At 42.6% G+C, this 121,896-nt stretch overlaps 17 protein-coding genes, 1 long non-coding RNA gene and 1 pseudogene across 30 annotated transcripts; 11 read left to right on the forward strand and 8 right to left on the reverse strand.

Annotated features, from left to right (window-relative positions):
* The window catches only part of LOC135641380 (cytochrome P450 CYP72A616-like), a 2,133-nt pseudogene extending 205 nt beyond the window's left edge, over window positions 1-1,928 (forward strand).
* Window positions 1,929-3,676: 1,748 nt separating this feature from the next.
* On the reverse strand, window positions 3,677-4,123 carry LOC135671992 (transcription factor PAR2-like). Its single transcript, XM_065180450.1, has one exon. The coding sequence runs from the start codon at window positions 4,121-4,123 to the stop codon at window positions 3,677-3,679; it is 447 nt and encodes a 148-aa protein (XP_065036522.1).
* Window positions 4,124-18,495: 14,372 nt separating this feature from the next.
* Window positions 18,496-19,610, forward strand: LOC135672288 (uncharacterized). Its single transcript, XM_065180748.1, has one exon. The coding sequence runs from the start codon at window positions 18,562-18,564 to the stop codon at window positions 19,423-19,425; it is 864 nt and encodes a 287-aa protein (XP_065036820.1). The 5' UTR covers window positions 18,496-18,561; the 3' UTR covers window positions 19,426-19,610.
* A 6,545-nt stretch (window positions 19,611-26,155) lies between these two features.
* LOC135581441 (probable receptor-like protein kinase At2g42960) lies at window positions 26,156-31,171 on the forward strand. Of its 3 annotated transcripts, XR_010497727.1 has the most exons (9): window positions 26,156-26,791; window positions 27,292-27,967; window positions 28,089-28,193; window positions 29,143-29,265; window positions 29,416-29,586; window positions 29,726-29,855; window positions 30,093-30,302; window positions 30,407-30,692; window positions 30,850-31,171. XR_010497727.1 is itself a non-coding variant. In XM_065156787.1 (8 exons), exons 2-8 carry the CDS (start codon window positions 27,300-27,302, stop codon window positions 30,536-30,538), a joined length of 1,539 nt encoding a protein of 512 aa, XP_065012859.1. In that variant the 5' UTR covers window positions 26,156-26,791; window positions 27,292-27,299; the 3' UTR covers window positions 30,539-30,809. The 3 variants fall into 3 exon arrangements, 2 of the variants coding, with proteins under 2 accessions (XP_065012859.1, XP_065012868.1); XM_065156787.1 differs by lacking the exon at window positions 30,850-31,171 and having other exon boundaries at window positions 30,407-30,809; XM_065156796.1 differs by lacking the exons at window positions 29,416-29,586; window positions 30,850-31,171 and having other exon boundaries at window positions 30,407-30,809.
* Window positions 31,172-31,321: 150 nt separating this feature from the next.
* Window positions 31,322-32,134, forward strand: LOC135641473 (large ribosomal subunit protein P2A-like). The gene is made up of 3 exons (XM_065156837.1): window positions 31,322-31,482; window positions 31,585-31,814; window positions 31,914-32,134. The coding sequence occupies exons 1-3, from the start codon at window positions 31,395-31,397 to the stop codon at window positions 31,938-31,940; spliced, it is 345 nt and encodes a 114-aa protein (XP_065012909.1). The 5' UTR covers window positions 31,322-31,394; the 3' UTR covers window positions 31,941-32,134.
* A 3,502-nt stretch (window positions 32,135-35,636) lies between these two features.
* LOC103980499 (uncharacterized) lies at window positions 35,637-36,456 on the reverse strand. Its single transcript, XM_009396937.3, has one exon. It carries the CDS (start codon window positions 36,365-36,367, stop codon window positions 35,657-35,659), a length of 711 nt encoding a protein of 236 aa, XP_009395212.2. The 5' UTR covers window positions 36,368-36,456; the 3' UTR covers window positions 35,637-35,656.
* Window positions 36,457-38,227: 1,771 nt separating this feature from the next.
* Window positions 38,228-44,624, forward strand: LOC103980211 (glucose-1-phosphate adenylyltransferase large subunit 1). 3 transcript variants are annotated; one of them, XM_009396529.3, is made up of 16 exons: window positions 38,231-38,617; window positions 38,731-39,003; window positions 39,617-39,739; window positions 40,521-40,694; window positions 40,940-41,032; window positions 41,154-41,237; window positions 41,320-41,375; window positions 41,879-41,972; window positions 42,099-42,211; window positions 42,281-42,353; window positions 42,470-42,550; window positions 42,742-42,828; window positions 42,905-43,009; window positions 43,924-44,030; window positions 44,111-44,171; window positions 44,261-44,624. In XM_009396529.3, the coding sequence occupies exons 2-16, from the start codon at window positions 38,740-38,742 to the stop codon at window positions 44,360-44,362; spliced, it is 1,617 nt and encodes a 538-aa protein (XP_009394804.2). In that variant the 5' UTR covers window positions 38,231-38,617; window positions 38,731-38,739; the 3' UTR covers window positions 44,363-44,624. The 3 variants fall into 3 exon arrangements, with proteins under 3 accessions (XP_018681038.2, XP_009394804.2, XP_065012845.1); XM_018825493.2 differs by lacking the exon at window positions 40,521-40,694 and having other exon boundaries at window positions 38,228-38,617; XM_065156773.1 differs by lacking the exons at window positions 43,924-44,030; window positions 44,111-44,171; window positions 44,261-44,624 and adding an exon at window positions 43,742-43,873.
* Window positions 44,625-44,839: 215 nt separating this feature from the next.
* LOC135641441 (mannan endo-1,4-beta-mannosidase 1-like) lies at window positions 44,840-47,501 on the reverse strand. Its single transcript, XM_065156802.1, has 5 exons — window positions 46,413-47,501; window positions 46,113-46,307; window positions 45,851-45,973; window positions 45,503-45,702; window positions 44,840-45,424 (listed from the first exon to the last, which is right to left on the reverse strand). The coding sequence occupies exons 1-5, from the start codon at window positions 46,728-46,730 to the stop codon at window positions 44,980-44,982; spliced, it is 1,281 nt and encodes a 426-aa protein (XP_065012874.1). The 5' UTR covers window positions 46,731-47,501; the 3' UTR covers window positions 44,840-44,979.
* Window positions 47,502-49,197: 1,696 nt separating this feature from the next.
* LOC135581487 (bifunctional protein FolD 1, mitochondrial-like) lies at window positions 49,198-52,727 on the forward strand. Of its 2 annotated transcripts, none has more exons than XM_065156810.1 (5): window positions 49,198-49,556; window positions 50,753-51,084; window positions 51,396-51,632; window positions 51,699-51,866; window positions 52,390-52,727. In XM_065156810.1, exons 1-5 carry the CDS (start codon window positions 49,331-49,333, stop codon window positions 52,558-52,560), a joined length of 1,134 nt encoding a protein of 377 aa, XP_065012882.1. In that variant the 5' UTR covers window positions 49,198-49,330; the 3' UTR covers window positions 52,561-52,727. The 2 variants fall into 2 exon arrangements, with proteins under 2 accessions (XP_065012882.1, XP_065012888.1); XM_065156816.1 differs by having other exon boundaries at window positions 50,774-51,084.
* Window positions 52,728-54,029: 1,302 nt separating this feature from the next.
* On the forward strand, window positions 54,030-56,445 carry LOC135641421 (polygalacturonase At1g48100-like). The gene is made up of 7 exons (XM_065156780.1): window positions 54,030-54,569; window positions 54,718-54,849; window positions 55,042-55,206; window positions 55,279-55,323; window positions 55,405-55,612; window positions 55,686-55,876; window positions 55,959-56,445. The coding sequence occupies exons 1-7, from the start codon at window positions 54,099-54,101 to the stop codon at window positions 56,349-56,351; spliced, it is 1,605 nt and encodes a 534-aa protein (XP_065012852.1). The 5' UTR covers window positions 54,030-54,098; the 3' UTR covers window positions 56,352-56,445.
* Window positions 56,446-56,622: 177 nt separating this feature from the next.
* On the reverse strand, window positions 56,623-58,578 carry LOC135641459 (CASP-like protein 4A3). Its single transcript, XM_065156824.1, has 3 exons — window positions 57,556-58,578; window positions 57,277-57,412; window positions 56,623-57,017 (listed from the first exon to the last, which is right to left on the reverse strand). Exons 1-3 carry the CDS (start codon window positions 57,987-57,989, stop codon window positions 56,829-56,831), a joined length of 759 nt encoding a protein of 252 aa, XP_065012896.1. The 5' UTR covers window positions 57,990-58,578; the 3' UTR covers window positions 56,623-56,828.
* Window positions 58,579-66,588: 8,010 nt separating this feature from the next.
* Window positions 66,589-68,612, forward strand: LOC135641406 (3-ketoacyl-CoA synthase 11-like). Its single transcript, XM_065156766.1, has 2 exons — window positions 66,589-67,435; window positions 67,625-68,612. The coding sequence occupies exons 1-2, from the start codon at window positions 66,674-66,676 to the stop codon at window positions 68,405-68,407; spliced, it is 1,545 nt and encodes a 514-aa protein (XP_065012838.1). The 5' UTR covers window positions 66,589-66,673; the 3' UTR covers window positions 68,408-68,612.
* Window positions 68,613-71,593: 2,981 nt separating this feature from the next.
* Window positions 71,594-73,615, reverse strand: LOC135671993 (indole-3-pyruvate monooxygenase YUCCA8-like). Its single transcript, XM_065180451.1, has 5 exons — window positions 73,229-73,615; window positions 72,851-73,153; window positions 72,508-72,756; window positions 72,180-72,303; window positions 71,594-71,877 (listed from the first exon to the last, which is right to left on the reverse strand). The coding sequence occupies exons 1-5, from the start codon at window positions 73,613-73,615 to the stop codon at window positions 71,681-71,683; spliced, it is 1,260 nt and encodes a 419-aa protein (XP_065036523.1). The 3' UTR covers window positions 71,594-71,680.
* Window positions 73,616-74,283: 668 nt separating this feature from the next.
* On the reverse strand, window positions 74,284-78,214 carry LOC135641391 (pentatricopeptide repeat-containing protein At1g03100, mitochondrial-like). The gene is made up of 2 exons (XM_065156749.1): window positions 77,830-78,214; window positions 74,284-76,900 (listed from the first exon to the last, which is right to left on the reverse strand). Exon 2 carries the CDS (start codon window positions 76,859-76,861, stop codon window positions 74,510-74,512), a length of 2,352 nt encoding a protein of 783 aa, XP_065012821.1. The 5' UTR covers window positions 76,862-76,900; window positions 77,830-78,214; the 3' UTR covers window positions 74,284-74,509.
* Window positions 78,215-78,300: 86 nt separating this feature from the next.
* Window positions 78,301-81,490, forward strand: LOC135641397 (pentatricopeptide repeat-containing protein At4g14850-like). The gene is made up of 2 exons (XM_065156757.1): window positions 78,301-79,947; window positions 80,970-81,490. The coding sequence occupies exons 1-2, from the start codon at window positions 78,356-78,358 to the stop codon at window positions 81,433-81,435; spliced, it is 2,058 nt and encodes a 685-aa protein (XP_065012829.1). The 5' UTR covers window positions 78,301-78,355; the 3' UTR covers window positions 81,436-81,490.
* Window positions 81,491-84,484: 2,994 nt separating this feature from the next.
* LOC135641481 (helicase SEN1-like) lies at window positions 84,485-95,942 on the forward strand. 3 transcript variants are annotated; one of them, XM_065156845.1, is made up of 8 exons: window positions 84,485-84,922; window positions 85,521-87,017; window positions 87,873-88,061; window positions 91,706-91,801; window positions 91,991-92,156; window positions 92,444-92,576; window positions 92,659-94,425; window positions 94,521-95,942. In XM_065156845.1, the coding sequence occupies exons 2-8, from the start codon at window positions 85,655-85,657 to the stop codon at window positions 94,935-94,937; spliced, it is 4,131 nt and encodes a 1,376-aa protein (XP_065012917.1). In that variant the 5' UTR covers window positions 84,485-84,922; window positions 85,521-85,654; the 3' UTR covers window positions 94,938-95,942. The 3 variants fall into 3 exon arrangements, with proteins under 3 accessions (XP_065012917.1, XP_065012932.1, XP_065012924.1); XM_065156860.1 differs by having other exon boundaries at window positions 91,994-92,156; XM_065156852.1 differs by having other exon boundaries at window positions 85,524-87,017.
* Window positions 95,943-99,673: 3,731 nt separating this feature from the next.
* LOC135641498 (uncharacterized) lies at window positions 99,674-108,475 on the forward strand. 4 transcript variants are annotated; one of them, XR_010497739.1, is made up of 4 exons: window positions 99,674-105,015; window positions 105,868-106,184; window positions 106,939-107,016; window positions 108,099-108,475. It is a non-coding gene; the product is annotated as an uncharacterized LOC135641498 (long non-coding RNA). The 4 variants fall into 4 exon arrangements; XR_010497732.1 differs by having other exon boundaries at window positions 99,676-106,047; window positions 106,139-106,184; XR_010497735.1 differs by having other exon boundaries at window positions 99,677-101,485; window positions 104,842-106,184.
* A 3,361-nt stretch (window positions 108,476-111,836) lies between these two features.
* LOC135672289 (protein YABBY 2-like) lies at window positions 111,837-115,492 on the reverse strand. Of its 3 annotated transcripts, XM_065180751.1 has the most exons (7): window positions 115,385-115,492; window positions 115,099-115,260; window positions 113,548-113,667; window positions 113,051-113,174; window positions 112,911-112,959; window positions 112,701-112,776; window positions 111,837-112,132 (listed from the first exon to the last, which is right to left on the reverse strand). In XM_065180751.1, the coding sequence occupies exons 2-7, from the start codon at window positions 115,153-115,155 to the stop codon at window positions 112,073-112,075; spliced, it is 486 nt and encodes a 161-aa protein (XP_065036823.1). In that variant the 5' UTR covers window positions 115,156-115,260; window positions 115,385-115,492; the 3' UTR covers window positions 111,837-112,072. The 3 variants fall into 3 exon arrangements, with proteins under 3 accessions (XP_065036823.1, XP_065036824.1, XP_065036821.1); XM_065180752.1 differs by lacking the exon at window positions 115,385-115,492 and having other exon boundaries at window positions 112,911-112,956; window positions 115,099-115,378; XM_065180749.1 differs by lacking the exon at window positions 115,385-115,492 and having other exon boundaries at window positions 115,099-115,378.
* Window positions 115,493-120,762: 5,270 nt separating this feature from the next.
* On the reverse strand, window positions 120,763-121,251 carry LOC135671994 (RING-H2 finger protein ATL70-like). The gene has a single exon (XM_065180452.1). The coding sequence runs from the start codon at window positions 121,249-121,251 to the stop codon at window positions 120,763-120,765; it is 489 nt and encodes a 162-aa protein (XP_065036524.1).
* Between the last annotated feature and the right edge of the window lie 645 nt (window positions 121,252-121,896).

The raw sequence follows: 121,896 nt of genomic DNA on the forward strand, positions 1-121,896 counted from the left end.
TTATAAGCTATCATGGGGGAAAGTGGGCCAAACACCGGAGGATTCTGAACCCTGCTTTCCATGTCGAGAAGTTAAAGGTAATCAATCCATGATCCATGGTTCTCCACTTAGGACACATCTCAATTCTAGCTTGCGGCTCATACGATTTTAGATCATTCAAATGCCTCTTGCTTTGTTGTAATTCGCAGCGAATGTTGCCGGCGTTCTCTGCTTCTTGTGGTGATCTCCTCGGCAGATGTGAGAATTTGGTCGGCCAGGAGGGATCCTGTGAATTAGATGTTTGGCCTGATCTCCAAAGCTTCACTGGAGACGTCATTTCACGCGCAGCTTTCGGTAGCAGCTATGAAAAAGGTAGACGAATCTTCCAACTTCAAGTTGAGCTAACTCAACTTGTCTTTCATGCCATCCAGAGGGCGTACATCCCTGGTTACAGGTGATTTCCTTCTCTCCCAAGTTTCAGTTGAAGAACAAAGACTATTCGCTTGCAGACATTCGAATTTTTGCATTTGCCACCATTGCGAGATCTGTTTTGTTGCTGATAGTTGCCTGCAGTGCAGATTTCTGCCTACCCCACAGAATAACAGAATCAAAGCGATTAATAGAGAGGTTCGATCACTTCTACGAGGTATAATAAAGGAGAGACAGGAAGCTATGAGAACTGGCGAAGCAACCAACAATGACCTGTTGGGCTTGTTGATGGAGTCCAATTTACAACACTTCCAGGAACATGGGAACAAGAATGCCGGGATGACTTCTGATGAAGTGGTTGAAGAATGTAAGCTATTTTACTTTGCGGGACAAGAGACGGTTTCCACATTGCTAACATGGACAATGGTGGTGCTGAGCATGCATCCTGAGTGGCAAGTAAGGGCTAGAGAAGAGGTTCTACAGGCCTTTGGAAAAAACAAACCGGACTTTGATGGCTTGAGCCACTTAAAGATTGTAAGTATTGTTCCTGCATCAAATTTGAAGAGTACACTTCCAAATGTTTGTCTCTGAGTTTTGATTGTGTGATCTGAACTAATTATGTTACTTATTAGCATCCTGCTTTCTATAAAATCCAAGCATTAGTCAATGTCCATCTCAAAATGACATTACAGTGCTACATTACAGAAAACAAATTGTTGTATCAATTCTCAGCCTGTTCTTTATAGCATTTGCATGTTTCGAGTAAGATGTACTTGAAATCTTTTGCAACTATAGTATTGCAGATTTTTCTTGTTTCTGTCCCTTTCATCAGAACATATCATGTTAATCTAGCATCCAAACAATTGAGAATGAGAATGAAAGTATTATCTAAGTCCAAACTTTATTTGGCAGGTGACAATGATACTATATGAGGTTCTGAGACTATATCCACCAGCAATTCTGATACAGAGGATAGCATACAAGACGATGAACTTGGAAACATAGTTTACCCACCAGGAGTATTGCTCATGGTGCCCATAGTTTTCATTCACCATGACCCGGATCTCTGGGGCAAAGATGCAAGTGAGTTCAAACCAGAAAGATTTGCTCAAGGGATCGCGAAGGCATCTAAAGACCAAGTTGCATTCTTTCCGTTTAGCGGGGGCCCTCGGGTTTGCATTGGTCAGAATTTTGCGTTGCTTGAAGCAAAAACGGCTTTGTGTATGATTCTTCAGCAGTTTTCGTTTGAGCTCTCACCGGCATATACTCATGCTCCGCGCACGTTTGTAACTCTTCAACCTCAACACGGTGCTCAAATTGAGGCTGCACAAACTTTGAATCATCTTTATACATTGATCATTCTGTTGGTCAAGGACTTGGTTGAAATGATCGTTGCATATGAAATTGACTATAGAACAATCTTGTTGTGTAATATATGGTGATCATGTAAAAGTCATGTACATAAATAAATGCTAAAGATCAGTTATAATGCTAAGTCTGAGACATTCTATTTTGACTCATCAGTATCAAAAAGTTGTGCTAATATTGTAGAGAGGAATGAATGGTCAATCCCAGCAGCTTCAAAGGTGAGTCATTCTGTTCAAGGCTTGTTGGATCTGTCTAACAGAGAGAGATATCAGTGGGATATACTCTCATGCCCATGTATATGGAAATGCTTTCTTGATGCTACACTGCTTTTAAATTTGGAATTGTTCCAGGTCTTGTGGTTGAAATAGTAAGATTCTTGTTACCCATTTGAAAGCTATTTCTTCATTAATTGAAGGTATAATAAGAAATTTCATACAAATCACCTATACAAATTCGGTTGTCTTGCAGATGGGTTTTGCATTTGGCAAAAATGCAAGCAGCATAAGATATTTTTCTTTGTTTAGGCAAAATACAAATGAACAGTTGTCAAGGCCATGAAGAAGGGAATGTTACCATATCAAAGAACCTGTAGGAACGCCAACAAAGACTATGATCACTTCATGTATTTAGATTACCGGAAACTGGGCAACAATTTATCACAAGGCTATCCATTTAAACATAAGTAAAATCCACATTAATTGTCCGATCTGGTAATCATAAAACAGTAACAAAACATGATGTAGTGTGTCATCATCCTGTCTCGGAGAAATCTGTACGAGCGTAAGGGATCCCCGGGAACACTTACATGGCGGCCCGAGGCAAAAGAATAATGCGCCCATCGAGGGGAACACCCTTGCGGCTTGGCCTGGAGCGGAGAGGGAGGGAGTGAGACCCTCTTCGGTGAGATGCCTTACGACGGCGGAAAAGATCAAGACGAGAGAAAGCTGTGGTCCTACTCAGGCTTGAACGTAATGAGATTGTGAGACTATGAATCTTTCCGACCTTTTCATGCACAGCTTTTCCTGCTTCCCTCACCTTCTTGCCTTGTATGTTCGATGAGGTCCACTTCGAAGGACATGACTCAGTTGCCGGATGCAGACAGTGAAAGATGCCATGGTATTGGCTCTTGTGAGCTTCGGCAGTGGTCCTCTCGATGCTTGTTCTATAGGTTAAGGGAAGCCTGTCTTTTACCTACTTGTTAATTGAATGGGATATCTCGGTTTAGAACCCTATCTAATCTTCTCCTCGGGTTCGGCTCTGATATTAATTGGCATCACCCGACCTAATAAGAAAACTAAACTATTAATTGGCATCACTTCGAAGAACAAATTTAGGTGTCAGTTGACAAAAAATACAGAATATTGAATTTTTTTTTTCTTAAAATTATAGATGGAAATTAACAACGAAAGTACGTAGAAACTGTAGCTAAAGTTTAAGGAGTCATCAATTAATGAAAATGTTTACAAAAACGCAACTGAAATTTGCTTCAAAATTTTGATGATTATTGTTATAATATAACTTCTCGATATAATTTATCCAAATACTTAACAAACACTAAAAAAAATAAAAATAACTATTTATTGCCAAATCTCTCATTTTTATGGTTCTTAGAAGGAAGGAAATAAAAAGATGGGAGCAGCTCCAAATTCTGTATGGAATCAATTCGCCACCATTTTGTATGAATTATTCCATTCATCATCGTCATCAACATCTCATTTCGTTCATTTATTTCTCATAGCATTGTGATGTTACATGATACACGAAGCCATTTCACAGGTTGAACGTATTACTCCTGGTGACTTGTGGGTAGAGAGGGATGGATGTCTCCTATTATGAGTGAGTGAGTGAGAGAGAGAGAGAGAGAGAGAGAGAGAGAGAGGAAACATATCAAGAACAACTCTCATTTGCCCATCATCCTCTTCTCCCTCTCCAACCCATCAAGCAAGCATGACATGGCCCTCATCGCGCTCACCTGCCCCTGCAGCGCCTCGATGTAGTCGGCCGTCTCCTCGAACAGCCGCTCCAAGCCTAGCTCCTCTCCTCCAGGGACCAACCTCTGCAGTGCTCTTACCCGCGTCTCTATCTCCGCCGCGTCGTCCTCGATCTCCCTTACGCCCAAATCCTCGAACACATTTGACGAGGTCGACAGTGCCGCGTTCTTGCACCCGCAGCCAGTTATCCCTTCCCTCTGTAGGAGGCGCCGGCCGAGGGCGCGGCTCCAGTGACGGCCGCGGGAGGACCGAACGAGCCCCATCTCTGCCGCCATCTTTATCCGCTGACTTCTCTCGGCGAGGCTGGCATTGACATGCTTAGAAGAGAAGACAACATGGGTGCTGTGGTTGTCCATGGAATGCAAGTTATCTTGTCGTGCAGCAGGCAAAGACAGAGAGAGAGACACACACACACAGGTTGGGGGCATATATATAAACTAAGGAATCGGAGAGTAGTGAGGGATGGAAGATAACGTTGCTGGATTGGGATTTATGCTCAAAATAAATGTCACTTGCTGGCATTGGCTCGCTTAGATTCTAGCAGGAGACACTGTGCAGCAGAATGTGTTTTGTCGGGGCTTTTGCTGGGGCTAATGGCTGGGCTCAGTTGGTGTTCGCCAACTGTGTTTGGCATCTGGAAGTGCTCAACTGCATCATAAAGGGCGGAGAGAGAAGAGACAGAGAGAGAGAGAGAGAAGTACGTCATTGTTTACGTACTAAGCCTTCGCAGCTCGCTCGATGGATGTGATCGGCTTGTTTGCGTGGACAAATCTCATACCCTGTGTAAGTGCTCCCTCTGGCTTTCCGGACTTCACTCCCGTCCGTCCATGTGACTGCTATGACATCTCCCACATGATGGCCGCACAATTCACAGTTCAGTGTCACCCTCAACACCAACCCAATACCAATTCCGGCCTCCACATGCGTCGCTGAGGCCACGACAGCCGCTCGTCTGAATCCCAGCGGTGGAGGCAGACCTCTAACAAAGCCAAAGGAAGCGGTTCGAGACCTGCAGCCCGTATTAGAGACATGGCAGGCACATGCCATCACATGATGCCATGAACCTACCGCCCATGTGCTGCCGGGGGATGCAGGCACCGGCGGTGCTCCCTGAGCCGACGAGGAGGAGAAGGAAGAAGAGTGGGGTTTGAGCCGCGCGCCCGCGGGCGAGAGAACATGCATGGCGGCGGCGGATTCCATTCTATAATGCACACTGTGCATGTGGGCAGGAGGCCAAGCGACTGGCCGTGGTTTCTTGGTGTCTGGTGTTGTCGGCGAGATCTTTTATTGCTGCTGCTACGCTCCTTTTCGCGGTAGCTTCGTGCTTCCGGCCTGCTTCACCCGGTCTCCGTCCTCCATGGCAGGTGCTAGTGGATGTTGCATGTCAGATTAAGTGGTTTCGATCTCAGGGATGGTGAGATTCGGACTACTTCCTGTCATTTCTCGGCAAATGCTTAAACCCAAAGCACAGGAAACACAGATGTCTTTCGTCTTCTTGAAATCCGAAGCATGAAGACGAGACACTGGTTGATTTAACAGGTTCCTGATGATGTCTGTACACAACTGAGAAACGCTTTAACGAGTTGATGGCTCCTTAAAAAAGAAGTGACCATTGAGTGAGAGAGATTTTATATGATAAAAGAAAGATTTTCTCCGCTGTCCGAGATTTCCTCAACCAAGTGTGCTTTTTTGTTTTATCCTTATAATTTCATTCTTCATTCTCTTGTTCTATCGTGATATCAGAGCGATGTTCTCCTCTTTGAGTCTTTCAATCTCACCCACAATCTCACCCATCAGCGTTTTTCAACCTCACCCATCAGCTTCACGTCAGGCCATGGAAACTGCTGCTGCATCATCATCAAACCATTGAAGTCACTGACCCTCTGCTCCTCTGCTCCAGATCTGCTCTGCTTCCGCGCGCTGGTCCATCGACCAGCTCTTGGCCTTCTCCCTCCAATGCCTCCGCCACCGCTGTCCTCAACTCCGACAACATTATCCTCACTGCTTCCGAGAGGACCTTATGGGTGCAGGCCTCCTAGCAGCCAGCATCCTGCTCTGCCTTGGAGGATCAGACATTTTTAAATCAATTGGCTAATTGATTCTCCCTCAAAGACTTAGGACCATTGAGCTACTTTCTGGGAATGGAAGCAACATTTACATCCTCCGGTCTCTTCCTCTCTCAAAGAAAGTATATTCAAGACTTATTATCAAAGACAAATATGCAGGATGCGAAAGTAGTTGCTACTCCTCTCTCTACTGGTGAATCACTCAAATTATGTGATGGTAGCCCTACTACGGACTCAACTCAATACCGGCAAGTACTTGGCTCCTTACAATACTTGGCTCTCACCCGTCCAGATATCTCATTTGCAGTCAATAAATTGTCTCAATACATGCACCAACCTTCTGCCATACATTAGTCTGCGGTTAAACGAATTTTGCGATATCTTAAAGGGACCCTTAATCATGGTCTCTTTCTCCGCAAAACAACTCAACTTCATCTCTCCATGCCTTTGCTGATGCTGATTGGGTGGGAAACTGTTAGTGTAAACACCTTTTTTTCTTAGCCGTGACCCGGGAGGTCGTCTCGGCTCGTTCGGGGGTCCGAATGGCGGGGATCTCCCTGGGGCGATGCTCGTCTCCACCGGGGTGGTCGGGTGCGGCCTCGGACTCGGGGCGATGAAGCGACTTCCTCCGGGTGGGGACTCCTTGCCTGCGTGTCCTGAACGGGAGACCTCAGCTTGATACCTGCACAAAGGTCGGGTCGGTTCGACCCGACCCCTCCGACGATCAAGTTAGAGAGATGAAGTGGCGGTTGTTCTGGGCGTCCAGTCTGCCCTCTTCCCTCTGGCTCGAGGACGTTTATAGGGGAACTCGGCATTATCGGGCGCGCCATCCCGTCGGTCGGGGCCGTATCTCTGATGGCGTCCAACATCGCCGAGGATGTTGCGTATGGGATCGGGGAATCGCAGGGCATGGGCGAGCTTCAACCGCTACCTACTTCTGTCTCGTCCTACTGTGCTGGGTTGACTGAGGGGCTGTGGGCTCAGTGAGGCTGACGTCCGGACGCAGACCGTTGCCCTCGTTGCTCTCCCTTGGGCGCTGCGCCTGTCCACGTGCGGGGGGCGTTGCCGGGAGTGGGGTTTACCATTTTTTGCCATATCATATCCCCCCCCCTCCCAAGGAAGCCATGGCTCGGCACCGGACGGTGGGGATTCGAGGCGTGGCTTTGATCGGTAAGCGGCAGTGTTCTTCGTGGTTCACGATTGAGGCACAGGTCCGGGGCAAGTAGGCCACGCTGCGTAGGTGCTTAGTGCGGCATGAGGTCGGGGAATGTGTCTCGGGCGTGTTGGCCGCGCCGAGGATGTGGTCTCGGGAGCATGCGGCCGAAGGGCACGTCTCAGGAACATATGGCCGAGGAGCACGTCTCGGGCGGGCTGGCCGCACCGAGGATGTGGTCTCGGGAGCATGCGGCCGAGGAGCACGTCTCGGGCGGGCTGGCCGCGCCGAGGAGGTCTCGGGAACATGCGGCCGAGGGGCACGTCTCGGGCGGGCTGGCCGCACCGAGGATGTGGTCTCGGGAGCATGCGGCCGAGGAGCACGTCCCAAGCGGGCTGGCCGCGCCGAGGAGGTGGTCTCGGGAACATGTGGGCGAGGAGCACTTCTCGGGCGGGCTGGCCGCGCCGAGGAGGTGGTCTCGGGGACATGCGGCCGAGGAGCACGTCTCGGGCGGGCTGGCCGCGCCGAGGAGGTGGTCTCGGGGACATGCGGCCGAGGAGCACGTCTCGGGCGGGCTGGCCGCGCCGAGGAGGTGGTCTCGGGGACATGCGGCCGAGGAGCACGTCTCGGGCGGGCTGGCCGCGCCGAGGATGTGGTCTCGGGCGCATGCGGCCGAGGAGCACGTCTCGGGCGGGCTGGCCGCGCCGAGGAGGTGGTCTCGAGGACATGCGGCCGAGAAGCACGTCTCGGGCGGGCTGGCCGCGCCGAGGAGGTGGTCTCGGGGACATGCGGCCGAGGAGCACGTCTCGGGCGGGCTGGCCGCGCCGAGGAGGTGGTCTCGGGGACATGCGGCCGAGGAGCACGTCTCGGGCGGGCTGGCCGCGCCGAGGATGTGGTCTCGGGCGCATGCGGCCGAGGAGCACGTCTCGGGCGGGCTGGCCGCGCCGTGGAAGTGGTCTCGGGGACACGCGGGAAGATCGTCGTTCTTATCAGACGTCGGAGGGGTCGCAGTGGCCATTCTCCGTGCTGTTCCCCGCAGCGACCTTGGGTCCGCATTTATGATGGGGTGTTCGTTGGCCTTCCCTGGTGCGACGAGCGAGTGTGCGGATGAGCTGTTGGCCGCTATGGGGAGACGAAGGGACGTCTCTCCTGGCGGGGCTTTTCCTATATAAACGGCGCACTCGGCCCGTTTCACGATTCTGGTCGCTGAGTCTTGGACCTCGTCGCCCTTTCTGTCATCACATCCTCTCCTTTCCTACGCCGTCACTCCCCAGTTGCTCTTGTTCGTCCCAAAGCCGGTAAGGATGCCCCTCTCGCCTGTCTCTTCATCTCCGTCCCCTGATAGAGTCCGGGAGCGCACGCCTCCGCCCTCCGCGGACGAGGAGGCGGCGCGAGCCCTTGAGGCTCTAATGTGGCCGCACGACCTCGACTCGGCGGTGAGCGGGTCGTTGCTGGAGAAGCTCCGGGGGCGTTATCACATCCCGGAGGAGTTTGTTCTGGTCGCACCTGACCCGGGGCAGCGGTCGTACGACCCGGTGCCTCGAGGTTTCGCGCTGACCCAAGATGCCCTAAAGGTTGGGTTGCGCCTTCCCCTTCACCCCATCATCGTCTCCTGCCTATCTCTATGGCGTATTTCGCCTTCCCAGGTGGCGCCTAACTCATGGCGGTACCTGGTAGCGTTCTTGGGGGAATATTACTATGCTAACATCACCCCTACCCGAAACCTCTTTCTCTCTTGTTTTCGCCTTCTCAAGGGGCCGGGGGGCTATTTCGTGTCAGCCCGGGCTGGCTTTCGCGTCGGGGGAGCCCCTTCGAATAACAAAGGGTGGAAAGGGCGGTTTTTTTACGTTAGCTGGCCGAGGGATTGGGGCTTCGGAGTTCGGTGGGCGGTGAGGGTGATAGATAACACAGTCCCGGACTTGAACGACGAGGAGCGTCGGGACTTGAAGAGGCTTCGGGCAATCCTTCCCGGTTCTCAGGCCATCCGAGCTATGACCGAGGAGTGGCTAGCCGATGCGGGTCTTAGCCCGGCTTTCGGGGGTATGTTTGTAGAGGGTGTTCTCTATGCCTTGTTTGTTTCCACAGTTTGTGATGGTTTGCTTGTCTCCTTTGTAGGAATGAAGCTCCTGTCCCTCCGTGGTGGTCGCTCCTCGTCGGCTTCTTCCCCGCGCCAGTCCGCTGCTTCCTCTCTGCGTTCCTCAGCCGACCCGTTGCTCGGTTCGGCGGGTGCCCCATTAGAGATCCCAGAGGGACGTCCGTCAAAGAAGGCAAAGACGACGGGTCCCGGGAAAGCCAAGGCGGGGACAACTCCTTCAACAATCGTGGGCGCCAAGCGGACCACTCGGGACGAGGGGCCTTCCCGAGTTGAAGGGCCTAGCCAGGGGACGGCCGGGAAGAGGTCGAGCCTGCCCACGGTGGATGATCTGTGCGGGCTACGCACGGGGGCCGACGAGCCCCTATGGTCAGCGGTGATGGGCGAGCTTCCGCCGGGGGAGGCTTCCGACCCGCTGGTTGCCCGATGGAAGGGGCTGTCCCGAGGGGACAAGGTATGGGCCGGGGGAGATCCCTCGGCTGCCTTTCTTCGAGGCGTGCTCCACCCCGACCTGGCTCGGGACCTATACACCCTGCCTTCGGAGACCATGCTTAACAAGGCGGGGAGGTTTCTAACACTGGTAAGCGTTTTGCTAACTCCGGGCATCCCCGCGACTGCGCGCTGACCCTTATTTTCCTGTGGTAGGGCCTCCACTATTCGACGGCGCTAATGGACCGAGTGCGCGACGCTGGCCAGGCAATCTGGGACCTCAACGAGCGCAACTCCGAGTTGTGCCGCCAGCTAGAGGAGATTCGGGCTGGGTCGGGCCCTGAGGCGGTAGCGGCCGCGGAAAAACGAGCGACCGATTCCGAGGAAGAGGTGGCGCGCCTTAGAGCAGAGCTCGAGCAGTCGGGCGATTCAGTCAAGGAGCTCCAGGAGTTACTCCGTTTGGATCGGGCCGAGCTCCGCCTGTTGAAGTTGGAGGCGCTTGGTCTCACCAAGAGGGCGGAGAAGGCCGAGGCCGAAGCCCGCGCTGCCTCCGATGCGCTGGCCGAGGAGGTTCGCCTCCGTCCGTCGAAGGACAAAGAGGCGATTGAAGCCTACAAGAGGTCCGAGAACTTCGAGCTCGGGCTGACCCGAATGGGACGAGTATCCTACGAGTATGGATACAGAATCACCCTGGGTCGCTTCTGCTCATGTCCTCCTGGTTCCGAGGTGGAAAAGGACCCGTTCGCCTCTCACCCCGTGGATCTGGAGGTGGACATGCCGGAGGACGTGCCATTCGACGATCGCCCGAAGACTCCAAGAGAGTAGTGAGGGTCGTTTTTGTATGTCGGGGTCGAGGGTGCGAGGGGTTTCTGCATGGGTTTTGGCTTCTGTATCCCCTCCTTTTTAATAAAATGATCTTCTTTTTCATTTTCTGTGTTTGCGTAGTGCCTACATCTTCAGACGAAGTATTTCCTAAGGTTCTGTATGTTCCAAGTCCGGGGCACGGGGTCGCCATCCATTGTTGCGAGTCGGAACGTCCCTGGTCGGGATACTCCGATGACCCGATAGGGTCCTTCCCACTTCGGGGTCAGCTTCCCCCTTGCTTGGGTTGGGCGGCTGACCTCGATTTTGCGCAGGACCAGGTCCTCTAATTTTATTGATCGGGGTCGTACTCTCCGGTTGTAGACCCTCGCTACGGCTCTTTTGTAAGAAAGAGCTTTCTGGTGTGCGTTGGCCCGTCTTTCCTCGAGTAGGTCCAGGTTGGATCGGAGCCCTTCTCTCGAGGCCTCTTCGCTGTGGTCTGCCGTCCGCGGAGTCGGGATGGATACTTCGGATGGCAATACGGCCTCGGTCCCGAACGTGAGGCTGTAGGGAGACTCCCCGGTCGGGGTCTTCGGGGTAGTGCGCATCGCCCATAGGACGCTCGGGAGCTCGTCGATCCAAGCCGATCGGGCAGTGGATACCCTTCTCTTGAGGCCGTCGACGATGGACCGGTTGGTTACCTCAGCTAGCTCATTCGCCTGGGGGTAAGCCACCGAGCTGAACCTCAGCTGAATTTTGTGCTTGGCGCAAAACTCTTGGAATCTCTTGTCGGCGAATTGAGGTCCATTGTCGGTGACGATAGACTGGGGCAGGCCGAACCGAGTTATAAGGTTTCTCCACACGAACCTTTCCACTTGTGACTCCGTAATGGTCGCTAGAGGCTCGGCTTCGACCCACCTGGTAAAGTAGTCCACTCCCACGATGATGTACTTCCGCTGGCCGGAGGCGGGTGGGAGAGGCCCAAGTATGTCCAGTCCCCATTGCGCGAATGGCCAGGCACAGTCGACAGGGGTGAACAGGACCGCCGGCCGTCGGGCGGTGCGGGCGTGCTCCTGGCACGAGCTGCACCGCCGCACGAAAGCTTTCGCGTCCTGGCGCATGGTCGGCCAGTAGTACCCCTGTCGGAGTATCTTGTGCGCTAGGGCTCGTTCGCCTATGTGTTCCCCGTAGGCCCCTTCATGCATGTCGGACAGAATGGTCCGAGCTTCGTTCGGCTCTAGGCAGCGTAACAAGGGGCGCGAGAATGACCGCTTGTACAGCCGTCCTTCCTCTTCGATGTACCATGCCTGCGTTCAACGCAAGCGTCGAGCCGTGGTTTCATTGTCGGGTAGGGCCCCATCCCGCTTGAAGCGCAGCATCTCCTGTACCCAAGTGGCCGGCGCGCCGCCCGTGACCGTGGCGACAACCTCTATGGCTCGGTGGGGGAGCACTTCGGTCTCGGGTTGAGCCCAGGGGGCCGAGCCGGACGCCCATTTTGCCAGGGTGTCGGCTCGCTGGTTCTCGCTCCTGGGAACATTCGACAATTCAAAATGGGCAAACTTGGTGGCAAGGCTTTTTACCTGTGCCAGATATTTCACCATAGTCGGGTCCCGGGCTTCGTATCCGTCGTCGAGCTGCCTAGCCACCAGCTGTGAGTCGGTGATGACGCGTATGTCGGTCACCCGCATTTCCAGTGCCAACTTGAGCCCCGCCAGGAGAGCCTCGTATTCTGCCTCGTTGTTGGTGGCCCTGAACCCAAAGCGGAAGGAGCGCTCGATCGAGCGGCCGTCAGGTGTCACCAGCACCAGCCCTGCTCCAGCGACTTTTGCGTTGGCCGACCCGTCTACGTGGAGGGTCCACGTCTCACGCGGTGGCTCGAGTTCCTCGCCTGTGCTCGGGGTCAGCTCTGCAATGAAGTCTGCCACGGCCTGGGCTTTGATGGCGGTCCGGGGTATATACTGTATGTCGTGCTCGCCGAGCTCCACTGCCCATTTGAGGAGACGCCCTGCAACGTCGAATTTAGACAGAACAAGCCGGAGCGGCTGGTCAGTTATTACCTCCATCGGGTGGGCCTGGAAATAAGGGCGGAGCTTTCGCGCCGACAGAACGAGCGCCAGCGCCAGCGCCAGCTTTTCGATTGGCGAGTAGCGTTCTTCTGGCCCGCTCAGCATGTGGCTGACATAGTAGACCGGCAGTTGGTCGCCGGAGTTTTCTTTGACCAGAACCGAACTGACCGCGTGCTGGGAGGCGACGAGGTAGAGACTCAATTTCTCCCCAGGGGAGACTGAAGCGAGTCAGGGGAGGTTGGCCAGGTGTTGCTTCATCCGCTCGAAGGCCCTCTCGCATTCCGTCGTCCATCGGAAGTTCTTCGGATCCTTCAGGGCCTGGAAGAAGGGGAGGCAGCGATCTCCCGATCGGGAAAGAAAACGTGATAACGCGACTAGCCTCCCGTTAAGGCGCTGCAGGTCTCTGATCGTCCGAGGAGGCTGCATGTCAATGATGGCCTGTATCTTTTCCGGGTTGGCGTCAATCCCTCTCTCATGTATGATGAATCCGAGGAATTTTCCCGAGGTCACGCCGAAGGCGCACTTGGCAGGGTTGAGGCGCAGGCCGAACCTTCGCAGGGTGTCGAATGTTTCAGCTAGGTCGGAAGGATGGGCCTCCGCCGTTCGGCTCTTTACGATCATGTCGTCGACATATATCTCCATGTTTCGTCCAATCTGGTGGGTGAATATCCTGTTCACCGTCCTCTGGTAGGTCGCCCCGGCATTTTTCAACCCGAACGGCATGACTTTGTAAAAATATACCCCTTGCTCGGTGAGGAAGGCTGTGTGTTCTTGGTCTTCGGGTGCCATCCTGACCTGGTTGTACCCGGAGAATGCGTCCATAAACGAAAGACGGGCGTGGCCGGCCGTGGCGTCAACTAGCTGGTCGATCTTCGGTAGGGGGTAGCAATCTTTTGGGCAAGCATTATTGAGACTGGTGTAGTCAATGCACATCCGCCAGCTTCCATTAGGCTTTTTGACAAGGACTACATTGGAGAGCCACTGTGGGTACCTCGCCTCTTCTATGAAACCGGCCGCCAGAAGTCGGTTTACCTCTTCTCGGATGGCCAATTGCCGATCCGGGGCCTGCCGCCTGGGTCTCTATTTTACCGGGCGGGCGTCGGACGAGATGTTCAAGTGGTGCAGAGCGACTTCCGGGTGGACTCCGACTAGGTCAGTCGGCGTCCAAGCGAAGATGTCGGCGTTGGCTCGCAGAAGGCCGACGAGCTGCTGTTGCTCTTGTTCGGGCAGTCCCGACCCGACTTTGACTGTTTGGTCGGGCCTTCCTTCGATCAGTGGCAAGTCAATGGTGGATTCCTTCGGCTCGGGGAGGGGGGTCGGTTTTTTTCCTTCCCGGGGGTCTTCCAGCGGGGATTGGATCCTCGCTCTCTTGTTTAGTGACACAACGGTCAAGTAGCAGCGCCTGGACTCCCAGGAGTTCCCCGCCACTTCCCCGACCCCATCGTGGTTCGGGAACTTGATGGTTTGGTAGTAAGTTGAGATGACGGCTCGGGTCTTGTTGAGGGTTGGCCGTCCGAGGATGGCGTTGTATTTCGTGGGGAGGTCGACCACCAGAAAGGAGGTCATCACTGTTTTTGCCTTCGGGAAGACTCCCAAAGCTAGGGGCAGGGTGATGACCCCTAGTGACGAGATTGAGGTGCCGGTGAACCCCGTGAGTGTTGAGCATACCGGCTTCATGTTCTCCTTTACCAGACCGAGCTTTTGGAAGGCGTCCCAGTAAAGTATATCGGCCGAGCTTCCAGTGTCGACCATGATCCTTCTCACTTGCGCGTTGGCGATTCTGGCTGATATTACCAACGCGTCGTCATGTTCGGCTGGTTCAGGTCCCCCGGTCGGGAAGGTGACTTCGGGGCCTTTTTCCTGTTTGGTGGCTTCAGCCCAGGGGGCCCTAGCGTATGCCCTTCCGCCCGCCATGGAACTCCCTCCGGACGCTGGTCCGCCGGTTATGACATCTATGTGCCGCTCGATGGGGCCTTCCGGGCGTGGCGAGAGCTCCTTGTCTGGTCGGAGGTATGAGCCGAGGTGCCCTCGGCGGATGAGCTCCTCAATTTGCCTTTTTAATTCTCAACACTCCTCGGTGTCGTGACCGGGCTGTCGGTGGAAACGGCAGTATTTAGAGCGGTCCGCGAGTTCGCGCGGGCTCCTCATCGGGTAGGGGTCTTTGAGAAGGCCTTTCTCCTTAATGTGGAGAAATATTTCGGTCCGAGAGGAGTTCAGGCCCGGGGGAGGGGACCTAGGTGCCGCATCGTTGAGGCCGCCGGCCCTACGCCGGGAGGTAGCGGGCTGCTGTTGTTGGGACTGCTCTGGCTTGACCCTCTTGCGCTCGTCGCGCCTCCCGACCATCCATGCCTCAGCAGCGATGTACTGGTTCGCACGCTGCAACATTTCGGGAACCGAAGTGGGGGGTCGCTCCACCAGAGACCAAAAGAATCGGGTAGGGCGCAGGCCCATCATGAATGCCTGCATCATCAAAGAAGGGTGAGCGTCAGACAGCCCGCGGATTTGTGTGGTGAAGCGATTCACAAAGTGAGAGAGGGGCTCATCCTCTCTCTGGTTGAGCCCGAGGAGCATCGCCACCGACGACTTCGGTTTGGCATGAGCTAGGAAGTTAAGCTCAAAGTCTCTGGCCAATTGGTCGAAAGAGGCGATGGTCGCGGTCTTCAGATTGCTGTACCACGCTCGGGCTGGGCCCCGCAGGGTTGTCGGGAACGCCCTGCACATCAGGGCATCGGATGTCCCGTATAGCGCCATTTGGGCGCGGAAAGCAGCTACGTGGTCCGCCGGATCGGTGGCACCGTCATAGGCATCCAATGACGGGAGCCGAAAATGCGGCGGGATTGCTTGCTCTTGAATCTCGGGGGTGAAGGGGGACCCCTGGTGTTGCTCGGCCCCCGGGTCTCCCCTGGTCCGGCGAACCTCACGCTGCACCTCGTCCAGCCGGCGGCCTACGAGGCGTAGCTGGGCCCACAGGCCCTCCGCCGAGTCTGAAAGTGGGGCCACGGGCGTCGGGTGCGCCGCTGGTTCCTCCGCTCCTCGGCTCCCGGGTTGGGTCGATTGGTCCGGAGGCGAAGCGGGAGACTCGGGGAGCGGTGCGGGGTTTTGAGCGGCGGGCCGTTGCCGTGGTGGAGGTAGGGTTGAGTGTGAAGACGTCGGGGGAGAGACCAGCGGGATGATGGTCTGCATCACTCCCGTAAGAGCCCGGACCTGGTGCGTGAGGTCGTAGAAGGCTTCGGGTGGCACGGGTGATGGGCCACCGGGATTGGCGATGGGTGGCGATAGACCTGGATCGTTGAACAATCGCCAATAGCGCTCCGAGATCGCAGCGGGGCGCTCGTCCCGAACCCCCTCCTGTTGGGGATGTTCTTCCGTTGCGTCGGTCGTGTGCGACCGGACGGCTGGGGGTTCGTCGGAGTGAGCCTGTTGATCGCTTGACATTCGGACCGGCCCTCCTTCTAGCGCCATTATGTTAGTGTAAACACCTTTTTTTCTTAGCCGTGACCCGGGAGGTCGTCTCGGCTCGTTCGGGGGTCCGAATGGCGGGGATCTCCCTGGGGCGATGCTCGTCTCCACCGGGGTGGTCGGGTGCGGCCTCGGACTCGGGGCGATGCAGCGACTTCCTCCGGGTGGGGACTCCTTGCCTGCGTGTCCCGAACGGGAGACCTCGGCTTGATACCTGCACAAAGGTCGGGTCGGTTCGACCCGACCCCTCCGACGATCAAGTTAGAGAGATGAAGTGGCGGTTGTTCTGGGCGTCCAGTCTGCCCTCTTCCCTCTGGCTCGAGGACGTTTATAGGGGAACTCGGCATTATCCGGCGCGCCATCTCGTCGGTCGGGGCCGTATCTCTGATGGCGTCCGACATCGCCGAGGATGTTGCGTATGGGATCGGGGAATCGCAGGGCATGGGCGAGCTTCAACCGCTACCTACTTCTGTCTCGTCCTACTGTGCTGGGTTGACTGAGGGGCTGTGGGCTCAGTGAGGCTGACGTCCGGACGCAGACCGTTGCCCTCGTTGCTCTCCCTGGGGCGCCGCGCCTGTCCACGTGCGGGGGACGTTGCCGGGAGTGGGGTTTACCATTTTTTGCCATATCAGAAACTTTGATGATAGAACCTCCACGTCAGGGTATGTCATCTTTCTTGGGTCTAATCCAATCAGCTGGAGTTCTAAGAAGCAAAAGACAGTGGCACAGTCTACAATTGAAGCTGAATATCGTGCTATTTCTACCACTACTGCTGAACTCAACTGGATCACAAATCTCCTCAAGGAACTCAAAGTTAGCTTTACTCATACTCCCACAATATATTGTGACAATATTGGAGCTACCTACTTATGTGTCAATCCAGTGTTCCACTCACGCATGAAACACATCGCCATCGACTTTCACTTCGTGCGAGATCAAGTTGTCAGACATCAACTTCGTGTCTCTCATGTCCATACGGCTGATCAACTTGCAGACTCACTCACGAAGATCGGTCTTGCGGGGGCATGATAACAAAGAGATTTTCTCTGATAAAAGAAAGATTTTCTCAACTACATAGCAGATGAGATTTCCTCAACTGCATGAGGAAATCTCTATCCTTAGTTAAAAAAATATCCTCTTTCACTATGTATAAATAGAATACTACTTGAAGTGTACCTTTTTGCTTTATCCTTATAATTTCATTCTTCATTCTCTCGTTCTATCATGTCCAACCTCCAACCATCTTAAAATGGAGAAAGCAGCGAGTCTGGTTAGACCGTCTTATTGTTCGGTGGCTCATGAAATGGATCACGACTCACTCGGTCCTTGTGCGGATGCTCGCTCTGTCGGTGACATGAGTCGGAAATGACGAAATAGGAAAAAGGAATACTCTTTTAGATCAAGACATCAAAAAAATAAGCACAACGGGTGACGGTGACAACTATTATTTACTTCATGCAATGCACGAGTCCACCTTACACAACGTATGTCTCACGGAACCACGTGGATATTTTCGTATGTAAATATATCGACGGTGGACCATAAATAACTCTATTATTGCGAAGCTCCCACAGGACAGGTTACATACCCGACCAGTTGCCAGATTTATCCTACCAATTGCCAGGTCACATTAAACACGCAGCCCACTCGACTCCACGCAAGACCCGATCCCAAATTACGTCAAAGCCATCGAGACAAAATGGATATTTTATATTTATTTGCATGTAATGGGAGGACAGTTTGGGTATTAAAATATTACATGCGTCATCGTTGGATCGCACAGTCTCCGATCTCCCCAATTATTTAATATTTCTTATTCTGGATTAAAATATCTATCTTCATAAACCATGTATTTTTATTAGAAATTTTAATCATTTCCTATCTTAATATCCCAAATAAGATATTTATTTTAATCAGTTTTTTGAAATCTTCAGCTATAGGTGGGTGATCCTACTTTTTCTTTAATTTAAATTTCAAAATATTTTAACCGGTATTATAGCTTAATGCTTCATGAAATTTTGGTCGTATGAATGCCAGATGCATGCTCAGATTCAGTTAATTATTTTAACCTTTAATAAACTATATTTAGAGTTTTGTATATAAAATTCATGCTTTTAGTTATCAATTTTGATTGTTTATTAATGTTCATTTGACTGTTCGAATAGAATTTTAAGCCCAATTTATTGAATTTCATGCCTTGTATTTAGATTAGTATTGATATTGTTCTAAATTTTGATATTCCTATTTCTAATCGGTTCAAGATAAATTGATATTAGTTCAAGTCTGATACTATTCATTTTAGTTTGGTTCGAGTCGAATTTAAATAATTTCACTCCAATTCAAGCCAGATTTGAACAATTTCAGTCTAATTTAAATTGAATTTGGTGATTTCATATTGGTTCAGCTTAAGGTTTAGGTCAATAACGAGACTAGTCGGCTCGGTACCCTCTAATTATTCGTTTAATCAATTTAAAATATTTTTATTTCATATTATTTGTAAAATTTATATTTAATAAATCTTTGACCAATATTGATAATGTATTTTTCTTAGCATATATATATATATATATATATATATATATATATATATATATATATATATATATATATATATATATATATATATATATATATATATATATTAGTTTGGTGTCCAAATTGAATCTCGAGCTTTCCTATTAATTAGTTTGGTGTCCAAATTGAGTCTTGAGCTTTCCTAAACGTGTCGATGGACATAGAGGAGCCACACCTCTCCTCTCCCGCCACCACCTCCACCTCCACCTCCACCTCCACCTCCTCCTTGGCTGAAGAAACCGGCATCAACACCGCCGCTTCTACTTTGACCATCCTCACCCGTATGACTGTACTCCTCACGCTTGTGGCCATCTCTCTTTGGGCAAACCATGAAGCCTCCATGAACATCGACATATCCACCGTCAATTCTGCGGTTGGATCTCGCGCAGGCCGCCGCTTCGACCTCAACTTCGTGTCCAACGGCAGAGCCAATCGGATCGTTCACCACGCGAGTCGATTCGTCGAGCAAGCTCTTTACCCTGAGGAAGCCTATCCTCGAAAGCCGATCAGCCACATAACCCTGCACCTCGCCAGCAACGATCTTGACTCGGTCACGTCGGTCAACCCGGGCGCCGGGTCCGGCCACTACACCATCCATCTGAGCCCGAGCCTCATGTCAGAAGCCGACGGGGACGGCGCCTTGGCCTCGGAGGTGCACCGGGCGGTGGCCCGGCTCATGCTGTGGGACGCGCAGCAGGCGGCCCCGTCGCAGCTACTGGAAGCCGAAGCTGACTACCTCGCCGTGGCGGCGGGCTTCCCTCCGAGCTCTAACAAGACGTGCAACGTTTCTTCATACTGGTCTGCCGAATTCCTACAGTACTGCGAGGTCCGGCGGAACGGGTTCATCGCGAGGCTGAACCGAGGAATGAGAGAGCGGTGGTCGGAGTCGACGGTGGACGATGCGTTGGGCTCGCCGGTCCGGCAGGTGTACACCGCGTTCCACGCGCCGGAGACAGGTTACGTCATGGAATCTCTCAACTCCACGTCGAGTTCGGCGGAGGTGAGGCAGGCCACGTGAGCTAAAGAGAGAAGGCTGTGATGAGAGAGTTGGAGTCATTCACGTTTCATGGAAGGCCTTAGCTGGGAGCTTACCGGAGACAGAGCGTGCAATCATTGGCGCAAGTGGACATTGTAAATTGATGTTATTTGTAATTCCTTTCTAAAAATAAAAATAATTGAATGGAGAAGGAAATATGTTTATTATGTGGGCATCGATGGACATATCCATCTTTCAAATATAATTTTCGAGAGTAGATGATTTTTTTCTTGAAAAGTAATAAAAAAAGGGTGCATTATTGAGGTGTCACAACTTAGGAAAGTGATAGCACATTAGATGTCATGAGAATGCCACCGATGGCCTCTACTTGCAAACGAGAGCTTAGGTTTCCTCTACGCAGCTCCAAGGAAGAGTCAACGATACCTTGCTTCTGTAGAACGCGATTTAGTTCCATAGAATGTGTGCATGAGACCAAAGGTCTTCGAGGAAACCTCCAAGTTGGCACGTTGATTGAGGTATCAATCGTCAGTTTCACTGCAATCGAGTCCTTTTCGTATTCAAGGAACGTAGACATGGAGTGTGTTTCTGCATATGTTATGCATGATAGAAAATAGCTGACAGAAGAAGGAAATAAGGATCACTCGATGTATCACGATTCTCAATCAATTCATGATCATCTATCTATCTATCTATCTATCTATCTATCTATCTTGATTCGTTTACTTTGTTTACGGGAATCAATCCGAATATATAGCACTACAGTGAATGTAAACATAGATTATTAATAATATAATTTAAATACAATTCAAAGAGAACTGCTAAGTATAGGTCTCCTGTCATCTTCCCTCACGATCATCCTCTGTTCTTCTCCGCTGTAGATCCAGTGATCAGGATCTCGTCTACTGATCTAGTTGTTCCCAGGGATCAGAATCCCGCCTTCCTCCGCAGCGATCAGCATCCCTGCAGCGATTATGATTGCTCCAGCTCGGTTGACAGCCTCTACACGCGACAGCAATCGACGAACCTTCTCCGCCTCACCGCCGCTCAGCACAGTCACCAGCGACTCTGGTCGATCGATCTCCCTGATTCCTCTTAATCCCCTTGCTGCCCCGTCGCTGCAGCAACGACAGCGTCCTCTCGTCGGCGTCTTTCTTCACCGTTCAACCCCCCCTCCCGAGCGGCCATCTCTCACCACCGCATATCAAGAGAGCAGACAGTCACATCCTCCCACCGCTGGGAGCCTCCCGACTGCCTTCCTTTTCCCACCGTAGGCGGCCTTCCGACTGCCTTCTGTCGGCCACTCCTCCTCCCACCGCATGCGGCCTCTCCTCCAGGAGAAGGGAAGGTGTTTCCTCGCCGGCTTCTTCTGTGGCATCATCACCTTCTGTGACCCACCGTACGAGCGCCGTGGCCCCACGGTCGCTGCTGCCAATCTGCCGACGATCCCACCAAATCTCTTGCGCTGCCCAATCATCCCACTTGTCTCATTCTTCAAAGACCTGAACTGAAAGGCCAACATTCGAAGCCTAGAGCTCAAACGCACCGATCTAGCTCGATCAAGTCCCTCCTCGAACTCCTGAAATGACTGATCTACCCTTCAACCACATCATATCTCTCAATTCAAATATACATCATGTCCTCCTCCAACTCCGAAGATTCAGTTATTGTTTCATCCAAAAATAACTTTTCGTATCAACTTAGAGAATTTATATCCATTAATATCATTACATTAATACCCTTTAAGCACACAAAATATGATAACTATATATCTTAATGAGTATAATTTACTAACCTCTATCTCTTCAGATATGATCTATCGAGTTATATTGATAACTCTTTTTGTTGTTCATCAGAACTAATTCAAATATCATGATAACCAATCTCAATGACAAGTCATAATAATAAACTATGACTACATTAAAATCATCTTATTTAACAAGCTATTCAAGCTTTAATTACTAGTTTTATATCATCACTAATCTCTTCATATAGCATGATTCATGCAACGTTATAATATCATTTTTGTTAATCACTCTGATAATCTAAGAGAAAAGCATTCTTACTGATAATATTCAAATTTTAAAAATTATTATAAATGATTTAACCTTGATATGTTATCTTTGAGCGAGGAAGGAATCATCGTTCACACTCTTAATTATCTTGGTGACTCATTAATGTCATTTTAAAAACTATACAATAAATTACTTCAGCATGAAACATATCTAAAGTGTAAAGAAAGCAAGACAACACTAGTAATTAGAAAGACTCGTTACAACTCAATTCAACCAGAAGTCCACAAAAAAAGTAATCAAAACAATAAAAACTTCCATAAAGGGCCAAGTAATGTGTTTTGTAGACACATGGATAACTCACGGAGTCATTATCCTCCTTTATACCATCAACTCTTTAAGTATGATGATAACTCTAATCCGAATTGCTCATGAAATAACTTCAACCCTAATAATCATTATTATGATTTATGATATTATAATAATAATCAGCAAAAATTCATCTGTCAACTTTATGATAAAGTTAGACATATGACAAAAGTTTATCGATATCAGTTGAGCTTAATATAACACCCAATCATAACCGGTCCAACTACTCATCTAGGTAATTGGATTACTGATTTGTGCTTCACGTTACATTATCTTTGACTAATAAAATATTTCTACGACTTTAATTATAGTAGCAACGAAGATATCATTATCATGGATGATAATGGAATCCCTATCATATACTGATTCTATGATACTTAATTAATAAATGATTAATTTTAAATTTGATCATATTTTGTATGCATCTCATATAAAAAAATAATCTCATTTATATTTTTTTTTTTTAATTTTATAAATAAAATAATAATTTTTTTTCTTGATTCAGGAGGAAACTTTGGTCCAAGATCAAAATAAAGGTAATAACCACTAGTGACGGTAGCTAGTAGATTCACAACTCATCCTACCGGTCGCCCTTGTCTTTATAGCTACTTTAACCGATGACATCATCACTTTCATCATCCATCGTTCTTTATTCAACAATAGTTAATCTCTTCCTACTCTCTTATAATTTCTAAGTTAATAAAAGTTGTTACTCATTATGACTTTTGTTTTAGTAATAAAAATCACTAATTATCTTTTAGAATGTCATCAATTTCTTATTCCAAATCACTTGAAATCATTTAGTCTAGGGTCCTACCCCAATTATTTTCTTTGATAATTTTAGGTTTTATATTATTTTTATATTATTTCACTAAATATGCCTGTATTTATCCTCTCAAATAAAAATATGAAGATACCTCAATCTTTGATCATTTATAAAAATAATTAAAAACTTTTTCTATTCCATCATTAAAATAATATATTATAGAGGTAGTGAATACCAAGTCCTAACGATTTATCTCTCAACCTATAGTATAGATCATCTTAAATCATCACTATGCACACCTCAATTGATTGGTACTACCAAATGAAAACATTATACTAGTTTTCAAATGGTTATTTACCTAATCAATTAGATGCTCAACTTAACCCTTTAACATCAATCGCTATTCAAATAATTTTTTAAAAATTTTTAAACATTCACATATTATCAGTATTTGGTTGTTTATGTTATTCTCGACTTTACCCCTACGCTTCATATAAGTTGACATCAAGATCCAAATTATGTATCTTTATTAGATATTCTCTTAAACATAATATCTTTTAATATTTTGATTATCAAACGAATAATATTTTTATATCATGACATGTTATATTTGTTAAACCTAACTTTTCCTTCCAAAACCTTTTACTTTCAACGAGGAGAGCCACTATCCATCCTTCATTAGGTTTATGTGAGTGCATACCGATTATTTCCTATTATTTCTATTTTCCCCGTATCAACAAGTAATCCTTCTATAGATCTCTACTCCCTTATTACTCTTGTTTAACATCAGCATCATACCTCTTCCACCTACTAATAAGTAACTTAACATCAACTATATTATCTTTCTTAAATCAAATTCTATCAATTGAAACTCTAAAACAATAAAAACATTATTGTAAGATCTACCATAAAAGTTGAGTATCATGTCATTACCATTATTATTATAGAACTCAATTTGATCACCAATTTACTTTATTAATTTATTTGACATCAATTCTCAATCCATTCTAATAATATATTGTGATAATGTTGGTGTAACATATATACTCCAATTTAGTATTTAATTTTTTGACACATATTATTATCAATTTTTACTTTATCATAGATCAAAATGTTATCTATACTTTTGATCAACTAGTAGACTCTATCATAAAACCATTTACTCGAAAAATATTCTAGTTACATTATTCAAAGATTAGAATCACCGATAGAAAAAAAAAAAGGATCATTAATAGAAGTAAATAATGATACAAATGATTGATAAAGAATTATATTATGATCTCACATTAATTCATGATTTGAATCACGTTGATTCATGCAGGGGAATCAATTGCAGTATAAATATACAATTCCACAGTGACTGTAATCATAATCTTTTACAATGCAATTCAATACTATATACTGCATCCAACGTGAGGGTTTTTCCCTCACGTGCTTTCACATTTGACTACGATGAGGGGTTAAAAATTTTAATATTTATTAAAAATATTGATATGTATGAGATAAAAAGAGATAAAATAAGCGAATAATTAAATAGTGCTAATGATCGAAAGAGTTAGGTTATTTGTATATACTGGGCTATGACCTATGAATTAAAAACTTAAATATTTTGATTAAATTGGTATCTGACATGATAATATTAAGTTTGATCAATTGAAACTCATAATTATAAATTACTGATATGAGTCATATGTAAATAATTTGATCTAAATGAGCCCATATTTAAAAATTAAAAAGATTGAGACAAGAGGGACATAATAACCATGGTGAAGCTAAAAAATAAAAAAAAAGAAAGACAGAAAAGGTTGAGTCATAATAATCATAGACAAACTATAATTTGATTGAACAAAGATGAGTCATGTAGTAAAAAAATTAATCACACATATAAATATCAGAACAAATTGAAAATATTTACTTATATGAGATAAAAAATGATAAATTAAAATAACAATGGTTTTATATATATATATATATATATATATATATATATATAAACTATATATATATATATATATATATATATATATATATATATATATATATATATATATATATATATATATATATATATATATATATATATATATATATATATATATATATATATATATATATATATATATATATATATATAAACTATATCGATTCAAATTCATCATCTTATATTTCCTATTGAACTATAGTCATTAGTTTGCATCTATTCCTGAGACAAATTGGTGACCGAAATGATATCTTCGACATGGATTAATTGTGGTGGGACAAATTAAACAAGTCCAATTAATTAGCTATCGAGACGATAATAGCAGGCAAATGTCACAATGTCAAGTGGTGTTTGCTCTTCTATGGGATACAGTTTGGCACTGCTGTCTCTGATATAAATATTAATTACTCTGTCAAAGCTTAACTTACCTACAAATAAACAACGAGAAATGTCGTGCAGCGTACGAGTGATTTGGCTTCATCCAAGTGAAGGGCAAAATCTGTCTGTTCTCATCAGGTCATGCCAACCAGCATGCATGCCTGGATGTGAGACAATTAATCTCACTCGATTGGAAGTTTCTTTTACATGCATGTTTTCCTTTTGTAACACCCACACTTCATTCCTGAATTCTACCCCATCAGTTTTGATACTTTGTGGTTCCATTTGTTTAGCCATTATCTATCTTTTAAGATAGATAGAGTATTAAGAGGAATGTATATTAAATGGGTGAAAAGAGAAAGATAGTGGAGAGTCCAAGTATAGGAAAGGAAGAGAGACAGATCGCTGCTTGGATGGTGCTTGAGAGAGAAATACTAAGTGCAGTAGGTATGTGGTTTTAGTTAATCTACATTTAGGTGTTATGTTATAGAACTTTTAATGGGGTGTGTGTTCACAGAGATCAGACTAAATAATAATGTCAAGGTATTCTGATGAATATTAATTATACTGATATGGAGGTATTGATATATCCATGTATGACAAGATTCGTATATCATTCGATCATCAAATTTTCTTGTATCACTTTTAATTACTTGAGAGATTAAAAGAGGATTGTACTATATTCAGTAAGTTTGTAAATTACTCGTCCAAGATTAATCCTAGCAGACCAACTAAAATAATAATAATAATAATAATATAACTCTAGTCAACCTACGAAGACTGCTTTGGCTGTGGTTCCTCACCCCCTTGTGATCTGATTGTACGAGCAGCAGGTTGTCCCATTAGCTAGACGGAGCTGTTCCGAGACTTCCAGCTCAATTTTGCATGGACGTGGGCAGCATGTGATCACATTGCCTTCCTCCCATTCGCCACAGTTCGTAGATTTATAGACCATGTAAACCCAGTGTTATGGTGGCATGGCATACACCATCTTTGAAGTATAAGATGGAGGAAGACGGTAGTAGTAGTTCTGTGTGATGCCGTAAGGGAGACGAAGAAGAGGAGAAGCTTTACTGATGTAATGATATTTGTAGCTCTTATGTTGCCACCACCTCATGCATTGGATTTAGAGAGAGAGAAGGGGATAAAACAGACATATCTTGACAAGAATCCAACACTGGCACAATTTGGGCAGAGGAGTTGGAGGATAAAATGGTCCGTTAACAGAAAGATTGCAAATCCTGGATTTGCAAGCTGGATTTGGAGTTTTGTCTGCTGAGTTGACCTCATCTCTCTCTCTCTCTCTCTCTCTCTCTCTCTCCATTCTCATTTGTCTCTTTTTCTCTCCCATTAATTAATCTCATGTTTCAAAAATGTTTTCTTTGTCTCAACTTTAAATGCCAACTCTGTACTTCTCGGATGCCTTTTCTTCGTTTCCTGTTCTGTTCATCTCCCCATACCTACCCCTTACCTTTGGCTCTCCTCATCGATCCCTCACAGTCTCCTCCAACTCATTCCTCCACAGAATGTGATCTTAGCCCTCCCCATCCTCCCCAAAGCAGAAGCCATCTCGCACCATTTTACCGAACTGACCCCTTCCCTTCTCCCAGTCTCTGAAAAAGGAGCTTTTCTCCCCTCGTGGTTCGGCACTAGCCATTCCTTGATTCTTTATCATTTCTTTGATGCTTCTTTCCTCATTGCAGTCCAGTGGCTTTTCTCTGCTTGGATGCCACTCTAGCTGCATTTTTTCTCTTTAGTTTTGGTTCGGTGATTTTGGGGGTTATTGGCCTTTGGTGTTGAAGCTTCACGCCTTGGGGTTCCGTTTCTTAAAGAAGCCCTTCGCTTGTTGTGTGGAAGATCAGCAAGATCAGACCACCAAAAGCGGTAATCCTTTTTCTTCTTATCGACTGTTGTCTTCCATATACTGCTACAGATTGCTTCATTAGTGTTCATGGTAATATTCGGTGATGCTGGATGGCTAAATATTTCCTTTTCCTTTACTTTCTTTCCAATGTTCTGTCAGTGAAATCTCTCGCATCTCTGGGTTTCTGATAATAAATCTCATGCATTTCAGATGATTTTCTTGAGTATGCAGCGACTTAGTGTCAATTGATGACTTCTTTTAAGTTCGGATACCAATGTGGACCTTTGTGTTTTGTGCCACTCAAAGATCTGTCTTTTTTTTCCCCTTTCTTTCATATATATGCCTGGAATGCATTGTTCTTAGATTTACATGAAGTTTCACTGTAGAAAATGTTGTTTATGATAGGGGATTTATGTCTTGCCATGTAATCCAACTGCTGCCAGATCAAGGAGTATAAGGATTGTGACTTTACTGTTATGCAAGTTAAACACTCACTAACGAAGCATTCTTTGAATTACAGGAAAGAAAATGTCATCCGGTAGTTCATTAAATGCTGAATTATTACAGAAGACACCAGTTTTTGGTCTGAGACTTTGGGTGGTGATTGGCATCTGCTTTGGTGTATTAATTGTGTTTATTCTCACTATTTTATCGACATGGGTCACATTCAAGAGAAAGACAACCAGGGGTTTCGACAACATGACAATCTCACAAATCCCGACTGTGTCGAAAGAGATTACCGTGGACAGAGTCGGTAACCCGTGTGATGCTCAAACTCTTCAGGAACTTACAGGGCCTTTCTTCCACTCGCATGACAAATTTAGTGACACGGAATCAGTAAGGACACTTGCCCACTTGACCATGAGCAAGTCCAGCGATGCTGATAACCTGAGCCACTGCAGCTCTGCCTATCACAATGACAGGGCTGGGAGTTCATATTCTGGTGATGAAGGTAGTACCGGACCCACTAGGAAAACATATCCTGCATATGCATTTGTGGCTGCATCTCCTTTGATTGGACTGCCAGAATCCTCACAATTGGGTTGGGGTCACTGGTTTACTCTAAGGGACCTTGAGCTCGCTACAAATCGTTTCTCTAAGGAGAATGTCATTGGGGAGGGTGGATATGGAATTGTTTATCGTGGGCGTTTGATAAATGGATCTGAGGTTGCAGTAAAGAAGCTTCTAAACAATCTGTAAGTTCATTACTAGCATGTACCATTTACGGTCACAAGCAATTTGATTCATCATCTTTTGATCCACTTGGTTTACGCTATTTCAATGGTTTCTGACCAAAGTTCCTTCTAAGTCATGTAGGGGACAGGCAGAGAAAGAATTTAGAGTGGAAGTGGAAGCCATTGGTCACGTTCGACACAAAAATCTAGTGAGGCTTTTGGGATATTGTGTAGAAGGAATTCATAGGTGAAAACTTGTTATGAACAGTCTATTTGTTATACATTCTTTGTATTTGCTCTATTACTTGATTGGTGTTTCATTTGACTAGAACTTTATATCATTGCCTAAATTTAGGGGATTATAGCTTACGCCCCTAACTCCGAGAAGTTATGGTAAAGCTTTCTTCATCTCCACAACCTTGTGATCTTATTGAACAAAATGGTATATATGGAAACATATACTACAGGGATCAAGTTTCAGCAATAAAAACTGAACTTCTGTCAAAATTATTAAGCACATGAATATGCTGTAACAAGTCAAAAACATTCGTGATCTTGTAAGTTTATTAGCTGTAACTATTAAGTCAAAACAAACTAGTTCATAATGGAGAGTGTGACAAGACATTTTTTATGCTAAGATCCATTTTTATGGATCTTAGAGTGCCACTTAAGTTCATAATGGAGAGCATGGGAAAAAGGCACCAAGTACCATTAAGTATAGCCAAAATCTGTCATCGTATGTCAGTGTCATACATCTAACTGCATTTAAAAGTAAACTTGTTGGTCTTTCGGAGATATCTTCTTCATCTCTAAAAATCTGCCATGAGGGTTATTTAATGAATGAAATGATTTTTTTTCTTAGTATAGTACATGGATCTGAGAAAAATCATGACTTAATAAAAAGTGTGTTTTTAGCGCAAGAAAGTGGTGTCTATATGATAATAATATTGTAAATTATTTCATAAATCCACTGTTTGATAAAGCAAACACATCCAGCAAGATCACAAGTAGATTTATCATTTACGATACCTGGCCAGATAGTTTTGCTGCAAAATTTATGCCATTGTTTTAGTACTTGGTACTTACTAAATTGTTTGTTGAAAGAGCAACCTTTTTGCGTACACACAACCAAAATGGATTACATGGTTTTAATTACTTTTTTTGAGCCGATTATGTAATCACCCAATACATTGTAGGATGCTTGTATATGAGTATGTCAACAATGGAAATCTAGAGCAGTGGCTACATGGAGCTATGCGTCAACATGGCATCCTTAGTTGGGAGAACCGCATGAAGGTCATCCTTGGCACTGCAAAGGCGTAAGTCTTGTTTTCAGAGTAAATTATAGCCCAAAATATGCTTTTTTTTTTTTTTTTTTTCATTTTAGTTTGTGTAAAAGGTCACATCTTAGTTAATTTGTTAATAGTATATTGATGATTGACCAATTTGGTTACTGGGATGGCTTTCAGACTTGCTTATTTGCATGAAGCAATTGAACCAAAAGTTGTGCACAGAGACATTAAATCAAGTAATATCTTGATCGATGATGGATATAACGGAAAGATATCTGATTTTGGATTAGCTAAGCTTTTGGGTTCAGACAAAAGCCACATTGCAACTAGAGTAATGGGAACATTTGGGTATGTAGGCTATCAGTGTATGCTTCTTTTACTCCCCCTTCTGTCTGGTAGCATCAATTTTGCAGATTGACATTGGTACTTTGCAATAAAATTGAAGAAACAAATAGGATGGATGACATTCACTTCATACAAATCTCAGGTATGTGGCTCCAGAATATGCTAACACTGGACTTCTAAATGAAAAGAGCGATGTTTATAGTTTTGGAGTATTGTTACTAGAGACTGTGACCGGTAGGGATCCTGTGGATTATGGCAGGCCGACAAATGAGGTATAGCCAACAAAGTCTCCGCACTACTTAAATATAACTATAATTCTGACTACTTTCTTCATTATTTATTATCTCTTCTAACATTATGTATGACATGATGAACTTTTTATTTGCATAGAATCTGATGCTTTGCATGGATCATCAACTAAAAGTTCTCACTATGGTTTTGTGTACTTACATTCTTCACCTTGATCTCATAACGAGATTGGTAAAACATCTCTTGCCTTCTACTCCCAGGTGAATCTTGTCGAGTGGCTAAAAATGATGGTTGGAAATAGAAGGGCAGAGGAAGTAGTGGATCCAAATCTTGAGGTCAAGCCGGCTATGCGTGCCCTTAAACGCACACTTTTAGTTGCACTGAGATGTGTCGATCCAGATTCTGATAAGAGGCCCAAGATGGGCCAGGTTGTTCGAATGCTTGAAGCAGATGAACTTCCTTACCGTGAGGTCATAACCTTCCTTCTGGTTTTAATGCAAACTCCATTTGAAATGATTCTATGTAAGCTTTGAATCCAAATTACTGACATGCACACTCTTATTTTCTAAAAAAGGATAGGAGAAACCGAAGGAATCAGGCGGGAAGCATGGAGATCGAAGCCCTGAAGGAGAGTAACAGTTCGACTGATCTGGAAAATAAAGTAGGACTTGGAGATAACCGGGCATCTGACAGGTTCCAAGCATAACAAGTGTCATTACGCCTGCATGAATTCAGCTGTTAGCATTTTCTCTTTGCTAACGATGTTGAATAGCTCTGTGGCAAACAGTTTGAGATTGACTGGGGAATACAATTTCTGGTTCTTTGGGTACAGTGCTGTTTATTCTGCCAGCGTGAGTTAGGTGAGACCAAAAGAATTTTGATGTTCCTGAAAACCTGGTCGTGTTGGATTTCCTGTATAGATCTATCTTCAATTTGGATATCTTCTTCTTCATCAATCTTAATACTGTTTATTTGTCTGTTTTGTTCTAATATTTCTCCTCCCCTCCAACTTCTCAGATGTCTTGCTGTTTACTCCTTTATAAGAAAGGCATGATCACTCCTGCATTCCTGCTTTTGCATCAACACCATCACAAGCATAACACGTCTTCTGCAGTACCGTGTGTTCACCAATCACTGTGCCACAGCTTGCCTAATACCCAAAGATGCTTGTTTGTGCTTTATTTCTGGTTTTGAAGAACATTAAACGAAGCCCGTGAGATCACAAGCTTATTTATATGAAGCTTGATTTGGTATATGCTAATCTAATTTAAATGGGTCGGATAAGGATCTCTACACTGTCCCTCGAGTCCAACTGGGGCTCCAGTTTTGCGATGTGGTCGGGTCTGACTCATCCAAGTCGATTACATGATCCGCTCGGAGATACGCTCGATCGTGGAACCCGACCCGATAACTCTCGAGACACGTTAAGCTAAAGCAATCTTGCGGTCGCAGCGGACACATTCTAGGGTTTACAAAGGCCTCCCCACCCTCTACCGTCTCCGATCTCACATTCTCGCATCCAACTTGAGGCCTTGGCAGCGGCGGCGGACTCGCAAGCAGAGATGAAGGTGATCGCGGCGTATCTCCTCGCAGTTCTCGGCGGCAACTCTCATCCCTCCGCTGGCGACATCACGTCCATCCTTGAATCAGGTGAGGCCTTGTTCGGTCGCTGGTTCCCTTCTCTTCTTTGAAGCGTCTCAATACTTGTTGGGGTTCACTCGATTGGCTCGGATCTCTGTTGTTGTTTCGCAGTGGGAGCGGAGGTAGACGTGAAGAGGATAAATCTTCTCCTGTCGGAAGTTGAGGGGAAGGACATCACGGAGCTCATCGCCGCCGGAAGGGAGAAGTTCGCCTCGGTCCCGTCGGGAGGCGCCGTGGCGGCCGTCTCGGTCGCCGGCGCTGGTGGTGCTGCTGCGGGCTCTGCCCCGGCCGAGGAGCCGAAGAAGGAGGAGAAGGTCGAGGAGAAGGAGGAATCCGACGACGTGAGCCTCTTAATCCCACTAATTGAGATTAAAACAACAAAAAAGACATCTTTAACTTTTACGGCGATTAATTATTATTATTATTTTGTTGTACTGCAGGATATGGGCTTCAGCTTGTTCGATTGAGGGGGTATCGAGTATCTATTTATGCTTAGCTTACTTAAAAATCCTTTGCTTAGATTTAGTCGATGAAAAGTGGTGTCTTGTTTCCGAATTCCGTCTTATTTAAACTTTTGTGTAAGACTTGAAGAAATATGTCTTGAGTTCACGTAGTGCAACTTTTTCTAAGCCTTTCCCCAATATATTTATCTTATTGCTTCTGTCTTTTACATGTGTGGTTTGTGGAGGTGGGCTTTCTTCAGGAGAGAAGAAGTCCACCTTCTCTTTGCATAGGCTTGGATCAGAACATACATTATTGGCTATTATGCATTTTTTCTTTTCCTTTTTTAATGTTTAATTTGCTGAGTTTTGTTTTACATCATTGTTGATTGGCCTGTGAATTTACATTTGGATGCTGCTTCAGCTTTCAATTTTTTGTTGATTGGCCTGTGAGTTTTTGTTTTATATTTTTGTTCAATATTTTTGTGTGCACATAAATATTGCCTCTGATTAGAATTATTATAGTGCACATACCCTAGTATTATGTGCTATATTGTGTCAGCTATATTGTGGTGAAGTCCCTGCTGTCTTTATGCAAAATTCTTGCTAGAGGCAACAAGTGAAGGAAATATAAACCCATAAGGTGGACATGGCCAATTAGATATCCTCCTCTATGACAAGGTGAAAACTTGTTCATTTGAAGTAATTTGCATTTAGCTTCACATCAAGACTGCATAGATCTCACATGTTCTGATGGATACCGAAAGCAAACTCTTTGAGAACTTGCGATACTAATCACCTGATCCGATGGAAGAACTGACCTCTTGGGTGACTTCAAAATTGCTCGAGTCTAATTAAGATAGTGTATCTATCCACATAAGGCCTGATGACCTCATCATATGAACTTGATTAGCCACTGACTTGGAGTGTCATAATCTCTCGCCATCGAAATACATAGTATTGTGTCCTGTTTGATTCGATAAGCCTGAAATCACATGGCTAAAAGTTACTTCTTTTGGGTAAGTAATAGAGAGTGTCTGTGATGGTGGAAATCAGTTAGGATCCATAGGTCACCAAAGCATTCACCAAGTACAATGCTTTCTTTTGGGTACAAGAAGTAAACTGCAGGGAAGTTGTCAATCAATAGGCATCAGAGAATCAGGGTTAAATGTCACATGAATGTCTGCAGTGAATCCTTCTAGAATAGTTTGCTGTTATATATATATATATATATATATATATAGTTGATCACACTTGAATGAGGTTAGTTTGACACTGGCAGCATTTGATGATCATAGGGATTGCATTTCATCATCTCAATTTCCTTCTCTCTCTTGGGTGTGGCTTCTAGTTATTTTAGTTTCATTAGTCTAATTTGACTCCCCTCACTTTTATATGACAGCACTGAAGTTTGCTGAACAGAAGATTTCTTTTTTGTGTGTTATTATAGGACAAAATATTGTTATAACAATGGAATAGTTGAATCCTATATGCCCACGCAATGTAAGCTTGGTGATAGAACCAGCATGGCTAAGTTGGCTAGCAAATTACTTAATTTGTTTTTGGGGAGGGATGAAATAGCTTTATTTTTCAATGTGAAAAATGATGTGTCTATGAATATGGTTGCTGATGTTTGAGGAAGAAAAAGGAAGCATTATGTTATGCTCGGCAATATTAAGCTGGTAATTCACTGGAAATCTGGACTCTGTTCTATACCTTTATGCGTCTGTTGATGGCTTCGTAAGAGAGTCACCTCCTGATCCAACTCGTCTCAGTCGCTCACCCTTCATAGTTGCTGCTGCTACTTCTGCATGCCGTCTGCAACCTGTGGACACGAAGATATGCTCTCAACACTTTTGATTAGGACAAGAGGAGGCTTATCCATTTGGTTCCGGAGCCGAGGAAACGAAGGACAAACAGTGGCGTCCTGATGATGTGAAATCTATACATCCACGGAGACACAATGGATATGTGCACCGAAAAGTGCGATTGGATCTGCAAATCAATCTCAGTGAGCTCCAACGTGTTAAAGTTGTCGGCAACAGCCAAAAGAATTAGATTCCCGTAAAGGTGTGCAGCCATAAATGTCGTCAGTCGGCCAAAACCATGGCGATAATGAGAGGATATGCCATTGGATAGTGGATGTCTGCGACAGGTAAATAACTGTGGTATGAAGAGAATATATGCATCACGTTTTTGTATCGAGCTTTAAAAAACTTGCTGGTGGACGACATCCAAGATCGGGAGATGTAGATGCCCTTTTATCTGATGTCTATAATTGCACGCTCAAAGAAGCAGATCAAAAGGGAAAGAAACCAGAAGGGAACAGAGCAAGTTCAGTGAGGGGAAGAAGACGACTGTGGTTCGAGGCAGCAGGTGAAGAAGACATGAATGAGGTCGAGCTCGTTAACAATTTGGCTGGAGGATTGATTGCACGCTACAATCTCATCAAGGCTTTGCACAAAACAAAGAGACAATTAAAGAAAACAGTACAAAAGTGTGTGTATGGAACTTCGCCTTCCTCGAAAGCTGTTGATAAGGACTGAGGAATCACTTTCCACGTTAACCTTTCAGAAAGTCCAACGCCGTTGCAGCCCGCAGACTCCCCCGATCCCTTTTTCATCCGCTCGCATGAGCACCGAAATCTCCCACGCGTGGCAACAGCATCGCACCAGATTCGATGCCCAAAAGGAAAGAGGACAATAGGAGAGGATGAAGAGCACATCTTGGATGCCCAAACCCAAGACGATAAAGTCCATGCCAACGACAAAACTCCCCTGCAGTCGCCCTTTGTCTTCTCTTCGTATCCTCCACAACGCTAATTCCCCGTTGTTTTCTCGGCCAACTTGCGCTCTGTTCTTAATTCCTTACATCCGCAAGAATTAAGCCGTAGTGGATCTCATCATGCCAAAAGTATTTGTCGAGCGATTAAGATGAAACAAGAATATCCTTGCCGGAGTCTTAGTTGTACGCAAAAGAGGGCCTTCATGATGGCTTCGCGAGTGTGTTAGTACAAAACCAGTGGACCATCGCCACTTCCAGATCAAAGTAAAACCAATCATTACCCTCCGATTAGTAGTGCCTCCATGTATAAGCCAACTGCAGCAAAAATCCAACAGAGTGTGGGGCTCAGAGTGCATGGGTTGCAGTGGACCAGGTTTTTTCCCCGTCTTTTTCCTTGGGCTGATGATTGTGTTCGCATGGGAGGAGGAGGAGATGGTGAGGAGAGAGATGCGCAGGATCTGGATGAGGAGGTGGAATCTGCAGGCAGACGACAAAGGAGACAGCTTCTGAGCTTGCAAGAGGAGCAAAGCATCGCGTGGAGTGGAAGGGAACAAGTGACTCGGTTTATCCAACAACTTGTTCGAGGAGTATCGCAGACACGGCAAAAGAAGGCATGTGGGGCTGATGTTGTCCGCCGGTGGTGGTGGTGGTGGTGGTAGGCCAAATAATCCACACACAAAAGTGAGAATTCTATATATCTGATATCTGTATGCATATATTATTATAAAAATAGAATTAGTCAAGCTACTATTATCTTAAAGAGTATTTAATGAAATGACTTTGAATTTAGGTGCGAGTATTTCTTAAAAGAATAAATCGAATTTTCTTTTGTTGGTCACTAACTGAATAATTACGAGAGAATCAACAAAAAAATAAAATATTGTTTTTCGATCCAAACAATCCAACAAAGTTTTTTTTTAATGATATTATATAGAAAAATTAAAAAAAAAAGTCGATTTTTATTGACATTTGTTTATTTCAAAGTTACATGGTTCTGGTGATCCGGCGGAACAGACTAAGGTGCGGTTTACTTCCGCGCCCGGGACGACGGCCGTCATCGACTCCTCCCGGTGGAACTTGGCTTGCTTAGCGATGAACGCTTCTATCGTCCGCCGGAACTCTTCCGCGTCCTCCACCTCGTCTTCTTCCACCGCCAGCGTCTCCTCCTCTGCTTTCTTCCGCCCGACGTCCGTCTCAGATCGGAGGAGCTCGGACCGAGCCCTTTGCCGCCGCAGCGTCCTCCCCGACCGGCTCCTCCGGAGCGCCCGCGTCTCCACGCACACGGCCTTGTCCTCGAACACTGCATCCTCCTGCGTCGGGGCCGGCTTCGGTGGCGGGAGTGAGTCGGAAATCCGGCGCCGGATCTCGAGGATCTCCTCGTACAGAGCGCCGCCGCCGTCGGAGGCGGCCGAAGCGGGGGAGGGGGAGAGTCGGCCGGACTCGGCGAGGAGGAGGAGGACGATGGCGTTGGCGAGGATGAAGACGAATCGGGGGCCGAGGAGGACGGCGGCGAGGCGGCGGAGGAGATCAACGGAGAGGTGGGAGGAGGACCAGGAGAGCAGGAGTGCGGCGGCGGCGAGGCCCTCCAGGCAACGGAACAGCGTGCAGATCCTGCGGAGGCGGCGGAGGCTCCGCCTCGCCGTCTCCTTGTCTGCCGTCACCGCGTCCATGTTGGTGATCGGGCGGTAAAGCGAGTCGCTCGAGTGTTGAGGAGAGAGTGTGCGTGCGTGTGTGTGTGCGCGCGAGAAGGGAAGAGCGAGCAACTCGGCCCTTATAAAGACTTGTGACCTGTTCTGCCGTCTCACTCATGAATCTATCTAATCGAAGCAAACAAGTCTTTGGTCTTCCTTTTCCTTTTTCTATGAATAAAAAATTGGATCTGATTTAGTGCAAACCTGGTAATGGGCCGACCCATAAATTTGTCTGGTCTTAATTAAAAGCCCAATTAACAGCCTAAGAGATTAGTTATGTCTCTGCCACATATGCCCTTTCCTCCATTTCTTAAGGATTGAAGAAGGCATCTACGAACTTTGTGTCACATCCACTGATGAGTTCTTTTTTGTATTATTTTGGTTACGTAAAGCAATTCCATTCGAAATGGAGGACGAATTGGACGTGCATGCGAAGCGCTGTGCGCGCGCGCGTGCGGTCTTGGGAAACATCTGGAGCGACAAGACGAGCCAAACCACAGGCTCTTCCACCACCCTATCACATCCCGGTAACGTGTCACGAGTCACTGCCACTTCTGATGGCCCATTGCAGACGTACAACCTCGGTAAATAATACATTTCCCTGCGGGGTTCGGAACTCGAGGCGACCGCTCTGTCCGTGCTGAGCTTGAGGGACGACCGGACAAGCAAAGACGGCCTCTTTTGGCACAAAGGTCGGTCAGGGAAAGAGAAAAGTTGCAATGCGCTTCATGACCTTTCACGGCCGCTGTCACCTGTGAAGCCCGTCACGGAGGTGTTGTTATCAATTCCATCTTCTTCCCCCCCCCTCTGCTCCTCCTCCTCCTCCTCAACATCGTCCTGCTTTCTCTCTGTAGTCACGTGAGCGAGTCGAAGAACTGATGATTGTAGATAGGGATGATAATTTTGCCCCATGGGCGTGATCAATCACCTACCCGATCACTCGTGCTACGCTGCCGGAGGCACAGGCCCCGAGTGCGACGCCTAGGACGAAGGTCGGCGGGTCCATGCTCAGCGGGGCATTCCATCGAACAGGAGACGAGCATACAAGTGGCAGTCGGGTTTGATCGGACTCTCGAGCAAATTTGATGGAGCCCAGCGGAGAAGGGTTTCCATCGGGCCTTCAACGGGCTCCCGTTTTCCGTAGGCTTTGCCCATCTTGGTTGCTTGTGGCTTATACGATTGATACACTCTGCTCTTACTGTTCCTTATGGCACCTCAGTTAAATATTACAATCCATCTTATAATAATAATACCTTACATTTGCTGCAGTAGACTAATCACATCATGGAAGGTTGACGCAAGACACAGACTACGTTTTAGCATGACCGCTATGGACGTCCCACTATTGGTCGCAGAAAAGATTCAAGGATCTACTGGAACATTCTTTCTTCTTCTAACGTCAACCATCGGGACAAGCACTCGTCGAATCACCAAAGCAGACGTGTACACAACGTTGATGTCGTTAAGCTCGAAAAAGACACGGAAAGCGACGTCCGATTTCCATCATCTGGCCTACGCAAAATTATGATTGCAAGAAAACAAGTGATGGGTGTATGGACGTGATTACGATACGGGGAGAGGTACTATTGACGTGGTTGGAAGCATTCGCCATGTGAGTCCCTTGTCACCGCTGGTGGTAGAAACCTATACTGATGCACGTATACGTGGACACAGATTCGCATGCAATCTGCAGCGGGATCCGTCAACTTCGATGATGCATGCCACGACGCGAAATCTGTACGTGATGCATCTAACGGAGACATCACGATGCTGATCACTCTAAAATTGAAATGTGTTTTATATACCCACATAAGAACATCACGATTGAGCGAATTCAAAGTCTGTTGGAGAAGAATCGATGTGTTGGGGTGTCACAAGACTCTTTCCACACACAGCTGCGGATTTCTTGCGATGTGGAACCGTTCGTCTCATCTGTTTGATCTCGATCGTCCAAATAGTTTGATCAGATTCATCTAAACGGGATCTACGATGACAAATGTATACACAACACACGTAGCAGCCGCTTGAAGAGACGAAAACAACCTCCTCCTCGCTCACATGTTGAGCACCACCGCGCGGCCGTCAGCACGCTCGCCTTTCGCCTGCCTCCCTCCACACTAGCGACCGCCCCCCTCTCCCTTCGAGAACAACCTCGGAGAGAGCTTCCTCTGTCACCGAGCTATTCGCATTCCAATCATCTGGACTGCTTCAACTTGGGTTCCTGAACTCGTACATCTTTTATTCTGATGACTTGAATCCTGGCAATTTCTTCCGTTCCTATAGTGTTTTCAAGTGTTTGGAGTTGGTTCTCAAGGTTTTTAGCTACCTTTGTTTTCCTTCAGAAGGAAGCGATGATTGCACCCCTGATGGATGTCAGCAGCGTGGGGCTGAAGGCCAATGCATGCTTCGGCCATGTCAAACGTGGAGTTCTTGGCAGTGGGGAGAGTGGGATTTGGGGGGATGGGTCCGCAGGCGCCTCTAGAATTAGGGCTTGGGAATCAAAGGTGGCGAAGAATGTCAAAAGTGGCCGCTGGGTTGGAGGGTTCAAGGCGGGCGTTGCGTTCTCTGATCTCACTTCGGATGTCAACCAGGAGACTCTGATAAATGATCCATACGTAAGTAATCACATTCTTGCAGAAATTGTGTGAGTTTATATATCTTGATTAAGAACTGCACCCTTCTTTATTCTTCTACTAATGTAGTTTAGCAAAGTATTCCATACTCCTCTGTCTAATCTCTTCTTTTCTTTATGGAATCATTTCAGCTGTCAATAAATAAAATGCATGTCTATAATCCTTTTTTTGGGATTCAGGTCGTTGTGATTTGTCTTGCAAACAATGAAGTTTAAGCTTCACGTAACATTTAACTACATTTCTTAGACAAATTCATCTAAAAATGCTTTTATATTATACCTTGCCATCGTAAATTCTTCATTTCTTCCTTACACATGTTTGATTTACCTTTTGTCTCTGTTTCTGGTTTACAGATTTATTACTAACATATCTTTCGAGGTGTTGGTTTGCTTGGCGGGTAAATTTTTTTTTTATTTTATTTTTTTATTTTTGTATTTTTGAAGGTGTCAGCTATCCTATCTGATAAAGACTTTATCAGTTTATCAGAAGGTCCTGAGCTCGGATCTTGCCTTCATCACTTATCCTTTGTAAAGAAAAAAAGAAAAACATAACTTTTGAGGAAAATGGACTCAATATCACCATGCTGCGGTTGCAGGTTATCCAGGCTCCAATGTTTGGAAAACATAAGCCAGACCCCAAGAGTGTTGCATCGATCATTTTGGGTGGAGGACCCGGAGCTCAACTTTTTCCTCTCACAAGTACAAGAGCCACACCTGCAGTAAGAAATCGGCCCGACCTGCACCTAGGATGAAAAATAAGAGTTTATTAGATGTTCTGCTCTTCATATAATTTTTATTTCTTATGTTTTTCCTTCCAGTAGATACTAAGATTTCTCTCTTAGGAAGTCTCCAGTTATATTTTGTGCCTCGTTCCGATTATAGTATGCATGATACATTATATGGTGACTTTAAAAGATATTGTTTTTTCTTAGTGTAAAAGTTGAATGATCTTTAGTGAAGCTATCTTACAGAATGTCAGAAACAATTTTTTTTTAGCATCTTGCATTCAGGTTTAAGAACTGTGATACTTTTGAGGGTTGCGAAAGAGTTCTTGTGATGCAGGGGATGCTTGATTTCCTGAAAGAATGATGCTTATGTGAATTGTCATTTTTTCTGATAAGAAAAAAAGTCATATTCTTTTATGTGATATAAAAATGTCAATTGTTTCTGAAGACACATCTTCTATGCAACTTATTTCTGAGGTTTCCCACTATCCTGCAAATTCTATTAGATCAACAAAATGGAAGCATTAGTTTTTCCGTCATAGGCCATTACTCTTTTTAAGTCATGTTCTTTCACCTGTTGACACAGGTATTTCCGCTGCATAGCACCTTGACAGCAAATATATTTTTACCATTTTTTGTTCTCTATATTTTGGTTGTTGAATTCTCAATTAGTTCTCTTTAATCTAGCAAATCTATGATCCATTGCTCATTGTCCGCAGAGAATTCTAGATGTCAAAGTATCCTTGAACTGCTGATCTTATTCTGTGCTATATAGGTTCCTGTTGGGGGATGCTATAAGCTTATTGACATTCCAATGAGCAATTGCATTAACAGCGGCATAAACAAGATATTCATCATGACACAATATAATTCAGCTTCCCTAAATCGCCATATTTACCGTACATTTAATTTTGGCAATGGAATCAACTTTGGGGATGGATTTGTCGAGGTAATATTTTCAATTAGCCGGATTCATGCATTATTCTTTGTCATTGTCAACTGTGTTTAAGTTTGCTGGGTTTTAAAACATCATTGAGTTCAAGTAATTTAATTATCTGGACACCACTGAGATAGCTGATTAATTATTATGCTGACTCACTAACTAAAAGCTAGAATTTGAATTAAATCTTTGGTCTTATCCATATGTTATTTTGAATCTTTTTTCAATGACTAGTTGTTTGAAGTCATAAGCAGGTTCTAGCGGCCACTCAGTCACCTGGTGAAGCTGGAATGAACTGGTTCCAGGGTACAGCAGATGCTGTGAGACAATTCACTTGGGTATTTGAGGTGCGCTATTTGGATTGAGCAAACCAAGAAAAGAGAAATACAAGGATAAGATTGATTTTCCTTTTCCGAGGTGTTCTTTTACATCTGACGTTTGTGACTTTGATATATGTTTTTAATTCAGGACAACAGGAATAAGAACATTGACTACATAATGATTTTATCTGGTGACCAGCTGTATCGTATGGACTACATGGATTTTGTGCAGGCATGTGTTAGCATAACTGACGCAATGTTGTTTATTGTCTATCATCTAATGTATATACTTAAACGACGCATGACAATTGCAGAGACATATTGATACTGGTGCAGATATTACCATATCATGTGTGCCTGTCAGCAGCAGGTATGCAATGTAAACTTGATCCCTGCTAGATGTGATTATGTATCAGCACTTGCATCTGGTTGTAGTTATTAATTCCTGAAGTCTAAAATCAGAAGCTGTAAACCAAGTTAAATGTCACAATCATCTAAAAGCTTGATGATGCATTGTCCTTCTCCACTCTTGTGATTGCTTGTGCTGCTGATCTGCCCTGCCATATTAGTTTTTGGAATTGCAGGAATCTGTTCTGTTCTTGATGTATCTGAAATTATGTATTTTCTGTTAACAAATCACTGATGAAATGTGATGTATATCTTAATTTCATCTCTGGAAACAGTAACTAATTCTTTCTGAATAAATATTTGATCCTTGCTTTGTGCCATCTTTGCTGAGCATTGAACAAATATCTTTTCACTTCTACTTGTCCATTCTTATGAATAGGATGAATCAACCTTAATCTGTTTCCTTTGCTTTAGTTATTGGTAAAACACTTTTTATCTGAACTAGCTTTTTTCCCTTCCTATAAGCCGGGCATCTGAATATGGAATAGTGAAGATTGACAAGGCAGGTCACATCATCCAATTTTCAGAGAAACCCAAGGGAGCTGATTTGGAAGCTATGGTGAGTGATTTGTCTCGAGGTCCTCTTTTTGTGTGACATGAAGGTTTTTGCAGCAAATGTCTCCATGAACAATCATAAACTTCATTGAATAAACTCACTAATATAGATCCACTTTGTGTACTGCAGAAGGATGAAAACACCTTCTTCAGATTGTCTCATCAAGATACTATAAGATATCCCTATATTGCATCGATGGGGGTTTATGTCTTCAACCGAAATACTCTACTGGAGCTTCTAAGGTATAACATATGTGACATTGCTATTCCAGCTTATTTGAGGATGCTTTATTGAGTGTAATATTATCCCAGGTGGACATACCCAAAAGCAAATGACTTTGGACTAGACATCCTTCCTTCAGCTGTTAAAGCATATAAGGCTCAGGTGGGAGAACACTTTTACTCATTAAGAATAACATCTTGTGTTTTCACTTGATCAAGCGATTTCTTATCGTCTGTTAAGGTTTGGCCTATAATCATGTGCTCTTCTTGTCATGCTAGGCATATATTTTTGAAGATTACTGGGACGACATTGGAACAATCAAGTCATTCTATGATGCAAATTTGGCACTGACAGAACAGGTTAATCTTGTCTAAAAGAAAATTATGTTCAATCACTTGCTCTGGCTTGTTTACGGTTAGGAGGGTAACGAGGCCACTAAATTTGCTTCATCAAGAAAGAAAGACATAAAACACATTCAACATTCTATATAAACCTGTGTAGCTAGATCACAAGGTGTTATTCTGATTTCGTTAATTTTTTGCCTCTCCAGCCTCCAAAGTTTCAGTTTTACGATCCGAGGACACCCATCTTCACGTCGCCTCGATTTCTACCACCAACTAAAATAGAAAAATGCAGAGTATGTGTTGTCATTTGCTAGTTTCTTGTTAGCATTTGTGATCTTTGGGCATCTTATTTTTAAAGTGAACGTGCAGATTCTTGATTCGATTATTTCACACGGATGCTTCTTACATGAGTGTAGCATTGAGCATTCCATAGTGGGAGTGCGCTCACGTATAGACTATGGTGCAGAGCTAAAGGTTAGAACCGTGCATCCAACCATTATTTTCAGTAAAATTTTCTAGCTTGTGAAACTTTGTTTTCTATACCAGCAACGAGCTTTGGTTGCCCTGGAAGCTCTATGCTAAGTATCCACAGAGAAAAGACAAGACTAACTTGACCAAATTCTTTGGTTGTTGACTGGATAAAATGGTCATGTATAATAATTGGATTCAGAAAGGGACACATTAAAATGAGCACACTCCATTTGAAACCTTTTAATTCCTTATTATGTTTCTATCAAGACAATAACAGACAAGCAGAGCAAAATTAGCAATTTTCTTAAGGAACTCAAGATCACAGTCTATTACAATTGCTTGATGTGTCTTATCTACGCTTTGTGAGGTCATGCTTTCCGTCAGTTTTGGGCCTGAATCAACATCTCATGTTGTCAAATTTTTCTACTTAAATTTTTATCTCATTTCTTTGCCACTCTATGATTCTCTTAATGCACTTATTTTTAAAAATTGATTCATCTGTGCACTGTCATCAAGCTTGTCCAATCACTCAAAAGGGTTCATTTCACACCGAGCTATTAATGACTGTTGATTTTATACTAATAAAGCTCAACTGCTATATTGTATCTGTATGGTTGGGTTGGCCTCTCGATTCAGATCTAAACAAGGATTATCGCATCTAATCATAGGTCTCATGATAGAAATTGGCAAACCACTTGCAAATGTAGAAATTGAATGTTGCGAATGTTATTATAGTTTTTAGTCATCAGAGCGAAGCTTCTCAAGTGTGTGAGGCTTCCAGCAATGCGGAGTTTAGGGAAGGTTCGGCTGAAGCTACTCTCATTAATTCTAGTACCTGGTCATGAAATATAAATTTCTGAAAGCATCTAGCTTACTCCATGTTTGCTTACCGGCATTACATTCTCTTTGGATCTTAGGATGCATTGATGCTGGGTGCTGATCTCTACGAAACTGAAGCTGAGCTTGCATCTATTCTGGCAGAAGGTAAGGTTCCTATCGGAGTTGGACAAAACACAAAAATCAGGTGAGTTCCAAGTTCTCATGGAAAATGTTTGCAAAATGCAGATGATACACAAAGTTCTGAAACATGTCTCTTCTTTCCAGGAATTGCATCATCGACATGAATGCTAGGATAGGAAAGAATGTGGTTATCGCTAACAAAGATGTATGTACAACAGTTGGTAGTAAATCTATTTGTTGAACAGAGTAAAGTTTATATCATCTAAATATCAGAGCATGATCATTGTGTAACAGGGTGTCCAAGAAGCTGATAGGCCAAGTGAAGGATTCTACATCAGATTTGGAATCACAATAATTATGAAGAATGCAACCATCAAAGATGGAACTGTCATATAAAAGAAATGCCAGTTCTCGACGTTTTTCATCAGATCGGAAGTATGGAGAATCTATGAATTGTAAAGAGAAATTTCTTAAACTTTTTTCTTATAGTGTTGATGGTTGTCTTCCTAAATAATCAGCTGCCCTAATGCAGACTAATCCATGTGTATAACTTATCAATCTAAAGTCATAGAGAACTTGATGGAAATCATCAACTGGTTCATATCAGTACTGCTCATCCCATAAATGAATTCAGCAGAGGGTAACTTTGTCATTCTTATTCCATTATGTTGATCTTATATATTGCACTTTTTTTGCGATAACATTGTGACGATGAGCAAGTTTATTCCTCATTATTAAATTTTGACGAGGATATCAAATTGCTGTCATTTTTAGAAGCCAAATAGTGCATCTGTATACAGATTGTAATGTATTATACTGCAGCATCTCATCATGCAAGCAGTAAAATTACTCGTGCATGGAGATGGATAGAAATGAAAAGAAACGCAGAGCTTCTTCTTCTCCGTCCATATATTTATTGCACACATATATAGAGAGCATAAGACGCTGTGTCTCCTGGATGAAACGAGATCTTCATCTCAAGGAGTTCTGCAAGCTTCATCATGCATTCTTGCTCAGTTTCTTCCGCCATTCCCCCTGCTTTGCTCCTCTCTCACGGCCTTTGCCTTGTTGAGCCTGGCGATGTTTCGCAGTCTGGCGTACAATTTCCCGAGGTAACGAAGCTGGCGAGACTGCTGAGTTATGATTTGGGCCGTGGAGGTTCCCTCGCTCATGACGATCTGGTAGCCATCCCCGTAGGAGTCCATGCCTTGGCTCAGCAGCTGCCAGAACAAGCCACCAGCGGCCGAGCCACCGGTTCTGGCGGACCAATAGATCTTGGAGTAGACGGTCTTGAACAGGGTATCCCTCTGGTAGATGCTGAACCCTGGGTCCTTCCATGACTTCCCGAACTCCGTGATCAGCAGCGGCTTCCGGATCACGTTCCGAGCATCTCGGATGTGGACGCCGAGCCAGTTGCTCAAGAAAGCAAGCTGGGATTGCTCGTCTGCGTTGGACAACCTGCTCATGAAGCAGAGCGTTTAGTGTTCTCTTGCTGCCGCGGCTAAATGACAATTTGCAGTGAACTCGTGACGTTACCATTGATCGGGATAGGAATGGATCGTGGCGAAATCGATGTTTGGAATCTCGTTGTTGGCAATGAAATCGGTTCCGATTTCCAAGCCCGGATTGAATCGCTTGTGGGGTGATGAGGAGCCATAGAATCCCTCTAAACCGGCTTCCAGCAGGTGGTTGCCGTCTATGGACTTCACGTACGCAGCCATCTCTGTGATCCATCCCTACGTGAGAACCAAAACAAGAGAGAGAGAGCAGCTTAATGCAAGTGGTTTGCTCGTCGTTCTTCATTCTTGAAGGAGTGAGACAAAGTTGAGTTAAACTGAGGATGATCAGAGAATGGAAGCTTGAGAATTAAATGGTTTCGATTACCTGAATGGTACTTCCTGACAGATCTGACTGGCATCTGGGCTCATTCATTAGCTCCCAAGCAAAGATTGTCGGGTCATCCTTGTAAGCAACTCCGGTGATGGTGTTGACTCTTGTGAGCAGAGTCTAAAAGATCATCGAGCTCAAGATCAGGTACCAAGAATGACATAGAACTACTACAAATAGTATTGGATGTCAAAAAATATATGTGATTTTACAAACATTTATTTATTATATTCATGTTGCTGGTTCTTCTTCTTCCTACCTTGATATGATTCTTGTAATAGCCTTTGACAACAGAGTCTGTGAAGAAACCATCGTCTGATGCAATGTACTGACCCTGATTTCTTGCCCATTGGACATACTGCTTCTTCCCTCCAAAAGTATCGTAGTTGTTGGCCAAGCTTAAGATGAGCCTAATTCGATATCTTCTGGCCTCGGATATCACAAAATCCAACCCCTGAAGTGAACAACAATCACAACAACAAGAAAAAAGTAAACGTCAAATCGCTAGTCACCAAAAAGAGAGAGAAATCAAGAAAAGGTCGCGGATGATGTCGGAGACCCTGAAGGTTTGTTCGTTGTAGGAGCCCGGGGAGTACTGCAAGGCGTTGCTTCCCCCATCGCTGAAAGCCCATGTCCTGGCCACAAAGAGGCCATGGCTGGAGGCGTCTCCAAAGGCAGAGGAGACCTTGCTTCTCTGAGACGGATCTGAGGCCAGAGTCATGAGCCAGTAGGCATTGAACCCATTGGCAAAGAACGGGTTGCCATCGAGCACAAAGTTCAGCCCCCTGGTCTTGATGAACCCCCCGCCAGCCTCGACATGATAACGAGGAGCCAGCAGCAGCAGAAAGAGGCCAGCCAAGAGGCTCACTCCCTTCATGGCTCTCTTCTTCTTCCTTCACTGTCGGAGGTGGGAGACTCAGAAGAATGGAGAAAGAAGAAGCACGGGGTATGGGTATAAATGGTCTCTCGTCCTTCTTCCTAACCTAAGAAACCGAGAAAGCCTGGATCTAACTAAATGCTTCAGTTCTGAGAAGCTTCGTGTGGGTGTGGCCTACTGAACTAAGTGCTGTGATTACTTACAATTGCATTGCAGGAAACAAAGTCGCTGCTATCTGGAATCCAATGTAAAAACAATGAAACATTGCTTCCTTTGTAAGCGTAGAACGCCGAGGATTGCGGCCAGAATCTTGATCTGGGAACAGTAAAAGGATTGCTCCAGACGATGCAAGTAACCTCGAAGAAGGGAGAACTGATGGCTTTTGGTGGATCAAGGAACCGTAAAGCAAATCAATCACCTTCTGTGGGGGGCATGCAATCATGGGTCCTGTCAAAAGCTTGACTCTCTCGTCGGTCGGCCTCTTCATGACTTCATTGGATCGTGTCCTCCCCGGACTCGTTGTTTGAGTTTACCAGGGGATGATATCACCTGCTTTCCTGTTGTTGGAGTTGATGTAATTTACATTACTTTTTCATGTTGTCTTCTGATATTTGGTGCTTTAAACCGTATTTGCAGTCACTGCTCGATCGTCAAAGCAGCAAAGAGAAAAAAAAAGCTTGCAGAGTGATCATGGTCTCTCTCTCTTTCTCTGAAGGATTCATCAGATGCAACAAAAGCAGGAAACATCAATCATAAGAACTGTTCTTCGGATGGTTGCAGGTTTACTGGTTTGTATAAGATTGCTCTTCTTTTACTTGTGAGAAGACTTGAGTTATTTTTTTTTCTTTATCTTTTATGTTATTAAGGAATATAATTTTAAAAAATCTTAATAGTTATTGGTGTGATCGATAGGTTTGTGAGGAATTATCTGTTTTGGATGATAGGTATATCTGTACGAGTTTATCCTTTGAGAATAAAAAAAGCATAATGAAATTACGAGTTATTGGTTCCTATACTCCTCGACTAATATGAGATTAAATGATCTTATCAATTATAAAATTATATATTACATAAAGCCAATCCAATATAATATTCTCTGGGAAAAAGCAAAGATAGAGGTAATTATCCTCGCAAGGTGGATGACTGCAAACGTTGGAGGTGCTCTGAATGCCTCAACGGAGAGAAGGTTTCATTTCCTCCGAACTAAACTCCCCCGTGTCACGGCACAAAACCAGCTTAGTGGGAGTCGGTGCGGTTTGCTGCCACCTGACACATTGTCAACATACCTAACTCATTTGATCCGTGTTAGCTTTCGAAGGTACATGGGAGCCCGTGCGAGCACATGGCTAAGTCGATCGACTCAGCTTGAGTTGTTCATCAAAATAAAAGAAAGAAAAAGGATTGGTTTGGAGCCGAGTGATGATGACAGTGGGAGACAAAAGGGCGTCGGTCGATGAGTTGCCGCGTGTTTATTCGCGAGGGTCCCCCGGGATTTGGCACCGTTCATGTCACCTATTACTTCGGAAGATGTCGGATCTCGGCGTGGATTACGGAGGCTGCCGACAACTCGGCGGTTGAAGTGACCATGTTAGTTTACCAGCGTCACATTTGATGAGGGTAATAATAATAACAATAAGGTACGGGTTGACGTCAGCTGCTCCAGATGCCTAATGTCTCTGTTAACCTGAGAACACCTGATCAACACGGATCGGAACATCAATCGAGGTACATTAACATTCCGCTCAAGCTCGGTCCCTCATGTCACGCCAACGTCGATGTCAAATGTTACCAGGAGTACGATCCTGCTCCCTACAAGTGGGCACATCAGGCAATGATAACCTTCACTATAAAAACATTTGCACTCCGAGGAAACGAAGGAAGAGAAAGAAAAAACCCTCGTTCATTAACTTGATCGTCGGAGGGGTCAGGCCGAGCTCTTCCGACCCGACCTATGTGCAGGTGCGAAGACGGAGGTCTCCCACTAAACGCCCTAGCGAGGAGCCCCCTCTCGGAGGAAACGGTGACTCATTCACGATCGGACCACCACGATCGGTCTTCTGCAGTCTCAAGGGTCATCCCAAGAAGATCCCCCATCATTCGAACTCGAACCAAGTCGTGTCAGCCCGAGACCACGGCTTAAAGTTGATTACACTAACAACATTCACCTACACATCGAGATTAGATTTATGGAGGGTGAAACCTTCCTTCCTATAAACTTCAAGTCAAATGGCACATTCAGCATCCTTAAAACATAATCTTTAAAACTCAAATTAGCTATTCTGTTACCATGCCACGAGGACATGGATCGTCTTATTACTTGCAGATGAGGGTTGATTTGGACGAATCGGTCGTGGGTCCCACGCCAGTGGGCAGCGGGAAGCTTTGTAAATCCTGTATCCTGCTAGAGTGCACACAGGCAGGCGGCGTCGCTTTGGGTCGGGACGTACAGTATATGGCCCGGCCCAGCCTCCAGTAATCCATGGCCGACCCCGGTCGCATCCTACGAGGGTTGGAGAGCACCCGACTCGAGTTGGCCGACGTCTTCGTCTACCTCACCATCCGATTCGGGAGCAGTTCGTCGCTTTGCGGAAATATAAGCAATGAGAGCAGCTCTGTCGTCGACGTTGAAGAAAGTATCCGCCGCGGCAGCCGCGAGGCGGCCTCGTGTTGCGTTTGTATCATCCGCCTCCCACCACCACCGCCGCCATCACCAAAGTAATAAGCCGACCAAGAAGCGGAAGGACGACTACATCCTGGGCCCGGATCTCCCTGACATCTGGGCCACGCCCGGCTCTATCTCTCCTCCTGCAGAATCCGAAAGCGGAGGTGGTAACCGAACTCTTGTGTTGATCAGTGAGCCATAAACACAAACACTTGGTCGTCATGTGGATGTAAGCTGATGTTTTCGCACGCACACTACTTCAAGATCAAAAAACTATTAGTACATGTGTCCATGGAACATAAAGGGGAGGAGATTGATGCGTGAGGGGCAGGCGTGCTGCATGGTTCATGGCTTTGCTTGACACCAATGCGTAATTGCTGTTTAGAATAGCTATTCTTCGAGGGTAGGGGGGAGAATGGAGTTTGTCGGAACAAGTTTCTGATCAAGTAGTTGTCAAGTTTCCTTCTGAGTGGAAATCCACATTCATTATACGAAATGAATAAGAATCTGATAAGGAGGTTTAAATCTTGTTTTGTTTTGTATGAGCTGTAGGAGGAATGGTGCGAACTTAGGAACACATCTTTTGACTATATGTTGTATCAAGTAATAATATTGTCATATTTTAACTTCTTTGTTAATTCTATTAGTTAACATATCAGAACTCCATTTGCTGATTGGTTGTATTTATGCTACGAAGAAAATTTCTAATATACCTACTGCATTGTTTTGCATCTTCCAAGGCCTGTGGGCTGTACATTGTTGGCTCTTTGGATAATTCCTTGTGTTCTTCTATCAAAACAGTTGTTTCATTCCAGAACTTTTAACTGGAATTGTAGGCTAAGGTGACCTGTCCACATGAATGATTTTAGTTTTATGTTCACAAGCATACACCCCAACTATGTGGTTAACATGATTATTTAGCAGAATTGTTTATATTATGCTTTAGTTTACGTACATGTAGTTAAACATGATGAAGAAAAAAAAAAACAGATTAAACCTCATGGCGACATATGATGGAATCTAGAGGTAACTCTTTTCAGATTTGTACCCCTTTGTAAGTAAATAAGTGCTTGTCTGAAGAAGAAAATGTTAACACTAGCCTTCAAAAGCAGACAGATGAGAATAGAATTTCCAAAGTATTAGAAATTCGATAGAGGACAGTTCCAGCCTATGACAAATCTGGCAACAAAGCTGTTTAATGTTTTGAATTATTTTTTCAAGCATTAAGAATTATCTGAAACTAGTTTGAACTCTTCTTTGTCTGATCTGTACAAGGAATCACTTTTTTCCTTTTACTATGATTTAGTTTAAGTACTTGTGTCAATTGTACTAGTATTTTTCTTATTTTCTTCTTCTTCAGCAACCTTGGCAGTTGATGCAGAACTGGCACCAACTATTATCGATGGTAAGTCCATCGCGGAAGAAATAAAATTAGGCATCGCTAAAGAAGTACACTGGATGAAGGACACGATCAAGAAAGTTCCTGGACTGGCTGTTGTATTGGTGGGTCAAAGAAGGGATTCCCAGACATATGTGCGCAACAAAATAAAGGCTTGTGAGGAGGTTGGAATAAGATCTCTGATGGCAGAATTATCTGAAGAATGTGCAGAAGATGAAGTATTGAATGCTGTATCCGAGTTTAATCAAGATCCATCAGTACACGGAGTCCTAGTACAGCTACCTTTGCCGCAAGTAAGTAGTAGCAATAATCTATAGCTTTCGGGCTTAGAAAACCTTCGTACTTCATTCACACTATTTATTCAACAACATATATTCATCCAAGCATAACGTTTTAGTTGCTTTGGTATTGTGGTAAGTAAACAGAAGTCACTAGTTTCTTATTGACTTCTAACATAAAGTTTGACATGACATGTATCTCTCTACGATTTTCATTGGGCATCGAGTTCTGTTATCAAGAATATATTAATTTCTTTTAAATTATAAGTTGATACTCGGTTGGTCAAAGCTACTTTTTTTTCTAATGCTGTTCGAATTGAGTGCAGCACATGGATGAAGACACAATTTTGGGTGCTGTAAGTCTGCAAAAGGATGTTGACGGCTTCCATCCATTGAATATGGGGAATCTTGCTTTGAGAGGTAGAGAACCTCTATTCATTCCCTGTGCTGCAAAAGCTTGTATCGAGTTGCTACTCCGGTCGGGTATCAAACTGAAGGGGAAGAATGTGGCTGTAATTGGACGAAGCAATGTCGTAGGATTACCTACCACTTTGCTGTTGCAGGTATGACATAAAAGTTCAAATATTTCCATGATCCGGGTCAGAATAATAAACTGGAGATCTTGACAGAGACACCATGCAACGGTCAGTGTTGTTCATGCTTTCACGAACAATCCGGAGGATGTCACTCGTGTAGCTGATATTGTAATATCAGCTGCAGGAGTCCCCAACCTGGTACGTGGAAATTGGCTGAAACGAGGGTCAATCGTCATTGATGTTGGGACAAACCCAATTGAGGTAAGTTTTATCCAGCAAGTTTATTGGTGTTCTTGAGCACTCTGCTTATCTACTGTAATTGATGTAGAAAGACATTTTATGACCAAACCACTAACTCAAGTTCCGCATTCAAGTTCCGCATTTCACATTTGTAACTTGCTTTATCAATCACCAAATACTGACTACAACTTCCCAATCTGCTCATGCTCTTTAGTTACATTGGACTTGCCTTATTTCTTGTTGGTTCTCTAAAAGACTTTCATTTGTAAACCTCCAGTCCAGAACTCCTTTTGCTTCAAACACTATACGAACACATTACATGTTCTCCGCATGTTTATTCATTTCATGCTTGTTCTGTACTAAATGCAGCTTATCACAAAACAAAAAGCTTTCAAGATCCCTTGTTTTTTTGTTTAAAAAGAATTTATGCTAGAATGTTACTAATACATGTAACTGCTGTAGAAAGATTTTACTTGTTTGATGGGTCAATACCATTTGCTACCCCGAGTTTGCTTCTCTTTCTACTTGAAAATGTAAACATCAGGATCCCAGTTTGGAGCATGGTTACTATCTAAGAGGCGATGTATGCTACGAGGAAGCGCTGCAGGTGGCATCAGCTATAACCCCAGTGCCTGGTGGTGTTGGCCCTGTGACGGTCGCCATGCTTCTTTCGAACACCCTCGACTCTGCTAAACGATTTTATGGGATAAGTTAGTGCTCTTCTTGCCGTAAAGCTTGTTGTCCTTTTTTTTCCTTATTGCTGGTTTTTTGTCTTCGGTTTGACAAGCATTCATCGACCTTCTTGTGAGTGTAAATTTTGTTATCATTTTTCAGTTCAAATATTGTTTGAGCACCTCAATAATGGATTACTACTTTGTTGTCCGTGATGGTTGTCATTGCCTTACAGTGCCCCACTTTTCTTCCTGTCCACCTTTTTTTTTTCCTGATTTCATTTGTTTCACTAGGAAATGCCAAAAAATGTATCATTTTCTGGAACAGAAACAGAGGACGACTCAAAGCTGTTCGAGTAAATGCACTGTAATGACATGAACTTGGGCAAGCTTTCGGTAGCTAGTGATAAATCAATTGGACATACCTTTGATTCAACAATGTGTGTGTTGAGTTATCAAGAAATATAGGAATAAAAATAAATTTATTCATAAATAATTAAGTATTATTCCGTTAGAATATAAAATGAGGAAAAGTCATTCAAGATGTAATGGACATGTGGTAGAAATCATAGTACTCATTCCAAGTGGTTGAATAGGAAGAAGAATCTACCGCAGCAAGAGAGAACAGGCATAGCATCCAACATAAACACACGTAGATTTCCAGTACATCTAGTTTGGCACTACAAGATAAGTTCTTCATAGAACCTGACACCGCCACCATCTGTCTCCATTGTCACAGACGGCAGACCGGCCGGAGAGCTTCAACGCTTCCAATGAGCCGACGAACAGATGGCACGGGCATCAATGCAGAGATCAATAACAGTAGTACTATGTACGTTGTTGTTTTTGGATCGTTCCTAAGTTTATCGCTGCTCATCTTCGTCGCCTTCGTCAGCCATGCATGAACGTACGCCATGCCGGCGTGCTGCTGCTTCTTTATGTCGCAAGTATGCATCGACAGCAACTTTCACATGATGTACCTGATTACTTTGCTGTACTTTCTCTAGTGTTGACAGGTATTATTTTATTGATATGCTGATTCTTCTGTGAGCACCATACAATCCATCAAAAGCTTACATTTGGGTGGATTGGCTTAGCTGCTACAGACAACTGTTTGATTCTTGTTTTGTTGCCATGAACAGTATATCCAGAGCGAGTCTTCTTCTCCAACTCAACTACTTTCTCATTCTATCTTCAGATCTACAATGGCCAAACTCATCTGGCCCTACTAATCATCTCTTCTCACCTTTTATTTAACTCTCTCCCGTGACCATTGCATGTGATCAGAGGAGATGTTGCAGTCAGCATCCTCTTCCTCCAAGCCATACTTGGAAGGATTGATAGATAGATAGATAGATTGACCATTACTCACACGCCTCTTCTTGGCTTCTGCATCCAGAACTACCACACTGCATCCAGATAGATTGACCATTGCTTCTTCTGTAGTTAGATATTACTGGCTGGTGCTGCTGCAGAAACGACTAGAGAGCTTTCGCACAACTGGTGGTGTGGTGGCAGATGATGAGATTTATTTACGCCAACCAACCGTCACAAAAAGAGATGGAAAGAAGTTGAGGAGAGAATGAGTTCTGTGATGGCACAAGGCAAAAGAATAGGACATGTAATTCCATGCCATTTATCATACTTTTGTGTTGCTGCTTTGATGAGCAATGGGAGCGAGGCTTGCGGCTATTTAAACCCAACCTTCCCTCCTCCTCTTCTCCTATCACCAATCTTTCTCTTCCACAGACACTTAACGATGAGTAGCCTCGGGCTAAAAGGCATCTGGTTGCCCCTCCTCCTCGTCTTTCTTGTGATGTGCTCCAACTTTCACGACTGTGAGGGAAGGAGAGGCAAGCACCGGAGGGCAAAGCAACCGCCCTCTTCTTCCTTAGCTAGAAAGAAGGCAAAAGGAAACAATGGCGGCGACCGCCGCCATGGCAGCGGTGGTGGGTCGGGTGGGCAATCGAGACCGACCCCAGAAACAATGGTAGCAATGTTCGATGTGCTCGATTTCGGGGCCAAGGGGGATGGCGTGACTGACGACACCAAGGTGGACGACATCGACTCTGTTTCTTTGGATCATGTCTCTGTTTTCTTGGCGTTTTATGGCACTCTCTTGGGATTTTTGAATCAGAAGGAGAGGTTGTCGATGATGCAGTGTGCTCAGAATCTTTCTTCTAATTGATGTAATAATGCAGGCTTTTGAGGCCGCATGGGCTGCTGCGTGCAAGGTGGAGGCTTCCACGGTGATCGTTCCTGCGGAGTTCGAGTTCCTCGTTAGGCCAATCTCATTCTCAGGTCCATACTGTGAGCCCAACATTGTGTTTCAGGTACTGAACAACAAGAAAGTAACATCTAAACCTTCTCGTAGTTTTATGGTGCACAGATTCAGCATTGGAATCCATCTTAATCCTGAGAAATGCTTCTTAAATGTCACAACAAGAAACCACCTCAAAGAGATCGACTTGAATACAAATATGCCACGAATGAGACTCGAAGAATTTATCAGATGATCTCTGCAGCTGGATGGAACGATCGTTGCTCCGACAAGCGCCGGTGCATGGGGTGCAGGCTCGCTGCAGTGGCTTGAATTCACAAAGCTGCAGGAAATCACCATCCGAGGCAGCGGAGTGATAGATGGCCGAGGTAGCGTCTGGTGGACGAATTCCGACTCTGACATCGATCCGGTAATCTCATCATCTTCCTTATGTCATTTCCCACTCTCGACCCCTTAATGCTCATGGCGATGTATCCATCAGATAAATGGTGAGCTCGGTTCAAAGATGCCACAGATCAAACCTACCGTGAGCGCTCTACTTGCCTCAGCTTTCTCGAAGCAAACAGAGGGTCTTCTCGTCACCGTTTTCTCCTCTTCATTGTTTCAGGCCCTAAGATTCTACGGGAGCTACAACGTGACAGTCACAGGCATCATGATCCAAAACAGCCCACGGTGCCACCTCAAATTCGACAACTGCGAAGCTGTGGAGGTCTTCAACATTACAGTGTCTTCTCCAGGTGACAGTCCCAACACAGACGGAATCCATCTTCAGAACTCCAGAAATGTTTTGATCCATCGTGTCGACATGGGATGTGGTAATTCCTTCTCGACCACGTTAAATGCACATGAACTTTGGCTGACAAGTAGCTCTCTGTTCATAAAACGCAGGCGACGATTGTGTCTCCATCCAAACAGGCTGCTCGAACATCTACATACATGACGTCGATTGCGGTCCCGGGCATGGAATCAGCATCGGGGGTCTCGGCAGGGACAACACCAAGGCATGCGTCTCCAACATCACTGTGAGGGACATCAACCTTCGCAACACGATGACCGGTGTCCGAATCAAAACCTGGCAGGTAAAAAGCTTGAGCAGCTTAAAAGTTCCGATTCATATATCTGGGGATTCTGATGGTCTGTGTCCATGGATTTTTGTCACAGGGTGGCTCTGGCTCTGTTCAGGCCATACAATTCTCGAACATAAAGGTTTGGGAGGTCCAAATACCGATGGTGATCGACCAGTTCTACTGTGATCGGAGCTCCTGCGAGAACCAGTCCTCGGCAGTGGCACTGTCGAGCATCGCGTATGAGAGCATTAGGGGAACCTTCACTGTGAAACCAGTTCACTTGGCGTGTAGCGACAGCTCTCCTTGTTCGGGCATCAGCCTCAGCGAGGTGGAGCTCGAGCCACTGCAGGAACGCTACCACAGGACTGATCCCTTCTGCTGGCAGGCATTTGGGGAGCTGTATGCCCCGACCATTCCTCCCATCACCTGCTTGCAGATCGGCAAGCCAGCAAGCAACAGGATCTCGACCGACCACGACTTGTGCTGATGGTGGTCGTTCGATGCTTCCGACCGTCGCACACCATTGTTCGTTTTTGTTAGAAATCGAAAAGCTCTGATATCACTTTGGAATAAATCTTACGAAAAAATGGATCTCTCAAACCCATTTTTATTAAATGTAAAATCTTAAGATTCTTATTAAATATAAAAATTTATGATATCTCAAATCATGAAATTTTGACTTTCTTTTGTTCTTCTTAATCTCCTTCCAATTGTATCTAAATCATTACGAATCAGGAAAAGCTCAAAACTAAGACTCATAAATTATAATTATTTTTAATAGTAAGGTTTTATTTAATATTCCAATATGCTTCCGTTATGTATTTGATTACATGCATTGATTACAGCTATCTAAAAGAATACATCATATTCGCAATTCAAGAGAAAATTGTTGTGATGCAAACTGACGCCAACTTCGACGATGTCCTGCAAAAGGAACGACTGGCGTCTTTTTATGTACGCCAAATCAAGGAGTCCTCAACAAATTGTAAGCGGAGAGGAGTGAGCTCAGAGCGAAGACACCGAATGCGAGGAACGACATAGCGACGGCGCCGCTGGCTTTGTCGGTGAAGTCGTCTCTCCCGAACCTGGAGACCCACGCATCGTTGCGAGATGCTGCCGCCGACGACGCCGACATCAGAAGGTAAGCCAGTACCTGCAGCAACCAACATACTCTGAGGTTTGAGGATGAGGATGATACCTGCGAAGCTGCTGCGGAGACACCGCTGCTACGGCCATCATGTGAACATTGTGATGTGATTTTTAATGTTTATAATATGTTTGGTGGGTCGTCATTTTACATGAGAATTAATGACAGAACAATTAGTCTTCCTATTTATCTGGTCATCACGATGGCCGAGTCAGCAGAGAGCAACAGGCATTTATTGATGTCGTATACTACAACTCCGGCTCACCTGATCCATGGCGAGATCAAAGTAATAACGCTTCGGAGAAGCTATGATGTACTTCATGGCGATCACACGGTGGATCTTCCCGTAGACCTGAAACAGCGAGTACACGAACGCGATCACGTTGATCGCGACCAGGAACCTAGAGCGACAACATCGCTCGTTCGATCACGATCAAACGGTGGAGGATTAAAGAAAAAGAGTGAAAAGAAAACCACACGATTAAAACCCCGAGAGCGAGGATGACGGAGATCGACGATTAAAGCGTGTCGGTTGGACTCGTACCGGAATTCTTTGTAGCGGTCGAATGAGTCGCCCGCCCAACCCTCCGTCTTGTCGGAGGCCATCACCGAGAAGGAGATCATGCACAGCAACACCGCCGCCACCCGAAGCACAGGGTCCGCCCTCGTCATCCGCTGCCGCCTCACGATCGTCGACGCCGTCCCGAGTCCCCTCTCCCCCGCTCGCACGCCGCTGGCCCCGTCCAACTTCGCCACAGCGGACGCGTCGTCCCGGCTCATTCTGTTCGCTTTCGCGACCGTCACCACCGGCGGCGGAATCGTGCTATCCGCGTGACGAAGCGGCGATCGGATAGGGGATCCCGCCGGTGCATCTACTCGCGCTGGGGTTTGGGGTCTCGACGATGCCTTCTCCGACGGTAACGGCGGCGGGATCGGGTTCTCCGGGTCTAGTTTCGGCGATCGGCAAGGCGAACTCATCGTCCTCTACCACCACTGGTGAGTTCCAATTCAATGGTTCATCGCTTTCTCTTTCGTTTGCGTTGCGTGTCTCGATTTGGTCTCATTTATGGGCGGAAGGGGTGGGGGGGGGACTGGGGCTTTGGGACCACCGGGGAAAAGATTGGATGGCGCGAGAGGGGAAGGAATTAACCGCAGCTTTGGCAAAAGACTCTGAGCTCGTGCCGGCCGAAGCCATCAGCGATGTCGCGAGGAAAGCTTTAATGCTTCAGGGGATGGAACGGTAACGTCGATTGAAGATGGGTGATGAGGAATTCACAGCAGAAGAGGGTTAAAAGAGAAGTCGTCCCTGTTTGGCCACGCGAGCGGAGGTGCATTCGATTGTTACGCTCAGGGAGGGGGGTTGCGAAGAAAGGAACAAACACAGAGAAGTACGAGGAAAGCAAACAAGCGAGGGAAGGAGAAGTGCGTGAGGGGGAAAGCCACCGCTTGCCCTTTGCAGGCTTTCTTTTATTTATTCGCCAGAACGGAGGAGCGCCACACGCATCCAAAAAGCTGGGCACATTGGTTCATTGGTTCATTGGTTCGAATCATCGGAAGCTCATGTTTTATATTGTTTTATAATTCACAGACCAAATCCAGGAAACAGACGGACGGGATGATTTTAGTATTGTTAAAGCAAATTATGATGATCCAACGTCAGTCTCAACTCACGCTTAAGTCTACAGTAAGCTCGGTGTGGGAGGGAGACAAATGGGTTTGGTAGAGGATTCTGCGAAACTAAGTAGGAGGTGTATTTGGTAAAAAGACCATCTGATGTTTTAAGTTGGTAGAGCTGAGAAGCACAACTGAGTCCGTGTGAGTGTTTTAGGACTTCTTATGGTAGAACTTAGGTTACCCTCCCGAATTAGGGATGCGAGGAGCTGTTCAAACCATCACATATCTATTGTGGTAAACAATCTTGAACCGTGGCCCCGGGGCCGACGTGGCTCGGTTCGGGTCCAGATGACGGGGATCACCCTAGGGGAGTTCCTCAAGGCCACTGAGGTGGTCGCTTGCGGTGGTCCGGTCGGGACGGGATCGTCGTTTCCTCCGGGTAAGAGCTCCTCGCTTGCACGTCCGACGAGGACCTTTGGCTTCGCACCTGCACAAAGGTCGGGTCGGGGTGCTCGGCTCGACCCCTCCGACGATCAAGTTAGTGTGAAAAAAGAGGGGTTCAAATGAAGAAGTCTTGTTGTGTCTCTTTTTTTCCTCTCTCTCTCCTCTCCGCTCGGAATGGGAGGGTATTTATAGTAAGAATTACTGTTGCATGATGCGCTTGTCCGTGGGGAGCACGATCGTACTTCTGGTAGCGTATGACATCACCGTTGGCATGACGTGAAGGATCGAGCTTGAGTAGAGTGTTAATGTGCCTCGATTGACGTTCCGATCTACATTGACCTTGTGAGGTGTGGAACGACTGGTGTCATGTGTGTCTTATCGTAATTATTATCCTCATCAATATCAAATTGACAAACCATAATCAGACATCTAAATCGATGTCATATATATATATATATATATATATATGACGTTTGAATGCTGGTGTTAGATTTCGCTTATCATTGTTTCATGCTACAGTGTGGTGTACGATATCACCTCGATGGTAGTCTTTCTCCTGCAGTTGACCATCCAAAGAAATATAAAAAATAGTAAATAAAAAAAGTGGTACACTATACAAATATCTTTGTATCTTCATCTATTTAGGATCATGATTTATTTTTTATAATTTAAGATAGTTTATTTACTACATATGTAATATCAGTAAATGTCACATATTATGACTATCAATAATTTGACAATGCCCAGTAACATCACATTAGCACTATCAGATAAAGTAAAAAGAACATTTGTAGAGATTGACACGCTTCAATCATTTTAGTACGATCAAGAAAATCATGAATATACTTTTGTTAAAAAAAATTGATCAATTATCATGTAGTTGACTTAAACATTAAAAAAAAAGTTAAGGACCCGAAGACCTTTGATAAAAAAAACTTATTTTCAAGTTACTAAATAAATAATTAAATATTAATTTATTATCAATAATAATAAAGTCATTCACATAAATTAATAAAAATATTGTTATACCCTCATGAGAATAGATGAATAATTAATTATTAGATTGAAAATTATGAAATGTGATTAGATATATTCGAAGTCAATATTAAGTAGAGGGGTTTGCTTAAGACCATCAAAAGTCTTGCATAACTTACAAAGATTCTGATCAATAAAATTTAAAAGTATCATAAATACATCTTTAAAAATATGATTACGAAGAAATACATTATTCACATCAAACTATGAAAGTCGTCGATTGTTAAACAAGGTAAGATATAAATTAATATGAATTATTTTTTATTTTACAACTTGATTAAATGTGTCATGCTACTCAAGCCACAGCCATGTATATTAATAAAATCATTTTACAGCAAGGATTGCTTTATACTTGGATCCATCAGGATTTTCTTGATATGAAAAACACACTTGCACCAGGTGATAACTTAAATGGGATGAGACTAAGTCTCATATACTATTCCGTAATAAAGCACTATATTCTTTAATCATTGTTACTCATCATTTCAAAATTGTTAAAGCTTAGTAAACGATAAAAGGCTCATAAATTCTTAAAGCTTAGTTAACGATAAAAAAAACTCATAAATAATTTTTTGACGATTCAAAATTGGGCCGACTTATGGGCCATACTTCCCAATGGGCTGCATTACCTTTGGCTGCCACGAGGATTATCTTTGCGTGTTGGCTCCTCAACAAATATAGTTGAAAAATAATTACACGGGATTTCCTCTTTTTGAAGAGATTTCTTCTGATTGCATGCAGTCATGCACATCTTCTTCTTCTTTTTTTTCCTCTTACTTTTCTTGTGAGATGAAGGTTAAAAAAATGACTACGGAATAGCTTCATATTAAAGAGAGACATTTATTGAGTTTATCCAACAATTTAAGAGTTCAAGTTCTGGATTTAATTGATATATAGTCTCATGTATATTACTCTTATATGATTCAAACTCATGCAATAAAAAGTATATATATATATATATATATATATATATATATATATATATATATATATATATATATATATATGAGTTTCAGTATGACTTGACTGCAGGAAGAAGAGATGACTTGATGCGAATAGAATACATGAACATATTCATGAATGACGACTAAGGAATAGTTTTATACTGTTGAGAACTAAAGGATTCGATGTGACATATGTCGACTTGAGTTTGACTGACCTACGACTGATCGCCCTTCGATTTTTGGATCGAGTTGGTGGACTTTATTGATTTTAATTTTTTTTAATAATGAGTGATTTAGTAAAAAAATCTTATAATTTATTTTTAAACATAAATATATTATAATATCTTTATCTATTTTTAAAAAAAAAATTAATTTTTTTATATTTAAATTCTAATATTTAGTCACACGTTGGTTGAGAGTAAAGGAATCAAAGATCACTGAGTCACTTTACCTTCATAGATATCTTTTGAGGTTTATGAACTATGAAAGCTTAAGCGTAAAACTATGCATGTCCAAAATAAAAATTTTCTTACGAGTTTATAGGATATATTATTGACAATCAAATGTTGACTTAACAAAATGATCATAGAAAAAAATATGATAAGCCCTTGACTCTTTTACGGATCACTAATAAATATCATTAGCCTCATATTAATTGAGGAGTGAAGATTCGACTTATAAACTCCTCAAATCATTTTAATTTCAAATGTGTATTTTTTAATTCACAGTGAGTTGACTTATCAATTTCAGTAATAAAAAGTTAGATTTGTAGATTATGTATCAAACTTACTCTTTCAATTTTTAGTTTTGTTTTCTCTACATAGATATGGTAACATAAATGATAAGGATAGTAATTACGATAAGACTCGGCTGACGTCAAATGACGCCTCACGCCTCTCGATCGATGCGACAGCACATGGTCAAACGAACTAGAACACCAACCGAGGTGTATTAACGCCTGCTCAAGCTCTGTTCTTCATGCCACGCCAACACCAATGTCAGACGCTACCAGCTTGTCCTCTACCAGCATGCACATCAGGAAACAGTAAGCTTCCCTATAAATACCCTCGCATTTTGAACGAAAGGGGAGGGACGAAAGGAAGGAAACAGGCACACAAAAAGACTTCTTCATTTGAAATCCTCTTCACATCAACTAACTTGATCGTCGAAGGGGTCGGGTCGAGCCTCCCGACCCGACCTGTGTGCAGGAACAAAGACGGGGTGCCTCCCATCGCGCGCCCAAGCGAGGAGTTCCCTCCCGGAGGAAGCGACGACCTCGTTCCGACCGGACCACCGTGATTGGCCACCTCGGCGGGCTCGAAGGCCATCTCGGGAAGATCCCCATTATTCGGACCCGAACCGAGCCGCGTCGGCCCCAAGGCCACGGCTCAAGGTTGTTCGCACTAACAGATTGGCGCTAGAAGGAGGGCCCGAAATGTCGGATGATCACCCGAGCGACTCAAATGAGCCCATGGTTGAGAGGTCGCACTCGACTGAAGCCTCGGGGGAACATCCCCCGCATGGAGACCATCGTGACGAACACCCCGCCACGACCTCAGAATGATATTGGCGGATATTCAACGACCCGGGCTTGTCGCCGCCCGGTGGCGCCCTCGTCGACCCCTCTCCCATGTCGTCCGAGGCCTTTCAGGACCTCGCTCATCAAGTCCGAGCTTTGACGGATATCCCGCTCGTTTCTCATCTAGCACACCCGCCCGCGATCGAACCACTGCGACAACGCAAGGCGCCCGTTCGGGCCCACATGACACATTCGGAGCCCCCCCACTTCGCCTCGGGTCCAACCGGGCCCACTCGGGGATCCAGTGATGGCAAACCCGAGCGGCCGCCCGGAACCCGAGGTACTCTCTTCGGACTCCCTGCGGGCCCAGTTGCGCTTTGTCAGCCAGTGACTCGATGAGGTGCAGGAAAAGGTTCGCAGGTCCAAGGGAGAGCTCGGGGAGGACGCACACCAAGGGTCTCCCTTCACGCCCGAGATATAGGATCAGACAGTCCCCCCAGACTTCCAGCTCCCCTCTCTAGACACTTACGATGGCTCCACCGACCTAGCAGACCATGTAGCTGCTTTTCGCGCCCAAATGGCGCTATACGAAACCTCTGATGCCCTGATGTGCAGAGCGTTCCCTACCACTCTGAGAGGGTCGGCTCACGCGTGGTATAGCGGCTTGAAGACCGGAATGATCGCTTCCTTTGACCAGCTCGTCAAAGACTTCGAGCTCCACTTCGTGGTCTATGCATGGCCAAGCCTTCCGCGACACTGCTCCTTGGACTCAAGCAAAGGGAGGACGCCCCTCTCACGTTTTGTGGATTGCTTTGCCACGCAAATCCGGGGTTTGCCGGACACTCACCCTCTCTGTTAGTGCAGGTGTTTATGATAGGCCTGCGACCTTCCAGATTCCTCTGGTCCCTCGCGGAGCGACCTCCCACCGCGGTGCCAGAGATGCTTCAGCGAGCTAACCGATACATCGCAGCGAGCGACCTCCCACGACTCCCGACCGCGGGCTCCAGAAGAGAGGTCAAGTACCCGCGGTGGCTACCCGATGTAGTCCTCATGAAAAGAAATCTAAGCCCCGCCTTAGTCTCTTCCGAGCGAAGGTTCAGTATTTGCCTGACCCTCCCTCGGTTCATGGTTAGCCCCGGCTTAAACCCTTCTGAATCTACACGGCTTGGCCGTAGACTACCAAGTCCACCTGCGCAGCCTGCCCGCTTGCGTCGTGCTCCTCGGCCGCATGATGCCCGAGACCACACCTACGCGGCCTAGCCGCCTGCGTCGTGCTCCTCGGCCGCATGATGCCTATGACACACCTGCGCGACCAACCCGCCTGCGTCGTGCTCCTCGGCTCCATGCTCCCCGAGACACACCTGCGCGGCCAGTCCGCTTGCGTCGTACTCCTCGGCTCCATGCTCCCCGAGACACGCTTGCGCGGCCAGCCCACCTGCGTCGTGCTCCTCGGCTCCATGCTCCCCTAGACACACCTACGCGGCCAGCCCACCTGCGTCGTGCTCCTCGGCTCCATGCTCCCCTAGACACACCTACGCGGCCAGCTCGCCTGAAAGCTGAAGCCATGCCTTGGACTCCCGTTACAACGACCGACACATAGCTTCTTTCCGGGGGGGAATATGATGAGGATAGTAATTATGATAAGACTCAGCTGACAGCAGATGACACCTCACGCATCGATCGACGTGACAATACCTGGTCAAACGGACCAGAACGTCGGTCGAGGAGCATTAACTCCTGCTTAGGCTCGGTTCTTCACCCCACGTCAACACCAATGTCATACGCTACCAGCCTGCCCCCTGCCAGCAGGCACATCAGGAAACAGTAAGCTTTCCTATAAATACCCTCGCATTCTAAACGAAAGGGGAGGGAGGAAAGGAAGGAAACAGGCACACAAAAAGACTTCTTTATCTGAAATCCCCTTCACATCAACTAACTTGATCATCGGAGAGGTCGGGTCGAGTCTCCCGACATGACCTGTGTGCAGGAACAAAGATGGGGTGCCTCCCATCACGCGCCCAAGCGAGGAGTCCCCTTCCGGAGGAAGCGATGACCCCGTCCCAATCGGACCACCGTGATCGGCCACCTTGGAAGGTCGTCTCGGGAAGATCCCCATCATTCGGACCCAAACCAAGCCGAGTCGACCCCGAGGCCACGACTCTAGATTGTTGACACCAACAATAAATGCATACAATTAGAAATTTGGCACTCCCTCACCAATCATAGATGATGTCTGTGGAAATAGATGAGGAAAAGTATCAAGCATAAGATGACAATGGCTGTAATTTGATGCCATCAAATATGCCAATCATGTCCTCGACGACTTGAAAAAGTATGATCAACAGAAAGAAAGCCTTCGTTACTCGATCATCTCCTCCTGGTGTGAGTTTGATGAGGTAGCTTAATGCAGATGATGCCAGAAAGTTGACATGGAGAGATGGGTTTTTGGGAGAAGCTAAAAGCGCAGACCACAGAGAGTTGTTGATATCTATAAGACTAGAGAATTAACAATTGTAATCGGTGGTTTTGTAACGAACAATGTCAACCGGCACCATTGTTTTCTCCCTTTAAGATACATGTGTCTGTTGGTTGGATTAGATGACCTCCATGAGGTCTTTCTTTTTTCTTTTATATGGACCACACAAATAGATGGCCTAACAACATCAAAATACATGTGATTGTGTAATTGGTAGTCCAACTTAGATTCTAAATTACATTTACAAATGATCGAATAGATGACTCAGATGTCATGTCGGGGAAGACGATAACAATAAATTAATAGATTTTATGATAAGTCGAGTTCAAAAGAATATTGTACAATATGGATAAAATATTTTTCTTTGAATTCATCAAAGTCCTTGCACCTAGGTGGTCGAGTCTCATCCGTTGTGCTAACTAGGCAGTGCTAACTAGGCAACTATATAATGAGTTATGATTGAGAGATAAACTCTTTTTCCGATCAACATGTAATGTCTCCTGTTCAAACAACACAAGTTCATATATATATATATATATATATATATATATATATATTGGTGAGCGTATGGATTTAAATATATATTTAGATGATGTTAGTGTCAATTTTGATCGGAAAAAAAAATCTATTTTGTACTGAAGCATAGGAGAAGCTCAACGAAGGATGATATATTAAAAAGGGTTCAATCGTCTGATTTCGATTCCGACGTACTTACCCAATTAAAACTCTTCCGATGCTCGGTCTTCTCAACCTCTTTTTGTCTTCTCGCGTCTACCCATCAGAATTCTAAGCCTTTCGGTTGCTCGTCCGTCCATATTTAGCACACTATCAACGTAGACAAACGAGTCGGAACACACAGATGTTTGATGCAGAAGACAACCTACCAAACCTGCCCCTTCTGAGAGGAGGAAGTAAATGAGAGCATAATTGAAGATGCTCGTAAACTTATTTCCCACCAACTTCCAACCAATCCAACCAAAGCAGTGGACTAATTATTATGGAGGGAGGAGAATTAATTCCATCTCGATGCTGGTGGTGGATGGGTTTGACGCACATCCGAAGACGACCTGAGTCAAACCTGTCAACCTATTTAATGAAGGCTCGGCCACGCCACGCCACCGGTTGACGCGTCTCCCAAGACTCGTTGGTCCACAGTTGACCAAACGTCGCCTGATTTCAGTGGCCATGTCGGCCAATTGTGAGGTGATCTCCGTTCATGCACTGGAGGCTCAGTACATGCGAGATTGCACGACCATTAGCTTAATCTGATAGGTTCAGCGTACCGGACCATTCATATTCGAGCGTGGGAAGGCTGGCGACGTTTGCTTCACATCCACAGCCCTGCCGTCTCCGCCCGCCATTGGATGTGGTGGAGCAATCAAGTAGGGCCGCACAACGACAGTGAAGGTGCGCGGATGCGTCCGCTCCCCCCAACTGGCAAAATTGAATGCCTCCAACCCTACTCTTCAATGAGAAGTTGGCTGGGGTGGTTGCATCGCCTCACCCTCTTTCCCGCATTACCCCCCTTTTAAAGCCACACGTTCCCACTCTTTGGCCGCCAAACCACCTCCTAATTAGCCCCTCTCCCTCTCGGTTCTCCCTGCCCTCTGTTGTAGAACGAGTGTCGTCGATGGAGTCCCAGAGCGATTCCGCTTCCGCCCAAAATGAGCGGAGCCAGCAGCAGCATCTTCCAAACTTCCTCCAGTCTGTAAACGTCAAGTATGTGAAGCTCGGGTACCATTACCTGGTCTCTAATGGCCTGTACCTTCTCCTCGTCCCCCTCATCGCCGCCGCCTCCATGCATCTCTCGACTCTCACCTCGGAGGATTTCCTTCTGCTCTGGGACAAGCTTCGGTTCAACTTGGTGGCCGTCGTCCTTTCCTCCACCCTCATCGTTTCCCTGTCCACCATCTACTTCATGAAACGGCCTCGGCCGGTCTACCTCCTCGACTTCGCGTGCTACAAGCCCGACAGCGCCTGCAAGTGCCCTCGCGAGCGCTTCATGGAGCAGTCGACACGGGCGGCGTCCTTCACCGAGGAGAACCTCGCGTTCCAGAAGAAGATCCTGGAGCGGTCGGGGCTGGGGCAGTCGACGTACTTCCCCGAGGCACTGCTCTCGTCGCCGCCGAACCCGTGCATGGCGGAGGCGAGGAAGGAGGCAGAGACGGTGATGTTCGGGGCCATCGACGATCTCTTGCAGAAGACCAGGGTTAAGCCCAAGGACATCGGGATCCTGATCGTGAATTGCAGCCTCTTCAATCCCACGCCGTCCCTCTCTGCCATGGTTGTGAACCACTACAAGCTCAGAGGGAACATCATCAGCTACAACCTCGGCGGAATGGGCTGCAGCGCCGGCCTCATTTCCATAGACCTTGCGAAGCATCTGCTCCAGGTAAGTGCTGAAGCAAGTATAGGACATCGTTCCTGAGCTGTTTTTGGAACAGAAGAAGAGAAGAACATACGAGAAATGTTGTTGAACCGTGTAGTTGTAGAAATCCAGAAACAAGCATCATATGGACAGGATAAAATCCTTTTAGATCTCGACGTAACATTTCCGACCCACAACTCTTGTGTGACGCAGGTGCACCGGAACTCTTACGCCCTGGTCGTGAGCATGGAGAACATCACCCTCAACTGGTACATGGGCAACAACCGCTCCATGCTCGTCTCCAATTGCATCTTTCGTGTGGGCGGCGCCGCCATCCTCCTGACCAACCGCCGGTCGGAGCGCCGACGATCAAAGTACCAGCTCGTCCACACGGTCCGCACCCACAAAGGCGCAGACGGTCGCTCCTACGGCTGCGTCTTCCAGGAGGAGGACGGGACCGGCAAGATCGGCGTCGCCCTGTCCAAGGACCTCATGGCGGTGGCGGGCGAGGCTCTGAAGACCAACATCACCACCCTGGGGCCGCTCGTCCTCCCCATGTCCGAGCAGCTCATCTTCTTCTTCACGCTGGTCATGAGGAAAGTGTTCAAGATGAAGGTGAAGCCCTACATCCCGGACTTCAAGCTGGCGTTCGAGCACTTCTGCATCCACGCCGGGGGACGGGCGGTGCTGGACGAGCTGGAGAAGAACCTGGCGCTGAGCGAGTGGCACATGGAGCCGTCGAGGATGACGCTGTACCGGTTCGGCAACACGTCGAGCAGCTCGCTGTGGTACGAGCTGGGGTACATGGAGGCCGAAGGGAGGATGAGGAAGGGGGACCGGACGTGGCAGATCGCCTTCGGGTCGGGGTTCAAGTGCAACAGCGCCGTTTGGCGTGCGCTGCGCGCCATCAACCCCGCCAAGGAGAAGAACCCCTGGTCGGAGGAGATCCATGAATTCCCCGTCCGCGTCCCCAAGGTGGAAGCCGTCAGGGCATGACGACGTACGCCGTGTCCCGTTCGCTTCATGTACGTAGGCGTGTCCCTGTCTCATTTGATCAGCGAGGAACTCGTGTACGTGATGATTGCCAAAGACATGAATCGGTCAGCTTCATTGATTGAGGAAAGACGTAGATAAACACACTCTGTATCAAATCCCATATACACATCCCAATAATATCGATCCCAAATCTGTTCACTTCGTATGACCATTTTTTTTTTCTCCCACCTCATCGGAATGCATTGATGGCAAAAGTATACGTGAAATAATGAGTCAGCAGACGCCGTTCCGCGTTGTAATGTGTTCTCGATAAACGTGCTACCCTCTGCAGGTCTTTCTCTAATATCACAGAATATTAACTATGATGGATTAGATTAGATGGAGTGTTATAAAACGTCTGTCTTTGTTTCTCAATCATCTGGTCCTATTTGATGGGCCTACAGGAGTAGCTTATTTTTTTGGGCCGGCCCAAATGCATGAGAAACATCGCTCTCAAATTTACTAAAACCTTTTGATAAATCAATAAAAAAAGGTTGAATAGAAGTGAGAAGAAGTATCATAAAATATGATACCTATCTATGAATGTATATCGATATCAGCTCACATTGAATTAGACTTTGAGGGTAGTAGCAAACTTATATGTAAAGTATAATGACTATGCATGTGAGTAAGAAGGCATGGAATGGAATCCAACTAAAGATCAGAAATTTTTAGAGATCTAAAATAGACGAATGCCTTTGATAGCGCAAATCTTAAAGTCAGAATCAGATCGAAATAGGGGATCAGGAAAAACACAATTAAGACTTTCTTCGAGGTTGCAGTTCATAAAATAAGTATTTGAGAAAAACGAAAAATCGAGGATACTTAAATAAAAAAAAATCGCCCATTAATATTCATCCAATTAAATTAAAATATGTAGCGTACTAACTAACCATGAGAGGCTCGTCTCATCCCCTACCCTACCATGATATCAGCATTCCGTTTGAGATTGATTCGAGTGGATTAGACAGCATTGAGATGACAGAAAGGTTGATAGGCTCATCTCTGCTTTGAACAGTGTCTGCAACTCCATATGTTCTTAAAACCAAAGGAAAACCATGACCTGTGACGCCTCTGCCACAGTCTCTCCAAATACCAATGAACTGATGATGAACTGTCTAATCCAAATGCGATACCACATACATAGGAGTTGGGGAAACCCCCCCCGAGACGTCCACGGTTTGGGCCCTCCCTCTCATGATCGAGCTCATGAGGGAGGAGCATGAGACGCTACGTATCCCGCAGTATCTCTTTTCTCGCGTGCTGCAGCAGCAGCAGCAGCATGAGTCGGAGGAGGACAAGGCGAGCTTTTCTTTCCTTCTCGCAGTCGCAAAGAGAATGAGATGAGCAAGAAAACAGATTTCAATCATGTGGCAGGTGATGATGGGATGAGATGAGCATCCCGTCTTTGTTCTTTTCTCGGCTTCAGAAGCCAGTAGTTGCCTCATCGACGATGATGGGATGGAACAGCTCGTACTCTCTCTCTCTCTCTCTCTCCCTACGACGAATGCGTTCCTGCGAATAGCATGTCGCAGAGCGACTGTGAGTGGGGCCCGGCGGTCAAAGACTGCTGAGGCCCATCGGCCGCTCACGCTCGCAGAGAGCGATTCAAAGGGTGGTCAGGGTCAGAGAATCCCGACGTTGACCCGTCCCTCCCAGCGTTGCATGAGACTGCGGCGAATAACGACGCCGTGGAGAGAAGGAAGCCGATCGCGAGCGGCCGTACGATCGCGTCACGCGCCATTGGGCCACCGTGGCCCACCGCCGACACGTCGGTGGACACCCCGTGGGCTTGCCTGTGACGTCATCACCTCGCTGACGCAGTCAGTCCTCCGATGTGGCATGTTGCATTATCCATCGGACTATCTCATGACTCGCCTGCGATGGATCCACTGATTGGGTTGCATCAACACCATACGGCTCGAAACGATCACTCTAATCAGCAGGGTGATAACTTCGGAAGAAGAAGCAGGCGGTATTCACATGCATGGTGACATGACAAATGGGATGTACGTTGATCCAAGAGAGCGATGGACAGGACCGAGTGTTGAGAGCAGCGATGATGAAGGTATGATGGGAACATGAAAAGCGAAGGGAAGGAGACGTTTGGGTACGAGCCATGGCAGAGAAAAAGGAAGTGGTGGCGTGCCCCGGGAGGTTACCTTTTCCGAGCAGGCTCCGGTCCAAGCCCCTCCTTCTTGTTTGGTTCCTCAGTCTCCGGTCACCGAGTCATGCGGTGCAGGACTCACATGCCATTTCAGTACCATGCAAAAGAGTTCGACAGAGGAAGTATGAGAAAGATGGAACGAATGGTTCTGTCACCGCTGGATGCTCACATCCATATTCTGCTCATCGTACTTCCCCTCCTTTCTCACGTGAATCTCTTCAGTGCTCTCTTTCGCATGAAGCTAAGTACCTAAGCTAGCGATGCTACTCTCGTTTGTCGATTATGACTGCACACTGTGGCATACACAAGTAATGCCAAATCCACTGTGCAAATATTATGTCCTTTACTAAGGGAAACTCTATATCTCTCTCTGCATCTTGCCGTTCCTTCATGTATATAAATAAATATGAAGGACTCAGTAGGGAATGTCGTGAAAGATTCTGACACCGCTGCACCAGCCAGGTGAAGAACTGTCAAAGTCATATGGCTGGTTAACTCATGATCTCTTGGGTTAACACTTAACTCCATCAAATGGAGTTCAAGAGTCCTTCGAATATTGAGAACAAAGTCTCATATCACTAACAAGTTAATGAGCGGTTCCATCCAATCATTCAATCATCACTGCACAATCATCTGAGCATCATCACTGGTCTAATGGCTAGGAGAGTGTGAGTCATCTACACCCTCAAACGGGCGAGGTCTGCGTCGTGGCCGGTGCACCAGTACCAAAGGGAAGAGAGACACGAAAAGATTCCTCAGAGCAGCAGAGCCTCTCGGGGGGTGGGGGGAACGAGAAAGGCCTCGAAGCATTCTTAAAGATTTGAGGAACTCCTTTCCCCCACCGCTTCCAGGTGAAGAGAAAAGACGGTACAGATGCTAACGAAGAATGGCCAACAACACAGGCAAACTTGTATTCTGCTCCTTTTTATCCCTTTGTGTGTTGAAGGAGAGTGAGAGACAAAAGAAGATCATGCGCAAAACTTGTCATGTACAGAGGAAGTAGGGCAAGCATCAGAACCCGCCGTTACCAACATGGACCTTCCTTGCTCGCGTGCACCTGAGAGGGTTTAGAGAACGAGATCTCTGTTCTTTGAGAGGCTTGTCCATCTCTGGGATATGCGGAGAGCAGCTTCGATGGCGTCGGCGCTAGCGCCAAGAAGACCTTTCCCCGTAAAGCCTACGAAGTAGATGCCATTCTCTCCGCTGCAGCCACTAGGGAATGGGAGTTTGGGCTTCCCTTCCGCCGAGAATAAATCAGTGTCCTACAAGCCGAAACACCATTCGATGAGACGCATCATTTTTGCTCTGGAAAGGCTAAATTTAGACGACGACATCCCTCTGTGACAATATCAGCACGCAACATTTTGTTCTGTAATATATATATATATATATATATATATATATATATATATATATATATATATATATATATATATATATATATATATATATATATATATATATATATATATATATATACGTTGAATTTGAGCTATAAATCACAAGAAATAAATGGGTAGAAAAGAAAGACAATTTTGATGTCATGGAAGTGGAAAGAGGAGATTGCCTTGAGCCAGAATGGGACATTGGTCTTGTACCCTGTCGCAAAGACCACAGAGTCGAAAGCCATCTCCTCTCCATCGACAAACTTGGCGCCGTTGCTTGTTAGGGACCTCACTTCCTGCACAGTCTGCCATCGCAAGCAGGAAACACCAAAGTCGAATCAGAAAACGTAGAATACTGAGACGTCATCAATTTAGGGAAATGCAAAAGTTGGAAATGGTAGAAGTTTGCAAAGGCATAGAGGACTGATGGCTGCCTAGAACTGAGGACCGAGAAGTGTAGGTTTTGGATTTTAGTGCATTAAGTGCGTAGGACCAAAACAGAGGACCACCTTGATCTTTCCAGCTTTAATCAATGACAAGGCTCCAACATCCAGAACAGGGGTTTTGCCAGTCTTGTTCTTCAGCTCCAAAGGCCCCATCTTTGGCCTTTTCAGCCCATACTTCTCGGTATCTCCAATGATCATCTTGGCCATGATCAACAGGAACCTGTCCACTACTCTGGTTGGCAACCACTTCAGCAGCCTCATCGCCACACCGAATGTGGACGTCCCGAGCATCTCCCTCGGTAGAACATGCACCTGTTTATTTCCATTCGGATGCATAACCAAGCTGATGACTGATATCAAGGAAGATAAAGGATAGAGGAACGTCACAAAAGGTTGTAGACAGTACTCCGCTTCTCACGGACATGAAGGGCATGGCTCCGTGCTCGCACAGGTCCACACATATCTCCATCCCGGAATTCCCACACCCTATTACCAGCACCCTCTTCCCCCGATACTCCACCCCGCTCTTGTACTCGCTTGAGTGCAGCAGACTCCCCATGAACGCCTGCGCCCCTTTGATCTCCGGCACCACCGGCTCCGCATTCTCCCCTGTCGCCACCACCAGCCACGGCGAAGCGAACTCCACCACCTCCAGCTCCCTCGGCTCCGTCAGAGGTTCGCTCGAGGACGACGACGGTGACCGGCTCGACTCCGAGAGCGTGTCACAAGACTGCGATGGTGAAGAGGTCTGCATGGGGGCGTCGGAGAGGTTTCGACGGATTGCCGTGACTCGCCAGAGGGACGCGGCTTCGTCGAAGCGGGCGTCGGTGACGGTGCAGCCGAAGAGCGGGCGGAGGGAGAAGTGATCGGCGTAGCGGTGCAAGTAGTCGAGAAAGTGGTCTTTGGAGGGGTACGTCGGGAGGTGGGCGGGGAATGGGAGATGAGGAAGCTGGCAGAAGGGTTTGGGGAGGTGAAGGTTGAGGCGGTCATACGTGCGGTGGCACCAGAGGTCGGCGATGCCGTCCGACCTCTCGAGGATGATGGAGGGCACCGAGACACGGCCAAGAGAAGCGGCGACGGCGAGGCCCGAGGGTCCGGCGCCGACGATGATAGGACAACGCATGATGGAGATCCGTCGGGTTGATCTACTTGGCTGAGCGCTCATCGGCATGGGAGTTTGCGGAGAGGGTGTCTCACTCATGTCGACGACCTCCTTGTCGCTTGTAGTAAGGAGTTCACTGTTTGCTTTAGTCGAGGGCTTTCTAACCCCGGACTGCTGTGTGCTGCACTCGTAGCTCACAAGCGGCAACCCCCCCCACCGTTTCTACGTCTCCCTCACTCTAAGCAGGCATGCAGCAAACCAAGAGAATGGCTGGTGTTCATGTCATCAAACAACGCAACTCTCAGGCCGTGACAGAACACCTTAGAAACTCCTCTCTCTCTCTCTCCCACAGACACACATAAAACAATGGGCCACAGTGGAAGAGGAAACGAAAAGATTGTGGGAAGGAAGCTAAAGGAGAAACTATTCGCGGTTGGGTGTTAGGCCAGAAGGGGACCCTTCCAATATATAGGGGAATGAAGCGAAAGGACAACCTACGCTTTACAGGACTCTTCGCATATGCTGATAGCAGTTAAAAACTACTGCTATCAACAACCTACACCTTTTAGATATCTTAAATCTAGCTGCGTACTCATTTATTGAGGAAAAAGAAGAAAGGCCCCTTCAGCATCGATCCGGAGGGGTATGTTCCATATCTATTTTGGTATGCGGAATATATGCTGAGGAAACACCATGAAGGACTAAGGATGAATGAGAAAGTATAGCAGAAGAGACCATGCATGAACTTATGTTTCTTATCAAGGCAGCAACCAAACGAAGAGACACATGCATGAACACTGTTCTCTGTTTTGAGCTTTCCGTGGGAGTTGGATCAGGTGCATGTGGGTTTCTGGTGTGTTTCCACCGCATGAGGCGAGCAAAAACTTCATCCGAGTGAAATATATATCTTTGGATTGAGATCTTTGATTGCCATTGGCTGACAAGAAAACGTATGCCACAATCTTATGTTAGGCCAATCCATCTCTTGAAAGCCAAAGCCGCTTCTCTTCTTTTCAGCTGGGCTTCGGTCTGTATCTTGGAAGCCTTTCCCTTGTATAGAGTCCGGTGATACTTCAACCAAAGAGATCTGTACTTGTACTTGTCGATGAACATCCTTTCTCTCTCCATCATTTCTATTACTTCCATGGCTCGAAGGAAAAAGCCACCCCTGACAAAGCAATACAATAAGGAATCCAGTAGCTCCTGATCAAACTTCATTGAGTGTGAACTCGCAATCACTTTCATTTCACCCCACAGATCTGTTACTTCCACATACTTCCCACCTATTGCAGCATAAGCAGTAACCAGAGAATGGAAAGTTTGGGCATTTGGGGTGTGTCCTAGGGCTCTCATCTTGCTCACAGCTTTCTGAGCATCATTCATCAACCTGTTCTTGCAGAAAAAATGTATCACATTGTTCCAATCATGAATGCCGCTATTGACATTCTGACTGCCCTTAATTTCTTCCAAGAGCTTTGCCATCAAACCTGCTTCGCCGTCCACTGTACAACCTTCCACCAATGTTTCAAAGCTGTGATGACCGGATCTTGATATATTGGACTCCTTCATCTCCCTAAATATATGCAGTGCTCCACTTGAGTCATTATGATGTATCCGGGATTGGATTAGAGAGTTGTAGCAGCTTGACTCAAGCTGGATGCCTGCCTTGCGAACATCCCTTAGAAGTGCCAGAATTTCATCATGCTGATTCTCCTTACAATAAGCTTTAAGAAGGGATGAATAAACCAAAGAACCAACTCTAATTCCAGAAAACCTCATCTCATCCAGTAGATCATGTGCTTGCTCTAACAAACCACTAGAGATACACGCATTTATCACTTGAACGACAGCAGAGTTTTCAACAGAGACTGGAGAATCTTCCTTGCTTGCCTTGATTAGAAAAGCTGCCAATTCACAGACCTTATCAGCTTCAAGGAAAGCATTCACAAGTTTCGCATACAAATTCTCAGTAGGGTGAAGAATGCCACGTTCAGATTTAACAAGTTGAACCTGAGCCTGTATCTTCTCTGAAAGTAGCTCAAGTGATTCCTTTGCTTCAGCTTCAAGCCTTGAAAAATTCCTATCCTTGGCGAACTCAAAATATGAAGGAGCTCTGCTTTTAATCAATTTGAACTTATCCAAAGCATCCAACTTCTCATGTCCAGAGTCTCGATAAGAAATTGAATTTTTGCCAGTTTGAACAGCCTCCAGCACTGACTTTGCAGCAGCCAAAGATCGCTTTGCTTCCTTTGCTTTTCTGAGCATGTCCAAAACCATGTCCACAGCGGAATCCAGGTCCTTAAACTTCAGGTGGCAAGAAAGCAGGCAGTCATAAAACTTTTGGAAGTCCAAATCACTAAGGTCAATTGCCACATCAACATGCCTCTTCAGTTTCTTAATTTCATCTATATGCCCATTCTTCTCATATATTTGAGCCATCACAATCAGCAAGCTAGAATCAGGCTTCACACCAATCCGTGGCATCATTTCAAGAAGCTGCTCAGCTTTTCTAGTACTTCCAGATAGGAGGCATCCAGTCAAAGTTATGTTAAAGGCAATGGCATTTGGCTTCATCGAAAGCAAAGGCCTGTTACTTTTTTTCCGAGGATCAACCCTGTTATCTTTGAAAAGATATCCAATCTCCATTATTAACTCGGCAGCAAGCAATGTGCCAGTTGCTGTTTGACACATGTGGCCTATGATTCCAGACCAAGCTGTTAGAGGAGGGAATGCTTCCATCTTGACCAACTTTCTCATAATATTTGATGCAAGAACAGGCAACTCTGACCTCGAAAGAATGAAAGCAAGGTAAATAAGTGGCTCTTTCTCCATCAAATCATGCTTCTTTTCTTGAAAAGCCAGTTCAACCACACTGTATGCGTTGTTTAGCCAATGGGCATGATAGCTCTCAGCAAAACTGGTGAGTAGCTTGCTTAAGACTGATTTCCTAGGGAGACCATCCATATGCACATGCTTCTCATATGCCTTCCATGCATCCTCAAATCTCTGCTCCTCAAGTGCGTGTTCTAGTTCCAAAGCTACTTGAGATGGGTCACGAGCTTGAACTAATATGGGCTCAGACATTGTAGAGAACAAGTTTGGAGAATTAGTGATGTTCCATGTCATAAACCTGAATGCCTTCATCTTGTTATGAGAGGAACCTACTAATATCCTTGTAAAATCACCAGTTATTGGAGCCTGTGACCCATCACCAGAAGTACTACTCAACTTGTAGCACAAGCCAGAAAGCGATGAAAGAAAAGCTGAGGTTGAACGTGAAGGAGAAAGATAGCTGAACTTCCTTAAAGAAATCATTTTGTCATCCAAGGAAAAGCATCCATAAACTGGAAAACTCTGCATCCAGGAGGAAATAAACATATTGGAACAGAATACCACTTCGAGCAAACCAATCAATCTATCTAAATTTCAAAACTTAAACAATGGATTAAAAGTACTACAAGTGTATTAAGGACTTTCCAGAGATGTTTGACCAAATTAACATGTAAATTATAGTAATAACAAAACACTTGGAGCAAACAAACATCAAGATAAGTAGAATACAGATGATTTGCCTAGGGACACGAAATAACATTCATAGAAATTATACTCATTTCTTCTACAAAGCCAGCCATTACTGGGAAAATGAATTTCATAAACCGAATTGAAGTCCAAAATTTCAAACGAATTGTTGGGATTCACTTCACCATTTTGTATTTACATAATTGTAAAGTATTTGGAGCATAATAATATCAATTCAGGAAGCAGGAGTCTCAATTATTATATTATTGTGTAAATTCTAATGCAAACATGAAGTACAACTGTGATGCAAGACAATCAAACCATAGTGCTACCACAACTCCAGAAGACAAATCAATCAATTCATTATCCTGAAACATCCCTCAATCTCGAGAGATTCTACAACCTTGCTCACGATCTGGACTCAGACAGAATTCGAGGATTTTCCGTTGAGGTGATTTTTCGAACAGTTGACATGCTGCTGACTATTAGTGAATACTTTGGCATGTACATAATGAAAACTTCATTCTCGATGCAGCCGGCGTTAGATTGGATGTTATACCGTGCAGTGATAGCCAAAAAAACAAATCTTTGCTTCTCAAGAGATATAGATCTCCAATCCAGCCAATTCAATAATTTCTGACCAACTAAAATCGAAAAGATCGCCACTTCCAAGCATGTGTTTGAAAGCATCAACATTTTTCCATCCGTTTATAAAGAAACTAAACTGAAATCAGGCAGTTTCAGATATAAATCAGGTTGTTTACCTGCTGTTTGTTTCATTCCATTGCGTCGACTGATGAATCTCCAACAATCTCTCTGAGCTAAATTGATGATCCCCTTTACAGAAGATGATAGGATAGAGAGACTGCAACACCACTAACTGACAGTGATGTTAACGATGCATACCGGGGAACTCACCACGCAGTAGCAATCTCCTGGTGGGATGGCCGAGGGCGGTGAATTAGAGACAAGAACCTTGGCACGTTTCAGCAGCGTCGGAGGAGGAAGGATGGAGGCTTTCGGCGAGGGACAAAGAGCCGGCGGCTGCTGGAGGTCGGCAGCATCAGCCGAAGGACGAGGAAGAAGGGTTTTGGGAGACTGGTCAGGGAGGATGACGGGTGGGGCCTCCTTCCGGGTATTTTTTTGCGTATTGAAAGAGTCATAGCAGCCTTTATTCTCTGTTATATGCCCTTCCCCAGCATATCGTTATAACGTCTGTTCGGAGTTCATAACGGATATTATTTCAATCAGTAGATACTTACCTTCCCTCCCGCCGATGCCCACCGCCACATGCTCCCCTCGCCCGACCCCGAGTCCCTCGCCGCCGCCGTCGAGCTCGCCGTCGCCATTCGCTCCGCCCGCCTCGGACGCGCCGTCCATGCCACCGCCGTTAAGCACCTCTCCCCTAGGCCGCTCCCGGCTTTCCTCTCCAACCACCTCGTCAACATGTATTCCAAGCTCGACCTCCCCACCGCCGCCGCTACCCTCCTGTCCCTCGACCCCGATCCCTCCGTCGTCACCTGGACGGCCCTCATATCAGGCTCTGCCCAGAATGGCCGCCCCCTCTCCGCCCTCGCCCACTTTGCCGCCATGCTCCGTGCCTCTGTCCGCCCCAACGACTTCACCTTCCCCTCCGCCTTCAAGGCAGCCGCCGCCGCCCGGAAACCCCTCGTTGGCCGGCAGATCCACGCATCTTCCTTCAAGTCCGGTCTCATCGATGACGCCTTCGTGGCCTGCGGCGCCCTCGATATGTATTACAAGACGGGCCTCACGTTCGACGCTCGAATCCTTTTCGACGAGATGCCTCAGAGAAATATCGTGGCTTGGAACGCCTTGATGACCAATGCGGTGTTCGATGGACGGCCAGATGAGGCAATTAAAGCCTTCATCAAGCTACGCCTGCATGGAGGAATCCCGAACACAATCTCTCTATGCGCCTTCCTAAATGCCTGTGCCGGTGCGTCTTACTCGTCCCTTGGAAGCCAACTCCATGCTTTTATGATCCAATCTGGGTTCGACTTGGACGTGTCAGTCGGTAATGGGCTCATTGATTTTTATGGCAAATGTCATTGGGTGCACGAAGCGAGGGCGGTGTTTGATGAAATGCACATCAAGAATGACGTCTCCTGGTGCTCGATGGTTGTGGTGTATGCGCAGAATGGGGCCGAAGAGGAGGCTTTTCGGGTGTATTTGGATGCAAGGAAAGAAGGCATCCGTCCCACCGACTTTATCGTCTCCAGTGTTCTCACCACTTGTGCTGGCCTCTCAGGCCTCGACTTAGGGCGGTCATTGCATGCTGCTGCCATCAGGTCTTGCATCAATGGCAATATATTTGTTGGGAGTGCGCTTGTCGACATGTACGGGAAGTGTGGAAGTATCAGGGATGCTGAGCAAGCGTTTGAGGAGATGCCAGAGCGGAACCTCATTTCATGGAATGCTTTGATAGGAGGGTACACACAGCTCGGGAATGCACATATGGCCCTCACGGTGTTTGATGAGATGATAGGGTGTGGTGAGGTAGCACCTAATTATGTAACTTTAGTTAACGTGATTACTGCTTGTAGTAGGGGAGGACTGACAAAGGAAGGATCGGACTTGTTTGAGACAATGAAGGAAAGGTTTGGGATCGAGCCCCGTTTGGAGCACTATGCATGTGTGGTGGACTTACTTGGGCGTGCAGGAATGGAAGAGCGTGCCTATGAGTTTATCAAAACAATGCCCATCAGACCGTCCATCAGCATTTGGGGAGCGCTACTTGGGGCTTGCAGATTGCATGGCAAGACTGCGTTGGGGAGGATCGCTGCACATAAGTTGTTCGAGATTGACCCCCAAGACTCTGGGAACCATGTGCTGCTTTCCAACATGTTTGCTTCAGCTGGCAGGTAGGTTTCATAGTCTTGCACTTCTGAAAAGTTTATTCATGTTATGCACAAAAGTGAATTGTTTTTCATTATTGATCTCTACAGGTTGAGTATCTATTAGGTTAATATTCATTTTAGTTAAGCATGAGTAGAAAGTCAAGAATCTTATGAATAGGGCTGCAGCTTGGATATAATCTAGAAAAGCCTCTGGAGCATGACTAGATGCTTTAGGCCTAGGGATGCACAGCTGTAGAAAGTGGAATAGCATTGTTCCTTGATTGCCTAAGACAATTTAAGCGTCACCAATTTTCTTTTTCACTTTGTTTCTTTCAATTTTTTTCTTATATTGTTAGATTACTGGATTGGAAAATTATTATTTGAAGTATACTTCTCTTCCAAATATTTTAATACATAGAGTTTGAAAGGCCACTTTTAGGAATCATTAAGAGTCAAATTTATCATCTCCTTATCTTTTAGCATATTGTCTGTTCTCATCACTCACTGGACTGAACCTACCAATCCACCCAAGGTAAGTCAGGTCAGGTTGGGGCTTTTTTTTTGGTTTTTTGGTTCTGGTCATGCTTGGGCTTCTCTATCTCAACCTGATGCTAAACGGATCAAGTTTGTCTGTGCCACTTAGAAATGGCTTAGATTTACTCCTTTAATCTTTTAGCAGGTCCTGCCTCACAACCATGTGAAAATTGAGTGCATTGTGTCATTGTAGATCTTTAAGGGCTATCGATGTTCTATAAGTTGGAAAAACTGATACGAGAAGATATTTAGTTGATTCTTTCTGGAAAACCTTTACCTTGATTTGACTTTTGCCGTTTTGAATGTTTCTTGAATCATAACCCAAAGTCAACCTGAACCCAACTTGGAACTGAACAAGCAGCGCATGATGTTGAGAAGTGACAAGATAACATGTAAACCTTGCATTCTTTCTTTCTTGGCTAATAAAATTTTCCTTGTAAATGCATTATATTGAAGTTTCAGCAAACATTGTCTTCACACTTATATTTAAAATCCTTGGATCTTATTTCTAGGTGGGTGGAAGCTACAGAAGTGAGAAAGGAGATGAAGGATGTTGGCATCAAGAAAGGTCCAGGATGCAGTTGGATCACCTGGAAGAATGTAGTACATGTCTTCCAAGCAAAGGACACAACCCATGAGTTGAACGACAAAATCCAAGCAATGCTGGCTAAACTGAGGAGGCAGATGCAGGCCGCTGGATATACGCCTGACACGCAGTACGCCCTCTATGATCTGGAAGAAGAAGAGAAGGAGACCGAGGTGCTCCAGCACAGTGAGAAGCTCGCGCTTGCCTTTGGTCTCATCAGCATTCCTCCTGGGATCCCCATAAGGATCACTAAAAATCTTCGAGTGTGTGGGGACTGTCACTGTGCCTTTAAGTTTATATCCGGTATTGTTGGTAGAGAGATTATTGTGAGGGATAACAATAGGTTTCATTATTTCCGAGATTATCAGTGCTCTTGTAGGGATTATTGGTGAAAGTATTGTAATGTCTGATGGATAGATAAATTAATTCATCTCTGTAATTCTAATATCTCATGTCATTCACAGTGAATAGTTTGATCAGGATGACACCAACAACATGAACAAATTAGACCCTACCACAAAAATTGAGTCTCCTATTTTTATCAAAAGATATGCTCAATTGAAAAAAATATGATCTGTACATTTCTACCAAATTATACTTTTGGCAAATCCATCAATCTACCAGTTTTATGATGTAAAATACAGATCAGTCATAAATAAAAAAATATATGACTTGCTCATTGATTCATCATCGTTATAAGTTGCATACCATCATTAGCAATACTTTGTTTTGGATCTTGAACCACCAAAGATTTATCTAGTTTTACAAACTCTTTAACGTCGGATGATTGAAAAATGTTATGCCTAAAAAAGTTAGGATTAAGAACTCCAAAAATACAATATTGACAATTACCTGCATTTCATCTTTGTCTAATTTTTTTGAGAGTATCTTTCAACTTCATCTGTTTTGTTGGTTCTTGCAAGCAGTCAAAGATTATTTTTGTACCTTTTCTTGTTCTTGCTCAATCTGAACAAGATTAGTTTTAGAAACGAGTAGTAATAAGAGTTGATATAATACTCTTAGTCCTTTCTCTAAATTGAACTTTGCAAAATGAATTAATACAATACCTCTTATATTTGTTTTCATTTATTATCTATCTCTTTTTCCTGTTTGTATTATTTGGGTTTGTCATCTTTAGAGTTATTTTTCAGCAAAAATCAGACTTCTGATGAACAATTTTAATATACTGGTGAATGCTGTGTAAATTCTATTCAAAAATCAAACCAGTGATTATATTCTGAGAATATGCCAAGCACTACCAGACATATCAAACACCCAAACACCCTCCTGTGGGATCTATACCTATTTCCTTCACAAAATTACTCCTACAAGATCTCTTGTGGCCTTTTATGGCCCAATGCCATGATATCAACACAGCATACCTGTAAAGACAACAACAAACTTGACAGATCATGATGAATTGGTGTAGATTAATCAATTGTTTTTTTAGGGAAAATCTATTAATTATTTCTTCAGGAAGGCCACAGCTCATCATTTGCTGCAATTTAATTAATGACAGACTTGATCAATACTTTTTCAAAGTAAAAAAACAAAAAAAGATCTGCATCTAGTCTTTGAAGCAGAATGGTTGTGACTTCATTAAACTTAGCAGTCTTTGCTGCTAATGACACCACCGTTTTCTGAAAACTACTGAACAGAACCAATGGCTTGTAGCCTTTGTTGCTGACATATTTGTTCTTTTCTGATCCAGCATTCAGTCCAAGGGAATAATGAACAGCTCAAGAGACAAAAAGATGTCGTACAGATGAAGATTGTCCCAGTTATTAGTTAAAATATCATTTTATGCCATCTTTTATTGGGTGAAATATTTTAATCTTAGAAATTTTGTGACCCATGTTTCAGTCTTGTTAAATATCATTAATGATGGCACTGAACCCAAAAAATGGACTACTCTTTGACGGCTGATCGTCTGGTCTTCCTAGTTCGCACCGTACCGACCTTAGACAACTCGCCGGTCATGAAAGCTTCTTGCTGTGCTCATGGTGTGTTTTCACTCCCATGTCAGACAGCAACCAGACATGTTATGATGGCCAATCCAAAGGCAACTGCTGTTCCTTAGTACAGCCATGAACACGTTGGATTGGTGCTCCGAGACTGCAAGATTCTGAAGCTCTCATCACGGAAGGCAGCCGAAGAAGATGCTCAACTACCGTGATGCTGCCAAGTGATTCGGAGACCCTCATCAAAGAATCGAAGGTCTCAGGAGGACTCACAAGATGCTGGGATGTCAAATTGCCGCAGAGAATCTTCATTTGTTGCCGATGCCAGATCTGGAAGTTCTCGTATTTCCATTCTTCCTGTTGTTATGATAATTTATCCGAGTGACAAGATCGAATGCTTTTACAGTAAAATAAAAATGCAAATGCCTTTGATTTACTTACTATTCTTATTGCACCATTTACTCACCCCAAACATTTCTTACCGTGAAAGCCAGTCTCATGTGATCTTGACTTCTGGAAACACCAATCCTCCACAAAAGCTTTAGATCACTCTGAGCTTAATTAGATGTAAGCAAGGGAAACAAACTGAGTTTTCATTCCTACTAAGACGATCCATTCTTGATGAAAGTTGTCATTTTTCTCATGCTACTTGAACCATAAACTCGTATGACTCTGTATCTTTGTGGTGGCCATCATTTTCAGTCCGGTCTTTGCCATGATAGGTTATGGTCAGGTATACTCTCCTAAAAGCTTTTTGCCAAATCCAACTGAAGAATACTAGTAGAATGAATATACCACCTCACATTTGTGGTGTTCCATACATAGTTTGGCTAATTGGGCTCCATAATTTCTTATCTCAATACCAAGATGGTGCAATTAGCCACACGTAGATCATCTCAATCCTGCTCTTACATTTCCGAGATGGGTCATGGCATGCCCTGTTGGCCTGAGCTCGATTGATTGGGTGGGTCCCTGTGCAGCCTAGGATGTTAGATATGTTCCCACCTACCCCGTTCGATCTTATGGATTCAAGTCAAGCCCAAGTACAAGTTGATCGGATCAAACCAAACCAAACCAAACCAAACCAAAAGCACTAACGGGTTAACCGAGGCCGAGTCGTTGGTCCTTCAAAGAAGTTTGCGAAATGGCACGATTGCCCTTCCAATAACAATTGCGAAGAGTTAGTTGGGTGGCATTTGTATCTTTGAACTTTACCTTGTGATCTCGGTCAAATGCCTCTTCCCATCCCTCACGAGATCGTTGTTGGATCCACTCCCCTCGCCCTCTCAGAGAGGGGTGCACCGGCGGAAAAGGAGAGTGAGGTTAACGTTCCAAAATCGGCATTGAAAAAACGCAGCGAGAATCTAAATCGCAGCCGTCCGTCTCGACATCACGTGAGAGATCACGTGACCGGTGGCCAGCGCTGATGACCGACGGGTCTATAAGTAGCGGCCGATGGCTCTCGCCCATCCTCACCTCCGCATTGCGACCTCGAAGCGATCTCTATCCGTCTTCGACCCCCCTCGACTCCTCCTATTCCCCTCCGTGCGCTTCTGGTTGAGATCTCGCCTCATCGGTTCCGTTCCTCTCGCTTCTGATTCCTCCTGGAAGCCCTTGGACCGCCGGTTGTTCTTGTGCCTCCGAAACCCTAGGGCTTGCTTGAGATTGGTCTGCTCTCGCGGTTGGATGCTACTTTCGCGAGGGTTATGTGTGGAAATTGGTCGTTTTGTGGTAGATTGATGACCATGAGGTCGTTGAACACGTGTTCTGATTTCTGATCAGCCCTACAAGTCCGTGATCTGAGCCCTTGACGAGTAGGGCGCAAAATAATTTCTCTCGGCGACTGAGCTTTTGGTTTCGAAGCGAGAGGATGTTTCCGATTATTGAATTGAGGACTCCAGTAATGGATTTTCATTTGGTAATTGATTCTGTCGAACCCATATTTTTTTAAAATTTGAAGTGAAATGTGTTACCAAAGTGTGCTTCTGACTTAGAACTAAGAGATTTTGATTATTAGGGTTAGTGCCAGTAACTTATCTGAAATCGTGAACAAAGAAAATAGAATCGTTAGATCTATGATTCTGCATGACATATAATTGAATAGTTATGAAAGATCATGTTTTCTTGACCACCATGCTAATTTCTCTGTTTTTCTGCTTCATGATATACTTGTCATTTGTGCCGTATTTTAGCATTTAATTTATTCATAAATGTTTATGGACAATAAGGATATCTTCCCCAGGATTTGAACTTTGGTATAGATTACATAATATTACCTTGTTCATTTACAATATTCCACCAATTGTTGTCCCTTTTTATGATTTAGTAATCTAATGGAAGAATTGTTTGAGAGAATTGTTTGAGACCACATATTGTGTTATTTTTTCAATTGTCGATAAGGTGTGACTTCCTTAGACTCTATTACCTTATTCATTTGCCTAATTTATTCATGTACTTTGTTTCATCATATTTAAAATTTGGACTTCTTATCTAATTCTCTTGTACCTTATTTTCAGAAGATTTATACAGGAAATAAGTTTTTCACAGTAAATCTCCACAAATTGTGAAACGGGATATCAACAAGGATTTCCAAATGATGCTGTTCATATAGAACCTTGTTCAATCAGTTTTTTATGTTGGTACACATGAAATGGGGTGCCGTGGAAGACCTGTTTTTGATCTTAATGAACTTCCGACGGAAGAGGAAGGCGATAATGATAACCCTATAATTTCCCAGCCCCAAAAGTCTCTTCCAGTTGGCAATTTGAACAGCTCAAATCTGTTTCTATCATCAGAAGGGTGTCAAAGAATACTGAATAACCATGCTTTCACACATGCATCAATTGGTTCTGGTTTTCAACCTTTTGTTAGGAAAAAGGATTTGCCAAAAGCGGAATGTCTGAAACAATTAGATGGTGAATCAAGCGTTAACCAAATGCTGACATCTGTAACTGCAAGTCTTGAGGATGATAACAAAGCTAGCAAGTTGGTGTCATCGGGTGATCAGGATGGCCAAACAGCTGAAAGAGAAGAAGGTGAATGGTCTGATATGGGTGGCAATCCAGATGAAATCGTAAGCTTTTCTACCAACAAGCAAAAGGTACCTGACTCTGAAGCTGCAGAGAAGCAGATTGTGAATGAAGAAAGTGAACCTGACTGTATTAGAGCTGACGAGAATAGCCACAATGATTCTTGTTATATTGGGAATAGCGATAATGAAGTTGGTGAATCTTTTAAAGATCTGAAAGAAAATGATTCTTTGGGCTCAAAGAGCCACAAAGTTTCAGATTGTGACTCCAGAGTAGAAGTACTTGCTGATGGCTTGGGGGAATCTTCAATTTCAAAGCACAAAGAAATTAGAGGAGTTGAAGCCAGTCATGCTCTGAGATTTGTCAATAATCCTGTTAAGAGGCCCAAACTTGATGAGCACAAGGAGGCTATGTTAGGAAAGAAAAGGGCCAGACAAACTGTCTTTATAAACATGGAAGAAGCTAAGCAGGCAAGTTCTGTGAAAACTGCAACACCTAGGCGACAAACTCCTTTTTCAGCAACTGTTGTTACACGTACTGCTAAAGATACGTTTCGTGCTGCCACATCCTCTATTGACCGGATTGCTGAGAGACAAAATCAGATGATAACCAAAGAACAAAAGCAATCTAATATCCTGGATGCTGAAGGTGGTTTTCCTATTGAATCAGTTGATCAAAAAACAGAAACAAATGGTGATTTAAATTCAGGAGGTTTATCTAGGTCTAAAAAGATGAACCACAATGGTTCTGCTTTGGATACATACCCACCACCAATTCCTAGGCAGGGTCCACGTAAGCAGCCTGTTGACACCAGACAATTTAAAAGTCTCCCTTTTTTGGGGCAAAGTGTCGCAGATCAAAAAGTGGGAACCAAAAAAATCGCTTCTTCAAAGAGGCCTACTTCGTCCAATTTACAGAACCTGGATACATCAGTAGAACGGCTTCTTAGAGAGGTGACGAATGAGAAATTTTGGCATCATCCAGGTTTGTCACATTCTTTGCTCATCTACAGTGCTCACTATTTTTCTTCCTTTGCTTTTAGTTGTAGCTCCAGATTCCGGGCAGAGAATGATATGAGATGCTCTATGTTACTTATATGAGTTGCAACTGATATATATGAAAATAATGTTGGGGAATTTTAGGATTTTTAGGACTATATAGGCTAAATATCTCAACATTAGAGTTGTTTGATACAACTGAATTTGCTTTTTTATTAAGATTACAACTCAGCCATGAATGATGACTGAAACTTAAGATTGGAAAGTTGATGCTTGATGGTGGAAGATGGATTTCATTGTAATTAATTGTACTGTCAGTAGTGGAATTTAAAAGTATCTCCTTGATAACTGACATTCAGGATGTTCATTATATCTATTTCGGAAGTATCTGCTAGTCAAGTTAGGTGAAATAAATATTATCAATCAGTCGCTTGACATCACCAGTATACAAAATATGCATTACATAACCTCATGAGGGCCATTCTTATGAAAAAAATTAGACAGATTGTTTGGTAGGATTGGGTTTTGGGATGTCTTGGATCTGAAGTTGATTATTCTCTATGTGATCAGAGATCAATTTATGTTCTATTATGTATGTAAATTGCTGGTTAAGTTGTATTACTCTTCGTATGTATTATTGACCATTTGCCGCATATTTTACATGCCAAAGTTATTGTATGCGATCTTATGTAAGCATGGCAACCATGTCATCAGTTATTAGTTTTATGAATTTGTCTTCTTATTCTGTCCATCCTAGTCCTTATGAAGCAGTTGTTTGGTAACTTGGTTATAGATCTTGAGAGTAACAAATATATGGTTGGAAATATCTGATCTTGTGCAGAAGAGGCCGAGCTACAGCGTGTGCCTGAACATTTTGAGTCTGTCGAGGAGTATGTGAAGGTTTTTGAGCCTTTGCTTTTTGAGGAATGTCGAGCACAACTGTACAGCACCTTTGAGGAGCTTCAGGAGACTACAACAAGGGATGCACATATAATGATTCGTGTTAAGAATGTTGAAAGACGAGAAAGAGGTATTCATATGACATACTTATATTATTTTTTTTTAACAATTTATGACCAAGTTGTTTTGTTTCTCCAATCTTCTTTGATAGACGCAGTCTGGGTCAAGCCAATACAAAGTACAACAAATTTAATTTGATTTTTATAGTTAGCAGATAGTTTCGTTTGTAACTTTTTATGGACTTGTTGTAGTGTAGAAAGTCAATGAATTTAACTTAAAATGATTAGTCCTTGATGTTATGCATGACAACCTTTTTTCTGTGTGCATAATAAGGACATAGGTCACAAGGTCTCGATCATCCTAGACCTATATAGTGTGTGAGATCCATTCAAACTTGTGGAAAGCCCAACAGAGTCTACAACGGGAACCAGTCACCATAAAGGTGAGAAATTGTGCTGCTTTTATTGAGTGGGCATTGACCAAAGACCTAGTACATGCAGATTTGAAATAAATTGATACTGTTTATGTATATAGGTTAGTTTTACCTGAATTTTACTTATTCAGGTCCGAATCACATGTTAACTGATATCTTTTGTGTTGATTTTCTTAGACATTCATTGGTATGCATCAAACTTGCTGAGTTGGAGTCATATGACATGTCTGGTGGGAAGGAAATTTAGAGGAAGAAGTGATGCCAGATAGGGGGGCATCACCAAGATGTGGGGTTATAGAGGGGAGCATGGGAAGGAGCCTAAGATTTCGGACAAGGTGGCAGAAACTAGGAGGTTCCCTTGCATTCCTTTATTGTAAAGAAGTAGAGAAAAGAACAGTGGTGAGAGAAAAAAAGGAAAATAATGATATAGTATATAATATATAAGGTAAGCATGTTCGGTTTCATGAGATATTGTTTGTAATTTTGAATGTTTTGTGATTTCCACATCAGACATTTGGATACACATCCTTCATCCATAACTAGTTCTCATTTGTGGCCATGCAGCACTGTTTTATGCTCTTCATCTGTTCATATCCATTCCTTCTATCTTTTTCAATCCTGATAAAGCTTTGATGACTTGATTATTAGCAGTCAATTTGATATTTTAATTGCAGGAAAATACTGTGCATCATGTAAACATTTTTCTTGCAGGACAATATATAGGCAATTTTTGTTTTTTCTAATATAACACTGGGTTCTTCTTTAATTTTGACATACTCAAAAGTGTTTGTAAATGTGAAAATTTAAGAGAAAATTGCAATATAACTGAAATTATATAATCCTTGTCCTATTTTGACGTTCTCCTGCCCACTGCAATTGCTTTCTCTACATGCCCTTTTCTCCGCATTGTATCGATGTGTTATATTGTCAGTGCCTCATTAATCCTGTAATGCTGTAAGCACCTCTGAAGTTTTATTTCACTTAGTCCTTCTGTGCAATTAATTTATCAGTGTCAGAATGTTCAGATTTTTCACTCTATGTTGCACTGATCTTCTTTTGTTGATGTAATTTACTGGTCAGCATCTTGCTTTTTTGTCCTTCTGTAACTTCCTTCATTTTTAGGCGATGAGTTTCATTGAGTTCTTTTGTAAAATTTTTTACAGTGTTATACCCTGTTCTCGCTCTTTGTTAGGAATTGATAGATAATTACGTTTTCTGCAACAAGGTAATTAGCATGCGCCAATCATTGGTGAAAGAACTTTGTGATAAAAATATCTCATCTTTTTCTGTGTTGTCATGCTTGTGCTTTCTTTTTTCTTGCCGAAGTAGCTGGGCAGCGAGAGTTCAAATGTTTACTTAAGGACCAACTGCCATTAATTTACTGAAGAAACAGAAATTACATCATTGAGCATAACACCCCAATCAAAATGCTCTCCCCAAGAGGTATCAGTCTTAAGAGTCTTTAAATTTGCTAGCTTGTGAGCTATAAAGTTAATTCTCCTACTGAAAATATGCTTAAAATAGAACATATTGTCCCCTTTGGGCCAATTTCAAAATGTCCTTGTGCAAAGCCCTAAGTTACCTTGGCACCTGTGCTTTTTCATGTACAGAATTGATCCATTCCAATGAACAAGAACAACTAGTCCATCCTCCTTGTAAATTGCTTTCCTCTCCACCTCCTTAGGCTCATTTGCTCCACAACTAGTCCATCCTGCTGCCTTCACATCCCCATTAGAATCTTTGACCACATCCTGTTGCTGCAACAAAAGAATCTGGATTAGACGTGCCATCAGACTTAATGATAGGAGTAATAATTACCAAGAGCAATACGTTGGTTGGTGATATTATTCCCCTCAGAATTCTGGGTGGTTTAGAGGAAATCAACAGTGGAAGCAATCACTTTCATTCATATATGATCCAACATTTTGATGATGGTTTGGGAGAATTAAGTACTAAGGATTGGATGAGGTGACAACTTGGAATTTAATATCTTTATTTTTGCTCATATTTTTAGGGGAGGATTTAAGTTTGAAACTAAGCTTATGGTAGACCTTCCATAGCACCAGATTGTACACTCTAATTTTTTTATTTAAAGTATTGGAGATTTCACATTTCTGTTATTTAGCCACATAGCAAATTTCATGTTTTTAATCTTTTCAGATGTGATCTGTTTGCTGATCTTTAGTCTTTCGAGGTCATGGTTGCTGATTAAATTTCTTTATTTTACATGGTTATAGGTTGGTTCTTATATTGTCATTTTTGGGGAAAGCTTTGTCTTTTCGCTTCCATGCTTTGTATGGTTGTTCTGATCTTTTAGTTTTCACGTTGTTCAATAACATAAGATAAATATTGATAAGAAAATATCATTCCTCAGGAAGATTGAAATGGTATAACCTAGTATGTTGAGGTTCAATTTAGTCATTAGATGATTCACAAGAAGCTTAATTTTTCGGAACATTGGATATGAGCTTAACCAGGGAAGAAAGACATGCTGCGTACAATTGGTGCAAAAAGGACTTGTATCCTTTGCCATGGAAGGTTAATGGTTAGTTGGGGTATTTTATGCCGCATGTCAAAAGAAAAATGCTAAGTGAAGTTTTCTTTCCCCTCATTGCTTATTTGCTGGTAATGTTATGCTCCAGAGTTGATTACTCATCCATCCTTTTGTGGGTAAAGGAATTAGATTGAGCCTTGACATTCTGTAGGATGTAGAACTTGCTTGGTAGGTAATATACCTGTTTTATTTTTTACACAGGTCAATCTATCAAGTAGTCTGTGGAAGTGTTTATTCTGCAAGGGAATAATACTTGCTGTCAAAGTGGCTGGCTGAGTAGTATTTCTTCCTTCTAGAGTTTTGACTGGCACATTAATGCTTAATATTTTGCTTCCCATTTCTTGCTGTTACTGGGCAAGACATTAGTTCCACTTAATTGATTTATATAATTTGTTTTAACGTTTCAAATTTCGGTCTGATATTGGTTCACACCTTGTCAGACCATTATTGTACCAGTGCACTTGGTTGTACCGATCTATACCATCTGATTACTGACTGTTATCGAGATAGATGGTCTAGTACCAATCTTTGGCTGGACCAGTAGATTATGATTACTAGTCAAACCAGTCCAACCTGTATTTGAAACTTTTTGTGCATATGTCATTTATTATTAATATTGCCAATAGACACTTATTTAAGGTATCTGCTGAGCTATGTGCAGCAAGATATGATTGCTGTAGGTTCATTTAATTGACTTGTTAATGTCATTTTATATATTCGTATTCAGGCTGGTATGATGTCATAGTTCTTCCAGCTCATGAATGCAAGTGGAATTTCAAGGAAGGTGATGTTGCAGTTTTGTCATATCCAAGGCCTGGTACAGGTTTGAATTTACCCTTCAATTTTCCTTTTTGTGAATTATATGTTAACTATTATGCATGAGGTTACATGTAGTTTATCTGTTGGTTAATATTTCGATATTGAAAAGGAAAATGATATATTGTAATTATTTTAGTTATAATGTTCTATCATAATTCATAAGCCTTACTTTAATTTCTCATCCTTTTGGAAGCAGCTAGATCTAGTAGGAGAAATAGTTCTGCTGCAAATGAAGATGTTGAACATGAAGTTACTGGACGTGTTCTGGGTACTGTTAGGCGACATATTCCTATTGACACACGTGATCCACCTGGAGCAATTCTTCATTTTTATGTCGGGGATTTATATGACTCTAGTAGGTAATATCCATCTTTAATTTCCCCCTTTTTTGAGATGCACACGTATACATTCTAGAATCAACACTTGATTGATGTTCTGTGAAACTTCTACAAGTTGAATAACTGATTAGCGAAGAGTTAAAATGGTCGTAGTAATATAGGTGTAGGCTTGGATAAATTTGCGCTAAACTTGTTGGTGCTAAGTAGACTAGCTTACTCTCTAACTAGTGAGCTGTACACACATAGATGCTTAACCATTCCTGTTAAGCGGGAGATACTGATGATGTTTGTTCTTGTTTCCTTGGCAGCAAGATAGATGATGAACACGTTCTTAGGAAACTTCAACCCAAGACTACTTGGTATCTAACCATCCTTGGATCCCTTGCAACTACTCAGCGTGAATACATTGCTTTGCATGCGTTTCGCCGTCTTAACTTACAGGTGACATATCATAATCTTGTGACATCAAGAATTTAAACATGCATTTCTAGTCTGCTCATAATGATATGGTCAATGTATACAGATGCAAACTGCAATCTTGATGCCTAGTCCAGAACATTTTCCCAAGTATGACGAGCAGCCTCCTGCTATGCCTGATTGTTTTACTCAAAATTTTGTTGATCATCTGCATAGGACATTTAATGGTCCACAGTTAGCTGCAATCCAGTGGGCTGCTATGCACACTGCTGCAGGTACAAACAGTGGGTTGACAAAAAGGCAAGATCCTTGGCCTTTTACGCTCGTTCAAGGCCCACCTGGAACTGGGAAAACACATACCGTTTGGGGAATGCTAAACGTCATCCATCTTGTCCAATATCAGCACTACTACACCGCACTGCTTAAGAAACTTGCTCCAGAAAGTTACAAGCAAACAACTGAGAGCAACTCTGAGATTGTTAGTACAGGATCAATAGATGAAGTCTTACAGAGTATGGACCAGAGTCTCTTACGCACTCTCCCAAAACTTTGCCCTAAACCGAGAATGCTTGTCTGTGCTCCATCAAATGCTGCGACAGATGAGTTGCTAGCACGTGTTCTTGGTCGTGGTTTCATTGATGGAGAGATGAAGGTCTATCGTCCTGACGTTGCTCGTGTTGGAGTAGATTCACAAACCCGAGCTGCACAGGCAGTTTCTGTTGAGCGAAGAACTGAGCAGCTTTTGTTGAAAGGCCGTGAAGAAGTACTTCGTTGGTTGCATGAGTTGAAAGTTCGTGAATGCCATTTTGTACAGCAAATATCAAGTTTGCAGAGGGAATTGAGTGTTGCAGCTGCTGCAGGACGATCACAAGGAACTGTTGGTGTTGATCCTGATGTCCTTACCGCTCGGGACCAAAGCCGTGATGTGTTGCTCCAGAACCTTGCTGCAGTTGTAGAAAGCAGGGACAAAAATTTGGTTGAGATGTCCCGTCTCCTTGTTTTGGAAAGCAGGTTCCGGCCTGGAAGTAACTTTAATTTGGAAGATGCTCGAGCCAGCCTTGAAGCAAGTTTTGCCAATGAGGCTGAAATTGTATTCACAACCGTGTCGAGCAGTGGTCGCAAAATATTCTCTCGTCTCACTCATGGATTTGATATGGTTGTTATTGATGAGGCTGCCCAAGCTAGTGAAGTTGCAGTCCTTCCACCGCTCTCACTCGGTGCAGCAAGATGTGTTTTGGTTGGTGATCCACAGCAACTTCCTGCAACTGTTATAAGTAAAGCTGCTGGAACTTTGCTTTATAGCAGAAGCCTTTTTGAGAGATTTCAGCAAGGTGGATGCCCAACGTTGTTATTGTCTGTACAGTACAGGATGCATCCTCAAATTCGTGATTTCCCTTCACGATATTTCTATCAAGGACGTCTGACCGACAGTGATAGTGTTGTAAATTTAGCTGATGAAGTGTATTATAGAGACCAGTTATTGCGGCCTTATATTTTCTATGATATTGTGCATGGACGGGAATCCCACAGGGGTGGATCTGTCTCATACCAGAATGTTCATGAAGCACAGTTTTCTTTGCGCTTGTATGAGCATCTTCAGAAGTTTGTGAAAGCAAATGGTGGGAAAAAGGTCTCTGTTGGGATAATTACACCATATAAATTGCAGTTAAAGTGTCTACAACGAGAATTTGAGGAGGTTCTTAACTCAGAGGAAGGAAAGGATATTTACATTAATACAGTAGATGCATTCCAGGGTCAGGAACGTGATGTGATTATCATGTCGTGTGTGCGTGCCTCGAACCATGGGGTGGGATTTGTTGCTGATATTCGTCGCATGAATGTTGCTCTTACTCGAGCTAGAAGGGCATTATGGGTAAGCTTTCTTTCATGGACACCCTATTACTTGATGCTTGAAGTTTTCCTGGAAAGTCTTAAATTAATGATGTTGTATGATCAAATTGACTGTAGGTGGTTGGCAATGCCAATGCTCTCGTGCAGTCAGAAGACTGGGCTGCTTTGATTGCTGATGCTAAATCACGAAAATGTTTTGTTGATATGGAAAAAATCCCCAAGGAATTCCTGGTACTGAAGGGGCCTACTTCATCTCCTGCAAGAGATTCATTGAATAACATCAGGGGTTCACGAACTGGTGGACAAAGACAATGGCATCTGGATGTGCTTTCAGAAACCAAGTCTGGGGCACTATCCGAAGATGAAGACAAGACGAACTCTTTTCTGCCAAGAAATGGTAGTTGTAGGAATTTGAAGTCAAATGAGAGTCCTTCAGAGGATCTGGGACATTCAAGTGAAAGATCTCGAGATGCTTCTCAGTATGGCATTACTAAGAGGCAAAATTCTTACGGGGCTTCAAGAAGAGTGATATAACATGAAACTGATACATGCAGGCAGTGCTATTTGGGTCTATTGAATGGATTCATTTCAACTGGAAGTAAGGCCAGGGAGCTTTCTCTGTCAAAGGTGTAGAAGGTTTTCGTTCCAATTTCTTTTGACAAGAAAGATTCTTGGTGGTGCTGGTATGCCTGATCATTGGGGTTGATGTGCCGGAAACATGTGCTCGACCATTGGAAGAAGGCAAGCAGAAGGATTAATTTGGAGGATGAGAGCACCTGGTGGGAAGTTGGAACCGGCATGATGCCTGAGCCTGGGGATGAATTGGATAAGCGGACATCAGGTTAAGAATTTGTATCTTGACATTGAAGTTCAAGCTTCAACACTACAGGCAAGAAAATGTTTGGAAGAGTGTTGCACTAAGACCAGACCTTATGGTGCTAGTTGAAGTGCTCCAACAAGTCAGGAAGCTGGGGATATGATGTGGTTGAGAGCAGGTCATGACTCCTGCAGGCTTATGGTGCAGGTCCATGGGCGGAAGCCCCTGAAAGCTTTATAACACTGGCAGTTTGTGCATATCAAAATTTGCTGCAGAATTAAATTCCGTTACCGTGCACTAGATACAGGCCATCTTTCCATGTTGAAATGGATGTACAAGTGCATCTGAGTCAAGGGACCCATCCACTACAAAATTGGCTGGGGAACGCTAGCATCCGAAGGGTGAGCCCCGATGAGTTGGCCTCAGAGAATGGAGTCTTAGCATTTTTTTGGTCTATCTTGGATCATACAGGCTATTTTGAGGCCACCCTTCTTTTGGAAGTTACAGTAAAATTAATAGAAATTTATTTGGCCAACTTTTCTTTTTGGGTTTTGCAGAACAAGTTTAGTAATATAATGTTTTATCTGTTGGAGTGAGGCCAATTCTCGGTTGGCTTTCTAATCAGAATGACCCTTCTGGAAATCCTTGGGAAATGTACAGTTATATCACAGAAATCATGGAAATTGAATCGGCTCTATGATGAGCAGACTTGTTGTCTTCCACTTTGTGTGGTCACTGTTATTGTTTCCAAAATGAGCGAGCATAGAAGAACTGTTTTTGTTTGCTATATGAGTGAGTATATTCCAGAAGGATGGGCATATGGACCCTCGTAACTTCGTCGATGTAAGCAGAGTCTCTTACAGCAAACCATCATCGAGAATCTTCTGATCCCCACTAGGGCGTCTAATAGCGACATTGGCCCCCACGTGATCCTCATGTGGATCCTCATCTTGTTAACTTCTTAGTCGGGGCCCCGCGCAGGTAGAGCTTGGAGACGGGCAAACCACCAACAAAAACCGATCGCCCATTCCAACACTGCGCTTTCTCTGTAACGAACGAACTTCTCTTGTACCAGTTCCTCGTCTCAGGCTTTCGTTTGGAGGGCACTAAACTAGTAACTTGGAGATGGAGGTCAGATGGAGCAATCGAGCGGGAAAATTGTGTTCTTTCTGGTATTATTTGGAATCGATGTCAACGAGTGGGTTAATGGTCATGGATATTTGGTAAATGTCTACTGGACAAGAATGATTCGAGTTGGGAAACTCGGACTTGGCAGGAGAAAGGGAGATTGGTAAGTTCTTTCTTTTTCGGGCGACATCGAGATCCGAGGGTGAGCATTTGAATTTCTCTTTTCCTGTACTTTCTGTTTTCTTTTTTGATACTTCTATCGATTGTTTCAACCCATTGGGTATTTGGTAACCTTGGTAACTCTCCTTTTTCTTACAAATTACGTTCTAATTTACTGAAAGGAAAAAGAAAAGCATTGCCTCTCAGTTAAGAAGATGTTGGTTGCAAGTATAGGTAGGAGAATCTGATGCGTCAATTTAGAGGCAAACTCTTATATGTTCTTGCAGCAATGCTCATTCTGAATTTGTTTATAAAGCATTGGCTCCTCATGTACGTTTGATAGCATTATTTGCACAGAATCGGTATAGACATAAAGCTCGAGAGATTGATACCATAGTTATTGGAATTGAACTAGAACGCGATCTGGTTAAGCCTTGGGTCACTGGGTCATCGGTTGAATTGATCGGTCAACGGGTCAGATCATATGTTTAATTAAAAATATTTAAATATATTAAATTAATTCAAAAGTATATGTAGTAAAAATCTAAAATATTGAAATGAATAAAAAAATAAAGAATCTTATGCAAATGAAAACAAAACTTAAGTCATATAAATTATGATAAAAGTGATGATATCAATAAATATTATAAATATAAACCTTCATCCAAATGCGATGAAATCTAGAAAGTGATTACATTAATCCAACCCATAATAAATTGTTCAACGATATAAAAGAAATAGTTTATGCATATGAATTTTTCAAAGATAAAAAATTATATTTTTTTAGTCATTCCATTTGGTAGCTTTACTTAGTGGTTTGAATAGGTGGTTTGGTGAGGCGATGCGAGCCCAAGTGCCTCAAGTTTCAACTAGGTGGCACGCTTCAGTGAAGCGTTGCTTGGGCACTCGCCTGAACCTAGGAGCCGGGTGCCTCGGGCAAGTGTCCTGTGTAAATGAAGCAACCAAACCAGATTTTTAAGTCTGGTTCGATTTAACAGTAGCTAGTTGGTTCGATTGAACCAACTAACTACTTTCTTTTATCGTACCTATAAAACCCACCCCCTGTACCCTCGTGTGACCCCGAGCCATAAACCCTAGCGTAGCTTCTGCCTCCGCATCCGATGCATTGGATCAAGGCTTTTTCTGTTGCCGACTGACAGGTCCGACACCGTAGCCTTCGTGCGCAATTCCTTCTGTCATCATTGCTTCCATGTCTAGCTCCTTCCACCGTCAAGGGAGAGGATTGTAGCTTCCTTCGCCACCGATAGATACCTCTGTAGCTTCCTCCACCCACGACGTTGTCGTCCGCAGTTTCCACCACTGCTGCTATCGTTTGCAGCTTCTTCCGTTATCGCTGTTGTCATCCGAAGCTTCCTTCATTGCTATTGATGTCGTTTGTAGCTTCCTTCGCCGTCGCTATCGTCCAAAAGTTCTTCCGTCACCGCTGCCCTCACCTTCTCTACTTTCGACTGTTAGTGAGTCTTTTCTTCCCCTTTAACTACTATTAATAATTCTTTTCTCCCCCTCTAACTATTGTTAATAGTAAATAATATACTGTTAACGGTAGATTGTTAGTTATTATACAAATCAATCTTTATTTAGATTAATAATATATTATTTAGATTTTAACACTACTAATTTTTATTTATCTAGATTTGTTATTAAGTTTTCAGGATTAATGGTAAGTGTACAAAACAATTCAGAAGATTCTTCAATAGATTCAAGAAATGATCCTACTTGGAAATACAATTATCTAAAGGATCCTAAAGATCATAATGTAATTATTTATATCTTTTATGATAAGACTACTAGAGGTGATATTTTTCGTACAAGACAACATCAAGTAGAGAATTTGAAGAATGCATCAGCCTACAAGAAGTGTCCACTTAATGTAAAAGAAGACTTGCTGACTTGTATGATTAAAAAAAAGATACAAATGAATGAAACTTATGATATTTTACCCGAGGATAATGTTGAACATATTAGAGATGATAAAGAAGATTATTCTGAAAGTGCCAATTCAAATGGGAAATAAGTATATGATAGAAAAGAAAAATAAGTTATGATTGTTAAGAAGGGTAAAAGGGGACCGATGGACTTATATATGTATTAAGGATCACAGAAACAACAAAAATAACCAAGAGTAAAATTAAGATAAATAAATATAAGTAATGCTTGTGATAAGAAAATAAAGGGAAGAACAATTCAGCATATTGCTCGCTTCTTCTATCAGACTAGTCTTTCTCTTAGTACTTGTCGTTTAGATAATTTTAAAGAGATTATTGAAGATATTAGGAGATTAAAACCTCCAAGTTATTATGAGTCATAAGTTCTATTACTGAAGAAAGAGTTAGATCATACAGATGATTTCTTAAAGGGCCACAAAAAATCATGGGTAAAACATAGTTACTCTATTATGTTAGATGCTTGGACCGACAGAAGACTAGGTGTATAATTAATTTTATGATCAATTGTTCTTTAGGAATCATGTTTATGAAGTCAATAAATACATCCTCTTTTATTAAATCTAGAGAAAAGATATATGAGTTACTTGATAAGTTTGTTGAAGAAATTGGTGAACAAAATATCATTTAAGTTATAAACGATAATGGAAGCAACTATGTATTAGTTGGTAAGATTTATCTTTTGAATTTTTAATATTTTAATTTCTCTATGTCTCCTATTTGAATAGAAAAACTATGTGACTCTCAAGTCTTATCAATTTTATTATTTTTTGTCTTAGGTAAATTACTTGAAGCAAAAAGCTAACACTTATATTGGACTTTATGTGTGACACATTGCATTGATTTAATATTGAAGGATATTGAAAATACTCTTGAAATCAAGAAGACTTTAGAAAAGACAATTTTTGTCGCTTTGAATATGATAAGAAAATTTACAAGCAACAAAAAATTGGTGAGATAGTGTCACCCGATTTCCTACTTCCTTCTTAATATTACATAGCGTGCATAGCTAAAAACATAACCTAAGAAACTGTTATGAACATTTTTCTAAGCTTTTGAATAATGTTTATTGAGTCTGTTTAGTCCAGTTGTTTATTGAGTCGGTTTGGTTCAGTTAGAGTTAAGTAAAGATTTATTTAATGTTTATTTATTATTAGAGTTCAATGGACTTTGGGTGGAACTCTATAAATAGGGATGTAACTACTTCTTTTTAGTAATCTATGAAAAATACTATTATGTCTTTTGACAAACCCTATGAGGTTGATCCCTCGAAGTGATCAAGGGCCGATCTCATCGAAGCGATCAAGGAGGTCGATTCCCTCGAAGTGATCATTATCATCCCCATTTCTCTACGATAAGACTTTAGGGTTATCATTCATTTGGTATCAGAGCTACGATCCTTGACGTTCTTGTTGAAACGAAGCTATCAAAAATAAAAAAAAGGAAAGAAAGAAAGAAAGAAAGAAAGAAAGAAAAGAAAAATACGAGAGGAAGAAGAAGCCGCAGCCACCCCTGCGTCCTCCGGCCAGCCCACCCGCCGCTGCTGCTCTCCGGCCAGCGCCCACCATCGCCCCGCTTCCCGGCCGGCGACCACCGCCGCCGCTGTTCCCCGGCCAGGAGACGACGTTACCAGCGTCCATCCCAGCCCTACTGCCGCCGCCCGCCTCCCCTTGCGTCGCAGCGCAGCCGCTCGACCTCTCCTCCTCGGCGATCGTTGGTGACGCTGCTCCCAGCCGCGCCACCACCGCTGCCTCTCCACCGCCGCCCGCCTCCCCTTGGGTCGCAGCCGCAGCCGCCGATTGTCGCCCTCCTCGCGGCGACCGAAACAGGGCAACTCACGGATTGCCCTTGTTCCCAGCCGCGTCACCAACACTTTTCCCAGCCGCATCGCCGCCGCTCGATCACCCGGCCAGCGACCTCTTCTCCTTGCGTCCCCATCTCGCTCGAGCGAGAAGGACCGCCGGCACCGCAGCCCCTCCTTGCAGCGGTTGCAGAAACAGAGCTTCCGCAGCCCCTCGTCGATCGCAGCCACGCCTCGAGCGCCGTCGCCTTCCAGCCGACCCACCACCACTGCCAGCCACCGTGCGACCGCAGCACTGCCCTTGGCGTCCACCTCCTCGGCAACTTCGCATCGACAGTGTTGATGCCCTTGACCGACACCAAAAACAGGAGTTGAGATTACAGATTTGCAATCTTACGCAATGACCACTGATAACTCGGTGAAAGCACAAATGGAAGCATTGGAAATCAGAATTGAGAACCGACTGTAAGAAACACTTAATGATTTCAAAAAGAGCCTACTGGAGAGCCTCAGCAAATTTCAACAAAATTGGGGCTCATGTTCTACATTGCACAGATCTGAAAATACAGGAAAAGGGCCCCAAGATTATGACACAAATTACTCACACATGAAGATGGAATTTCCGAGATGGAAAGATAGAGATCCGACCAATTTGATCTCTAAGGCAGAAAATTTTTTCCGTTTTCACAGAACCCCAGAAGAATCCAAGGTAGAAGTGGCCTCAATCCAGATCGAGGGAGATGCACTCCAATGGTATGATTGGTATGAAACAGTTCTGTGAAAACGAACTAGAGATGCGAGCAGTTCAAAAGAGGGCTTCTTTTTCACTTTGGCCCATCCGAACATGAGAATGTTGATTGTCGGCTCGTCAAAATTCATCAGACTTCTACAGTGTTAGAATATCATAGTAGGTTTGAAAGATTATCAAATCAAGCTAGAGATTGGTCGGATCGACAACTTCTGGATACATTTATTGAAGGGCTTATTCCAGAGATCCGGTGTGAAGTTAAGGCTCGTCAACCCCGCACTATGATAGCTACGATTTCATTTGCAAATATATATGAGAAAAAAATTAGCAAGGAAAGATCAACAAGGGGTTTGTACTATGATAAAAAATGGAGTATGGAGCACCGATGTAAACAAGGGCAACTTCTGATGATTGAACCAATTGGAGAGGAGCCGAAAGCTAAGAATGTGGACTCCGATCACGAAGGTATAAATTCTAACGAAGACGTTGAACCTACCGTACATACAATGCATAAATTAGCCGACTACTCTAACCCGCAAACTATGGAAGTTGCCAGAACTCTAGAGCACCAGCCTATTATAGTTTTGATTGATATTGGTAGCACTAACAATTTTATGGACAGTGAGACTGTTGACCGATTGGCCCACCAAATTGAAGACTATGACAGATTCAAAGTAAAGATCGTTGATGGATGGATTTTCACTTGTGATAGCAAAGGTTCAAAGGTAAAATTGATTATACAAGGCCAGGAGTTTCATGCAACGATTACTACACTGAAAGATCGACCTGTTGCTTACACTCTCAAAAAGTGGAGACCATACTTACTTGATCAACAGGTTGTGATGCGTTGCAGATAGTCTATGGCTAAAGTGTTGAAAGAGAAGCTCCCCGAGATTGATGTTGCTCAGCCTTGAGGACAAGGCTGATTTGAGGAGGGAGGAACTGTTAGGAACCTTTTAATAAGCTTTTAAATAATGTTTATTGAGTCTGTTTAGTCCAGTTGTTTATTGAGTCGGTTTGGTTCAGATAGAGTCAAGTATAGGTTTATTTAATGTTTATTTATTATTAGAGTTCAAGTCCTGATAGACTTTGGGTGGAACTCTATAAATAGGGATGTAACTACTTCTTTTTAGTAATCTATGAAAAATACTATTATGTCTTTTGACAAACCATAGGAGGTTGATCCCCTCGAAGTGATCAAGGAGGGCCGATCCCCTCGAAGCGACCAATGAGGCCCGATTCCCTCGAAGCGATCAAGGAGGCCGATCCCCTTGAAGTGATCATTATCATCCCCATTTCTCTCATTTCTTCGACGATAAGACTTTAGGGTCTTATCAGAAACATATTTACCTCGGAGAAATGAGTGACAAGCAAATGAGTAAAAGAAGCGAAATGTAAGAGGGCCGGTGATATCATCTTAATACCGTCCTTTTATAATCTTATAGTTTATATATTAAAGGTAATGTACCCTCTTGTTCGAGTCTTTCGGTTAGCAGATAATGAAAAGAAGCCAGCAATTAGATATATTTATGAGGCTTTAAATAGAGCAAATGAGATAATTCAAATGTTTTTTGATAAAAATAAAAAAATATAAGAAATATTTGTAATCATTGACGAAAGATTAAATTATCAATTTCATCATCCATTACATGCAGTAGGATATTATTTGAACTCATAATCCTTTTATAAGAATACCTCTATTGAGTTTGATACAGAAGTTATAAATGAGTTATATCAGTGTATTGCAAGATTGGTTCTAAGCCTTAAGGTATAAGATAAGATTATATGTGAATTATCTTAATATAAGATTGCCAATGATCTGGATGTAGGACAACTACATCCTCAAGTATTAATAAATTTATATAATTAATTTTATATATAGTATGCTATTGTTAATATAAAGTAAATTTTACAACTGAATGATAGAGTTTATTTAGAAATTCCACACCAAATTTATAGTAATTAACTATTAAAATTCTTAGTTTGACATGTAGTGTTGCGGGTTGTGAGCGAAATTAGAGTGTCTTTGAGTATGCAAAGATCACATAATATTTTTGTTTTAATTAATCTATTCTTTTTTAGATAGATGTGTTAATATATTTTTAAATTATATGATATACTAGATTCATACAAAGAGAAAAAATCGGTTAGAGCATCAACGATTACATGATCTTGTTTATATAAAGTATAATAAAGTATTGCAGGTTTGTCATGATTTGTGAAATAACATTGATTCAATATTATTACTAGTCATTGATGATTCAAATGAGTGGTTGGTGAGGGAAATGAGTGTGAACTTATAAGATGTTAAAAACGAGCTTGTATTTGAAGATGATAGCTTGGCATGAGGAGATGTGGCAAGAGCCTCAGGTGTTATAGAATTACAAACATATACAAAACATATGACAAAGAGAAAAATGAGTGCAAAGGCTTCAAGCTCATCTGCTGCCATTGTTGAAGAGGAGGAAATATATTTTGATAAAGATGGACGAGAGGAAGAGAAGGATGATGATATGTTTAAGAATGACAATGCTGATTATGATGATGATTGAATTTGATGTAAAACTTTTTTGTTTTGAGTTTTTTGACATTTTTGTTATTAGAAAATGGATAATGTAACTTGGTTCTTTAGATCTTTTTAATTTAGTATCATATTTTTATTTATATAATTATATTTATCAATTATATTATATATTTTTATATTTTAATATTTCAGAACACCTTAATTTGCTTGGGCGAGCACGTAACATCTTGGGCGTTTTGAGACCTTAGCATCTTTTAGTGCAGTGCTTTTTAATTCACTGACTTTACCCATAGAGTTCATTCCTTATCATATTCTGAATTTTAAACCTATTTTTTGTGGATATTTGGTTCATTGTCCTCATTCATTTTAGTGACCAAAGGGAGAAGAGGTGAGAAGAAGATATTTGAGACAAGGTGTGGAGAGAAAAAATGACAGCTGGACTGCTGGAGGGAGATGAGCAGGCAACGAAGAGAGGTCCTTGGAGGAAGAGAGGACAACCAAAAGAGAGAAGCTATTGCATTAGAGATGCTTCTTTCTCATATTAATTCATATTAATCATAGTTACCCTCTTAAACAAATAATAAAAAAAAATAAGTTAAGGCATTTAAATAATCTTAGCTTTAATTACAAAACCGAATTGGTTTTATTTAATCTGGTCAGTTCATGTGGGTTATCCAAAAACTGAATGTCAACCACTTCATTTTGATTTATTACATAACCTATCCATTAAGTGAATTGGACCGATCAATGATCCGATTGCCAGTTTTTGAAGTTCTGCCACTTGGTTTGATCTGGTTCTGTACATTGGTGTTCTTTGATAATTCAACATATACAAACTAAGGGTTTATGGCTCATGTTGTGAAGATTCTATATTTACTTTATATGTTTTTAAATCACGGCATAGCCATTTGGGATTTGCAAAGGCATAAATTATTTTGAAATCATTGGCATCCATTTGTATCACAAGCATTTCTTTTGGTTCCTGATTGTCTGGACTTAATTGAAGGTTTTATTTTAGTTGGCTTTAATTGGCTTTTGTGATGTTTTAGTCTTTATACAAAATGAAAATCAAATGATTTAAGATATAATATAATTTCAAATTTCTCATTGAAGTTTATCTAGGTGTAGCAGCAATTTTCCTTCCATTTTAAGAAGAATTATGGTTATCAAGCTGTAGTAATATACTTTCTTTTTGTCATTTGTCATTCTGTAGTCTTTATGTTTATATTAGTAGAGTACATGCTCTACATTGTTACCTAATTTGTAAGAAAGGACTAATTTATTTAAGAATCTACAGAATGGTGCTCAAAGTTGACAATGGATGGCCCAACGTTACTGTTGCTGGGTTCATGGAGGGTCAATATACTCAATGTTTCCCCTGCACAAAGAGAGATTGATCTCATAACTCAAATCATGTATCCAAGTTGCCAAGGGAACAACCTTATCATGAAAACATATGTGCTAGTGACTGGTAACATTAGCTCAATATTATTGTTTCACCTTTCAAGTTAAACATTATTGTTTGATGTGGCAATTCTTTATTTTTGAATGGAAAGTAAAGAGAAGCTTCATACATATGAAAATTGTATAGTTGATTCAACCAACATGGAAACTGTAATACCCTACTGAAGATGTTAAATCAAACTAGCTGATGATGCTCTGCATCATTGCTAGGTATCTCCTATACCCTTTTGTACTTGATAAGTGCAAGGAAATTTCTTGTCAGCACTTCTCTCAGTATCTGTTCTTGGATTATGACTGTCTACTCATCTTCTATCACTTATGTGATTTGGTAATAAATTAAAATGGAACTTCAAATGAATAGGAAGGATTACCGAGTGTAATTTTGGATAGAAATCTTACAGTCTACTACCATAATGCATAAAATATTGTAGTCACAATTATCAAATGCTACTCAAATAATAGTTTGAAGTGCATAAGCCTTAGTTATTTTCTTTAGATAATACTCGACACTCTTGATGTGCATTTGTCAGGGAGCCACTGTTGTAGATCGGATTGTAAACATAGCTCCTGTTGAAAATTATATTCCTATGGTTGAGGAGTTAAGAATTATTATTATTGTTATTATTTGTTTAGAGATTCATAGTTATGTCTACAGTTGTTCCCTTATAACCACTCGTGCAGGGAGTTCTGGTTAGTGAGGCAGAAATTACTCTTGTTGGAAACAACATGTCAAATATTGAGGTGTCTGTAAACTCCAGTATACCTTTTTTATTCAAAGTTCTTCTGAACTTATAGATTAACTTATTCTTGTTTATAAGATTTTGGGGTCTGAATGAGTGTTCAAGTGATATCGATGTAGGGTACAAGCAGTCCTCGTGGTGAACAAGCCTACGTTAGTGAAGCTCATGATGTTTGCCTCGAGTATGCTAGCTAAGGGTTCAGCATTTAGACAAGAAGTTATCAACAAGGCTAAAGCATTTGATGAGAAGCATCGACTAGGGCTGGTGCAACTGCAATGGTTACTTCTTTTGATAGGCAGGTTGGCCTTTCAGAGAAAATAACAGCAGGAATCTCTATTGTCAATGAAAAGCTACATGTGTCTGATAAAACCATTGCGGCCCTAATTGCAGCAGAGTGGAAACTGAATGACACTCGTGCTAATGTCAAGACTAACAGGTACTTGTATCATCTGCACATAAAGCCTTTTCCATATATTTTAACAATTTTAAGATTTCTTAAATTGATGAAAGAAAAATATTGTCTGCTATATTACGAGTATTCTGGTTGTGAAAATCTGTTTTCTACTAATGATTATGATAGTGGAACAAGTCCTCACTTTTTCTTCTTCGCAGCTGAACAACATATTTGTTCTTGCTGTCCTGTCATTTAAGCACCATGTGACTTTTATTTTTCCAAGAGTAGGTTATTGTTTGTTGATTTATCCTTGCACCAGGTATATTTTGTTGATTTTTTAAACAAGTTCATCAGCCTGTTAATACCACTCTACAGTTCTCCGCTGTTGTTCCACTTATCCATTTATTGTTATCAATCGTGTTTGACATCCTGAAATTGCCAAATAAAGTACATTGTACCATATAATCTTGGATATCACTAGGAAAATTTTTACTGGAATCTTTTTATTTAATTCAACTCAAGACAGCAGTGGTTTTATAGTACATTCCATGTCCAGGGAGTATCTTATGAAGATGATATGGCCATCCAGGTTTCCTGAACTTAGGCTAAATATTTTGGTGGATATAATTTCTTTCGCATTATTTTGTTAGTTGTGCTCCTTTAACCATGGAATCATAATGGATATAATAGAAACTTTGAATCTCATACCAGTGTTGGAATTGCTCAATTATTTTTTTTCTAAATGTCTATGTATGTAACTGCTGGAATTGCTTGGTTAAATGGTGCTTTTGGAAAGGTGGCAAAGGCTGGTCATATTGCAGGCTCCAGAACAAGAGAGAAGTTCCAATTGGCAATCTCAGATTTAACAGCCAAGGTAATGCATTAACTTTCGGCCATCGTATTTTAATTGAAGTTGTGTAAAATATCTTCTGACTGGGTATGAAAGACCTGAAGTCAGTTGCATACTTGTAGCATAATGTTGAAAGTTGAGACGTCTGTCACTAAAATGTAGTTTTGAAGCTATGTTGACGTTTTTAGTAAAGCATAGCACAACAACAAGGTTATTGTCAATGCTTAGGTATGGTGAGAGTCTGTGTTTACATCAGTACAGAGGTTGTTTTTATTAGGCTTATAAAACACACAGGTGACAAGGGAGCAAACCGACTATGGTTCCAAGCTTATACTATGTAAACTGACCATGGTTCGAAGCTTACACGAAAATACTTAATGCAAGAATCTCGACTAGAGTTTTTCAATTCTCTGTTTGTGGTTTAATGTCATCATGGCCATGAGAAATTGCATGCCAACTTCGAGTTTAAATACCTAGCCATTTCCTATGAACTTATTTTGAATCATGAGTTATAAAATCTTAAGCTCATGTCTTCAGAGCTTATGAGAGTACTGAGCTGGCATTTAGAGGTGAACCCATGAGTTTTTGGAGCAGAATCAACACATGGATTTAGTAACATTATAGATGGTCAATAAGTTCTTGTGCTTTGTCTTTGAGGAGACATCTCAGTGGTTCGCAAATTGTATAAAAAAAGTGCTAGTTCTTTACCAAAATACCCCTGGTGTATCAGAGGCTCATTCACTACCACATTCAAATTTTGTTTTCTTGTATTATGGTTTTTGTTGGACTGATATATTCATAATTCCTGTAATACTTGGAAATAATTTCATTCGTTGGTGAGAGGACGCCATTTTTATGCTGGATTGTGATGTGAGGATTAGAAGCCTTTTATAATGCAGTCCTATAATACCATTTGTTTGTCTTGGTTAACCTGTCGGTCGTCTATCGACATTCGATTTGGCATCTTCTACTTGATCGATTCTATGGCATCTCTATTTGGATGTATAACTCAGACTGGTTTGTAAGTGTTATAGAATATCATATTGATGCTTGTCTTTCTTGTGTGATCTGTTCATATGCCCTTATTTTATTTCCACGTGAAACAGGATCCTGTTGTTGCTGCATAAATTAATTTGATTTGTTTCAAAACTTCACTTTCACCCTGGAGCAGAAACCACCGGTTGAAGTCATCAGCAGATCATACGGTGCAAGACAAAGGCCCCAAAGGCGATAGGTGCGCAACACAATGTGATGCTTATGTATTATTGATTGCCTTACATGGTACCTCATTTTATCCTGTATCCAGATTGTTGGGAGTCTCAGATTTGATTAGTTCAACTGCTTGTCTGTTTTTAAATGTAATATGCCATCTCTCTATAGCACAAGGTTTTACTGCGTTGTATACAACAAGTGTGTCTTTTGTAGACTATTGAATTAGGTATCGAGATTGGTGGGATGCTCAAAGCATGCAATTTAATCTCTGAATTCGTCGTGTCTTTTGTAGACTATTGAGTGACATTAAAATCTGATGTATTTTATCTTTTTTATGCTGTATAATATGTTTACAGAGAAAACACTACGATAAATCATTTTCTTTTTAAGCTCCAAAACATATTGTGATCAATAAAAACTTTTCACCGCTGAAAGTTTGAACATCTTGTCATCAAGTATGTATGTGATGATATATAATGCAGGAGCAATCTAATTAGTTTATTAATAAAATAAATTTAATTAGAATAGATAAATTTTGTAGTTGTCATATGATAATATTTACTCAATGAAAAAAAAATTAGTAATGTCTAAGTCTTACACATTAAATTAAAATTAAAATATTAATAGAAATACAAATAAATTGTATATTTTACCTTCACTTCATGATATATGATTTGTGATATTTAAGTTTCATGAATATGATAAATGATGTGCTCCTATTTTCAACTTTTAAGATTGAAGTATATGTCTTCCAAAAAATATCATTCTTAGTTTTTAGGAAACATTAATTAAGCATGCACAAACCCTAATATTTAGGTTAAGCATAGCACAACAAGTCAAAGTGTGGTAGCAAACTTTAATATGATGTTAAGTTATGAAAATAAATATACATATACTAACTAAAAGTGATGATTGAATTGTAATCGACCTTAAGTGAATCTGAAGCTTGAATGGGTTTGAACATAATTAAAGTAAAAAAATTTAAATTTTAAACCTCATATATATATATAGAGGATAATAAGCTATTTAGACATGGATGAAGTAATGAAAAAATAAATAAAGATGCAAATCAAAGAGGTGTGCTATACTAAATGTTGAGATACCTAAGTAAGGTTGAAATATGAGTTTAGATAAAAAAATATCATTCTTATCAAACTAAATTAAACTTAATTGAGGTTACTGTAACCTTGTAATTATATTAGTAAAAGAAGAAAAAAAGAAAAGAGAAAAAAACTTTAAATGTGGCCTAATGAGATTAAACCCTAGGCCATAAGGTAACATTTTAAGCACCTCTATAATTTAGTCTCATACTCTTTACCAACCTAATAATCCATGATCCTTTCTCTTCTTCTTCTGCAACCATTCTTAGCTTCTCTCAAGCAAGCTATAAAACCCTAGCTCAAAGACAGATTGAGATAAAATAAACTCAACTCTTCCCTTGCTATACTTGGGGTTTTAGTTTTACATATTACAGGTTGATCTTTCCAATTACTTTTGAGTAACCTAAACTTTGAATTTATCTTTGATTTTTTAATATTTTTAGAGGATTCTCTTGTGGTTCTAAAGCCACAAGTATAACCTTAATCTAAGATCGGTGCATAGAGTTATTATGGTCTCAATCCGAGATACTCAAAAACTCTTATTTTCTAAGAAAAGATTTTGTTCCACTTCGGTGAACAACACGATGACCAGAAGGGCTATGGATTCAAGGAGTAAAGGTCATGGTACCATAGAGGCGGGTCTTCCGTGTGTGCATCAAATTTTACATCGGATGAAAGCTTTAATTATCAGCATATGGGGGGTTGTGTACCACCGAGGAAAAAGTTCGAATGCAAATACCAATAAGTCCCATGGGAGGGACTTGATTATGTAGAGGGATGATCGAAGCAACTAGAGAGTTGGACTGCTCTAGAGCCTATATTCGCTTAAGGGAGCCCGACAAATCAAAGGACAAGGTCGAATAAGCAAATGTTGCTACCAAGGAAGCTAAGGAGAACAGAATCGGTGCAAACCCTACAAATAATTTAGATATGATTAGACGATGATCTTTTGATATATTTTAAAATGTTCTCTTAAGGTTTTATGAGATTTAGAATTGAGTAAGTACCACCTCTATACACCAAGATATGGGTTTATAAGTTCAGATAGTCCAAACCCAATTTCAATGGAACAGAATAGGTGTTGGTAGTTGAATTAGAAGGATAATTTAGCCTCCAAATAATTTTATTTTAAGCTAAAATTTATTATGTATTTTATTTTATGTCTTCTAGTGTTTTGTAAATTTTCATGACAAGATTGTTTGGTCAGCTAGAATACTTGAGCAAAATTTCTTCGTAAAATTGTATGATAATTTAATTAATAGTAACTAGTTCATTTGTTTATAGTGTGAATCGTTGAAAATTGATAGTGAAATCTAAATAAATTTGTAGGTTAAGTATAATTTATTTTATGAGAGATTTTATCAAATTTTTTCTATGGATTATTGTAATGAATTATTATCGATCAATAATTTAATAGGTAAGATCCTTAATTAAGACATATCATGACTCTATGCTTTCAATTTGATAGGTGTATTGCTCCCTAGCACACTTGATCATTAAGGAATGTGAACTTTGGTTAGTATTATTATTTTTTAGTTTAATCAGACAAGTGTAAGTTTAATTCACTACAAAATAGTTGTCGCATAAATTATCATATGCATAATATATTTTGGAAAGTACGTTTAGATGGATATGACCATCATGAGCTAAATATGAATGGATGTATTTTGTAAGTATAAAAATATATAAATTATGATAAAAATATCTTGTATATATACATATATGATGATGTGTGATGCGAGAGTGCATGTGTGTTTTCTATGATGTGTGGTGTGAGAGTGCACAGATATGTTACGATGTTCAATGCACGTATATATTATGACATGTGATGTAAAATTGAATATATGTAGGATATAGGTGAAACTAGGATTAAAGTGTTACGAGTTGTAGACTTGTAGTAACAGAGCCAAGTTACTTTAATTTCAAGATTGTTACTTTTCATTATATTCATATTAATTTAGTAATGAAAATTGAAATGTGATATCCTATTTTAATCATGCATGCACATAGGGTATGGGTGTAACTAGGAGAAGGATATTACATAAATATAAAAAATATAAGAAATTAGATTATTTTTTATTGAAGATTATGAATTTTGATTCATTTTAAAAATAAAAATTGATCAAAAAAAATTTTAAAATCAAGTCATAATTATTACATTTTTTCGAAGGAAACATTATATCTTTGATTTGATAAAATGGTAATTTTTTATATCTTTATATTATTTTATTCTATATTTGAGCCTATAAAAGGGGGTTTGAATATTTTAATAAAGATGATTTTATTTTTTTCATACTTGAGTCTATTAAGAGGTTAGAATATTATTATTATAACGAAGCTCATGTATGTGTGAGCGATCCGAGATCACAGTTATGCTCTGATGGTATGACTCCAGCCAAGTGTGAGAAGGTGCAAAACCTAGCAGTTTGATCATTATTCATTTTTTTAATGATGTTTTAAATTATTATATTACTTTTCTATTTCTCTCATAAAAAAATCCACTCTCTCTAATCCTACATCAACACGCCTGACTGACCTTACATAATTCAACAATATGATATGGTTAACACTGTAATCAATGGAACCGTCCTCCCACCCATCTTTTACATGGTGGAATCATAGTGTACAACAGCATCACAAGGAGGCCTAACACAGCTCTCCATATGTAAATCAAACTAAACCAGCTTTATTATCGATGAAACGCAAGAAGCAATCATCCCACATTGACGACCGTTCTTTTGTATGAAGCCAACCAGACGATCATCCCGTCACAGTTGTTTGTTCCTCTGAAGGGAGAGCTTGAAATGAATGCTAGGCAAGTGCGCCCACTGCAAACAAAAATGGTGATTTGAGTAGATCAGGATTTCACATCATGTTTCATGCACAAAAGTAGAGGCGTTGTTTGATCATAATAATTTGTTCTATGGTGTCTATGTCTTGTATAATGTTCTTTTACCTGATCAATGCATGACCCCCTAAAAGACAATCATTGAACTGAGAAAAGAGCTCGAAATCGTCTGAATATATAGATAGATGTTCATTCTATATATTAATATTGTGAATTGTTTCTGTGCTGTACATATTAAAATCTGAACCAAAATATATAACCAGATTGATATATCGTTGTTGGAGAATACACTCGGTCCGATATATTTCATTGTTCTTCTGTCTACTTAGTCCATACTACTTCCAAATGTTCTGCAGCTCCTATTTCCTTAACCATAGAAGCAGCATAACTTGCGGTAAATGCTCTTCCAATCCAAACCCTAAAATTCGAGTGGTATTACTTCCCTTCTCAATCGCCAACACCATCACAGACTCCTAAACTCTTTTATGCCCATTTCAATTCCAGATTCAATGAAGCTCAGTGACCTTACAACATAAAGAACTCCTTACATTTTTTGCTGCAGTGCTGAAAGCTTCTCTATGGCTGATGTCTGGATTAGTAGCTTTTAGTCTTCTTATCTCCTCCCTGTGGAGAAAAGAGATCAGCCAAATGCGCATCACTAGCATTTGGAACGATTTAATGGAAGAATTGAAGCTGTGTTTAGAGTAATATCCATGTTTTTTCTTCGTTCCTTGAGAAAACAAGTCAAAAGTGCTCACTTGATGAATCTGTTATAGAGAGAAGGAACGCGTTGTCTCTTCTCGGCTGCTGATCTCGGAATCATATTGAAAATATAGTAGAGTCAGCAAATGATGTTGATCTTAGAATAATTACAGTCAACTTATGTGAGCGAACTTACGGTGAATTTGTAGCATTTGCTGCTGAACACTCCTCATGGAGTTCATCGTTTTCATGTTGGCACACATAGAAGAAGATCCACAATCCATGTGAAGACCTTGAGACCCTACATTGTGATTCTGCAGCTGTTCTCCAAAATTAAGCTTTTATCATGAAATGGCAAGGCTGATCAAGTCACATCAAGAAATAAAGTGAAACACTGCTACTATTTTTATGATTTCAGTTAATATCACGAAATGTCTCCCTATGTTGTATGCCTTGTGTCTTGTGCACAACAACAGAGTTTCTGTTTGTGAAATGAAATAAACAAAGACTGCAAACTTTATATGGTATTATTATCGAGCCTCTTTCCCTCACAACAACAACAGCAACAAAATATACTGAGATCAAATAAGCAAGCTTTCATCTTTTAACATGGATCCCCAGAAATCCAAACCTTGGAATTTTAGTACTCAGTAATATCATAGAATCATTACTATGTTGAATGATTACTAGAACCTGGATATCTTGAGGAGGGAGTTTCTGAAACTGAACACCTGAACTCGCACACAGCAAACTGGAGCAACACTCACATTTTACTCTCACACTGTCCAACAAATTGTCCCTCGGTACATTAACCTGTAGAATATAGAACCAAAACAATGGAGTTAAAAGATTGAGATGAGAAATGCTGCAACATGAAATTTCTACTACTACTACTACTACTAGCTGTACACTACTTAGCCGAATGTAAGTTATTCAAATACTCCGGAATTATTTTGTTGCATAGGCCATCAAAATTCTCACACACCACAAAACCTTACCTTAATTTCCACTTTCTTGTTCATGGACCTATAGGAAGAAGAATTTCAATGATATATCAAGCGTCAATAGTCATCCCTCGCAATAAAAAGAGAGAGAGAGAGAGAGAGAGAGAGAGAGAGAGAGAGAGAGAGAGAGAGAGGACTAATATCACATGAGAGGTTTATGAACAGATGCTGGCGAATATAACAAACTGTTGTCACGCAGGAACTGAAGTTTGATTACTGGTTTGCCGAATATAAGCTAGCGATGACAGTTCTTTTGAGCTCAGGAGAAGATAATGGACTTGTTTTCGTTTCTTACCCCTTTGTTCTCTCTCTTCTCGAGCAGATTACTCGTATGGAAAGGCTCTGACTGACTAACAAGCGACAAGTAAAAAACTGTTTCTTGGCCAATATAGTTTAAGCTGAAATCTACAAATGAGAGAGAGAGAGAGAGAGAGAGAGAGAGAGAGAGAGAGAGAGAGATCTTGGAAACTGTGAACCAAAGGGGGAAGAATTAAGACATTAAGAATACTCATTCTAGGCAGCAACATGCATTGTTCCCGGGAGAAACAGGATGAACTCAAACTCATAAATTCCATATATACATGATCGGAAAAGGAAAAGCAAAAAGAAAAAAACATTACACTGAACCAGATTACTTCTAGCAAGATTAAGAGAAGAAACGGCAGCACGTCAAGTTCTTTTCTATGGATTTCAAGGTCACCTTTTAGTTGGAAAAATTAAATGTCATCCTCGAATTCTTAGTTTTTCCAAAAAAATCTTCACAAAGCTCGGACTTCTGCATGATAGTGTAGAGTCAAAAGCTTTTGCTGCATCAAGATTATTTGAACAGATGGACAAGCCAATTCTAGCTCAAGATCGAAGACTATCCATCTGATCTATTGGCCTGAAACTTTAGAATCCCAAAGGAGCAATTGTTCCCAAAAAGAGTTAAGCCATTCGAGAATGCAGTGCTACCATGTTAACCCAAATTAGGGTTTAATGACATGGAAACAAAAGCGCACACTCAATCACGTCGGTGCCGAATGAGATCTCTCAGTCTGGTAATTCACTTGCTTTGTAATGATCTTACTATGCCGAGTCGCCTTGTTCGGCTTGAGCAGTAGAGGACAATAATTCTTGAGACTAATCGTTTAAAGCAATTCCAATATAACATTGAACTCCAATACAAAGCACAATAAAACGATTTCTGGCACCTGAGTCAACCAAAACATAAGAGAAAGAAAACAGGCGGGAGATCTACCACGAGGATCGCGTTGCAGAAGTTGCAGTGCACGTAGCAAACCCGCTCCATCGACATGTTTCCAAGGACTCGGTGCCTTCGAGCATGAGCTAGCAGAGGTCAGTACTTAGACATGAACAGGGAATTCAGGAAGGGCGTCCCTCCTTTCCTGCATCCACACCACTATGGATGATGGAGTGACACAAGACAGTGAGAACGGGATGAACGATTGGGTATGAGCTCGCAGGTGCAGGGTGCAAAGAAATAGTAACGCAGGAAGAGGAAGCAGTCTCGGTTAGCATTTCACCTATCTAACTCGCTTATGACGCAGCACATGGTGGTCTCCCGTTGTGATATCACTCGAGGACATTGATGGCTGTATCAGGTACGTGATAATAGTCCGGGTTGTGGCTTTGAATGCGTCTGCCATGAGAGGTCGAATCGCAGGGGAAGCTTCCCCTAATTGAGGAGCATATGCTGCTGCTTCTACCACCAATGTGATGTCGTATCGAGTGATGGCTTGCATTACAAAGCTGGTGGTGGAGTCGATTCATCGAGCGATGGCTTGTCGTGTTCCTTCGGTACACAAGCGTTAGCCTCACTGCCTGTTCGGTAAAAGAATGGCTCCATTGGAATTGACACCTGGTTTTAGTTTTGTCCCTCATTCCAGCTGTAATCTTCGGGAAATGGGCTGTAGATTTGAGGAAACCAAAGATACCACAGGAATTGAGATGTAATATCAATGAAAAGCAATAAGTTTGGGATTTTGAATTGGGCGAATTTTCAAAAATATTATTCTTTTTTTATTTTTTCATTCTCTAATAGCATCCTTCTTACCTGAAATATGAACCGATCTAATTATAATGTTTTTACGTTATGTTAACAGTGTTTTCAGTAATACCCACAAAAAATAAAAACACTATCATTTTGTAAAAAACATTGTGTTTACAGTATTGTTACACTATATTACAGTATTTTCAGTACAATATTTTTTGGTATAGATGAAAACGTTATAATTTGATCTATCGATCGATCCATAAAAAAATAAAAAATAAAAAAGATAGATGAGTCGAGGTATTTCGGGTATTAGACAAAAAAAAAGACATTGTTAAAAAAAATTAAAAATATGAAGCAATTCTCAGGAAAAATCTAAAAAGAGATGTTTTGTTTTTAATTTATCCTTTTGAATTTATCTATACCCTAAAATCCTGAAATTTCAACCAAACATAAAATATCAAAAGATTTACAACCAAACATTAAAAAAAAAAATATTTATTGCTCGAAATCCTCTGAACTTTTCAGAGAATTCCAATCCGAAAATTGCCCAACTCCAACTCACAAACTAAATACAGTCTCTTGACATTTTGTGCAGCATTTGATCTTTGTCAGCATCTGTCTCCCTCCGCTCATTGATGATTCGCATTCATTGATGTACTGTGCCACAAAGTAAACGCTTCCACCTAATCCATGTGGCGGGCAGGTGTTACGTGTGACTCAGTTGTTTTTCTTCCAGTCGAGCGTATGGGTTGTCTTCACGGAAGAAACAAGCGCGAGAGATACAGAAGTTTTGTTCATCCAGATTCATCTCAAAGTTAATTCGCATCTGATTCGAAAGGGTCGATGCCTGCCATATGGAGTACGGCATCGAGGATGCAAAAGCTAGCAATAACTTAGTCGGGTCCACGTACCGGAGTAACTAGTGGCGAGGTCCCCATACGGCTCCAGATGCGAACACGTTATCGACATGAAAGCTCTAAAATGACGTGACCTTGTGGAGATCGCCGGCTACTGAGACGGGGGACAACGAAGCCTTCTTCGTTGTCCCTCTCCTCGAGAAACACGGGCTTGGAGAAGACCGCACCACGTAAGCGACAACGTGTTTGCTTCCCTCCTCCTCCTCGTCGTGTCTGTTGTGTGGTGGTGCTTCTCCGTGCATGGTTAGCATCATCATCGAGTTGTCTCCTTCGTTGGTACTAGTACTGTTTTCACGAGTTCATTACATCACTAACAGAAACCTTGATGTCAAATTACATATGATAATTTTTTTTTATTCCTAAGCAAATCTAAGATTTCATGCGGTCAAATCAGTAATATTAAGTTAGTTTACATTATCTAAATATATTATCATCCAAAAAATTTTATCTTATCAGTTAATCTAACTGATCAAGATTTTGATAATTAATCATAAAATTTCACGATTACTGTTTTGTAAAAAGCATCCTATCAGCTGAATCTCGGATCGGCAGATAGTCAAATGGATGCAACCAGTGAAAGTTAGGCAAACAGTGAGGTGAAGCAGATATATTTATGTAGTTCTAAAATGTAGGCCATTGATGAAGAAACAGCAACACGGTAGGCCTATATATATATATATATATATATATATATATATATATATATATATATATATATATATATATATATATATATATATTTATTTATTTATTTATTTATTTATTTATTTATGTAGGCATTCTCACACGACGACGACTCGTGTAGAATGTGAAGGCAGGTGAGGAAGGCACGCAGCAGCACATGATCTTTTCCTCGATGGAGTGCACGATCGAGTTTCTGAGTCTATCTTTTCTGAATCGATTACCTCGTTGACAATGAAGGCTTTGTTGGATTGATAAGTAGGTGGTCTCACTTCGGAGAGCTTGCTTGCTTCTATTAAGAGAATTAAATTTAATTAAAAATATAAAACTCTCTCTCTCTTAATCATTATAAATATTAAAATTTAGTAAGCATAGAGAAATTATACTATAATAAATATTTTCATGAAAAATGATGTTATGAAAATAATAAATCATTAATAAATTAGATAGATTACAAGAAATAAAAGTTTTATTTTGCATTACCTCAACTCTTACTCTCTAACTCTCTCTATCTTTTTTTTTTTTCCATCAAAGTGATATTAGAGTCAAGCCAAAATAGATAATAGCATGTAACTTCAAGTACTTCATTTTACAAAACATAATTATGAAAATTGAAGAATTCAGATGAAGGTCTTATTTGGATCACAAGACATATGGGAAGTGATAAAGAGAGACTATGATGAGTCTCAAGATGATATCATCCTTAGGAGGAGTCAAAGGGATTCAACCCAATGAAGAAAGATAAGAAAACACTCTTCCTCATTTATCAAGGGTTCGACAAAAGTAATCTTGAAAAAGTTATGATCACCAACACCTCCACCGATGCTCGGGAGGTTCTTCAAAAAGTTAACATAAAAAATCATAATATGTTGTTGTTATATGAAAAACTTTAATATCAAAAATTAAAATTAATTAATAATATATCAAATATATAGTGTATCTTTCTATGTTATTTAGAAAGTCTTTATCTGATCTGCAAATGCACTATTGTTGGATCTAAAATCTATAGTGATGTCGATCTATAAAAAAATGCTAGATTCACCTTCTCCTCACTTTCTAGCATTCACATGACTACTATTAGCGATGAAATAGGGACAAGAAAAGATGAGAGAAGATCTATAATTCACATGATTAAGGAGAGATAAGAGGAGATATGTTATCTCTTAATAACATCACATGACATGTCCATGTTGAGCTCTTAGGAGATCTTGTCTATTTATATATGAGAGTAAAAGATGTAGGATAAGTAATTATGAGAATCCCTCTCATCAAAGTCATCTCCTAAGAAATACTATTATAATTAAACTTTCTTTCAATTGATCGAGTAATCATAATTCAATCATATCTATAATATATCTTATCTAATTAAATAAGACTATATAATTTAATATAGAACTCCTTCAAAAGTGTTAATAAGATGTAAAAAATTCGACTTCAAACACTTAGAGTTGAATTTAGAACATTACTAATAATTGAGTCTGAGACTATTTCTAATTATTTTATTAAAGTTCTTACCATTATCAATCAATTAAGAAGAAATGGTGAGAATCTAGAAGGTATTTGTGTGATAAAAAAAGTACTTCAATCGCTACATAAAAAGATTAACTTTATCATAATCTCTGTCATGACTATTAATGAGCTAATGAGTTCTTTGCAGGTACAAAAATATTTAGTCAAAAAATAAATGAGATACAATGGAATATGTTCTCCACACAAAGCTCATCTTGAGAGAAAAAAATGAAGGCTCAAGTGAGCATGGATGAGGCTAAGGACGTGCAAGAGCCCATAGTCATGATAGAGGATATGGCCAAGGAGGAAGAGGAAGAAATAATAAAAAAGATCAAAGTATAAGAACAAGAAAGAGGAGATACAAGAAGCCAAAAGTATAATTATTTTAAAATTCAATAATATTATTGCAAAAAATATGGTGATTATGCTTCCAAATGCTATCACAACAAAAATAATCTAATTGAAAAATATACTAACTATATTGAAAAGAAAGAAGAAAATTATTTTTTGTTGCTAGCACATAAAGAAGAAGATATCATCATTTAAAACACTAGAGCTAACAATCATATTTGTGGTTACAAAAATCTATTCACAAAGTTAAAGTTGGATGAAACAATGAATAGACAAGTTTACGTTGGAGACTCTTTGAAAACAAAGAATGGAAGTAATCAATTTCTTTCAAATGTTTATTATGTGCCGAATATCAAGAATAATATTCTTAGTCTTAGGCAACTATTAATTATTCATAAGATCAAATAATAAAGATAAATATTGATAACAAATCAAGGATTGCTTTGGCAAAGAACCTAGTCTTTTATAAATGATTTCACTCAAGATCAAATCAAGAGAAGGAAATTTCATTGGACTATATCAAATTCGACAATCAAGTTATGAATATTTTCACCAAGCTCCTCAAATTGGAGTTCTTTTTCAAGATGAATATCACATGAGTGAAAACAATTATAATTCTAGAATTTAATAAGAATGGAGAGGTTACACCATGATAAAAAATCATCATCAAGAAGGTTATAAAAATAATAACCAATAAGCAATTAGATATGTTATATATAATAAAAATATATTTGAGTCTTATAACTTTCTTCTATGGCTCTATAAATAGGTAAATTTTATCATGATAAAATATAAATATCTTCCTCCTGTGTAGTATAAGAAATATATAGTAATGTACCATTTTTTACGAAATATTTCTCCAATATTTGAATTAAATACCAATTAGATATTTCATCCGCATGCACAATACTTCCGACAAACATAAGCAAACACTAGTGGGAATTTAATTAGCATAGAAGAGGGTCACAGAGGAAATGGACTCAAGCTCAGCATAGCCACGAAGAATACTAAAATAAATGGAGCCTAACAAGTGATGATATGCCTTTTTTATTTTTTATTTCCAAAAGATCAGGTGCTTATAATGAATTGTCAAAATCTTTATTAGTTAAGCTAATCAACAGATTCAAATGATATATCGGATGAAATTTGAACCTTTCAAACTTTACTTTCATAAGTGAGTTTGGTATATTATATTATCGTTAAACATTTAGAGTGTTCAAAAATATATTAGATTACTTACCTAACTTTTAATAAGGAGATCTGATACATTACTGCCATACAACCCGACAAGTACTGTATTTTCATTTGACAGTATTACACCATACACTAAAATCAGTATCCTACAACAACAACAAAGACACTACTTGGAGGAGACCTCGACGTCCTATCGAGTTATACATATATACATGTTTATATATGATTACGATCACTGCGATGGCGTTGGCGACGTTCATGACACGACCGCTAGAGGCGTGGCCACGGGGCCGGGCGCCGGCAAGGAGCGACAATTGGGGCAGGACCTGTGCGACCTCAACCACGGGTCGACACAGACGAGGTGGAAGAGGTGCCCGCACTGCGGCAGCAGCCGTAGCACGTCGGTGTCCTTGTAGTCGCCCAAGCATATGGAACAGCACGTCGCGGTGGCGCCCTTCTCCTCCAGCTTAGCCTGCGAGTACGTCACCTTCGGGTAGCTCATCAGCGTCGCCTCGTCGATTCCGTCCTCGACGTCGGTCCGCTCCACCGCTCCATTGCCGAAATGAGGATTCGCGGCCACGTTTCTCCATCGTTTGCAGCAGTAGAACGTGATCACGGTCACGGAAGTGAGAATGGACGAAACGAAGAGTAAGTAGGACATCTCAGTCGGCAGCTCCGACATTTGGTTTCCAGTGGCGTTGCTTTGACAAAAGATGCACCTGTTGAACCCGTACTCCGTCGCCATGGCCGCTGCTCGTCAAGTATGCTGAAGAAGGGAGGAGAAGACTTGCGAGCTTTTGGATGTGCTGCGGCAGCCAAATAACAAAAGGTTGTTTGTCAATATCGTCAGATCGTGCCAAACACACAATATAGCCATCTTTCGACTTACATCAATCTACAGAAATATAGAGATGGAAACAATTTTATTTCAAGACAGAAATTTTAAATATTTTTTTTCAAAATAAAACAACAGCCTAAAAAGTAATAAACTTGAACAACAAGTTATGACATGTTAGAATTTCTTGGCATGACTATTTAGGGATAAGCGAATATTTATCTTTATTATCTAAGTCAATACGGAAAATAAATATAAAATAAAAATACATCAACAACACTAATCTACTAGAGATAAATTTTCATAAATCGATGTTATTCAATGCCAATTATATAACATATGTTATCATTGTTTATAGTAGCATAAGTGTGTATTATCTTAATATCATAAGAAAAAATCTTACCCCATTGGATGAGTTCTTATTATTCTAATAACGGACGAAGAAAACCTATATAATTCTCTCAATAATAAATTAAATAAAAATAAAAATATTTTTTCTAACAACGAAAAGAACCTTGAAAGAATGACTTATTGATCTTCTCGACAATGATCACT

The sequence above is a fragment of the Musa acuminata genome, chromosome BXJ1-4 (genome assembly GCF_036884655.1).
Source record: "Musa acuminata AAA Group cultivar baxijiao chromosome BXJ1-4, Cavendish_Baxijiao_AAA, whole genome shotgun sequence".
Classification (NCBI taxonomy): domain Eukaryota; kingdom Viridiplantae; phylum Streptophyta; class Magnoliopsida; order Zingiberales; family Musaceae; genus Musa; species Musa acuminata.

Bases quoted from the DNA above. Each gene is read 5' to 3' on its own strand.
- LOC135672288 (XM_065180748.1), top strand. From the start codon at position 18,562: ATGGACATAGAGGAGCCACACCTCTCCTCTCCCGCCACCACCTCCACC.
- LOC135641406 (XM_065156766.1), top strand. From the start codon at position 66,674: ATGGAGTCCCAGAGCGATTCCGCTTCCGCCCAAAATGAGCGGAGCCAG. The intron at 67,436-67,624 runs GTAAGTGCTGAA...TGTGTGACGCAG, and splicing joins TTGCGAAGCATCTGCTCCAG to GTGCACCGGAACTCTTACGC.
- LOC135641473 (XM_065156837.1), top strand. From the start codon at position 31,395: ATGAAGGTGATCGCGGCGTATCTCCTCGCAGTTCTCGGCGGCAACTCT. The intron at 31,483-31,584 runs GTGAGGCCTTGT...GTTGTTTCGCAG, and splicing joins CACGTCCATCCTTGAATCAG to TGGGAGCGGAGGTAGACGTG. The intron at 31,815-31,913 runs GTGAGCCTCTTA...GTTGTACTGCAG, and splicing joins AGAAGGAGGAATCCGACGAC to GATATGGGCTTCAGCTTGTT.
- LOC103980499 (XM_009396937.3), bottom strand. From the start codon at position 36,367: ATGGACGCGGTGACGGCAGACAAGGAGACGGCGAGGCGGAGCCTCCGC.
- LOC135641421 (XM_065156780.1), top strand. From the start codon at position 54,099: ATGAGTTCTGTGATGGCACAAGGCAAAAGAATAGGACATGTAATTCCA. The intron at 55,613-55,685 runs GTAATTCCTTCT...CATAAAACGCAG, and splicing joins TCGTGTCGACATGGGATGTG to GCGACGATTGTGTCTCCATC. The intron at 55,877-55,958 runs GTAAAAAGCTTG...TTTTTGTCACAG, and splicing joins TCCGAATCAAAACCTGGCAG to GGTGGCTCTGGCTCTGTTCA.
- LOC135641459 (XM_065156824.1), bottom strand. From the start codon at position 57,989: ATGAGTTCGCCTTGCCGATCGCCGAAACTAGACCCGGAGAACCCGATC. The intron at 57,413-57,555 runs GTACGAGTCCAA...TTGTCGCTCTAG, and splicing joins GACCGCTACAAAGAATTCCG to GTTCCTGGTCGCGATCAACG. The intron at 57,018-57,276 runs GTGAGCCGGAGT...TGGTTGCTGCAG, and splicing joins TTGATCTCGCCATGGATCAG to GTACTGGCTTACCTTCTGAT.
- LOC135641397 (XM_065156757.1), top strand. From the start codon at position 78,356: ATGCTCCCCTCGCCCGACCCCGAGTCCCTCGCCGCCGCCGTCGAGCTC. The intron at 79,948-80,969 runs GTAGGTTTCATA...TCTTATTTCTAG, and splicing joins ATGTTTGCTTCAGCTGGCAG to GTGGGTGGAAGCTACAGAAG.
- LOC135671994 (XM_065180452.1), bottom strand. From the start codon at position 121,251: ATGGCGACGGAGTACGGGTTCAACAGGTGCATCTTTTGTCAAAGCAAC.
- LOC135581487 (XM_065156810.1), top strand. From the start codon at position 49,331: ATGAGAGCAGCTCTGTCGTCGACGTTGAAGAAAGTATCCGCCGCGGCA. The intron at 51,085-51,395 runs GTAAGTAGTAGC...AATTGAGTGCAG, and splicing joins TACAGCTACCTTTGCCGCAA to CACATGGATGAAGACACAAT. The intron at 51,867-52,389 runs GTAAGTTTTATC...TGTAAACATCAG, and splicing joins TTGGGACAAACCCAATTGAG to GATCCCAGTTTGGAGCATGG.
- LOC135641391 (XM_065156749.1), bottom strand. From the start codon at position 76,861: ATGATTTCTTTAAGGAAGTTCAGCTATCTTTCTCCTTCACGTTCAACC.
- LOC135671992 (XM_065180450.1), bottom strand. From the start codon at position 4,123: ATGGACAACCACAGCACCCATGTTGTCTTCTCTTCTAAGCATGTCAAT.
- LOC135672289 (XM_065180751.1), bottom strand. From the start codon at position 115,155: ATGTCGATGGAGCGGGTTTGCTACGTGCACTGCAACTTCTGCAACGCG. The intron at 113,668-115,098 runs GTAGATCTCCCG...TATATTCTACAG, and splicing joins TCTGCAACGCGATCCTCGTG to GTTAATGTACCGAGGGACAA. The intron at 113,175-113,547 runs GTTCTAGTAATC...TTTGGAGAACAG, and splicing joins TCCCTCCTCAAGATATCCAG to CTGCAGAATCACAATGTAGG.
- LOC103980211 (XM_009396529.3), top strand. From the start codon at position 38,740: ATGATTGCACCCCTGATGGATGTCAGCAGCGTGGGGCTGAAGGCCAAT. The intron at 41,033-41,153 runs GTGCGCTATTTG...TTTTTAATTCAG, and splicing joins AATTCACTTGGGTATTTGAG to GACAACAGGAATAAGAACAT. The intron at 42,829-42,904 runs GTATGTGTTGTC...GTGAACGTGCAG, and splicing joins CTAAAATAGAAAAATGCAGA to ATTCTTGATTCGATTATTTC.
- LOC135641481 (XM_065156845.1), top strand. From the start codon at position 85,655: ATGGGGTGCCGTGGAAGACCTGTTTTTGATCTTAATGAACTTCCGACG. The intron at 92,157-92,443 runs GTAATATCCATC...TTTCCTTGGCAG, and splicing joins GATTTATATGACTCTAGTAG to CAAGATAGATGATGAACACG. The intron at 94,426-94,520 runs GTAAGCTTTCTT...AATTGACTGTAG, and splicing joins GAGCTAGAAGGGCATTATGG to GTGGTTGGCAATGCCAATGC.
- LOC135671993 (XM_065180451.1), bottom strand. From the start codon at position 73,615: ATGCCGATGAGCGCTCAGCCAAGTAGATCAACCCGACGGATCTCCATC. The intron at 73,154-73,228 runs GCAATCCGTCGA...ACGCTCTCGGAG, and splicing joins CGTCCCTCTGGCGAGTCACG to TCGAGCCGGTCACCGTCGTC. The intron at 72,757-72,850 runs GTACTGTCTACA...GGAAATAAACAG, and splicing joins TCATGTCCGTGAGAAGCGGA to GTGCATGTTCTACCGAGGGA.
- LOC135641441 (XM_065156802.1), bottom strand. From the start codon at position 46,730: ATGAAGGGAGTGAGCCTCTTGGCTGGCCTCTTTCTGCTGCTGCTGGCT. The intron at 46,308-46,412 runs GTCTCCGACATC...TGTTCACTTCAG, and splicing joins ACAACGAACAAACCTTCAGG to GGGTTGGATTTTGTGATATC. The intron at 45,703-45,850 runs GTAATCGAAACC...GTTCTCACGTAG, and splicing joins TGTCAGGAAGTACCATTCAG to GGATGGATCACAGAGATGGC.
- LOC135581441 (XM_065156787.1), top strand. From the start codon at position 27,300: ATGTCATCCGGTAGTTCATTAAATGCTGAATTATTACAGAAGACACCA. The intron at 29,266-29,415 runs GTAAGTCTTGTT...GATGGCTTTCAG, and splicing joins ATCCTTGGCACTGCAAAGGC to ACTTGCTTATTTGCATGAAG. The intron at 29,587-29,725 runs GTATGTAGGCTA...TACAAATCTCAG, and splicing joins AGAGTAATGGGAACATTTGG to GTATGTGGCTCCAGAATATG.